The sequence below is a fragment of the Astyanax mexicanus genome, chromosome 15 (genome assembly GCF_023375975.1).
Source record: "Astyanax mexicanus isolate ESR-SI-001 chromosome 15, AstMex3_surface, whole genome shotgun sequence".
NCBI lineage: Eukaryota > Metazoa > Chordata > Actinopteri > Characiformes > Acestrorhamphidae > Astyanax > Astyanax mexicanus.
Window position 1 is genome coordinate 4074523 of NC_064422.1, and position 117978 is coordinate 4192500.

Sequence of the window (117978 nt, forward strand, 5' to 3'; positions counted from 1 at the left end):
CCTGGTGTTGGGGCATCACTAGTGATAAGGGGGGGTCCTAATGAGTGGGTTGAGTAATAGGCCATGTAAATTGGGAGAAAATAGTCTAAAAATTAGAAATTTTATAGGAAGACCTCGCTGCTCCCGTTCTGCCTTTTACTTTCAGAACTCCAGTACTACATTTTACAATAAACTACAATACTTGCAATACTTAAATACAAATACTTGAATACTTTAGTTCTTCCACTTAAGTGTGTAGCTTAAAGAACACTACAACTTCTACTTAAGTCACTTTTTTGATAGAGTACTTTTACTCAGGTCTTGCTCTATAGTGTTTTATACCGGTCTGGTTATGAGCCAGGCTTCTCCAGTGTCTGAAAACAATCTGTGCAGCTCACCGTGAGTAAAACAACCAGTCCAGCTTTAATTCCCCACTCAATTAACCCAGTGCACAATCACAATAGATAAACAACACACCACACTGCATTACCAGAGGCAGCTGCTGGAGTCACAGCCTGCCTCCCGCTCTGTAATTGGCTGATACCCAGCCTCGTTTAGTTTATTTGGCCAGCAGTGTCCCACCTGCAGCGGTGTGATTGGATTTCTCAGTTTGAGTCCTGCGCTGGGATTGGATAGAAGTTCATATTCTTCAGTTACGGGACAAGCTATGAACTCCGGCGGGTGCGAAGTCTTAGCCAATCGGGGTGCGGTGGGCGTGGCCTGTCGGAGACCCAGTGGAGCCCCGCCCTTCCCCTCCCGTGCCCGGGAGCGCGCCTGCCTGCGGGAAGCTCGTTCCTGAACTGGCGGAGCGGAGCTGAACTCGGAGCTGTACTCGGAGCGCTGCCCGCAGGAAGTTTTACAGACTGAAACGCGCTGAGGGAACCGCAGCACGGGAATACACACTCTCCGCAGGATTATTCCCAGCCTCCGGGGAGCGTTGAGGAGTTATTGAGCGGGTGATTATGGACTAAAGTCCGGCGGAGAGCGATGGAGGCGGTGAGAAGTTTAGGGCTCGTGCTGGCGCTGCTGGCCGGGGCCGTGGCGAGATCTGCGGGGAGAGAAGGTGGGTCAAACCGCCGCATTCCTCAACCAAACACTCCCCCAAACCCCGGCCTTCACCGGAGAACAGCCGCTCACAGCCACTGCAGCGTGTTTATAACCCATAGAGCGAAATGTTTTACCCTAAAATTACTTTAACAATAACTTAAAGTCCTAGCTTAACTTTTTAATGGTAAAAACTTACTTCTACTCACAATTTTTCCATGGTAAAAGCTCTAACTTACTACATCTACTGTATATCAAACTGTGTAATTTTGACTAGCCATATGTTTTGACTTAGCATTTATTTTTATTTCACATTGTCCTATCTATAATTACTTAGCTACAATTACATTTTTTTGCTAGTAAATGTAAAATTATTCTGAGATAAGAGAGAGTGGGGAAAAATATGAAATTCCATGTCAATAAAATAAAATATCAAACAAAATATCAACGTTAAAACAGTAAAATTAATCAAACACTGTGTGACCCTGGATCCAGGCTAATATCTAGTCTGCAGGTTTGATTATGTTATTACTATTAAAAATGAACTGATATCAGAATTAGAAGTAGTACAAACTGTAATACAGAAATCTTGAATTTGAATTTCTTGAGCTATACTAGTATTATAGAGTTAGGACTAATGACTGGGCGATATTGTAGAAAAATAATTTTGATATACTTTAGATATAAATGATTAACGATAATGATTATACATTTAGTTTTTACATAACATCTTCATTTGCACCATTTTAAGTGATGCACAAGCTACTGTTTCCTTTACATTTAATTCAAGAAATGTTTTAGTTTTAGTAAGCAGACCCCTTTAACTTCACATGCAGCTTTTATTTCAAACACAGTGCAAACATAACCTCCTTGACAACAACAGCTGATGTGGATATTTAGACTTTCTGACTAGGAACAATATAAAGGCTCTCAAATCTACACCTAAAACCAGGCCTTTTTAGTTTTCAAAACAGTACTTATGGTCAGTTTATTTAGACTGTTTGACCAAAAAAGACCAAATTTGTAGACCAAAACTAAATCCGGGCCTTCAGAGTTCAAACATAGCCTCCTTGTACTTTAGTTCAGGGAAAGTATAAAATATGAAAATCACTGAAAACCACACATAATAGAGTTCTTTATAGTTTTCTATCTATTGAGATCCACTCTGGCAACCTCTATATGTACATATATACAGTCTCTATTTCCCCATTTTGAAAACCACATAAAACAGTAATTCCATTAATTAATTTGATTAACCTCCCAGCCCTACTTAGGACTCATATCCCTGTTGTGATTTTAGTCTAAAACAATTGTCCATATTGTAGATATAAAAGGGCTGTGGCAGGTTTTTATAGAATTTCAGGCTGCCTACAGAGATTTACTCAAGTGTTTCCACCACAAACTGGCTTTACCACTTTACTGTGACTGACAGCAGAGAGCAATCAACAAACTCAAATCATAAAACCTGCCTTGTAGACCAAAACCTAAGCCTAAGGCTTTGGTCAGGAGCAGTGAGCTGTTTTGGTGTGGGTATCTAAGAATTTCTCACTAGAAAAAGAAAGAGTAGAGTACACTTTAAAACTTGAAAACTTTAGTTTTAGGCAGGTACACAGTGGACAGCAACAACTGATGTGGATATTTAAGACTTTTTAACTATAAACACTTTAAAAAAGACTCTAAAATGTGGACAAAAAACAAACTCAGGCCTTTTAGGGTTTAGTTAGGTTTGCAGAACAGTACTAATGTTAAGGTTATTTAGACTTTCTGAATAAAAAGATGAAAATTGTAAAACAAAACTAAATCCAGGCTTCAGTGTACACTCAAGTGCTTACATCTCAACACTAAATGATATTAGCCTTTCTGATGGGAAAAACCTTCACTTTCAGACAAAAAATACACTCTATACAAAACTATCATTTAATTTATATATTTATTAAACACTGAACATTTATGTGAAACACAACATTTAATCTGTCCCTAGTTAAAGTAAAATATATCAATAGACTTTTATATAAATTCACAAAATATTATTTAGATACTCTATAAATACAAATACACTACGACAGTAATACTTAACATGAGTAAAAAATTGAGTAAAACCGAGCATTTTTAACTGCACCATGTATAATCTGTTATCCTATGAATTCAGTCAAACAGAAAGTTCTTCAACTAAAAGACAGCTTTACTGAGATTCTAGGCCTTCGATTTTAGTTTGATGTGCAAAGAAGCTATAGGTTCTGATTTTAAAGTCTTCATCTGTAGGCTAAACCAAACCTAAACTCAAGCCTGTTTAGAGGTTAAAGGACATTCAAATTTAGGGCGGCACTTTATTGGAAAATATTACAATATTAAAAATGCAGTTGTTAACACCAACTTTTGCTAGAAGTAGGTGAGCCAACATGGCCTGGTATTAATATTCTGTGATCATTCATGCTGATGCATTAAAGCTTTAAAAAAGTAATCTCACCTGGCCAAAACTACACCAGCACTACCCATTTTTATAGACCGAAACTCTGTTTAAAAGAAGCTAGATGGAAAAAAAAAATCTCAAGGCAGCTGAATCATCAGGTGTTAGAACTGAGGTCACTTCATGACGGTCCTCAGTGGTCGGAATGGTGTTGACGGCATTGCACCTGCCAGTTCTAGGCTCATTTCCAACATCTAAAAACACACAAACAAAACTTTACAAACTTCAAATGTAGTTTAACTTCGCACATGTGTCCATAACAAACCTGCTCTTATCTTGATTCCTCTTCTTTACTCTCTCCACTGTGTGCTGCTGTGATTCAAGCAGATGAGAGGATTGATAAGAGCCGGGCAGACTGGAGCGCAAACATACTGACGAGAACGAAACTGAGTGGCCTTGACTCTGAACTTTTCCAAGAAATGCAGACTCTAGTTTGGGTTGAATCACCCTGCATTTTCAGTTTACTGTGTTTTGGTGTTGCAGTTGTTTTTTTTTGCTTCCGATTAGCATTTTCTATCTTAAATGGTTCTTTGCCTGCATAAAAATTCTTTATATTGGTTAAAAACCTGGAAGAACTTTTGTAGGTGGTGGGTTTGGTACCAAATATCTGTATTGTGAGATAATGTATAATGTTTAAAGATGGACTGATCACTGTTTTTGGGTGCAGGTTTCGATTGCCGATTGTGTTTGTGTGTTGTGTTGTCAGTTTGGCCACCCTGACTTGTGATATATCGAGTATGGCAGAATCATAGTATTGTGGTATCATTTTAACCATGGGTGAAGTTTTGTGATAATATTGTGCCCTGTGATTTTAACACCTAGTAGATGGTAGGCCTAAAATAATTATGTTATCGATCTATCTTACTCATTTTTGCTGACCATGAATGTTTCGATGTGTTTATTTTAGGTAGAGAGCAAATAATGTGAATTGGCGATATGTTGCCTTTTTATTTAAGATATTTAAACATGTTATATTCCTGTTGCAGTGTCTGAACACCCTTAATTATAAGGTTACCCTTATTTATAGTGTATTTGAATTATTAGTCTATTAGCATTGAGCCAGTGGCCTAAGTTGGTCTTAAAATCACAATAATATCCTTTATCTCAATATTTTTTTTGGACCAGTATAGAAGTTATTGTTACAGGCCTCATAGATGGTTCTAAATTGCTTGATAGTTCTTCTGTCATTATGAGACAAAGAACCAGCAGGGTCTTCTCCAGAGATGTGCAGGGATGTGCATATTTTGCTTTGATCATGTTTCTAACAGGGTCAAGACTCTGTTTGTTGTCTTGTTCTGGTATAATCAGGGAACTTTGGAAAGCTCTTAATTCAGTGCGATGTTTCTTGGGGTTAAACCGGAAGCTTTATACTCTATTAATATTTTAGTACAGTCCATTTAAAATAATACTTAAAGTGAAAACATTTTATGGCTAATATCTTAATTCATTATTATTTAAAACATTCCTAAGTATTAACATGTAGCAATATTTAATAATGTCTTAAAGGTGTCCTTCTGCTAAAATCCACTTTTCCTTGTTCTTTGTGAAATACAGCAGGTCGGTCTAAGTTGTATATGGTGCTGCATATGAAAATCTTCCTCAGCCTCCATTGTCTGCAGCAGCTTTAATACAAAATATTCCCGAAAACGAGTTGATCAGGAATAGCACCGTATCTACGTCAACTTGTGAATTAGTATTCATGGCCTCTCCCAGCTTGACTTGCAACCTCCCACAGGCAGGTTAAAACGTTTCCAACTGTTGTCAATAAGAGGCGATATGTTTGCATATACGAATATTCATGAGCACGAGCCGAAAGCTTGTCTTTCTTCCCGCCCGCTCCTCCACCGGACTAAAGCAGCTCAATACCGGTGTTATCATTAGAGATTTGTAAAGGAATCGAAAAACGATGGATTGACACCTTTAACATTTAGTAATTAGCTGAGACATTATTTAACCATTTAACAATGTTTATTACTGTTGGAAGTACTGTTAGTTGATGTACCTAATCACCAGTGTGTTTGAAATTGGGTTGTTTACGGTCAGTTGTTGCATACTTATTTATGATGAGTTATGTTGTTGTGGCACAGCTCATATTCTGCTAGTTTTATCTCATGTCAGAGTATATGTCAGAGACTTCCTTACTCACAATATTTCATTGACCCCACATTTTACAACCACGGCAATATAGATCCAGTTTACTTTAATTGTGTACAGTTCTTCGTATTTTATGAGGGATTCCAACATTTTACCAAAAATTCCTCCAAATGTCTTTAAAATTCAGAGTTTTGGATTTAAACAGTCATTCCAAATGTGTTAAAGAGTCTATAGGGAAGCAGTTGTGGTGAATAGACTAAGAGGGTCAATGTGACTACATTGTGAACACTAGCTGTTTACAAACTAGCTATCTATTTACTATCACAAACCACAAGTGAACATGCCAATAGGGCTCAGCTAAATATTGTAGAAATATATCAGTATATTTGAGTATACTATTTCATACAACATTTAATAAATGACAGAATTAATTTACTGCACCTTCTACACAAGTTAGCATTCAGTGCAGTTTACTGAGTCAGTGAAATATGAAGAAAAGTACAACTGTCTTATTTATCTGTTTATTTATATTACTTAGATATACATGTAGATATTTCCTATTTTAATATAGCATGTAGTGTTTGGTGATACAAATAAGTACTGAACCCATTCCTGCACCCAGCGTGCCTCACACTACCGCACACGCCCTGCTGCTGGAGTGGAAGGTGTTTCAAAGGTCATTAGTTTAAAGGCAATGCCTTTAACTGTTTCAGGGTTTTGATTGCTCATGAACAAACCTAGAGTCTTGGTTTATGTGTTTGTGTGTAGGTGTGTGTGTGTGTGTGCGCGCGTGTGCATTATTGAATTAGGAAAGAAGAAAAGCTGAAACGTCACGCTGCATTGTGCAGGCGAAGTATTTTCGGCATGTGGTCAACTGGCTGACGCTGGTCGTCCTTGAGAAGCTCATCTGGTCAGCAGCGTTCCGAAGTTCATGACGAGTTGTTGAGGACCGCAATTCAGGACAATTGTGTGCAGCGCATCTAATCTGTTGTTCACTCTCTCCAGCTTATAACACTTTAAATGTTTGGTCGAAACTATGTGGACATAGCTTGACCTGAGCTTGCTGTACATCCCTTTTAAAAAACTATTGGTATTATTATGGGTGGATTCTGTCTGCTCGCCTGGGGAGGAAATAATTGTCCTTAATAATCTTGAGTTTTGTCCTGAGTTTCTCAGACTTTTGTTACAGTGCTCAGTGCATCAATGAGCCTCAACATAAAGACCCACCACACAAGTATTCATTTTTATAGGAGATTCTTATTTAGTGCAGATTTAGTCTTAGTCTGACCTGTATAATAGTATAATATGTATAATTTAGTCTAGTTTTAGTCAAGGAAAACAAACATTTTAGTCTAGTTTTAGATAAAAAATGTTTTTGCTCTAATTTTACTGTTCTGGCTTTGTGTTCTTATTTTAAGATTATTTATTGCTATATATTTTTTTTTAATCATCTTTAAGTTTTGTAACATTACTATATAAATACATTAATATATAGATAGTAAGACTAATAAAACCAAAGTTGTGAAATGATACACTTCTTATGCAGCACAAACTTGTAATATGTTACTGGCTTTTAGTAGCCTAGACTTTCATTAAGTAACAACTATTATTTGAACTCATCCAATTAAAAAACAACAGTGTTTAGCTGGTGTGTAAAATCACTGATTAGCTGTGGGTAAACTTTACAAAGACAGCAGTCTCTGTTCATATACAGCTACACTGATTATAAAATCTTATATAATATTAAAGAGTTTTCTAACAGAAATAAAAAAGACCGAAATTGCTGCCTCTGCTGTGTATTTACTAATCCACAAATCGTTTTTGCTGAAGTTAATGCTAACTTACACATAAAGTGGATTAAAATGCTAATTACCCCTTAGTTAATAGTATGTGAAAGGCAGTGATTTGTGATTTGTCCTGCGGCTCAAGTTTATGAGGAGTTTTTGGCCAATATTACAGAAACACCTTAGCTAATGATTAGGGGTGTGCCATATCGTATCGTACGCGATAATATCGCCAACATTTTTGAATATCGTGAACGATATTATACCCTGAAATATCGTGCCATAACACTCACCCCTAAATATCACATCAGGGTTCCACTTTTTTTGCTGTTTTAAGCAAAAGAAAAATTCACACATTTCTCATTTCCTATTAAATATCTACTAGAGACAGATTATATCTGTCCAGTATTAGTTCTGTTACAAATCTGCTAATATTCTTGTATTTTTTTTATATCTTTATTTTTTTGTCATATCGCCAAAAGTATCGTTATCGTGATAATACCATGAAATATCGTGATATTATTTTAGGGCCATATCGCCCACCCCTACTAATGATCATGGATTGCACAGAAACATAAAACGCAAACATAACAAACCAGTTAACTAACAGATCTACGTTACATGACCTGCCTCCAGAAATCTGAACCTGCATCAGATTAACTATTCTAAATGTTCTGGTGGTGAGACATATCATATCATATGATCATATCATAATGTTCGCTATGTTTTCCGCTGATATTGATATTTTGAGTTTTGTTTTTCATGTTTCCATTATTTCCAAATTGTATTAGGCTACAAATCATTTCCCCATAAATCATTCTTTTACATTTTTGTTTGTTTTTATTCATTGGCAAAAAGTGTAATAAATTCCATCATATTTTTCGTTTTTATAACTATTACATCTTTCTTGTGGTATGACTTGTGTTTCGCGGCTCAAGTTTGAGACATTTATGGCCAATATAACTGAAACACCTTAGACAAGATGAGAACTCATTGTGACACGTCATAGGATGTGAACGAATATTTTTAATCATAGTTTTTATTAACAAAATTACACTTCGACATGGATCAGACACAGCAGTGCTGCTGGAGTTTTTAAACAATTTTTTTGCTCCAAAACTATGGCTCAGCCTACGCGTCCTTGCATACCCTACGTCAGGGGTGTCCAAACTACGGCCCGGCCTATTTCCTTTCTTGGAGCGGCCCGTGAGGTATTTTAGAAATAGAATGAAAGTTGGCCCGCTGTTAAGCAGGTTTTTATAATGTGAGATTCAAAGTTTGAACACTAGGTGTCAGAAACAGCCCAAAGAGTCGGAGAGGGTGCGCATTTCTAGCGCAGAAAAACGGGGCCGAAGAGTCTAAAAGCGGAGAGGGTGCGCATTTCTAGCGCAGAAAAACGGGGCCGAAGAGTCTAAAAGCGGAGAGGGTGCGCATTTCTAGTGCAGAAAAACGGGCCAAAGAGTCTAAAAGCGGAGAGAGTACGCATTTCTAGCGCAGAAAAATGGCAAAAGAGTCTAAAAGCGGAGAGAGTACGCATTTCTAGCGCAGAAAAACGGGGCCAAAGAGTCTAAAAGCGGAGAGGGTGCGCATTTGTAGCGCAGAAAAACGGGCCAAAGAGTCTAAAAGCGGAGAGGGTGCGCATTTCTAGCGCAGAAAAACAGCAAAAGAGTCTAAAAGCGGAGAGAGTGCGCATTACTAGAGCAGAAAAATGGCAATAGAGTCTAAAAGTGGAGAGGGTGCTCATTTCTAGCGCAGAAAAACGGGGCAAAGAGTCTAAAAGTTGCCGTAATTAAGGAGTTTAATATTAAGAGACATCATGAAATTAAACATCAATTTGAAAAATCTTAGTTTACACAACACTCTCAAAAATAAAGATAGTAAGTCACGTAAAATGGTGTGTAAATAAAATAATCAGGTAAAAATGTATCATTTAAAGTGGTATATTTCATTATTTGTTTTATTACAGAGTGTGGCCCCTGACTTCAAATATATTTCTCCTTCTGGCCCCCAACAAAAAAAGTTTGGACACCCCTGCCCTACATCATATCTCGATGCTCACTTCTCTGGAAATGTAACTATGCGACGCGGACAGTCGCAGCTGTGATTGGTCCACCGGGCCTCGTGTTCCTGCCCACACATTCCCTCCTTCTGATATGCACACGCAGAGGTATAAACGCACTCTGCTGGGTAGTGCACTCTCTCTGGTTACGCGTAGGTTAAGGCGTAGGTTCGGTGCAGAAGTATAAGCTGGCCTGAAGACCAACACAATCTGAGCAACAACAGATGAGCTTTTTGCTCTTTTTTGCCTCAAGCTGACTGAAGTGAACACACCAGCTCTGCCTGGAATGCTTAAAAACAGCAGGACAGAGTGACTGCATTACATTTCAGGCCAACGTAGAGTATTATAACTGTCAGTGAAATAGAGTTCCTGTGAATTGGTGTGATTGGCCGGACCACTCGCCGGGAACTCAGCTGGACTGTCTGAGGATCGGTCATCATGCAGCGGGACATTTCTGGAATTCCTATTGCTGTGCTCTTTTACTGAGTAATGCTGTTGTGCTCTCCGCAAACAGGCTGGAGTCTGTAGTGTGTTTCAGCCAACAGCAGAGTTAAAATGACTCAAGATTAGGGCTGGACAATATAACCCTAAAATAATATCATTATATTTCATGGTGTTTTTTTGTGGAAACTATGTTCTTAGTGATATGACAAATGACTAGATTCTTTCCAATTAATTTTAAGACTGTACTACTGCAAAAAATGTAAATGTTTTATTAAGTATAAATATCACAATTTTTTGTATTTAGTAGAAACAAACAAAAAAATAACTATGAATATTTGTTTATTTTAGTAACTTACCAAGACTCTGATTTTGTATAAAACAATAATATAAGCACAAAAAAAACATATTTAGTGCATGCATATAATTATTTGTTTGCAGTTTATAAGTAAATACAGCAAATACCAGAAGAAATACAACATTGACTGCTTTCTAGAATATGAGATTTTTTTATTGAGTCAAAAATGTTGGCAATATTATTGCGTACAATACGGAATGGAACACCCCTAGATGTGCCATACGACTGAAATAATCTGGTTCTGGTTATTTTATACTTTAGGGATGTGTCGTCATAAGTGAAAAAAATTAATTAATTAATTAATTAATTAATAATACATACCAAGCAATGACTTTTCCTAAAAAATACATTTAGGCTGTGGCAAAATTATTGAAACCCCTGTAGGAAAACGGTATTATGTAATTGGCTAAATGTTACATTTTGTTCATTTGGTTTTGGTTTCAGCCAAAATTGTATATTTAGTTGCATCCCAGGTTTATTGTAAAGTTAAGGTGTTTTTTTTTTTAAGTCTTAATGTGTTCCCTGATGTTGAGGTTTCAAAATTAAAGTATATTATAATTAGTGATGGGTGTTATTATTAATATAGAGGTTGCAAATATTACAGGTTACCCAGTAAGTGGGGTTAATCATAACACGGGGGGGCTAGTTGCATTATCTGATACAATTCTTGTTTAAACAAGAAAACGTATTATTTTTAAACACATAATGTGCTAACTGCTGGATTACCAGCTGCCTATATAAACTATAGCCAGAGGCTTCTGATCCAGCTAGCATATATGCTAACTGCTTAGCTTATTAAACTGCAGAATGGTTACAGACTGACCTTAACTGTAAAAAAATGCTATTTTAATATGCATGGGACCATAGAACAAGTAAAATACAAAAGACAGTCAGATATGATGTCTGTAGCACTGCTTGCCATATTGCCTTCGTCCGCCATGTTGGAAAATGTTTCCTGAAGGTCACGTCATGCTGCATTGTGGGATTTTCCGGGCTATACTTTAACCTGACTAGTTTTTAATGCGAGTTGTTTTTTCTAAATTAATGAATGAGGAAATTTTATGTCATAAAGATACAAATGCAGAGCTTAACACATTGGTACCATTTAGCAACGCTAGCATTGATCTGGAACACCATAGCGGTATCCTAGCAGCCATTAAGCAAGACAAGACAAGGAAAGACAGAATAGCAGTGGGTCATCTTCAGTTTTATCTTGGTGTAGATGATCAGTGACTTCCTGTTTGGAAGCATTGTGTGGGATATAATTTCTTACAAAGTCAGATCACCTTTGGTCTTCATTCCCAGCACTCTGACAGCCCAGTGTTTCATAAATGAGATCCAGCTACCAGTGGCTCTAAACTCTGAACACACACTCGGGTGCACAGAGACTATGCCGTTGCCCCCTACATCTCCAGAGCTATGTGTGATTGAGAATGTGTGAGATACTTGTGGATGCTGTATGGACACCCCTGATCATCACCCCTACAACAAAATCTACAGAGAACGGTGTGAGTGTATTCAAGCTGCATGAGATTGATTATCACAGGACTCCATGAGGAACCTCTACAACCTATGCTAAGAAGTCTGCCATGTTGCACATTTTGTACGTGTTACACACGACACACTACTACTGTATGTGTAGCCCAATGAACGTGACACATATCAATCAAAATTTTTAATTATTACTATCTATTCTTGGTACCTTCTAAAATCTTCCTTATGAAAAGCACTGCAACCCCACACTTCCTTCTGGTTGCAACTATTTTTGGTAAGCATTGCTTTGTCGAGTGTATTTATAGAGCTGAGATTGGTAACAGTCCAGTGTTTACTAGCAGTGTTAGCCTAGCATCTCATGTTGTAAAGCCAGAAACAAAACATATTTTAAATAATCAGCAATACGTGGGGTAATTAATTTGTTATGTTAATTTGTTTTATGTTGGTTTATTCCTGTGAGAAGGTCTTGGGAGCTGTTTTCTCTGGCTAAAACGGAATCAGAGCAGAAGCTTTTATGCTAATTTGGACTTCCTCCTGATTTAGAGTTTTATGTGAAGTGAATTTACTGGTGTGCCCTATTGGATTGTATGCAATAAAATCACCAACATTTTTGACCTATTTTTTGTAACATTATTTTGTTTCATGTAATCATTAATTTTGCTCTATACTGTATGTATAGTCTTTATTAAGTTTGCAGTTTACATGCATGCACTTACATGCATGCACGAAATATGCTGCACGTTTTGTGGTAGATTTTTATAGTCTAAACTATTTTTTGTTACTCATATTACCAACAATATCATTATCAAAAAAATACTCTGAAATATCGTGATAATATTTTCGGATTGTATTGCCCAGCCCTAGTGCGACAGATTTGTTGACGGAGTTGTAGAGTTGTAAGTAAGACTGGTGGTTGAGTGCCTAAACTTGTCATGGTTCAGGTATGCATGCACTAATGCATTATTTATGGTTCATTGGGTTGTGTGTACGTGTGTGTGAGTGTGCTTGTGTGTCGATTGTGTACATGCATGCATCACTTGTGCTCAGGCACAGCGGCTTGTCCAGATCCTGTTCTTCCTGTCGGTTGAGCAATACTCGTTTGTTCAACGATTGTGTGTGTGTGTGTGTGTGTGTTTTGAACGTGGCCATTCATCTCAAGGCCTTTTAGAAAACATGGGTGCTTATGGTTGTAAGTGAGACGAGAAGCAGCCCTGATAATCACAGTTAATAACACTGTAACGATTCCTCTCAGTCAGGCGGGTTGGAGAAGGCTTGGCCTGGTCACTATGGATACGTCAGATTAGGGATTATGTATTTGATATGTATTTGAGATGAAAGGAAATCGTTACGTGCCGCTCGCTGGTTGAGTGCTCCAGTCATGTTAATGGAGGTTTTATTGCTGCGCGTGCACTGACCTGTTAAATTCACACTTTATGGTGAGAGGAAAGCTTCGAGCATGAACACAAAATACTGCTCTCAAAAACCAGAGACAAACAACAGCTGCTGAATTTAATAGTGAATAGTGGTTAAATGTTATTGTGCAGATCAGACAGACAGAGAGAGAGACAGACAGAGAGAGAGAAAAAGAGAGAGAGAGACAGATGGGGAGACAGACGGGGAGACAGACGGGGAGACAGACAGGGAGAGAGAGACAGACAGAGAGAGACAGAGGTAGAAAGAGAAAAAGAGAGAGACCGAGACAGACAGAGAGAGAGAGAGAAAGAGGGATTCAGACAGCGAAAAAGGCAAACAGAAAGATAGATTGACAGGCATAGACGGAGAGAGAGACAGACAGAGAGACAAACAGACAGAGACAAACGGAGAGGGAGACAGACAGAATGATAGATTGACCGGCAGAAAAGGACAGAGAGGATTTATCATTTATCTTTTTTATTTATATTATTTACTTTTATTTGTATGATATGTTTATATATATATATATACATATATATATATATATATATATATATATATATATATATATATGTATATATATATATATATATATACATTTTTTTTGTTTTTTTTTTACATGTATTATTTTATCACCTTATATATATTATTTTCTTCTAGTTTCATTGCTTTGGCAAAAGTTGTAAATTGCAATTCATGCCAATAAAGCTATTTAAAATAGAAAAATTGATAGAGAGACAGACAGAAAGAGAAACAGAAAGAAAGAGACACAGACAGACTGACAGAGAGAGACAGACAGCGAGAGAGATAGACAAAGAGACAGAGAAAGAAAGACAGACAGCCAGACAGACAGACAGAGAGAGGGAGACAGAGAGAGAAAAACAGAGAGAGAGAGACAAGATAGACTAACAGAATGAGACAGACAGACTATATTTACAAAGACCAGCCTCTGTCTCATCTTTATGATGTGTCATTTAGCTAGAAAGCATTTAGTACTTACTCTATTTGAAATACCATAACAGAAATGTTACCTTCATTAGCCAATAAAAGAAAACAGACAGAGAAAAGAGTGAATCAGGAAAAGCCCCTGGACTGACGGCATTCATGGCCTCGCCCACATTGACTTGCGACCGCCCACTCAGAGCTGTAAAGGGAGCTTCACACATACTAAACACCACCGCTTCATTAATAAAAAAAAAAAACATGAAATGAGATTTTTAAAAAATTTGGAATCAACAAATGTTTATAATCTGTATTGTCGATTATGTCAGCTACTTGTTGCAGCCCTTATGAACAATAGTGCATTTCAGCCCAGAATTCTTATTTTTCTAGTTGTTCTGTGCTTTATTAGTAGGATGCAGGTGTACAGGTTGTGTATGTGTGTAGAAAGGCATCTTGCGTTTGTGCGCTGTTCCTGATGTAGGCAGATACTCCACGTTCAGCTGTGTTCTCTGTAGAGTTTACAGATCTGCGGTTCACTGGTTTGGGTGAAGCAGAGAATCCAGAGTGAAAACCCGGCTCTTATCTCCGAGCGTGAGCTCAATCTGTGCAGCAGTGTGCTGTCATTGGCGGGTATGATAATATCTGCTGGTGAGGTCAGCATCTCAACACTGCTTCCTCTCTGGCATCCTGCCAGCTGCAGGTGCGGCTTCAGCTTTCAGCGCAGGTAAATAGTGGCCATTTACATACAGCGTGTTTGTCTCTCTCTCTGCTTTGTCAACAGCTCGCCCGGCGTACCTGCTGAACTTCCACAGAAACTGAGCTGAATCTAATCTCAGACTTTATCTCAAGTGTAACTTGAGTGATTACTTTTATTTGAAATACATACAGTTAGGTTTGCTTTTCCTGTTATCATAAAAACAAGTTTAAAAAAAACTTAAATTTTTATTTGAATAGCCTGGGCAGTTAAATAAATAAATAAATTGCTTACTTTTTAATCAACTGTCTCAAAGCTTTCTGTCAACCTTTCCAAACTTTTATTTATTTATTTTTATTAATTTATTTTACACATCACTGTATTTATTTGTGGATTTTTCGACTGCCATGGTGTCGCACTGAAGTACATCCACATCTGCTTGTCGTAAAAACTCAGTTCTGGTGTTTCCCTGGTTACCTTTGTCACTTTTGAAGCTCCACAGTTGAATTACATTGTGATTCACTAACCACAGAGATTTCCTACAAGAGTGTTCCCCACTAGCACCAAGTTTATTGTCCTCTTCTCTTGGCCTTTTCAGTAAGCTGATTGGCTCCATGTTAAAAGGTGGCACTTTATAGGTACACAGACTCTGTGTTAAGCAATATGAAACTCCCAGTCATATCCAGCAGTCTCCTCAACAACTGCTAATCATTTGTTTTACTGTACATAAATTCTTAATTCCAATAGCGCTTTTTATCCTGTCCTGTTTGCCATTTCTACCGTCCCTGATTATAACCCTGGTCAAACGGATAATTCCAGTCCTGGCCAGTAAAATAATTCCAGCCCATTAAACACAACTATCTAAATAAATAATTCTAGTTAATTAATAAAATAACTAGCTATAATAAAATAACAGCTGTATCTGAGTCCTGATGGTAAACACTGTGTGAGCTTCTGTTCCTGTGTTCTTCTCTCTGTTACTCTTTTACACTGTGTGGCAAATTGCTTCAGCGGACCAGACATAATAAAGTAGCCCAATCTGTTTTTGGCAAGGCTATAATAGCTTTTGTTTAGAAACAAGCTGTGTGTGTGTAATACTATCAACGTGGGGACCAAATGTCCTCACACTGATGGGAGAGCAGTAAAGTGCCCCAGTTAGGACACTGATCTGGTCCTCACTTTTAAAAAACTATGAGAGCAGAAAGGTCACCTTTTTTTTTTTTTTTTTTTTTAAACATACTAAGGTTAAAGTTTGGGTCCATTTTAGTTGTATGTAACTTAGGGTAGGGTTAGTGTACTTTAAGACAGGGATAAACTTGGGGTTAAGGTTAGTTTAAGACAAATATATGTCCCAAAGTGTATTTTTCATTAAAAATATATTTAAAAGGGTGTCATTAATATGTTATTATATTCTGATTATATCAGTGGAATTAAATTCTAAATTAAATAATGTTGTTTATCGCAGTCATTTCTGGGTGACATTATTGTGAAAAAATAGTTACCTTGACGGACCTAGTTTAGGGATGGATTTAGGACCGTGTTTTCTAATACTGGTCTTGAAGGCACTCTGTCATGCACATTTTACTGGTTTCCCTGCTTTGACCTATCCACCGATACTCTGAAAGGGTTTGTTAATGGGCTGATTAGTGAAATCATGTGCGGTTAGGGAAGGTTTGGGGTGACGATGTCAGGCCTAAGTTTAGGTATTAGATATGCATGAGGAGGTTTAGGATATGTTTACAGGTTACAGGTTTTGGTTAGGGTTGAGCACCACAGTGCATTTTTTGTGGGTTGTTTATATAATAGAAATGGAATATACAGTATCTCACAAAAATGATTACACCCCTTACATTTTTGTAAATAATTTATTATATTTCCATATATATAAAATATTATATTACATTTTTACACTTTGATACAGTTTAAAGTAGTTAGTGTACAGCTTATATAACAGTGAAAATGTGATGTGCCCTCAAAATAACTCAACACTCAGCCATTAGTGTCTAGACCACTGGAAACAAAAGAGAGTCCACCCCAATTAGTCATTTTCCCTCCCCAGTGTCATGTGAATCGTAAGTGTTACAGGGTCTCAGGTGTTTTTGCAGGTGCATTGCAGGTCAGTCTGCAGTGCTCAGACTATACGCCACGCACTGCATCAACTCTGTCTGCATGGCTATTGTCCCAGAAGGGGGCCTCTTCTGAAGCTGATGCACAAGAAAGCCTGTAAACACTTAGCTAAAGACAAGCAGTCCAAGAGCATGGATTACTGGAACCGTGTCCTGTGGTCTAAAGGGACCAAGATAAACTTGTTTGGCTCAGATAGTGTCCAGTATGTGTGGCATGTCATATCTAATGACTTAGTGTCATATCTTCAGTGTTGTTCCATGAAAAGGTTTCACAATATTTACATAAATGTGAGAAGTGTACTCACTTTTGTGAGATACTGTATCAGTTATGTGTGACTCTACATTTAGATAAAGTATTAAAATGTGAACGTGGTTCTAAATAAAGGTTAAGTTTGGGCACCAGCTTGGCCAGGAGAAGTAGCTGGGAGTCTGTGAGTTCAGCTGGGAGGAGTTGGTAAAGATTATTCTAGAGTCTGTTGTAGGGCTGCAGATATAATCAACAATGTTGATAAAAAAAATGTTGACTAATTGTTGATTTGTAACTGCACAAAAATACACAGAGAGGTGGGGGCATAAACACAGTGGGGGGTGGGGGTAATGGGCTCACTGTATGGGTGTGTTATATCATAACACACACACTATATCGCTACTAGGGGTGGATGATATGGCCATAAAATAATATCACAATATTTCAGGGTGTATTTGTATATATAAATCCATGAATATACTACTGCAAATAAAATAAATATTAATGGTTTGTTTTAGTACAAATATAAGATTTTCATACATAAAGTAGAAACCAAAAATGAAACGTACAATTTCATAAACAGTAACTTACCAAGACCCTGATTCTGTATAAAATACTGATGCTGTAACAAAATAACACATGTAGAAATAAGTAATGTAAAAACAAAAATCTACCACAAAACTGAAATACAGCAAATTTAGTACATGCATATAAACTGCAAATAAACTATGTAAAGTAAATAAACAAACATGCTTTTAAAGAATATCACTATATCATGATGGAGTTTTTTAATCATGTCAAATTTTTGTTTTTGGTATTATTGCAAATGATACAACATGGCAATCCCTAATCGTGACACAGTAATATTGTGATTTTGTGAATCTATGTCATGGTAATAGCAATATTCTGTCTTAAAAGCAGTCTTTTTGTTTTATTACATATTTTGCTTCATTATGATTTTAATAAATTATAATGATTATTAATAAATCACTGATGTTTACAAAAAGGGACAAAAGTTTACAGAAATATTTTTTACTATAATGTATGAAACTGTTAAACTTACAGGATATTGTTAAATATTGTTATATTACTGTTTGGTTAAATTGCCCACCCCTAGCTCACTCACAGATTACCTTCAACTTGATCTGTGAACTTCATCACTAAATAGTTTAAAGTTTAGATTTCCCACCGTTTTCCTCCTCAAAAAAATGGTCTGTGGCTTAGGCATCTGTATGCTATTTCTATTTTACATAAAGATATAGCGTGATACTCAGAATATAACAAAGTAACAAATCAAACTGTGTCTTAAAAAAGTTGCTTAAGTTAGAATGTAGCGCTCCTCCACTTATTATGTTTGATTTGCAGCGCTGTGTGTAGCTGTTCTTAATAATCAATTTTCTTAAGTAATAGGTCTATGCATCTTTAGTGTTGCAGTGTTAATTAACATAATTCTGAACAGATTTCACTCATTCAAACAACACAAAAATGTTTTTAAAAAGCTCGGATTGAACGCTCTATGTACTAAAAAAAACGTTTGGTTTAAATCGGGTTCGGGCTCACAAAGACAGTTTATGGGGCGGCTCATGTTGGGCTTGGGCAGAGCGTGCATGGGCTTGGGTTGGGTCAGTCTGGATTTTTTTGATCCCGATTTATGCTCTATTATATTAGAGAACATTTCACATTTAGACATCTTCTGGACATTTAAAGGACGTTAAAATCCTATGTTCAGCTGTTTTTATCATTTTAAAGCAATGGAGCGCATGACAGAAAAATCTATGTCTAATCTGTCAATTATTCTTTTTGATTACTTGATTAATCCACTACCAGAGTACTCATTATTTAATCTCTGGTGTGTTTGGGGGTCAGTTTGGATACTTTGTAATTTATGAAACCTCACAAAATGTTCACAACAGTGCTTCTCTCACTTCTACAGACCTTTAAAAAGAGAAAGGGATGAGAAAAAAGAGTGAAATGAGAAGGGGAGGGGGGTAGAAAAAGAGAGACACAACGAGAGAGAGGAAATGAATTGGATTCTATTCAAGGCCACCAGCCGGCCCCTTCACACACTCTCAAACACACAGATAGGCCTCTGAGGGGAATTTATGGAGGACAGGGGGCATGGGGGGGCATTGGGGCATGAGGGGGAGGGAGTGGATATTGGACAGGAAGTATGGACACTTTTTTTTTTCTGTCTCTCAGACAGCTGGCCCAGCTCTCAGAAGGCCATATCAAACTTCTCTTCAGACTCCAGAGCTCTGTACTGTGGAAAAGCCCCTCTGGAATCTGCCGTTTTGTGTCGGTTACGTACATCTGATTGTTTTTTATTTATAAAAGCATTGGCAAGAACTTAATGATATGATACGCGTCATGATACAGGGCTTACAATTCAATATTTCACGATAATATTGTGATACTATACGCAAGGCAGTAAATACTTGGATTGTTTCAGTTAAATTTGAGAAAAATATGGAGCCAAATCAAAAACAGAAATGATGTTAGTTAAAATAGAAAGTTCCGGTATTCAGCTTTGAACTTTTTAAAAATACAACAGTATATTTGAAATAAAGAAATACGTTTTTTAGCTGAATAAAAGTTTGATTTAATTTGGGAATTGTTTTAAATAAATGATTTGTCTTGTTATATATGAGATTTTCAATTTTTCATGTGAAGATTTTCTTTCCTTCTTTCTTTCTTTATTTATTAATTTATTAACTTTTTCTAATGTACCGGTATATTTTCAGTAGAGGTTCTTAACCTCATTTGTTATGCTGTGTGTCATTGTACCACGCCCCCTTCCTGATGATGCCACACCTCAATAAGCTCACTTTATGGAGTGTATTGGAGTGAGTTAGTGTACTGACTGTATAAATGCTGGTCTGGTGCTGACCTGCATGGAGAATGTAGAAATGTGGTGTGTGAAAACAAACCAGACCAGAATCAGTCCTGAGTGCGGAATTATTTCCTCTGGTCAAGTGACAAAACGCCCTGAAACACTGGAGTTGGGGTCTGTCTTACTAGAGTGAAAATACTTCCAGTATAGACCTTAAGAATTAGAGATGGAACGATCGATCGGCAGTGTATCGGTATCGGAGGATTTTCAGCCAAAATACGGTTTCGGCGATCGGCCGATATTCCTCTGATTTTAGCCGATCTGATTCAGGGTTAAGCAGTTAATCAGAGCTGTGTGTGGATGGCCGGAGAAACTGTTCGCTCACAGGTCAACGAAGCTAGTTAGCTCACAAGCTAACAACAGCAGGGGACTATAGTCAGTGTTTTTAGAGCTGGATATGCATAAGTTTTCGCTCCTCACTGCAGTTTCTGTGTGCTCACACTCCAGCTCCTCCACTCCGTATCGGTTTATACTGGACGCGCTGTGAGGAAGCCGCAGTTCCGCTCAGATAAAATTAAAGGCACATTGCAGTTTGCACGCTGCTCACCTCAGAATGTTTATAACTGCGCGGTTTAGAGAACACGGCTGCCAGGTAAGACTGTAGAAGGCTACTGGAGACTATTAAAGTCTATTAGAAGTTAATGAAAGGGTTATTGGGGACAGAAATCAGTACAGTTTAGATAAGTGATTCACGTCCTCGCTGTGGAGAAGACACAGCGCTGTCACAGTTTCGTAAAAATAAAAAAGTCTTATTCCGTGTTGTATTGTTTATTAACATCATTAAAACAGATTTCGCTCATTCCAACTATTTGGGAATTTAGTTAAAAGCTCCGTTTTATTGCTGTACGAAAAAGTTTAAAATAGGTCCGCGCTCGTAATAACAGTTTATGATGGCAGACAGAGTCAAGCTGGATTTTTAGCCCGATCTAAGCTCTAGCTGGAAAAACAACAGCTCTAGATTACTGTTGTTCTTAATAAAATAATATATTATTAGTTATATATTAACAGTAAATATATTAAGCAGTAAGCTAACTAACATTCCTGCGGTATTGGCATATAAATGTAAAAATACTGGTGTCTTATAAATATTTAAACATTACTTATATCTCTCATGAAAAGCGTTTATTTTGGTCAGTAACACTCTTGTTTTTTTACTAGCAGTGTAAATTACCAGTGTTGCTTAGGCGTGAATGTAGTTAGGGGAATCTGTACCAGGTTTGCCTGGCACCTGTGTGGCACTAATGTGGCATTTGGCCCCGCCCAAGATCAGTATCGGCAATCAGAATCGGCCCCAAAACACTGATAGGTCCATTTCTATTAAGAATTTATTATAACTGTGCCTTAAAGGATTATATTAATGCATGTAGAAATTTGGAATGTTTTGTTAACTAGAGAAGAATACTTTTTCACGCTTGAAGTTGGTTTCTATGGTCCAGATTAGTTGATGGGTTCATTTACTTGGAGTGTTTTCTTCCTCTGTTTATCACGCAAGCACATTGTCTCATTTGAATGCTCAGAGCTTTGTGGCGCGGGAGCAAGAAAGTAAATACAGCAAAAAGATTCTGTGTTCCGCTGTGCAAAAACAGTGTTTTTAGTGGAACGTGCAGCGCAGATATACACGTAGTAAACGGAGTCGCACAGCTGTGAGTAGTGAACGCTAATATATCAGATTATACTGCATCTTATCAGCAGTTTAGCTCAAATAAAAGGAGTATGTTTGATAGCTGTGTCGGATCGAGACCAGATCACAATCTCACCACAAGCGAACCGCTCCAGAGTTCGTTTGGGACCGGACCGAGATATCAGTTTACAATTTACTAAATGTTTTCCTGGAAGGCACTACAGTCATTCACACCAGCACTAATGTGAAAACGCCCATAATGCCTTCCAGGAAAACATTTTGTAAATTGATATTAAACTAGTGTCTTTTTGTGCAATATAACTTTTTGAAATCTCTTTGAATACTTCAAAATTTTGAGTGTTTTAGGTGCGTTTATATAAGCCACAGACCTGTAGAAAATCATAAAACAAAAAACTGATATACCGTGAAACTACTAGAATCTATACAAAAAAAAGAATGGGATATAAATTTTGGTCATCTCGTCCAGCACTAGTGTGTAGTTATAATAAAAGACATCCAGCCGACATTTATGGTGCTTTTTTGTCTAACATGTTTGGTCCGGACCTTCATACCTTTTAGTTTGGTTTGAACCAAAATAGGTTGCAAAGATGCATGAACCACAGTACAGAACGAATTCTGGAGGTTTGGTCCGACTAAATATGGTCTGGATAAACTAACCCTGGTCCAGCTTGTTTGCATTATGTTGTACTAACAGAAAATGTGCAATATGCATTAAACCAAAATTTGACCGGTGCAAAAGTATGGGCACCTTTATCATTTTATTGATTTGAAAACTCCTAACTACTTTTTACTGACTTACTGAAGCACTAAATTGGTTTGGTAACCTCATTGAGCTTTGAACTTCATAGCCAGGTGTATCCAATCATGAGAAAAGGTATTTAAGGTGGCCAATTGAAAGTTGTTCTCCTATTTGAATCTCCTCTGAAGAGTGTGTGCCATATCGTATTACACACAATATTACTTAAAACAATAATATTGTAATAAAGAAATTCATATGGTAAAAATAACAGTTTTCTGTTATATACTGTAAATATGTACTTTTTTTGTGGAAGATTGTTTTCACTGCAATGCATTCATTTTATATTACTTATTTTGTTACATTATTATTATTTTATACAAAATCAATTTGTCCCTGTCTTTTGTTTACAAAACAGACAGATTACAGATTTTTTAGTTTTTTTGTTGAATGTTTGAAACATAATACTATATACTTAAACGTAAGTGTTTATTTTGTTGCAGTAGTTTTTTTTTTTTTTTTTAATGTATTAAAAAATCTTTTAGTCTTTTTGAAATATCTATATTATTTTTAGGGCCATATTGCCCACCCCTAGTTAGGCGCTAACATTTCTGTTCTTACCTTACTTATTTTTTACTTTGATTACATATAATAAAATACGATTTGCTCTTCAATACAAGTGAAACAATTTTTATTATGAGTTAAATTTAGGTGTTTTTTGAATTATTAATCCTGTATTGTCTTATTTCATTTATATTGCACACTGTACAATGTTCTGGACCTTTACCTTTTAGACTTGCCTTAGCTACAGTGCACACACTGTATAGTATGTAGCATATATATTTTGTTTAGTCTTATTTGTATATATGTAATATATATTTTTGTGCTTCTTACTTAGTATGTTCTATTTATACTGTATATTTTTAGTGAATAGGAAACACTGAGCTACGATCATTTTATCAGCATGACCTTACAGTCCAGAGTGAATATGGGCTGAATATGGTAATAATGGAACACATGCTGAGGTCTTAAGACTCTTCATGACAATAATCAGTGCACAGCTCTTAGGAAGCACAAGCATGCATGTGTACACACACACACACACACACACACACACATGCACACTTAATGATAGGAGCAGAGCCGTATCGCCTTGTGGCTTGCAGTCTCTGCCGGCTTTAAGAGGGTCTGAAACTTCCGTTTGGTAAGTGAGTCTGGTTACAGTGCTGTCTACACTACAGGTGGGCAAAAAGCCCCTAAAATATTATTATTATTTTAGAGTATTATTGCTATATCGATATACTTGTGGATATGACAAAACATTGTGAAATATGACTAATTACTACAACAAAATAAGTTTTTTTTATTTACTATAACTGTTTCAAACATTTATAGAAACTAAAAGATCTATAAACATTTGTCTATTTTGCAAACAACAGGAACTTAACAAAACCCTGATTTTGTACAATCAATCAATTAATCAATCAACCTTGTTGGTTCACTAAATATTCTAAAATCTTTGCTTAACAATTTGAGATTGGTCTATAATTATTTAACTCTGTTGTCTCACCACCTTTATGCAGAGGAATTACATCAGCTGTTTTCCAGACCCTGGGAGTTCTGCAAGATAAAACTGAGAGATTAAAAATGTATTCCAAAATAATTGACTTTTCGTTTATTAATTTTAGCCAGGGCATTAGCAACTAAATAAATCTATAATAATGTAAGAAAACTAATATAACTAATCTAATTAAAAAAAATCTTCCACAAAACACAGAAGTGCAGAATATTAAGTCAATTTATATACACAGCAAATTATATAATATAACTGCAATTATACAAAATGCTTTCAAAGCTTCACAGCAGAATAAATGCAAAAATTAGACATTCATAACAGAATACTGTTATCATTATATGGATTTTAATGCTATTATTGCGTACAATGCAATATAAGTCCTGTAGCAATATTTATCGACTTATGGTATGATAAACGGACATGATCCAGTCCTGCTTGAATATGCCAATATTTCCCATGATGTTTACTTGAGTGTATTTTAGAAGAAATGTTGATTTTAGCCAGCTCCCAATTAGGGCTGTGTATTGGCACCAACCTGGCGATACGATACGTATCATGATACAGGGTTCACGATGCCATATATCACGATACTGTAAAAAAAAACTCACACAACCATATGGATTTAATCTAAGTGGAAAAAGTATAATTTGTAAACAATAGAATCAGTATGGTGTCTTGCTAAATGCGTTCTCAGATTCGTCGTGTTGCCCGAATATTTTATTTTGGCGTTGCACAATTTGCAGATGGTATGGCTCTTATCGATCTTTGTTGTGCCTTCTTCATTGTGGAAGCCAAAATGAGCCCACACTTCAGCTCCGTACACCCCAGGAGCCAGCCTAACGCGTTTAGATTCTGCCATCGCCAGCGGGGTGCTAGTGCTAATGCAGCACTGTACTAAGTACTTAGTGGAGGCGCCGAATGGATCAAGATAGATCACAGCACTGCCACCTCGCGGCCGGGTGAATAAACAACACAAAAGTAACTACTGTCTGCCATCTAGCTGCCGGGAGTTTAATGAAAACACACTTAATAAAAAAATCGATACAGCTTTTTTGAAAATCGATACAGTATCAAGAAATGTAATATCGCAATATTCAAGTGTATCGATATTTTCATACACCCCAATTTCCAATGCAAGCAGAGCCCATTACCTTTTCATTTATATATTTTTACATTTCTATTCCAATCAATTTGCTTAGTGATCAAAAGATCATTGCTCTTTAAAGGAGTGTATCTAGAGCCAATCTGTTCTGTTTTAGTGGTGTAACTGCTGAGCAATAGAAACACAGTTCATTTGATAATTTTTGGGAGTATTTTAAAACTTACCCATAATGTTTTTCCAAAACTGTGGCAGTGACAATAATACAGAACACGGAGACCATGGCAGTTTTGGATCAAAGTAATGTTCATGTTAGTGTTGGACCAGGATTAACTGGTGTCCAGGAGACCAGGCTTTGTCTTGAGTCCCAGATTAGATGTCGCATGCCACAGAGGTTGGAGCTTTCCCTATGTTCTAATTACTGTGTGTGTGTGTGTGTGTGTGTGTGTTTTATACAGTATGCCTGGGGACGGATATGAAGCTGGCCTTACCCTCCAGTCTGGAGAATCACTATGAAATGCTACGACTCCTTTATACCGACTGCCAGGTCGTCCACGGCAATCTGGAAATCACACACCTACAAGGAAAGCAAGACCTCTCCTTTCTGGAGGTAAGTGTGTGATTATTTTCTTTGTGGGGGTTCAGGGCTGTGTGATTATCTCTGTAGGGTATCTTGGGGGCTCAGGGCTGTGTGATGATTATCTCTGTGGGGTATAGTGTGGGGGTTAAGGGATGTGCGATTATCTTTTTAGGCTATAGTGAAGGTTCAGGGCTGTGTTATGATTATCTCTGTGGGGTATAGTGGGGGTTTAGGGCTGTGTGATGATTATCTCTGTGGGGTATAGTGGGGGTTTAGGGCTGTGTGATGATTATCTCTGTGGGGTATAGTGGGGGTTCAGGGCAGTGTTATGATTATATCTGTGGGGTATAGTGGGGGTTTAGGGCTGTGTGATGATTATCTATGTGGGGTATATTGGGGGTTTAGGGCTGTGTGATGATTATCTCTGTGGGGTATAGTGTGGGGGTTAGGGGCTGTGTGATTATCTTTTTAGGCTATAGTTAAGGTTCAGGGCTGTGTTATAATTATCTCTGTGGGGTATAGTGTGGGGGTTTAGGGCTGTGTGATGATCTTTGTAGGCTATAGTGGAGGTTCAGGGATGCGTTATGATTATCTCTGTGGGGTTTGGGGGGGGTTCAGGGCTGTGTGATGATTATCTCTGTGGGGTATAGTGGGGGTTCAGGGCTGTTATGATTATCTCTGTGGGGTATAGTGGTGGCTCAGGGCTGTGTGATGATTATCTTTGTAGGCTGTAGTGGTGGCTCATGACTGTGTGATGATTAGCTCTGTGGGGTATAGTGGATGTTGATGTTGATGTTGATGATGATGTTGGTGATGATGATGATAATGATGATGATGATCTCTCTCTGTAGGGTATAGTGGAGGTTCAGGGCTGGATGTTGATTATGTTGATGTTGACGAAGATGATTATGTTGATATTGATGATGATGATTATGTTGATGATGATCTCTCTGTAGGGTATAGTGGAGGTTCGGGGCTGGATGTTGATTATGTTGATGTTGATGATGATGATTATGTTGATGTTGATAATGATGATTATGTTGATATTGATGATGATGATTATGTTGATATTGATGTTGATGATGATGATGATGTTGGTGATGATGATGATGATGATTATGTTGATGATGATCTCTCTCTGTAGGGTATAGTGGAGGTTCGGGGCTGGATGTTGATTATGTTGATGTTGATGATGATGATTATGTTGATGATGATGATGATGATTATGTTGATATTGATGATGATGATGATGATGATGTTGGTGATGATGATGATGATGATGATGATGATGATGATCTCTCTCTGTAGGGTATAGTGGAGGTTCAGGGCTATGTGCTGATTGCCCACGTCTCTGTTCCTGTGATTCCCCTGAAGAATCTGCGCATCATCCGAGGCAGTCAGCTGTATAACTCCAGTTTTGCCCTGGCTGCTCTGGAAAACCCTCAAGTCGAGCAGCTCCAGTTCAGCAGCCTCACAGGTAAAGAGAGGTGCACTGATGAGAGATACAAAAAGGGGTGCTACCATGCAGTAGAATACTCTATAGGTGCACTCCTGTCCAGACCTAATTACAGTTTTTCTAGGTTGTTTACACATTTTTTAAAAGCATGTCATGTTCTCAGAACTGTCCACACGTTTCAAAAAATCCACACATAATGGGCAAAACCCCTCAATTCTACTGCAAAGAAACTATACATTCAAGACAATGTTATCTTTCTTCAAAATTGTTTACTTATATTAATAGCTATTTAAAGTAAAAACACCATGATGAATGGAAAACACTTCTTCTCCGTCCATCATAATTACTTAGTCCTTCTTTTTCGTTAAGTTTTACACTTACTACAGAAAGTTCAAACACTAGTAGCTAGTAAGAAACAGGGGTATATTCTCACCTCTGAATGGCAAAAGTGCTAATGCTAATACTGCTCCAGCAGTGCAAGCCAGGGTTAGCTGCAGGCTATACTCACCTCTGAATGTGGAAAGAGCTAGCGCTTCACACGGTTAGCAGCTAATGCTAATACTGCTGGAGAACTATACTGAAAGTACTGTATAACGCTGTACTTCAGCTCCTTACAACCTGACTGGTAGAATTTATACATAAGGTACACCAGAATATAATGTACACTGACAATTTTTGGGAAAATTAAAGGATGTTAAGTGTGCATTACGGTGCAAAACATATGGTACATAAATGTGTTGTTGTGTATTGTTTTTATATTCAGAAATGCAATCACATGGTAACAAATATATTCAATATTTACCACAAAAATACATGTACACAGTGTACATCTCAACCAACACAAAGTTCATTTACTGTGGTCTACATACAAAATAACAGAACAATTTACGGTACACAGTTACAGTAAAAAAAAAAATCTGTGCTGCATTCTCTCGTCTGTATTGGTCTGGGCAATGTTTTTTTCCTGGCCAAGCAGTGGGGGAATATCCCCCCTTTTTATGAGTGTAAATCCAGCCTCATCAGTGAAGATAAACTGGTGCTCTAGCTCATAGACTCTCTAAAACACACGACAATATCAGAAATAGACATGGAGTAGTCACTATTGTCATGCACAATAATTATGATTACAATACAGATATAGAGTGAAGTTACAGTGGTGTGAAAAAGTATTTGCCCCCTACATATTTCATTTGTTTTTGCTTTTTTGTGAAACAAACTTTAAAATCAGACAAATGTAATCTGAGTAAATATAAAAAGCCCTTTTTAAATTATAATTGTATGTATTAAAGGGAAAAAAAACAATTCAAACCAGTCTAGCCCTGTGTGCAAAAGTGTGTCCTAAAACTAAAACTAAAATAACTTGGTTGTTGGCGGCAACAACTGCAATCAAGCTTTACTGAGAACTGGCAAGGAGTCCTTCACATCTTTGTGGAGGAGTTTTGTTCCACTTTTCTTTATAGAATTGTTTTAATTCAGACACATTGGAGGATTTTCCAGCATGAACAACCTGTTTAAGATCATCCACAACATCTGAATCAGACTGGACCACTCCAAAACATTCAGAGGTGAACTTGTTTGTGTGCTTTGGATCATTGTCCTGCTGCAGAACCCAAGTACTGAGCTTGAGGTCACAAACAGATGGACGAATATTCTCCTTCAGGATTTTCTGGTAAACAGCAGAATTCCAGGTTCTATCTATAACAGCAAGTTGTTCAGACCCTGAAGCAGCAAAGCAGCCCCAGACCATCACACTACCACCACCATGTTTCACGTACAGTATGATGTTCTTTTTCTGTAACGGGACACACGCCTTCCAAAAAGTTCCACTTTAGTCACGTCAGTCCAAAAAATATTTACTCAAATTCCTGGGGATCATCAAGATGTTTGTTGGTAAATGAGAGATGGGTCTTTGTTCTTTTTGGTCAGCAGTATTTTTTTATCTTGGAACTCGGTCGGACAGCCACTTCTATTAACCCAGGTCTGATGTTAAAGTTTGTTTGACAATCTGAAAAATGTAAGTATGACAAAAATGCAAAAACAAAATAAATCTGTAAGGGGGCAAATACTTTTTAATGCCACTGTATGTATAATTTATACAGTGTTGAGACTATGCATCAATTATGGGATTGTATAGGACTTTTTTGTCATACATTTTCATTTTTTCATTTTCGTCATTTTGCAGATTATCAAACTAACTTTTTCACACAGGGCTAGATTGGTTTAGATAGTTTTCCTTTAATAAATAAAATGATCATGTAAAAAGTGCTTTTTATATTTACTCAGGTAATCTTTAATATTAAAGTTTTTTAGATAATCGGAAAAAAACAGTATGACAAAAAATACAAAAATAAAAGAAATCTGTAAGGGGAAAATACTTTTTTCACGCTACTATATATTGAAATTTTGGACTCTTTCTATTTTTTGGTCTGCAAAAAACAAATAGTACAAATAGTAAAATATTGTAAATACTCTGTAGGAATACATTTCCCAAATACTTGATAGATACTTTATTTTTACACTTTTACAGGACATTTGGATTGTAGAACAGTGGCATTAATTGCTCCAAAACAGAATAGTTGACCTGTTGCCTTTTCATGCTAAAGCTCTGATTGCTGATTATAAATCTGTGTGACGGGTGTTTGCCCATGTGACGAGTCAGTGTAAAGAGTAGGATAATTAACTTTAGAGTTTTGAATAACAGTTTTTTTTTCTTGTAAAAACAAGAGATTTTCTTCATGAAAATTGTGCTGAATGCTGAAAATTGTGTAGTGTTTTGAAAAAAGTGTGTTTTAGAACTGTAATTTGAGTGTAAAGCTGGAATTGTGCTTTTAGTTTAGCAGAACTTGTTCAGAGAGTTGATGCATGACTTAAAAACTGTAATTTAAGTGCAGACTAAGCATACGTCCGCAAACCTAGATACATTCAGTTCAACAACAAGGAAATTCATTATGTTCATTTCTGGAGGAGTGCACTGAAAGGTGCTAATATGAAAATCAATTAGCTTAAATCACCATTTAAAACCCCAGCAGCACTGCACCACACCACTGCACCTCAGCAGTAGAAGCAAGGTTTACTAATCACTAAATAATAGCAGTAATGCACTATCATGCACCAACGTGGTCATGTATTTAATTTGCGTAAAAAAGTGAGCGTGTAAAAGTTTTGAGATTAGATGCATGTGTTAATGTGTTCAATATTGACATCGCTACTTGATTGTAACAGTTTTGATCAGGTGATAAGGTACTCTGTATCTGATTTGCTAACGGCTGCCGTGTCTCTCTCTCTCTCTCTCAGAGATTCTGCTGGGTGAGGTGTATATATGGGGGAACCCTCAGCTGTGCTACCCCCGGAACATCAACTGGAAGGACATTGTTGGGGACAGCAAGTCAATCCGGGTTCAGTCTGCAGTGCCTTACTGTAAGTACAGCAGTAGACGATCAGACCAAATAATTTTAACAAGGTGTATAAAATGTACAGCAGGTTCTTTTGGTGTAGGTACTGTACCGGTAATCATCACGCTGATCTGTCCTTACCATCACTTACATTTACATATGAGCATATATTGTGGAGATTTTAATGCTTATAATTAAGAGAAATGGACAGAATAAGTCAAGGGTTTAGTAACAGGGTTCTCACTGGTGCTCAAGTTGCTTTTAAAGTTGTCATCACATCATTTTTTTGTTTATTTTAAAAAGTGTAGTTGTGGTCTCTAGTATGAATGAATGATTTTTTTTGTGCTCCAGTGATCCAGTATAATGCTGCTGTAGTCTGGTGGAGGAGTGGGGGGTCTCTTGCTCAGGAATATTCATACATGCAAACATATTGCCTCTGATTGGCTAACAGCACTGCGACACCAGGAGGCAGACAACAGTTAGAAAGGTTTTCAAATAAAGACATTTTTACACTAATAACAGTCGTTGCAATGTCATATGTTACTTTACAACATGTTTAATGCCCTGCTAAGTGCAGTTCAGCCACTGACCTAGTCTTAGAGTCTCTATAAAACGCGCAATCCACCGGAGATCCTATATAAACTTAGTTACTTACACACAGAGGTGGGTAGTCCAGGTTCAGAAAGTAAAAATCCACCCCAGGGTTTTGCAGTTGAAGGATTTTTACTTTTAACTAGTGTAAACAGAACTGTTCTAAAAATACACCTACATATCTCAATTGTACTTCACTGGTGGTTCCATAGACAAATTCTAATCATTTGTTCCTTAGCTCTGAATTACTGGGCAAAGCATATAACACTGATGTGATATTTGCACAAAAAACACAGGAACAAACTGCCATGCTGTTCCTAACTCGCTGCCTGTGGGCGGTCGCAAGCCAAGGTGGGTGAGGCCAAAAAAATGTACAGGTTGATGTAGACACAGGTGCTTTTCCTGATCGACTCGTTTTTCTGAATATTTTCTTTTACTAGCTACTGAAGACAATGAAAGTTGAGGAACATCTATATACTACTCAGAGAGACCTACTGTATTTCACAAAGAACAAGAAAAAGTGGATTTTATCGGAAGGGCATCCTTAAAATACTTAAAATTGAATGTTGTGTTTTCCAGGGATGAAGAGTACTGCAATTTTGGATAAAGTGCTTGAAATTGTAACTGTATTTCTTTCTAAGGGATTAAATAGTTGGCTTATTTAAATTTGACCTTGGGAAAGGTGTATGCACCCTGTACTATACTGTTGTTTATTAAACCAGCATTGTATCAGCTATAACAGCAACTGTTAACCCTGTAATAAAGTGGCATTAAACACTAGATGATCTATATATCATACAGAGGTTTGTAGCACTAAATCAAAAGTTTAGACACATCTCATCATTTATTGTTGAGTAATTTGTGCCATAATATAGATTACTCAAAATGGTTATTTACTGTATACCAACTCTACCTCTTCACAACTTGACAACTGATGCTCTCAAACACATTAAGAGACAAGAAATTCAAGTAATTAACTCTTGAAAAATTGACTTCAAGAGTGAAAAAAAAATCAAGAGGTGCAGAACTGTCATCTAAGCAAGAGCTGCTACTTTAAAGAATCCAAAATATAAAATATATTGTTTTTGTACACTAAATATTTCCATAGATTTTTTTTACACCTCAATGTTTAAAGATATGGAAGATGTTATAAAAACATATACTTGAGAAACAATATACAATATAAATAATGAATACAATAGAATATACAACATAAATAATATAGATATGTACTAGAAACTTTTTACTAATGAATCCAAACAATTAATGAGGATATTGTGAATCTGAATTATAAATCTGTTCTATTATTGCTTTGCTCTGGTATCCATGTATTTAAAAGCAATTTGATATTTAGAATTAAATGTTTTAGAATGGCTCATTTTGGCTCAACCAATCAGAATTGAAATGAATAAAGGTGGTACGCATTTTACTTGCTGTAGTGGCGTAACTGGAAGTTTTGATGATCTGTGAGTCAGAAATAGTATATAAATAATGCTGTTTACTGTGCAGCGTGTGCTGTGTGGGTGATTCTGTGTTGTGATTTTTGTTTTTCTCGCTGCTTCAGGTACGTCTTGTCCAGCAACCTGTGGCTCCAGAGGATGTTGGGGACGAGCTGCAGAAGATTGCCAAACACGTGAGTTCTGCTGCCATTTTCACCAAACAGGCAGAACAAGTAGAGGAGTAAACAGTCCGTGAACACATGCTGCTGTACTGTACTTATATCTTTTATGTGTGTGTGTGTGTGTGTGTAGTGACCCGCATCCCCTGTGCGTCTGGCTGCACGCGCTGCAAGGGTCCCGACGCCAGCGACTGCTGCCATGTCCAGTGTGCTGCGGGTTGTTCTGGTCCCAAAGACTCGGACTGTCTGGTGTGTGACTTTTTGTGAATTCTGTTGCTGATGTGTAGTAACTAGTGGTGTCAATCGATTCATCAAAAATATTTTCTGTGATTTCTGATTTCTGAGTCACATTTGTTTAATGGAATTAAATTTGGATTTCTGGTCTCAGTCGTTTAAAGGAGAACTCCGGTGTAAAATGGATTTTTGTTGTAGTAAAACATGACAAAAGTTCTTACCTTTGATGAATAGCACACCTCTGTTCTTCCACAGCGTTTTGAGATCCAGACATTTTAACAGTTTGTCCAAACATCCTTCAGACTGGGAGACATGGGGTATAATTTGCCCCGATAAATCACTTTTTCCACCGTTATCCAGCTCAAAGTAGCTCTACACCTCCTTGCTAGAATTCGGAGAGCCCTGCATTTAAAACGAGGCATTAATAAAAACTTAAAAAGTAAAGAAGCTTATTAAAAAAACACTATTTACATCCTATAATGCTAGCTTTAGCTCTGAGCGCCGCCATTACTGTACTGATAATGACATAGACTCTGTAGCAGCTGGCGCCAGAAGGTAGGCTATCAGTACATTGATGGCAGTGCACGGAGCTAAAGCTAGCATTATAAGATGTAATCAGTGTTTTTTAATAAGCTTCTTGAGCACTTTTTAAGTTATTAATGCCTCGTTCTAAATATCAGGGCTCTCTGGATTCTAGCAAGGGGATGTGGAGCTACTGGATAAAATAAAATAAAATAAAGTAGTGTTTCCAAACATGGTGAAGGTAGTTTCGTCTAAAGCCCACAGTAAAAGCTAACCAGGATAAAGTACAGCTTTCAAACATGGTGAAGGTAGTTTCATCTACAACCCACAGTAAGAGCTAACCAGAATAAAGCTTCCAAACATGGTGAAGGTAGTTTCATCTAAAGCCCACAGTAAGAGCTAACCAGAATAAAGTACAGCTTCCAAACTGTTTTAACTAAAGCCCTATTCAGACAGGAGTAGTTTTACCTAAGGAGGTAACATGATTAATAAGTAAGGAGGTGGCTGATTAATATCATTATCAAAATCGTGATTAAGATCATGATTGAAAAAGTTGAAATAGTATATTTTCCCTGTATTTCTGGAAAGGAGACTAAAGACAATAGCTTAACAGAGGGCTTGTGTGAGGGAGAGAGAGGTTATTATAGTACGTATTTCAGCGTAAATACCAACGCTGTGTTTACATCACTAAATTTAACCGCTAATAAGTCACCAGGCTCTGTAAACTTGGTCACATCATTTATTTGTGTTTTAAAAAAGGAATGCATCAGAGTTTCAAGATGAATCACATTCATTAATGTGCTAACATTGAAAGCCCTAATATTAACCCTCACGTTTAAAATCTAGGCTCAGTATATGATGTTACACTTCGGACCAATGTGTAACAATACCCATTAAACTGGATTTACTACATGCAGCTCTGTATGATTGGCTAATGGTGTTGTGTAAGTTGTGACACAGTAGGGGTGAGTGGCGCACAAGGCGGGGTGAGATGTAATGTAATTGTATGTAGTAAAACAGGTTTTAAGCAGAACATGCTTTCTGTCATCTTCTCATGTTCCAGTAGCAGTGTCATCTGCAAATCTTTTTTTTTTTAACCCACATTCCCTCTAACTACCCTCCCCCCAATAAACCCCCCACTTTTGTCTTTTCATTTTAGTATAGCACATGAAGTATATAAGCCGTTACCTGACGTTACGTTCACCTAAACATTACAAACCTATTATAGAAGACTCTCACACATACCAGAGGATATTTTCAGGAGATTCTAGACTACTCTAATATGTAAAGAGTAACTACTATCTAATACATGTTTAAATTAATAGCTTAAATATGTTGCTGTTATAATAAAATGTACCATCACTGATTAAAATGCCTAAAAAAGAGATGCAAATATTAACAGAATTTAGATATTTGACAGTATTTTGATTACAGGTTTACGTAGTAGAGCCCAAATAAAAACAAATAGTCCAAATAAAATAAACAAATGAATGGATAAGGCTGTGCTGTTGTTTCCAGTCATTAAGCTCATGCATAAAATATTTAATTTTTATGAGCCATTTAGATATGATATCATACACAATGTTTTTTTTTATTTCGTTCTTTATTTTTCTTTATTTCTTTATATTTATATTATTTTATATTTTTATTTACAATTGAGGAAAACATTTTTTATTAATGCAAAGAATATTTTATTACAAATATTACAAGACAGTTCCCTAATGCTTAATTTTGATATAAAACAAGGGCGTTGCCTTGGTATTAAAATTATCCTGTATAATGTTTTGATTTTATTTTTTTATTTAAAACTGCTTTTAACAGAAAATTAAAACATTATAAAACATTTTTTTTTAATTATTCATTAAATAATTCTATTTATTTTTATATATTTTTTTAGATTTTCTGGTATCCAATATGTAGTTTACCTTGTTTACCAAAATTATTCAGCTTTTGGAGCGCCTAAAATATATTTGTAGCCCAGGCCAGGTGATGCCCTGGGTTTGAAACTGATTTGAAACTAGCTGTTATAGCTTCTATTAGAGTGTCCTTTTGCAGAATACATTAAAGTGACAATCCTTGGGGACCAAGCACTTATAACTGTTATTGAGCCAGCAATACACAAACAATGTCCCCTGGCCTAATTTATAATAGACAATTTGGGGTGTGGCCTAAATTTGTATAGGTTTGAGTGAAACCACAACCCACATTATTTCTGCACAACAGTGGTTCCGTGCTCAGACACAGACTTATGAGGAATTAAATAATAATAATAATAATAATAATATGTAGAATGTTAATTATCACTATCTGAATTTTGGAAGTTACTTAATAAACTATTCTCCTGACACAAACAATACAGTACACGACAGGTAATACAGTGGTAACTACAGGCAGCCTGAAGCCTGAGGTTGTTGACAGTATAATTCATAACCATTTATATGATATATGAGGTTATGAGTTGTGTTTTTGTTACGGATGGATTGTAAAATCCTAAAAATAGAAGCTTTCAAATAAAATGTTATCTGTTGTGCTCAGAATGTGTCAGCTGTAGTGATATACACTGTATCTCTGTAAGTACTGTGTACTAAAGCTCCTGTATTTGTTCCTCGCAGGCATGCCGTCACTTTAACGACAGCGGGACGTGTAGAGACAACTGCCCGCCGCCCATAATCTACGACCCCCTGACCTATCAGTCCAAACCCAACCCCAACAAGAAGTTCAGCTTTGGAGCCACCTGCGTAAAACAGTGCCCACGTACGTCCCACTGCTCTGTCTCCTGAATCAGGAATTCATATAATATTTTTTTACTTTATGTTCAAATATTAAAGAAAACAGAATTTTTTTAAAGGTTTCACTTGAAATCAGCTACTAACAGTAGTGACATTAATGGTGTTAATGACTTACATCAGGTATTCACTATTGGGGTAAATAAAATAGTCTTCTTTTGCACTAAGCAGCAAAAAAGGGTGTACTATGAGGTGTTGAGGTTTGATATTACTCACTGAAACATAAATCCATTTGAAAATTAAACAAAAACTAAATTAATTCAAATTTCTAAGCCTGTCTTAGTGTGTTGCATACTGTAGATGTGGAGATACAAGGTTGTGTGACATGAGAGTGATGCTATGTAACCCCCATCCACACACTGTCTTGCTTCCGGACCGATCAAGAGCTGAGTCAGCTCCAAGCTCTCAAAACCCGAGAAGAACAGCAAAACAACAGTAATTGTCCTTTTAATCAGGCATTTAAATGGCTTTTTTTGGGATTAAAAGCGTGAATTCAGCTTTAACTGGAAATATCTGTGCAAAACTGTGCTGGACTGAGGTGCACAGTTTTTGGACATATGCGTTTACAAGTACGTTCCCAGCCATGTGGATGGAGGCCATGCGGTTACCTTGTGTTTTCTCCTGCCCCCCACCTCGTGCTCCCCCTCTTGCTTCTCAAGCAGCAGCAGCCTGTCACTCACACAGACACAGAGACAGCACTGTGTAGCTACTTCTTGTGTCAAGAATTAAAACATTGCAACAAGGGCGCCGAGTGGTCCTCACTGTCTAAATCGCTGCCACTATGAGCAGGAGGTCGCAGGTTCGAACCCCCGCTCATGCAGCTTTGCCATCAAGCTGCCGGCGCTCAGAGGGAGCAAAATTGGCCCTGCTCCATCCAGGTGGATAGATGGCGCTCTCTCCCCACATCACTCCTAGGGTGATGTCCACAACACAGGGCATCTGTGAGCTGATGTACCGGAAACGAGTCGCTGCGCTTTCCCCCTCGGCAATGCTGCATCAGCAGCAGCTCGAAAAGAAGCGGTGGCTGGCCTCACATGTATCGGAGGAGGCATGTGCTAGTCTTCACCCTCCTGGCGTGTTGGGGCATTACTAGTGATAGGGGGAGTCCTAGTGAGTGGGTTGGATATTTGGCCATGTAAATTGGGGAGAAAATGGCAAAAAATAGAAATAAAATATATATATTTTTTAAATCATCACACATTCTGCAATGTCACTATTGTGCATGCGCACATCACAATGACTATGCTTAAACAATATATCGTGCAGCCCTAATCCAGATCCATCTAAGAATCTAAAATGTCCCGCATTTTAATTTGTGTTTATATATATATGTTTATCTTTTTTTCTTTGTTTCTGTTGTTAATCTATCCTTTGTGTAAGCAGCCATTGGCCATGTGCTGTTCGCCCTAGTACACACCATGTGACTTTTGTTTTGCCATTCTAGCAATGTTTTTCTCTTAATTCTTTTGTTACATTATAAACTAAGGAAAGTGTTCAGCAGCTGCCTAGAGGAGCATAGCTGAGGAGTGTTTAAGGTGTCAGAGTAATTATAAAGCTATGGAATTTGCATTTCTTTCTTTCTATGTGTGTGTAGATAATTACCTGGCTATGGAGGTGGCATGTACTTTGGTTTGCCCCAAAGCTAATCAGGAAGTCATCACCATTGAACCAGACGCACAAGAAACGCAAAAGTGTGAAAAGTGTGACGGGGAGTGTCCCAAAGGTAGGCGCAGTTTTTTCCAGTTACTTTTCCAACAAGCAGCACAACCTGCAAAAACTCAAATAGCACAGATTTACTATATATAAAAAAACATTAAATTAGCAACTTTAGATATGTTTAGAAACAATCTAATTTTCTGTCTGAGAACTCCAGGTCTACTCACTGAGCCACTCACTGATCAGACTTCTTTATACTGCAAATAAAAAACATGTACTTTCACTTATCATCAGTTCACCACCACATTTACCAGGACAGAGCAGCATGAGGTAAAACCCAAACAGCTGCCACAGTCCTTTTCTGGTAAATATTTATTTAGGAGTTTCTTTGGCCTCCAGATCCAACATTTAGAGGGTAATTTGTTGCTGGTTTAAGATTTTAGCCATGTGTGTTTAGCTTTTACTGCTTTTATTTACTGATCTTATGCCAGCTTGTCTCCATCTGGTTGCATTTGAGCTGCAGAGAAACAGGCACAAGTTAAAGATTTCTGAGTTAAAGATCTGAGAGTTCATTTTCAGTCTGAAGATTTAATTTTATCTTACTCTGATTAAAATTGTGTTCAGTTTTAGTTATTGTACAGAGTAAACAAATATATTATACATAAAGTATATATTGCCCAACTCCACAGAGATTTAGTTAAACTCCACCCACTTCTATTACATCATTGGTGGGAGACAACAAGATGTCTGCACCATCCTGTTTCCTATAACTATAGAATCTACTCAATGAATTTGAAGCAAAAATTTGCACTTATTTGTTTGGATAAAGTTTACTCTGTATTTTCAGTAAATATTACCTAAATTGAACAGCTCAGTCACACAAACACAAAAATAGGCAAAGTCTACTTAACGTTATCATCCTTTTGCCCGCCATGGCTACCTCCCCTTGCCTATTAAGTTACCTTTAAGCTAACCTTTCCACTCCCAAATAAACAAATTCATTTTAACTCTAACTCTTTAACTCTAATGATAATTTAACAAGCTATATAAACTGATGTATTTTCTGCACTATAAAGTGCTCCTAAAATCCTTTAATTTTTTCCAAAAATAGTCAGTGCACTCTAATTTGGTGCGCCATATGTATAAATTTTACCAGTCAGGTATTAAGGAGCAGTAAAGCCACTCCACTGAAATACAGCGATATACAGGAGTTTTAGTTGAATTCTCCAGCAACGGGGCTGCAGTAGTATTAGCAATTATTACTAGGGTTAGTAGCCTGCTGCTAACCCTGGCTAACACCGCTGGAGCAGCATTAGCATTACCTGCTAACCACGCTAAATGTTAGCTCTTTAGTCATTCAGAGGTGAGTATAATTGGCCTGTAGCTTGCTGCTAACCACAGGTAACACTACTAGAGCAGCATTAGCTTTAGCAGCTAACCATCTTAACTATTTTTTAATTCAGAGGGGAGTATATCAGACTATGGCCTGTGTGTTAAAACAAGCTGCGTGGGACAAACCACTAGCTAATATCTCCCTGAGTTACTGGAACACTCAGGGTTCCTCAGTGTAGCGCTATTGGGCGGCACTACCTGCTTACTGCTAGCGGTTAACCACTAATGCTAATGCTCCAGCCATAGTGCTAAAGAAATTCGGTAATCTAAGCTTACTGTACATAAATAGAAGTGCTTTACTTTTTCAGGAGAGAAATCTGTGTAGATTAACATCCGGCGCTCATTTTACTTTAAAAGAAAATCTTTTTTATCACAGTTTTGTTTACTCAGCTTAGCTTTACTTAACTTAGTTAGCTGACCAGTTGACCATGTGTATATTCATACAGTTCCTCTGTGTTTGTGTGTGTTTTTTTTGGCCAGTGTGTTACGGGTTAGGCATGGGGAGTCTACAGAGGGTGATGGCGGTGAACTCCTCCAACATTGGCTTATTCAAAGGCTGCAAGAAAATCTACGGCAGCCTGGCCTTCCTCACACAGTCTTTTAAAGGGTGAGTTTCAGCTGTGCATTCACTCTCACTGTCCTCTTATTCAAATTAAATTTAACAAGAAGACACACCCCCTTACTCTCCCACTCACCTTACCTTAGATCTACTCGATCAGCCAGGTCTGTAGTTTCTTTGTGAAATAGTGTATCCAACAAAAGTCAGTAGACCCTTCACATTTCTTCAATATTCATTATCCTTTCATCGGACAACACTGTAGAAATGAAACGTGGATAGTAGTCAGTGTATAGTTTGTATAGCAGTATAGATTTACTGTCTTATGAAAATAACTCAACACATGACCATTAATGTCTAAATAACTGCAACACAAGTGATTACACCTCACAGTAAACATGTCTTTGGTAGTTTTTTAAGATTTTGTGCTCTTCCATCTTCTGCTTGAGGATGCCCCACAGGTGATCAATTCGGAATTAGGTCTGGAGAAATACTAGACCGATCTATTACCTTTACCTTTAGCTTCTTTTGCAAAGATTTGTCATCTTGAATGTGTGTTTGGGGTCGTTATCATGTTGGAAAACTGCCATGTGGCCCAGTTTCCGAAGGGCGGGGGATCATAGAATGTCACAGCACATGTTGGAATTCAGCTTCCCAGTGCCAGAAGCACTCATACAGCCCCAGACCATGATGCTACCACCACCATGTTTGGATTTAAGCAAGGGACAATTGTCTTGTTATTCCTCATCAGGGAACTGCTACACATGCTGGACACCATCTAAGCTAAACAATTATATCTTGGTCTCGATAGACCACAGGACATGGTTCCAGTAATTCATTTCCAGTTCTTGGACTGCATGTCTTTAGCAAACTGTTTACAGTCTTTCTTGTGCCTCAGCTTCAGAAGAGGCTCCTTCTTGAATAATAGCCATGCAGACAGAGTTGATGCAGTGTTTGGTGTGTGGTCTGAGCACTGCAGGCTGACCTCTAACTTCTTTAAATTCTGCAACAATGCTGGCAACAGTCCTGCATCGATTTTTTTAAGCCAACCTCTGGATATTACACTGAACTCGTGGACACAACACCTTTGGTTGACCCTGGGGAGGCCTGTTCCAAGTGGAAACTGTCCTGGAAAAACATTGCATAACCTTGGACATTGTGCTGTAGCTCAGTTTTAGGGTGTTAGAAATGTTCTTAGTATTCTTAGCATAGTCCATCTAGGCCATAGGTTGGCAATAGGCGGCCCGCAGGCCAGATATGGCCCACAAGCGTGAAACATCTGGCCCAGTGAGATTGTTTAAACTATAATGAACGATAATGGAAAAAATAAATAATAATAAAAATAATAAAATGCTTCTCTGGCAAACTTTAGTTTACACGCCCCTCTGTCGCGCTCGGCGTGACTTTAATTTTCTCCCATTCTCGTTCTTCCACCCATTCTTGGGCTCCCTCTCACATTATAAGAGCAATGGCTTGGAAAATATCTGGCCCGCGGCCAAAACGAATTGCCGACCCCTGATCAAGGCTATGTGCAACGTTTCGATTCCTCACATCCTCAGAAAGTTCTTTGCCACGAAGTGCCATATTAAATAACCAGTGGACAAAACACCAAATTTAACAGCCTTGCTTCGCCTTTACAACTGGAACATTCTCACATTAATGTGTCACATGACACCAAAGAGGGATAGCAGCAGAAATGTGCACAATTTGGACATGTTCACTCTAAGGTTTACTAATTTGTGTAGCAGCTATTTAGAGATTAATGGCTGTGTGTTGAGTTATTTTTAGAGGACAGTAAATCTCTTCTGCTATTCAAGCTGTACACTTACTATATTTATACCCAAGTTTCATTTTCATTCCATGAAAAGATGAAAGTATTGCAGGAACGTAAGGGGCGTACTCAGTTTTAATGGGTACAGTACGTCTGTATTTATTTGTATATGTAATATCTTTATGTTTAACTTTTCCCCTGCTCTATTCCTCATCCAGCGACCCGTTTTCCAACTTGTCCAGCCTGCAGCCCGATGACCTTGAGGTGTTCCGGACGCTGGAAGAAATCACAGGTAGCGTAGCCGTGCCGCTAGCTTTCTGGGACAGTGGGTTCACTGTGGAAGTCTGATTGAGTTTCTATTTGCCCCCAGGCTACCTGTACATTGATGCATGGCCGCAAAACTGGACGGACTTGGGCGTGTTTGAAAACCTGAAGGTGATCAGAGGACGAATGCTGTACAAGTAAGCTGGTCCTGCAGTCTTTCCTTCTCTTTACTTTCCTTTTACTCAGAGTGATTTCTCCACCTGCTTCCTCCTTCCTTCAGCACGCATGTTTTTCTTCAGCTCTTCCTCGACGTGTCTCTCCTGAGTCAGTACTGTCTGCGTATCTGTGTGTCCGTCTGTTTGTACGACTCTGCCCAGCTTATCAGACTCTCCGGTCATTAAAGTTAATGATTGTCCTGCTGCACCTGCATGACTGCCTTCTGTTTAACACAACGTCGTTTAGCTGAAGGGACAGAGCCCTGTGTGTTACTGTGTTTACCTCACAGACCTTTCTTACTCTGTGTTAGATATAGCGCCACCTTGCAGATACACTGTTAGAGACTGTAGCTTGTTTACTGATGTATAGTTTGTGTTGGTCATCCTGTAGTCCAGAGGTATTTAAGTAGCATTAAGTAAGGTCCAGTTAGTGGAAATTTCCTTAAGTCCAGGTTCAGACTGTCATAATGTCTAACTTGTATGATTATGATTTAATGTAGTGCTGGAGGATACGGCCCACATTTATATCACAGTATTTTTTTAAATTTTGGTTAATACTTTATTTCAATATTAATGTGACAGAGCTAGGTGATAGTGAAAATACACAATTGCAATATTTTTATTGCAATATTTTGACATGCAGACTAGGGGTGTGCCATATCGTATCATATGCAATAATATCGCCAACCCCTAATTATCACATCAGGGTACTACTTTTTTGCTGTTTTTAGTAAAAGAAAAATTCACACTGTTCTAATTTCCCATTATAAATCTACTAGAGACAGATTATATCTGTCCAGTATCATTTATTTTATATATATGGATATATGGAGAATCTTGGATATATGGGGATATTTGGAGTGCATTATTAGTATTATGGCATTATGGATTATTGATTTCTGTTACAATCTGATATATATTTTTTTATATCTCAGTTAGAGATACAATGTCATATTCATTTTGTTGTAGTAGTGTGTTTTTGAATTTTTTCAAATGTAGTCTTTTGTCATACCGCCAAGAGTATCAATATCGCAAAAATACCATGAAATATCGTGATATTATTTTAGGGCCGTATCGCCCACCCCTAACGCAGACGTAATGCAACAGCAGTGTCGGATTCTTAAACACAGCTATTCACTGCTACTCTTTCAAAGGAATGGCTGATATATTAAGATTGTAAGAATTATCGACATATTTTTATAGGAGATATAAGATGAGACAATATCATTTATATCAATATAGACTATGTTCCGTTCCAATTAGCTCCAATTAGCATTTTCCCCTCTCCTCACAGACTTCTTTTCTTCTCTTTGATTTTAAAGTCACATGAATTGTTAAGACAGAGTCACATGTCAAATATGTATTAGATATGTACCTGCTGGGGCGCTGAGTGGTCCAGCAGTCTAAAGCGCTGCCACTATGAGCGGGAGGTCGCAGGCTCGAACCCCCGCTCATGCAGCTTTGCCATCAAGCTGCCGGCGCTCAGAGGGAGCAAAATTGGCCCTGCTCCCTCCGAGTGGGTAGATGGCGCTCTCTCTCCACATCACTAAAGTGTGATGTCCGCAGCACAGGGCGTCTGTGAGCTAATGTACCGGAGCTGAGCCGCTGCACTTCCCTCCAGGCGCACTGTGACGCTGCTCGGCAATACTGCATCAGCGGCAGCTTGAAAAGTGGAAGCATGTGTTAGTCTTCACCCTCCTGGTGTGTTGGGGCATTACTAGTGATAGGGGGAGTCCTAGTGAGTGGGTTGGGTAATTGGCCGTGTAAATTGGGGAGAAAATTTAGGAGTAAAATTATTTAAAAATATTTATATACATGTACCTGCTCTGTGAAGTAATTTTTTTTCCCCCATGTTCACCAGTGGTCCGTTTCTGTCGGCTAAATATGTTAATTTATTAATCTGAAACTTCTATTCAAGCAAACCAATCAAATACACAAACAGTATCTAGTCAGCTGTGGTTCTGAGGTCAGAAACTAAACTATGATGAGGTAAATTATCTGTGTTAACCTTTATCTCTCTCTCTCTCTCTCTCTCTTTTTACAGAGGTGTATTCTCGCTGGGTGTTCAGTCTCTACAGATTGAGTCTCTGGGACTGCGATCTCTGCGCAGCGTGAGTGGCGGTTTGGTTCTGGTCCACAACAACCCTCAGCTTTGTTACACCTCCTCTCTGCCCTGGTCCAGCCTGCTGTACCCCAGCCAGGAGCCCAACCTCATCAGCAACAACAACAGAGAGCCACAAGCCTGCGGTACGAGAAGCATGCGTATATACCTGAGACAATCCTATTTATTCACCATCACATAAATAATCAGTCTGAAAAGGTGTCAGTTATGTATTTTTTTTACTGTAGCTTAATGGCTAATGTAACAGAAGGACACTACTGTTTATTGAGACAGTACTACTTACTGAGCTCAGGTGTTTCATGTATAATCATTGCTAACAGGTGTCCATGCTCTGTCATACTAAAGAGCTTAGTGACTTTATATATGGCACTGCATAGAATGACATCTTTGGTAGAAGTTATTTCTGCTAAGCTAGAGCTACCCCAGTCAACTGTCAGTGCTGTTATTGAGGCATCAAGAAGAAGCAGCTGGTTAAGCCTTAGATATTTGTTTTCAAAACGAAGTCCCGACTGGAGTGTGTAAGGCTTGTATTGGTGTGATGCTCAAGTGTCCACATACTTTTGGACTTGTAGTGAAGTAGCTAAGTAGCTTATATTTCTTTGAGAAGTTATGAAGTCTTTAAATTAGAAGCAGTCTTCAGGCTTAATTTAGTGCATTAGGTATAAAAGTTTCTCACAGTGGCTCTGTCACCACATCCAAATCTAAATAGCAGTGTTATGTAGAGCTGGGCGATATGGCCCAAAAAAAAATCTTCAATTTTTTTTTTTTAATCCGATTTTCGATTTAAATCCATTTTTTTTTACCTACTAAAATCTCCTAAAAGTCGCTAGAAGTCGCTAAATGCCGTCATTGCCGAATTTGCATAATAGATGTTTTTGAAGCTGTAAAGGGTTAACATTGTGAGAGGGAAAAAAGTGAGTAAAAAACACTCTAAATATGTTAGAAATGATACAAGTAAACTCCAACAAATGAACAACTTCTGTTGCTTTTTAAATAGGCAGTAACGTCTCAAAATAACTTTATTTTTACGTAAATTACATAAATCAGTTTTTTGCTGTGTTGTTAAATGTTATTATAAGAGCAGTTTATTTTATAACATTTTTTTTAGCTTTCTTTATTTTCTTTATTTTCAAACCTATTATAGACAAATTGTTGAATAGCTTTTTACAAAGAGGGAGACACTGTGGGAGGGAGGGAGAGAGAGAGGCGGGGCTCAGAGAAAACTCAGAGAAAATCGATTTTCATAAAAACACATCGTCCTTAACTGTAAATTCGAATTAATCGATAAAATCGATTAATCGCCCAGCTCTAGTGTTATGGTATTCTCTCTGCACCATTTAACCGAACGCTGGCTGTTTTTTACTGAGGGAGAATCTCTTTACTGAGCTTCAGCACAGCTAACAGGCGCACAGCTAACAGGAGCACAACGTGTGTGGACGTTCCTCCAGCACAGACTAAAGGCTAGAGTGTGTTGGAACACAGCTAAAGTTTAATACTTTAGAGCCGTGTGTGATCCTGCACGCCTCCCGCAGCGCTGCCGCTGTTTACTGCTGCACAGAGCTCCGTGTGTAATCCTTCCTTAGCACTGCTAATTACTGGAGCTCAGCTACAGCAGCTGCTGCATTCAGACGGAGGAGCAGATTTTACACAGCAGAGCGTTTCTTTATGATCAGCACATCTCTGAACTACAGAATACAATAATAACGCTTACTGAACTTAACTATTCAACACACACTGCTGACAGTCCTCACTGATAATAATCTAAATACATACAGAATGAATTAATGCTGCTGTTGGGTTTAGTGTTTTAATCACTGTTTTTATTTACTTTTAATTTTAAAATAATCCAGAGTAAAGGCTGGGCTGAACTGTGGGTCACTCTGGTTTAGTTTCACTCTGGTTTATTATTTGATGGATAAAATAACATGTAATAAGCAGAGCTTATCCGCTGGAGTTGGACAGTTTAATCCTGATGGAGTATAAACTCTGGTGAGAGTGTTTCATTGAATTATTGGTGTATTTAGGAACGGGCAGTAGCCTTGAGACATTGATTAAACATGACCAGAAATCATTTTATGCTGCTATTTATGCTTCAGCATTAACCAACAAGGAAGTGTGAAGAAGGTCTATTGGCTGGATCAACACTGATTCACATCTAATTCTTTGCTTTTACTTCTGAGGCTCTGTGTTTGAGGCACCGTGCCCAGAAAGAAGTTATTCTTATGTATCATTCAAAAATAATTTGTAGTCAAATGATCAGGGAGGTCTGTCAGGTTGCATTTTAAGATTTTAAAGCCTCAATAAAATGTTTTTCAAACTGAATTAGGCATTTTGTTAATTTTATCACCCCTATGTTATAAGATTTTTCTCATTATTTATATTTCAGAGGCAGAGGGGCACCAGTGTGACCCCCTGTGCAAAGACGGAGCTTGTTGGGGTCCTGGGCCAAGCCAGTGTGTGTCATGCAAGTCCTATCAGCGGGGCACAGAGTGTGTGGAGCAGTGCAACATTTGGAGCGGGTGAGCACTGAGCATGTGCAGCTTCTTTAAGTTCTTTACATATACATATATAATCATTTTTGATTATTTGGTACATCTTGCGTCTACTTCTAAAATTACATCTAAAATTAGATTCTGGTCCTGCAGAATCTAAAGAGCTGACTGAATTAGGGGTGTGCAATTTCATATAATACACAATAATATCACTCTCTTTAAAGATGAGTATTGAGAGAGACAGATGGATGAATGAATAGATGGATAGATAGATAGAAACTTGATCAATCCCAAATTAAATTTAGCAACTTTAGAATGTTTATGTTTATGTTTGTAGCTTATATCCATCCACTAAATATGCTACCCTTTATTATTGTGGTAGATATCTTTTACAATATTTTATACAAAAGTTGAATAAAATAAAATAAAGTTGCTGTTGTAATTCTATAGATGCATACATTTATTTGATTGCAGTATTTATCCTGGACAGTTAGATAGTAGATGTAGATTATATTAGTAGTAATTGTCAGTCACTAACAGCCTGATAGTTGCATCTGGAGCTTCAGCTTGACCTGTATATAATATCCGTCTCATCTTCCCGTGTGTGCAGCTTGCAGAGGGAGTTCATTGATGGCTCTTCCTGCATTCCCTGTCACGCTGAGTGCCGACCAATCAATGGCTCTGCTTCCTGCATTGGCCCTGTAAGACCCTTCACATGCTTCTAATCAAAATACAGCACATAACAGTGGTGCTGGAAGTTTACAAATGCTATAGAGAGTATATATTTCTACAGAAATATGACCTAAACCATCATCAGATTCTAATACAAGTTGACACAACACAAGAACCCAGTTAAACAAATCAGACAAAATTGTATTCTTTATTATTCTTATATTTATGTATTAAGGAAATTGGTCCAGTATTACATATTTGTGAGGAGCAAAAGTATGTAAACCTTTAGGGTTAGCCGTTAATTTGAAAATGAAATAAGACTCAGGAGCCTGATTTATAAAACAAAAAACAAGGCTCTATCAATGTCTGCTCTTCACAGCACATGTTTCTGGAAGTTTATCAGTTTGTTGTGAACAAAAGAGATTTCTTAGAAAAAAAGAAAAGAGTTGCTGATGTCCATCAGTCTTGAAAAGGTTACAAAACCATCTCTAAAGAGTTTGGACTCCACCAATCCACAATCAAATCACAATCAAATCTTCTTTTACATTGACTAATGTTAATGTACATGAGTCCAGTATCAGGAGAACAATGAACAACAATGGTGTGCGTGGTAGAGTTGCAAGGAGAAAGCCACTGCTCTCCAAAAGGACATTTCAGATGGTTTACAGTTTGATAAAGATCACGTGGACAAGCCAGAAGGTGCTTAGAAGAATGTTTTGTGGATGATTGAGACCAAAATAGAACCAGGTCCATGTGTGATTAAGAAAAGCTAACATTGCATTCTAGCACATGAACCCTATTATGGTTTGGGCCTATTTTGCTGCATTTGGGCCTGGAAGGCTTTCCTTCATTGATGGAAGAATGAATTCTGAATTATATCAAGACACATCCTAAGCACACTATCAATCGTTCTGTCAAAGAATGATTAAAGAAGAATAAAGTTTATGTTTTAGAATGGGGCCAAGGCAAACTCCTGACTTTAGTCAGATGGAAATGTTGTGGAAGGACCTGAAAGCGAGCAGTTAATTTAAGGAAATCCACTAATGTCCCATAGTTGAGCTGTTCTGTACAGAGGAATGGACTAAAATCTTGTTTGCAGTTGCAGTTATTGCTGCAAAGGGGGGCACGCCAGATACTGAAAGCTAAGGTTTGCATACTTTTGACACTCACAAATATGTAATACTGGATCATTTTCCTCAATAAATAAATAAACAAATATAATATTTTAGTTTATCCGGGTTCTCTTTATATACGTATATAAACTTCTGATGATGTTTTAGGTCATATTTATGTAGAAAAGTAGAAAATTCTAAAGGGTTTGCAAACTTTCAACCACCACTGTATCACACGTTATGCAGTTTACTTATATACATTCAATTCTCACACTCCCTTTACTGGACAGTTGTAATCAATATTACAAGAAAACCATCACGTAAATAACTATACCTGCCTTGAACACAAATCCTGGCATTACTTAGGTCCAGCAGGTATTAGTTATGTGTTAACTAAGTACACAAATATTCCTTATTCATTCTGAACTGAGATTTCTTTTTATTGCAGGGAGCAGATGACTGTAACGAGTGCTTGAACTACCAGGATGGAGACATGTGTGTGGATCAATGTCCCAAGAGTATAAAAGGAGACCGGCACAACGTGTGGAAATACAGCAATGAGAGCGGATACTGCTTACCATGTCCCCACAACTGCTCTTTAAAGTAAGCATCAGCACCAGGGCTTCTTCTTATCACACCTGTCTGAATAGAGCAAATGCCTCAGAATATTTACACTGTATACTATACTTTATGTACACTTGGTCCAGGTAGTTTTGGTTTTGCACTGCAATTTAGTGACTGACTTTCTAACAGTCTGTCATCATCACCTTCACAGGGGACACTTCCTACTGATAGTTTTTAGAATGCTATTAGTTGCTTTTTCCAGGTGTTGTGCTGAATTCTACCTCTCTGCCAGAATTTGACTCCCTTTCACTGGCAGCAGAATGAGTGTAAATAATTCCCCTTGGATTCCTTTTATTTCTGTTTATAAATAAGAGTTAATCTACAGTTACAGTAAATTTATGAATTTATGACACTCCTGCACACCAAGAGGAGACTGATTCAGCACAACACTCGTTGTTTTTCCCTCTGGTTTGTGTAAATACTGACTCAACTTTCTAAAATTGGTTCTGTAAAAGTCAGAACCATCTAGAAAATTGTGAAAAAAGTGTTTTGCACTGCAGATGAATGGACCATGGTTCTGTAAAACTGGGCCGAGAACACCTCGTCCACTACAAACAGATTAGACATGAAAGCACCCTAAGGGTGAGAACTACAGGTGACACGATGTGTAACTGATTTCTCTGGTGAAAATCATTTGATAAGTTTTTTTACTTGGAGTGTATCCCCCTCAGTTTTGTGTGATTTCACCCAGATCCACACAGACAGAGCGAGTGAGCGAGAGACGGAGAGACAGAGCGAGTAAACACTCTCCATTGAAAATAGTCACCAAATTTTGATCGGTACCTTTTTGGAATTGAATTTTAAAACCCAGCCGTAGGAGCCAACCTAAACACAACTACCGCAACCCAACAAACCATGTCAGCTCCTTCTCTCCTCCGATTGGTTGAAGCTGTCTGGCATGCGTACCAAAAAGTAAATAACGCACAAGAGTCCAGTGTTCCAGACCAGTGTGTATAGTTGCGCAGTGTGAAGCGGCTTTTACACTAAAAGCAGAAATATTGCCACTGTGCATTAAAACACATTGTTTTCAATAGGATGTGCAGCGCAGATGTCTGTGTAGTAAAGAGAGTTGCGCCGCCATGAATAGCGAGGACTGCATATACAACATTCAGTGTAAAACAGATTAGCATGGAGCAGAAGAGATGCATTAGTTAATCTGTAGCAATTATCTGTGTAATAAATCAGGTTAAACTGCACCCGAACAGCCCAAACATAGCTCAAACATAAGGAGCGTATTTGATAGGCAGGTCGGATTGAGGTGGGATTACATTCTCACCACAAACTGAACACTCCGGAGTTGGTCTTATTTCACCCCTTGGCCCTACCACTTACCCCTAGCCTTTCTTTTTGAGTGTATCTCTTGTTTTGGAACAGAGTTATAAGTGTAAGGGGTGAAATCCCCCTCTAAGAATTGGGACAAACCTTCAAGCACCAGATATGTTATCAGTTATAAGTTCAGTAACCTAACTGCTGGCTAACTAGTTAACTTTAAGGCACCGTATGTCTTTAGAAAGAGGGCAGGTGGTGCATAATTAATTATTATTGTCCATTCCTTAATTCATCTGTGATGGGGAGCTGAAATCAGCTTTGATTAGCTTTTATTTAGTTTTATTTAATTTTTTAAATGCTGCAGCCCCTGCTGTCTGTTACACTATTTAAGGCGTTTAAGGTCTTTTGTATGCTTGTTATGAAGAATTCGGCCACAGATCTGTAAGATGAGAGTGTTGGCTCTACTGTAGCCCGGCTTCAGCTCTGTGGGCGGTCCCGAGGCCATGAACTCATGGATTGACGTAGACATGATGCTTTTCCATATTGACCATATTGAGTATTTTATTTTCTTAGCTACTGCAGACAATGAAGGTTGAAAAACTGTTTCATATGCAGCATCATATACAACTCCTACTGTATTTCACAAAGAACAAGAAAAAGTGGATTTTAGCAGAAGAACACCTTTAAGAATAATAATGATGATATGAATTCCTTCACAGTTGTCTCACGGATGAGAGAGGGTGTCCCATTCAGCAGAAATCTGGGTAAGATCCCTTCATTTGTTTATATAAAGGCTTCACTCTGTGCCTGTTGTGTTTCTGCATCTTCCACCCTGTTCTTCATGATGAAAACATCATCTTTATGTGATTGTTGTGGTAAATCTGCAGACCCGGTACAACCATAGCAGCGGCGATGGGTGGCGTGGTCCTGTTCCTCATCCTGCTGGCTCTGCTGATCTTCTACCTGCGCCGACAGAAACGCATGAAGAAGAAGGAAACCATGAGGAGGATCCTGCAGGAGCATGAGGTCAGAGATACTAACCATAATGAGATTTGAGGTTCTAAACAAAGGAATGGTGGATATATATTAAATACTCTAGCTGATGTTGCCAGCTTGAAAAGAAGCGGGGGCTGGCTTCACGTGTTTTGGAGGAAGCATGTGTTAGTCTTCACCCTCCTGGTGTGTTTGGGGTATCACTAGTGATAGGGGGAGTCCTAATGAGTGGGTTGAGAAAATGGGAAATTTTAGAAATAAAATTATTTTAAAAAATATATATATATTTGTTGTGTCTTGCGCCCACTTTTTTTTATTTTAATGTCATGCCAAAGCAGTCTACAATAAATGCTCATCTTTCTGCTGGAAAAAAGAACAAAAACGTTTTTTTTTTTGAATAACCCAGAACAGGTGAAAGGGAAAGGTTTCTTGTGTCTTGGGAAGAATGTGCAATTAATCACAGTTAATCACAGAATATTGTCGTGATTAATCTGATCTTTTTTTTTTAATCGATAGACAGCACTAGTATTAACTAAAACTTAATAATATTCAAGCAGATATCAATCACTGCAAAACTGGAATTTACTTTTATATTGTCAACAAAACTGTGGTTGAATTTGCATCCACTAAATGTATGTATTTAAGCAGATTTTTGTAGAAGAGGAAGAGAGCCTGGCAGACTGGGAGAACCAGATGAACTCATAATGCTAATATTTAAAGATGTAGAGACACTGTTATTTTATTTATTTATTATAATGCATATGTTCTTACTGCAGCTGGTGGAGCCACTTACCCCGAGTGGAGCCATGCCGAACCAGGCTCAGATGCGCATCCTGAAGGAGACGGAGCTGAAGAAGCTCAGAGTGCTGGGCTCCGGAGCATTCGGCACTGTCTATAAGGTCAGCATAAACTCTTTAATAGCAGCTTCTGAAGGTTAAGGTGGTTAGATTAGTCATCAGTGTTATACATTATGTAACAAATGTAGGTACAAGCTTATGGTGTGTCTTTCACTTTAGGGGATCTGGGCTCCAGATGGGGAGAAGGTGAAGATTCCAGTGGCCATCAAAGTGTTGCGTGAGAACACTTCACCTAAAGCCAACAAGGAGATTCTTGATGTGAGTCAGCTTTCTTTCTCAACCAGTACAAATATTTTTGACATAAGAAACAGATATGGATTTTAACGTAATGGAACTTTCACACCATCTTCTGTTCTCTGTAAACGGGTCCAAACACACCACATCTCTCATTAATGTTCATTCTTTCTGTTCCACTTTATCGCTCATCAGTAGGGATGTATCGATGCTCTCTGTTCACAGTTCGGTTCTGGATTCATGATTAAACTTGTTTCTGATATTTGGAATGCATTTTGAATATATATTAACCTATACTTGAGTATAAATATTTGCTTAAGTATTGTAATTGACTGTTTTTAGCTTAAACAAACAAATGTGTTGTTTAATTTCTTAATTAATCACTTATTTTTAAAGCATACTAGAGCGAAAGTATCATTGTATAAGATGAAGAGTAATTAATGTTTATGTGAATGTGTAAATACTCTACTTTTTTTCATGTATATTTACTTAATTATTTCAATTTTTACTGACTTAAAATTGTATTTTAATTTACTTGCATTTCAATGTAAATATCCTGTTTTTTATCTTAATGATATGTCCTCTGGTGTTTAAATAATGCAACTGTCTGTTCTGGCAATGCACTTGGTCAAATTTTCCTATTGCGATGCATCGTGTTAGGATGCTTCATTACACTTCTCATCAGTGAGAGAGATGTTATGGTTTGTGATTCTCTGTGGACTGGAATGCACCTAAACAGTCTTTATAAAATGGCTATATAAAGCGGCGTGTAACATGTGTCATTCCCCAGCTTTCCTCTGGGATGTAATTTCTTCAAACTTTGCAGTTTTATAGTCAGTTTGCTGACCAGAGTTTAAGTTTTTTTTTTCTGCTGCTGCCATTTCCAACTTCAGGCTCTTTTGTTTGGTCCACAGCCATGATAACAGAGCTCCCCTGCTCACTGGAGCTCAGCTCACTGGAGCTCAGCTCTGAATGGTCAGCCTAATTTAGAAAATTAGGATCTGACTAAAAAAAGCAGTGTATCAGTCCGTCAGTTTTAAATTTAGTGTGAAAGAGTTCATTAACATATTTATGTTTTTATATACATAAAAACTGGATTTGGTGTGAAAGGGCCTTTAACTAACAGACGTCTATGAGTCTATTACTACCCCCCCTTATCTTCACTGTATTCTCCTGTGTGTATTTATTGGTGTATTTGTGTAGGAGGCGTATGTAATGGCAGGAGTTGCTAGTCCGTACGTTTGCCGTTTGCTGGGTATCTGCCTGACCTCCACCGTGCAGCTCGTCACTCAGCTGATGCCGTACGGCTGCCTGCTGGACTACGTCCGCGAGAACAAGGACCACATCGGCTCCCAGTACCTCCTCAACTGGTGTGTGCAGATCGCTAAGGTAACTTATTCATTATCAACTATGCAAATATCTATTATCAACTATGCAGTGACCATTTTTCCTAATAAGCTGTTTATTATCCACTATTATATGTGCTGTATCCCCAGTGAGCTGCTCAGTGTCCATTATGAACTGTGCAGTGTAGTACCCACTATGAACTGTGCTGTATCCACTATATTCTATTCTGTATCCCCATTACCTGTTGAGTATCCATTATGAACTGTTCTATATCCACTATGAACTGTTCAGTTACCACTAAAAAAAGTCTGCATCCACTATGAACAGTTCATTATCCACAAGAAACTGTGCAGTATCCACTGTAACTGTGCTGTGTTCACTATGAACTGTGCAGTACACACTATGAACTGTTCCTGTATCCATAATGTATACATAATGTATACATAATGATCTGTTCTATATCCACTATGAACTGTTCAGTTTCCAATCTAAACGTGTCTAGATCCACTGTGAACTTTGCTGTATCCACTATGAACTATGTGGGTGCATTGCACACTATGAACTGTTCAGTATTTGCTATAATATCTTCTGTATCCCCAATGACCTGTGTAGTATCCCTTATGAACTGTTCTCTATCCACTATGAACTGTTAAGTTTCCACAATGAACTAGGTAGTACACACTATGAACTGTCCTGTATCTGCTATGATCTATTGTGTATCTTCAATAAGCTGCTTAGTATTCATTATGAACTGTTCTATATCCATTATAAACTGTGCAGTACACACTATGAACTGTTCAGTATCTGCTATGATCTATTGTGTATCTTCAATAAGCTGCTTAGTATCCATTATGAATTGTCCTATAATTGTTCTAAACTTCAGTATCCACTTTGAAATTTTCAGCATCCACTATGAACCTTTCAATATCCACTATGAACTGTACAGTATTAAAAATGAACTGTGCAGTACACACTATCATACACTAAATATTCACTATAAACTATTAAATATCTTCTATTAGCTGTTTATTATCAACTCTGCTGTAACCATTATTATATCTACTATGAACTGTTCAGTATCCAGTGTAGTCTAGTCAATATGTTATTCTATAATTTATTTAATATGTTATTCGGTCATGTTTTTTATTCGGTCAGGTTTTCTATAGCATTTAAAATAGCATTGACCAAGGTCATTTGTTCTGTTCTGCCTAGATTAAATGGGATTTTTGTGCATTTGATAAATGTGTCATTAATACTGTGTTTGATTTAATACCCTCAGGGTATGAGTTACCTTGAAGACGTTAGACTGGTCCACAGAGATCTTGCAGCCCGGAACGTTCTGGTAAAAAGTCCCAACCATGTGAAGATCACTGATTTTGGGCTGGCCCGGCTCCTGGATATAGATGAGACGGAGTATCACGCTGATGGGGGAAAGGTGTGTGTTTATTTATTTGTGTATCTGTTTCTGGTGGTTATAAAGTACCTACACTGATGATACTTATACTTCTATAAAATTTTAGAGAATAAGTACATTTTTACACAATGTATTACAAACCAAAGCATACGTTAACCATAACTGACCATATTTCATAGGTACCCATTAAATGGATGGCACTGGAGTCCATCCTGCACAGGAGATTCACTCACCAGAGCGACGTGTGGAGTTACGGTCAGTTTTCACACTTGTCTACTTAGCATTTGTGTTTAGCATTTCTAAGAAATCTGAACGGTTGTGTGCTACTGTATCTGTTTGTGTCACTGTGTCTTTATGGGTTTAAGATGACACTGTGGTCAGTCCTAAGCCCTCGTGTTTAAAATAAGCTGAGTGACTCGTGTGTTTACGGCGCAGGAGTGACCGTTTGGGAGCTGATGACCTTTGGCATGAAGCCGTATGACCTCATCCCGGCGCGGGATATCCCAGAGCTGCTGGAGGGCGGAGAGAGGCTGCCTCAGCCCCTTATCTGCACCATAGACGTCTACATGATCATGGTCAAATGTGAGCAAGCTGTGTTTTTATATTGTTAGAGTAGAAAATACCGTTTCTTTTGGCACAATAGTATTTTTAATATATTTATTGAAAGTTTGTATAACTGATTGATCTGATTGATCTCGACAGGTTGGATGATTGATCCTGAGAGTCGTCCAAAGTTTAAGGAGCTTGTAACCAACTTCAGCTGCATGGCACGAGATCCACCACGTTATGTGGTCATCCAGGTATATTTTTACAGCAGTTAATATCCTGGAGTGGAAAATTTTGATTTTAAAATTTCCATGGGGAAATTAATCCAGCTCAGAGTTTCAGTATGTCAGCATGAAGTCAAACTTCACAGTAAATAAAGGGGTAACTTGCTCTTTTTACCTACAACACTGTAGCCAGGCAGTCTTTCATTATTTAACCCTTTCAGACCCTGCATTCATTAGAATAGACATGCATTTTCTCTATTTCAAAATGTTTTGTTGCACATAACACTATTTTAGAGCTGTCATAAACCAGCCAATGAACAAGTTTATAAACCAATGAAACAGTAACTTGGCTCCGCCCACTGCACTGAAAAAAACAGTAGTACTAGAGCCATTGAAGCATAGTAACAGCTAATTTTATTTAAGTAAAATCTTCTAAGATACAGTAACTAAAATATACTTCAGTGAGTTACAGAGTGTGAGAAACACTCTGCACATGCTCACTAAAGAACCTAAAGGGGTGGAGTGTAGTTCTCAAGTGTATTTAGTTATAGAAGTCTTTCATACAAAAATACATAAGTTGAATTATTAGGACATTATAAAATAAGTGCATTTCACTAATGTTATTTAAGGAAGTAATTATGTTACCTTTTACAGGGTAGAGGTTAAACATTTGACACCATGTCTGTTTTTTCTCTCCCTCACCCATCACCCCAGAATGACGAGCAGATGAGTCTTTCCAGTCCGGTTGACAGTCAGTTTTTCCGCACCCTGCTGGCGGAGGAGGGAGGAAACGTGAAGGAGCTTCTGGATGCTGAGGAGTATCTGGTTCCCCAGCCAGGCTTTTTCAACCCACAGGCTGAGAGTTCAGCCAACGGACCCAGCAGACACCATTCCCACAGGGTCAGTGCCTTTCTGCTGTACTACTACTACTACTCTCTACTTTTAAAGGTCCCTGATTTGCTATTAAGTGAAGATAAAGCAGAATGTAATTAATTTGATTTGTTCATTTTGTTTGTTTGTAAGACGTTTGCCACAGAAATGTTTTTAGCATGTTTGCTAGCTAGGGTTGCAACAGTGTGAATTTTTTTCTGTATAAATGTCTCAGGAAATAACACAGTATTACAGTATGACGGTATAACATGTTTATCCTAAAGTATTAACAAATAATAATACATTTAATTGATGAAAGACTACAGCACTTGCGCTGGATGGCTCCTATTGTAATAAACTGGTATTTAATTTCTGATGAAATGAGAGGGCTTAAGTATTTTTTTTTCTGAGCTGGATTACTCGCTGATAGTTGTTGACAGGCAGAGGGCTGATTAGGTAGACTGATTCTTGTTGTCTGCTATAATAAGGGAATTATTTCTGAATTTGTGTTATGTAGCACAGAATAGCATGTTAGACACAATGCTTGATGCATTGTCAATGAACCCCCATGTAGTTTATGTGTTCATGTAGTGGTATTCAGAGTATGCTAGTGGCTTTTTCTCTGTTGTGTGTGTTTGAGGGAGTTGTGCACAGGTGTAATTCTAAGCTAGCATAGCATTATAGCAGTTCCGTCATCTCTAACAGTTACTGCCAGAAATGTTCTCATAAATCTGTTGTATTAGCTACAGTATAATTCTAAATTTAAAACTCCCTCTTACTAATCCTAAAAATGTACAATTTGAATAATATGTAGCATACACTGAAAAATGTACAGGGCTAAAAATTCCAGTCATTTGAACATTTCAGAGGGCACAGTGATTAACGGTGTGCAGCAACAGACAGCAGATATTCTCCTCTACTTTTATATTCTGACAGAAATAAAATGTTCAGTCTTCACAGAGGTAGAGGTGCATTAATACAGGAGTGAGTGCAGTAGCCACTGTGGTGAATGCAGCTAAGAATCGGGTAAATCATGCAGTGCTTGACACTTTAGAATTAGGGGAACTTATCAAGTAGTTGACTAGTTGTAGTTTCCATAGCTAAAGATAAAAGAAACTCCAGAGGTTGCTATTTTTCGCACTATAAGGCGCACCGGATTATTAGGCGCACTATCAATAAACATCTTTATTCTGATCTATTTTCATACATAGGGCACACCAGATAATCAGGTGCATTTTATGCGACACTAGTAACTAGTAGTAGTAACAGGGGTGTCTCTAGGGTTGCCAATCGTCCCGTAAAATACACAATTGTCTAAACTAAATGTTGCGTCCCGTATTAAAGCAATAAGGGACGCGATTTGTTCTGTATTTCCATAAATGTCCAATCCACGTGTCTGTCACACACACCACAACACTAAACCCCTCCTCCTTCTGCTCCACTCCTCTGTGTGCTGCTGCACCGGACACCTACGGACTCCAAATACACCTCCACAGTGTCTCCGGGAGATCACTGGCCACTGTATTCCTCAAAAAAAATGTTTTACCCAAAATACACAGACATCTGTAGAAAAAATAATGAATCCAAGTATTTATTTATTATATGTTGCTAATAAAGCATTTCAAGCTTTAACTATGACTAATTGCTTTCTTGATCACCCCTTTACTAAAAACACCAGCACACCCAAAAGTGCTACACTGTTGAACCTTGAGTGTTCCGGTAAGCCAGGGTGATATTAGCTAGCGGTTCATCCCACATAGCTTGTTTTAACACGATAAATGCACAGGCTACAGTCTGATGTACTCACCTCTGAACAGCAAAAGATCTAGCACTGTGGTTAGCGGCTAATGCTAATGCTGCTTCAGCACTGCTAGCCAGTGTTAGCAGCTGGCTACAGGCCGATAATATCACCTCAGAGGTGTTAGTGGTTAGCACTGGATGCTTTATTTTGAGATAACTATGCATTGCAGAAGTACTTTTATTCTTAAATATAGCTTTTCATATTGTGCCACTGTAAAATTGAAGTCATTCCAGACTACCAGTTTGGTTATCAGAGATTATCAGTTTTGCTGAAGAGCTGTTTCTCTACTGTTTACCTGCAGTCTTGCTACTGTTAGTTTTTTTTTTCTCTGATTATTCAAAAGCTCCCCACTGTGACCGTGTGCAAGTCCAGGATGACTAGTAGACTAATCGTCTTTGAAATGTTTTTAATCAGTCAATCATGATGTGTTGGCGTTTTTGTTAATACTAAATTTGAATGCATTAAATGTTGAATGTCAGGCCCGGGTTTATAGGAGATGGAATCAGCTCTATTTCTGATTGGTTCGAGGGAAGGAAACACAAAGTGAAAAAGAAGCAGCATCTATTCGGTTGCAAATTTGTAACATTAACATTTCCAACTTCTCTCACCCTATCAGAGCACAGATCTGGGCCTAGAGGTGGATGGCCCAGTGAGTGGGCGGAGCATGCACTCATCAGTCAGTACTTTGGGGAGGAGTCAGTACCCAACGCTTCCTGTAGGGGCTACTGCTAACGGAGTGTGGGGCGGGTCCATGTACCCCTCTTTGGCTCGTAGCATCTCCCATCGCTCGGCTGGCGGACACTCGGACTCTGTGTTTATGGACGGCGGAGCGGAAGAGTGCGGCCCACCCTCCAGCCCGGGGCGCTACAGCAAAGACCCTACCTTCCCCACCGGCATGGAGGAAGAAATGGAGACAGACGGTCCTGCCAGATACCTGTCTCACACACTACCGCGGAAAACACACACACAGCCAGGTGAGCATGTGCACTCAGCCGAGTGTCTGGATTGTGAATCTCTGAGGGGTCACTATAGAATTCTGTGACGAGGCCTCTTTTGTTCTTAATGGTATTTTTTTCTTTTAACATTACTTTTACTTTTATACGTTAAGTAGTTTTGAAACCAGTGCTTTTACATTTTTCCTTGAGTAAAAAGCTTGAATTGATACTTTAACTTCTACAGAAGTATCTATACTTCTACCTGAGTAATGACTCTCAATACTTTTCACACATTTGGCTCTAAGCAGTTAAATTTTTACTAATTACTGAAAACTGCCATTTATTCTTTTTTGTAATTGAATTTTTGTTGTATGAGTTTTATAGGAACATGTACAAAATTACAGTGAACAGACTATCCCTTCTCTATCCGGTTTTCACACACTTTTTTGACATAGAAAGATGAAAGAAATCATATCAGTTAAGCAGAGAATTCTAGTTACTTTATTTTAGAACCTTAACACATTTGGACAATTCATGCATTATTATTACAAAAAGCACAGTAGGGATGAAAGGCAAATCCCATCAGGTATCTTTTATGTGGAGTTATAATTTACAATATATATATACATATATATATATATATATATATTGTGTATATATATACACCAGCAGCAGCAGCATTAGCTTAAAACAGGATCTATAGATGCGAAAACACAAATGATGAGCTCCTTTCTAGATGCATCCTCAAACCTTACTGTCATATCATGCTGCTGTTTGTGCAGATAAACCAAATAAAAGTCCTGTTTTAAATTTTAACCTAATTCTCAAGCTTTTTTTTTCCATGTTCTCTTTTTAGAGTATGTAAATCAGGAGGTGAAGTCGGAGCGGCCCAGCACTCTGCCACGCAAAGCAGGCGAGAGGCGTGTTCTGAACGGCCTCAGCCCCGGGCGCAGCGTGGAGAACCCTGAGTATCTGGTTCCCGTGGCGAACCACTCGCCCGTATCACCAGCATTTGACAACCCGTACTACCTGGACCTGGTGGCTAAGGCCAAGGTGGCAAACGGAGGCTCTCCACAGTACATGCAGCTGAACGGCTACGTCACCCCGACGGCGGAAAACCCTGAATATCTGGGGCTGGCGGAGACCTGGAGCGGCCAGAGAGATTACACCTGAGGACAATGAGAGCTGGAGTGTGTGTATATTGTGTGTGTTACTGTATAAATGAATGCTTTTTAACGAGAGTGTGAATGAACGAATGAAAGGTCTTTGGTGCTTTACCGTTCCAGGGAACACTTATGGTGATGGAAGTTCCAACCTACAGGGAAACAACAATTTCTCAATTTTCTAGCAAGTCACCCCCACACAATCTGATGTAGCATTTTTTATATGGAATAAGCCAATGAGGCCATCTTTCATTTAAACTTTTCAGAACTCAAAGCTGAAGAAATTGAGCTATTAAAGAAACACAGAAATGGACAGCGTTGGACGGTACGAGCTAACCCGGATGTTATAAGACGTTTCTTTTGTAGCGAAACAAACACGAATGTTAAAAAAAAATAAAAAAAAAAAAACACTGGACAGGACAATTTATCAGGAAATAACTACTATTTTCTTTTTTTTTTATAAAGGCTGTTTTATTTTCTTTGTCTCTGTTTTTCCCCATTACCTCGTGTCTAGTGGCTTGAATTGACTTGCATTCTCACCACCGCAGCCAGGGTTTGCTTCTACAGTACAGTTTCCTTCTGGATCATTTAAGTACTTTTATTGTATTTTACTCTACATACAATCACATTATGGAGCTCGAATCTTCCAATATGGGGAGCTAGTCTAGAGCCATTCCCCCCTGAATTTCCAGGCAACATGGAACAATCCGCAAAGACTTACAGACGGCACAATCAAAGACACAGCCGGAGCAGCTGGGCCATTATGGGAACTCGTGAATAAGACACTCTGTTGTTGTCTCAGGCACGGACACTGAGAGTGATACAGAAGGGAGATATATCCAAAAATCCTCATGAATTGGCCTGTTAAAAGCGTATTCCAGCATTTTTCAACCTAATCTGCTGCCCCACGATCGTGCGGCAATAATTGTTCGTTTTAATAACACATTTTTTTGTTTAGGAAAAGTCCGAAAAAACCTGACGTTCTCTTCTATTATTATCATTATATTTTAATCATTTTATTTTATTCTTTATTAAATGTTTAAATGCTAACAGCTGTGGCAGACAGAGATTAGGTTGTAAAATGCTGCCTTGCTCTAGACTATCTCTCATGTGCAGCCCTTTTTCACTTGGTTTTGTTTAAACAGAAGCTTCTGTCCACTCCATTAGTTTCACATTAAGGACTAAAAGTGTAGCACAAGACCAAGTTTAATGTCTGGTACTTATTATTCTTGTCAGTATGAAGCGGGACTGTTTTGTTTTTTTATGGTCACTTGTTTATTGAAGTTCAGTCGCCACGAGGATGTCTTGGGTTTATTTCCAATACTGTGTAATTTTAAATGAGCAGACTATGAGCACCTTGGGATAAAAAAATAATTTGACTTGTTTTACATTGTGCAGCAGTGGAAACTTTTGTTTAATACAGTTTGTACCTTTTATGTGATAAACCTGGCTTGTGATTTGTGGAATGTCCTGTCCAGTATACTGAATGGGCAAATAATATCACGATATTTCAGGGTATTTCTGCAATAACTATATTTTGGCAATATGAAAAAAAAAAAAATATATATATATATATATATATATATGTATATATATATTATTTCAAGAACACACTACTGTGTGTTATTAAATTTTATTTGGGGATATTATTGCATACAATAAGATATAGCACATTGAGATTTTCATCATTTTATAACAGAAGTCAATGATCCAACGTGTTATGATACTAATAATGCACTCCACATATCCAGAATAAGTAAAATAAGTAAAACTGGACAGATATAATCTGTCTCTAGTAAATATTGAATGGGAAATTAGAACAGTGTGAACTTTCCTTTTTGTTACAAACGTCAAAAAAGTTGATGGCCCATATAGTCCTAAAATAATAGAACCATATTTTAGGGTATTTTTGTGATAAATGAAAACAATGTTTAGTATGATATAATATGACTTACCCCTAATTACAGGAATAGTATTGGAAAGAATTTGAATTTGATCGTAGTGCTATAATAATTCAAGTTTGTCATTTCAAACACCTAAGAATCTGAATGTGAGTTTTGTTCTAATTGGGTTCATTTAACTCTTCTGGATTCTTTGTGTAAATGTAAAAGTATTTCTTATGAATTTCTTTCAGATTTAAAAGTCTCTGCTGTATTTCACCACTATCACTGTTCTTTGGATATAGAATGGGTGGTGCTAACAGTGTGTCAGCAGAACCCTGAATAATCACAAGATTGCTGCTATAGCTCCGCCCTACCTTTAAGTCTGAGCAACTGGAACCAGTGAGCTGGAGAGCTGTCGCTAGCAACCATTGAAGCTGAAAAAGAAATATACTTGTACTATTTTAGATGTGTTCATCTGTACATACATAATATACATACAAGTCCTAATTGTGCCTGTATTTCTTACATTCTATAAAGCTTTTTAGTTACATTTAGAATTCAGTCAGCCTCTGAACTGGCTCTAATGTTGTATGATATAGATTAAAGTTTGATTTAATTGTGTGATTGTAATTGTAACGGTTCCTTAAAAAACTATCCATAAACATAGCAGACAGGTCAAAAATATATGGAGGACCAAAACGGCCAAAATTAAAAATAAATAAATTTATAAAAACATAAGTAAATCACTCAATAAAAGTAATATGATGATTAAAACAGTAAAGAATAATTATAATATAAAAATAAATACATATACATAAAATAAATATCTTAATAATTTGTTATTAATGGGTTTCTTTATTAAAATTTCTTTTTGATTCATTTATTTATTTACATAACTATTTATTTCTGCATTTATTTATATGAAGGGGCATACAGGCTTAGCAATCAAGCCTAGAGAGAGGAGCTGATATGAGAAGAGGAGTCCAGGAGCTGAATGTCAGGGTGAAGTTTGGTATCTGATCTGCTCAGAGAGGCAACTGCTTATGCTGCTCACCTCAAAAAACTGGATCAGAGTCTGTATTACGATCTAATGATCCTTATTAAATAATCTTCCATGTTACCAAAGTAACCGCTAAAGGGGCAAGACATGCACAATCGTTCTAGGGTGTCTGACATTGATCAACCAATAAGAATGCTAAGACACAGTGACATTGTTGCTGGACAGCCCCTTCGTTATCATATAAGGACAAGGAAAAACAAAAATAAATAAATTGGGAAATAAATGAATGCAGAAATAAATAGTTATGTAAATAATAAACAAATTAATCAAAAGAAAAATTAAGATATTTATTTTTTATGTATATGTATTTATTTTTGTATTAATTATAATTATTCTTTACCGTTTTAGTCACTATATTACTTTTATTGAATGATTTACATACCTTTTTATTTATTTATTTATCTTTAATTTTGGCAGTTTTGGTCCTCCATACAGTGTGACACGAAAAGAAATCATTGAATTTAACTCTCACAGATAGTCTCAGTCAGTCACCTCACCTCATTCACCGCATAGCCTGTCACTCCCCTCGTTCACAGTATGTGCCTCTATGTAAAAACTATACATCTAGCTAGCTATCTCATCATTAAACAATTTGTGTATAATATAGTTTGAAAGTACAGAAAACTTAAAAAAAAAAAAAATAAATAAAACAAAAACAAATAAAAAAAACCCTGAAAAAAAAAAACGTAAAATAACAGTTCCGGCTAACTGCTGCTCTTATAATAACATTTAACAACATGGCAAAAAACTGATTCATGTAGTTTACATAAAAGTGAAGTTATTTTGTGAAGGGACTGCCTATTTAAAAAAGCAACAGAAGTTGTTCATTTGTTAGAGTTAATTTGTAACATTTCTAACATATTTATGGTGTTTTTACTCACTTTTTTTCTCTCCCACAATGTTAATCCTTTACAGCTTCGAAAACATGTATTCTGCAAATTATAGCGACTTTTAGGACAGCCAATAGCTACTTTCCTTACTGAGGAGTTGGCAACACTACTTTACAGTGCACGTGCACTAAAGAGCTCAGGAAATGCACTCTCAAGCCCCAAATTGTTGCATCGTGGGTAGATCTTTTATTTGCAATGCATTTCTTTTATTACAACACTGTAATATTTGTTAGGTAAACCCATGAATATTAAATGTGTGTAGCGCTAGTGTCTATGTTTTGTCTTACTGGTACGCTGTAGATAGACAGTTAGCTTGGTTAGCGACTAGATAAGCTAGTTAGCCAACCTAACCAGTTAGCTTCTTGCTACTGATATAACTTATCTATTACCAGCCTGTAGCCTGCTGCTGACCCCAGCTAGCACTGCTGAAGCCTGCATTAGCCGCTAGCGGTTAGCCGCTAATGCTAGTACTACAGCTTTAGTGGAAATCTGTAAATCTAAGCTTACTGTAAATAAACAGAAGCGCTTTACTCACCCAAATAAACGGTTTTCAGGACAGAAATCTGTTTGATTAACATTCAACACTTGTTTAACTTGTCTGACTAGTTTAAAATGTTTTTTTTTATAATTACATTTTTATTTACTATATTATTTTATTAACTTGGCTTAGCTTTACACCACCCAGTATCACCACCCAGTGGCCAGACCTGCTAAGTTTGGAGGTAAAACCTGGCGAATCCCCTGTTCCATTTTACTTGTTACTAGTTTTGCATAAAATACCTTATAATCCGATGCACCTTGTGTAAGAAAATAGACCAGAAAATAGACGTTTATTGATAGTGCCTTATCCGGTGTGCCTTATAGTGTGAAAAATACACTGGAGGAACTGCAGAGCTGCAGAGATTCAAGGCTTAGGTGGGAGAATCTGTCCATAGAACAACTATAAGTCGGGGACTTCACAAACCTGCCTTTTATGGAAGAGTGGCAAAAAGAAAAAAAAGCAAGCCATAAGAAGGTTTTCTGGGCTTCTTGTCCAAAATACAAAATGCTATGTGTGGCAGAAAACTATCACACTGCACTCCGAACATGCCGCCCTCACTGTGAAACATGGTGGTGGCAGCATCATGCTGTGGAGATGTTTTTTTGTTCAGCAGGGAAAGGGAAGCTGGTCAGAGTTGATGGGTAGGTGGATTGAGCTAAATAAAGATCAGTTCTGAAAGAAATCCATCCAACCCAGCTGAGCTTGAGCTATTTTGTAAAGAAGAATGTGCAAAAATCTCAGTCTCTAGATGTGGAAAGCTGGTAATGACATACCCCCCAAAAACTAATAATTATTTGTAAAAGAAAATTTAAACCGTGCATTGTTTTCTTAACTTCTTTACTAGTTTGTGATGTGAAAAAATATGGAAACGTTTTAAGGGGCATGAATACTTTCTATAATACACTGTACATTATATTTAACTTGAGCTACTTTAGTCTCAGGAACAACTTTGTTGGGATTGTTTTTTTACTTTGCCAAACTATTCCTGTAATCCATCTATTCTTTCTTTTGGAAATTCGGCTTGGCAGCTTAAGCCAAACTGAAAGTTCACGGCGAGGGTTTAGCAGCGTGATCTAATGTCCGTATCTGAATGGCGGTGACCCCCGAGTGAGCATACGCCCCTTGAATAGTTCCATTGTTCCAAATTACTATGTGTGACTCCTGTTAAAACACGCTTTTCACTTCAGTGTCTGGCTAATGCGTCACATCACCCCCTCCTTCTTCACCACTGTGTCACTTTGAACCTTCTCAAACAATTACAGCGAGGCGAGGGCACGCAGCAGCCTTGGGAAAGCTAAAGCTAAAGTTCACAAAAGTTCACAAGCTTGACATCTTTTGTCACATTACTGACTTATGTACTATATTTCATAAACAGTGTTTTATGTGCTTTATTTGGATATTTCAAGTAAAATTTGGAAACAACAATCATCATTAAATTTCATTAAAATCATTAAATCATTAAAAAAGGCTATGCAACTCCCACAGGCAGTTCTTTCCAGTCACACCATACTAGAGGTGTGAATCACAGTGCATCTGACAATACAATGTCTACGATAATGATATCATAATACTGATACTCGATATATCACAAGAGAGTTCTCTACAATACTACACAGCATCTTTGTTACTGAAGAGGATAAAAGACTCCTTAATAAGAAAATACCAGGAATTATGGACTTTCATAATTCACAGACTTTCACTGTATTTAACAATCAATATTTTTCCTGCAGGTTTACCTTATTCTTCTGATTATTGGCAACATGTGGAGTAATAAAGCGGTAACTTAAGTGAGGTGAGTCTTAGGGAGTATAGAGCTCCTAGGTTTCAATAAAAATATCCATATTTGACACCATGTATCGCAAATGAAAATGATACGGTATATTACAATATATCAGTATTTCCCCCCCTCCCCTATACAAGATCAGGCTCGTTTCTCTATAAACAGGGAGCGATGAAAATATTCAAAACTGAGAGTTAAATTAAAGTTCAAAAGCCCTTAAATCACTAATAAAAATCTAATTAAAAAAACTCATCAATAGTTTCTAGCGTTTGGCTTAATAATGCATATAAATCTTGTGGTAGTTCCCCATCATGGACCATGTTTAATTGCTATTAGAATTTTATTGTCTTTGACAGTACTCAACCAATTAATTTTAAAAGTGTTAAAATAATACCTTTACCAATAATACTATTACCATTTTCATTCTGCATGTTTATTTTATAAACAAACAAACAAACAGGGATATACAGCTCTGGAAAAAAAATTGGGACCACCTTAGTTTCTGAATCAGTTTCTTTGATTTTTCTATGTATAGGTTTATGTTCGAATAAAATGAACAGTGTTGTTTTATTCTATAAACTATGAACAAAGTTTCTTCTTTGTTCTAAATAACAATGTTGTCATTTCGAACATTTATTTGCAGAAAATAATTGCAGAGCTTTCAGACCTCAAACAATGCAAAGAAAACAAGTTCATATTTAAAACGTTTTAAGAGTTCAGAAATCAATATTTGGTGGAATAACTCTGGTGGTTTTTAATCACATTTTCATGCATCTAAGCATGTTCTCCTCCACCAGTCTTACACACTGCTTTTAGATACTTTTATACCTTTACTCCTGGTGCACAAATTCAAGCAGTTCAGTTTGGTTTGATGGCTTGTGATCATCCATCTTCCTCTTGATTATATTCCAGAGGATTTCAATTTGGCCATTTTATTATTTTTAAGTATTCTCTTATTTTTTTCCAGAGCTGTGCTGAATATTCAGCAGCCAAAACTATTTGCCTTTTTTTTTTTTAAAAAGGACAAGAAATTGTGTTGTTTTGGTGTTTGGCCAAATAAGTAAAACACAATAAATTAATAATTTATTCTTTATTTATAATTGCTTTTTTTCTAATTAAGACAATAACACATTTAGGCATTGGAATCTATTTAATTATGAAACAATGGCAAAATGGATGATTAGTTTTACACACAATTTTTATTTCAGTGCATCCCTTAATTTTATCTAGACTTTCTTATTCTTTATGTTAAATTAATTAAGATTAATATCTAATAACTCTGAGTGGTTATTGTTAATAGAACTCTGGGCATCATTTATTAGAACTTTAGAATCCTGCATGTTATTTTTATTAAGCTTTATTCTAGATATTAATAGTATTAGAACTTTATTGTAGATATTATGGATACTGTTTTTTCTTAGTTCTTCTTAAGTTCTTTCACATTTTAAAGGATTTAAACGATTGTGTGAATGTTTTTTAATCTGTAAGTTTGTACATGTTTGGGAATTTGTTGGAATTTTTTCTACATTTTTCTGCAGCTGAAGTGGTTTTATAATATTGAGAATATTTGACTCCAGGCTGTTGGACAGTGGGTCAGTGGGTGGTGGAGGAATGTGTTGAATATGCATCACCGGCTCGTGGATGAACTGAGTCTGTGCAGAGAGAGGCAGTGATACTCCAGCGCATGTTAATGTTCCTGATGTCACGGGACACAATGGGTGGATTGTGTGTGAGCGAGGGGGTGGGGGGTGACCGGCGTTCGCTGAGGGTCTGTCCAGCCAAAAGTTCCAAACACACATTCTTCTGATTCACAGAACTGAACCACGGACTCAATCTTACATCTGTTACACTGCTGACCGTCCGGAATACAGAGCAAAGAGCGGCATGAAAGACTCTTCTGTCACAACTCGGACAGTCCCGCACTTTTATTTACAGCAAAACATATCCGGAAACATATTTATATATGTTATTTTTTATGTAGAATACATATACAAATATGTATATTTTATATGTTATTTGAAACATTCAGAAAACACAAAGCAGAACTATAATAAAACACTCCTCAAACATCACAAATCACTCAATTTAGACCTCTCTGAGAACTGTGTGGGCGTGGTCATAATATTCTAATGAAGGTGTTTGACTTGACACTGCCATTAATCTCTGTGGTCGTTTCTTAATCTGTGTTCTTGTCTGTACTTGTAGTCTTGTGGACTCAGAAACGTCATCAGTCGCAGCTCAAGCACTGTTCCATTTAGAAGATCACAGTTTGCCATGCTCACTAAAAATACCCGGAGGCGCAAAGATAGAGGTACACATCATTCTCAGCTGAACATGAGAGAGCGCTGCAGAGGCAGAACTCAAAGTCAAAGTCAAGTGAAAGTGGTTTTTATTGTCATTTCAGCTATATACAGAGTACACAGTGAAACGAAACAACGTTCCTCCAGGGACCATGGTGCACATAAACACAGTGTAGACAGAACAATAGTGCAACAGTACAAAAGTGCAGACAGACAATACAACACCATACAGACAAAGAATAATAATAATAAATAACAAGACAGCACCATTTAACGGACCCGGAGCGGCCGCTGCGTGTTAACGCGCCGCCATCTTGGGTGGGTAACTTTAAATGTTTATAAAAATATTTATCACTGGTATGTTTCATTACTTTAAAATATTTTAACTATTAATAGAAAACATATGGTTTATGGTTTAGTGGCTCTTTAATAGAAAAAAAAGAAGAAAAAAAAACATAATGCGAACTAGTGGTTTGTCTTGCTGTCATTAAAACATTATTGGCTGAATATCTCCTGTCGAATAGTTTTCAACACTAGACCACAGAGTCTCTAACAGAAGGAATTCCCGCCTAATCTCTTCGGGTTTTGTTTGACCACGAGGAGCTTTAAAATGAATGGATTCACATGCAGCAATTGAGTAAAAAAAACATACCTGTCAAGTTTTGGATTTAAAATAAGGGAAATTTTCAGTTGCCCGCTTTAAGCCGTCTCACCAGCCCAAACCAAGGCTCAGTATCCCTTACGTTTTAAAAAAATTAAAATAATCACCTGTGAAATACAATTTTTTTTGTCAGAAATGCCCTCTCTCTCCTGCACAAATCCATCTCTCTGATTTAAGGTTTTAGCTTAATTCACCCTCATCATTGAGGACTCGCTCGCGGGCTCCCTCTAGCGGTGTGCAGTTATTTTCTGATAAAACGGGGAGATCGGACGTGTAGCTCCATAAACCAACTACCAGACTACCAGATAAACTCTCTAACAGCTACATTTAGCTTATTTCTTAATTTATATCCAGTATATCCTTATGTTCTGCACTGTAACACGGCAAGGACTTTCATTCTGTCTCAAAAAGACGCTTGTTAAATAACTTACACGAGTGGTTATTAAGTGACACCGAGGCATAGTTTTATCAGTGTCCGTTCCACCTTAAATAGCGCGGAGTGCTGTCTGGAGCCTGAAGAGCTGTATAGTTAAAAACGTAATATTTAAGGTGGAATGGACCATTTCTGTTTTTTCTGATTTTATAAAACTTCATTATAATTGGAGTTCAAACGCTTTTAAACATTTGGTATTGTTCTGTGTTGAAAAAAAAAAAAGACAGTAATTTTCAATAGAAAAATTATCAAACATTTTTCAAACAAAATCAGATCCAACTCTGATTTTGTTCAGTTGCTCCATATGAACCCATTCATTTTAGACTCACTGGGAAGCGCCCCCTGGTGTTCAGACCATCTCGAAAAATCTCTGGTAATAAAACTCCCCACGGGTACAGGAGTTTGTAGAATATTTGACTGTTTTTATTATAGACTGTGTATAGCTGGACAGAGCATCGTCTCTCAAAAGAGGTCGGGCGCCCCCTGCTGTTCGGTTGCAGAAAGCTGTGTAAACCCACCCATCCCCATAGGTTTCAATAGCAAAACAGACAACATTCAATCACGCTTTTTTCCAATATACTGTAATTCTACCTCCATTATTTTAATGCAACAGCTAGTGTAGCCTCTGCTTATATTGTTACATTTGTATATCCCCAAAGAATTCGTTTTTTAAAACGTTATTCAGCTCTATTTAAAAAGGTGTGGTTATTGTAAAAGGGCTGGTTATGGGCGGGACCAATAACAGACCGTCAGCTCCGCACCGCCCCGCTCTGTAGCCTGTGACCTCGAGGCAGCCCTCAGGGGCGGGGTTATTTAAATGAGTAGGCTGCTCTCCACAGTCTTTCTCCCTCCTCTGGACTCTACTGCACAGACTTGGGTTTCAGGATCGCCAACATGGCGGAAGATTTTGGCTTCATTTTCATTGAATAAATGGGAACGGCGACACGAAGTCCATCTTTTTTTTTACAGTCTCTGTTTTTTTGTAAATAAAGCTTTTTTATATTTCCTCATGTATTTTATACGGAGCCCCTGAAAGAACATGAGAAAACATTACATGGGGCATTGATGGAAAAAATCCTGCATGTATAATAACTCAGTTTTTGGGGAAGTGGGAGTTTTTAAAAAAATAATTATTTACGAGATAATAAATATAGATATATATATTTGTATAGCCAGCCGCATTACCCGTTTTGGCCTTTAGATGGCATCAATACGCCATTAACTATTAACCACCCCAAAGCAAATCTGAAACGTCTTTTAAACAGTATGGATACATGTAAGGGTGTTTGTGCCACTCCGGACTCTAGAATACATAAATGCTTATCCATGAAGTTGTCCATAATAACCAACACCTCCGATATATCTGCGTGTAATCCTTCTTACGAAACACTCAAAAAAGTGGACGTTGTACTGAGTCTATACTCTTTTAACACAGGGGTTACACAGAACTGAAGCACCTGTGGGGCAGCTGAACTTTAATTTTTGATGATCACTCGATGCCATATTTCCACTAGAAAACACTGCATTTTACACCGTCATTTTCTGACAGTGACACTAAAAGAAATAGTGTTGTTTTTGTTAAAATTCAATTTCTGAAGAAACAGACACATTCTGTTCTTACGCAGTTAACCAACAGTTACCCAACCATTGGTCACATGGTTTATTAATTAAAGTGAAATTGAGAAAAACGAATTTATTTTAAATTAGTTAACCTGGACATACGTACAGAAGTCAGTTGGTTGAATGTACAGGCTCATAGTAGGTAAAAATAAATACAGTGTTTTAAAACACAATATTACAGCAACATAGCTTAGCATAATCCAGAGGAGCCCCCACAAAATTAGATGAGGGGAAATAAATGTACATACATAAAAAAAAGAAAGAAAAAAAAAGCAAAACTCCAGCATGAGAAATAACTTTATTTAACTTACTTTAGATGTGCTCCTGACTTAGTATAAGTATAAATAGTATAATAGTATAAATAATTACTATTTTAAATGACAAAATCAATTCATTGTACTGTTTAAGTTGATTTAACTCCTCCAGCATTAGTGTGTATTCATTTCCCTCTTGGGCAACCTTTGCTAAATCAAATAAATGTGACCTTTATTGAATGTAAAGTGATATTACTCACATTCCCATGTAATGTAGACTCTTATTTTGTATTGTGAGTTTGGGCTGGTAATGTCTTAACCAAAACTTTAACAGATCACACATTTTTTCTAGTGAAATAACTGTAACCGTTAGGCAACTTAAAACCACACCCAGCAGCAGAGAATCAACACTTTCAAAATAGTAAAACTTTTCATATATTTTAGCTCATAGTGGAGTTAACATAATCAACAATTGCTTTTTTTTTTAGGGAAAGCTAGATTGTTTTTGGTTCTTATCAGCGGATAAAACATACCTTCGTTTCCTTTGCAAACTTATTTTCCCAACTTTAATACAGTACCTATCCATATTTTAGAGTACAGAAAATAGTAACTTGCTCTTACAGCCTATAACACTGTGATCATATAAACAACCTCTACATATAAACGACTACCCAGGGGACGGTAGCTTGAGCCAGGAGCAAATAGGAAAATTATGTTTTGTGTAATGTACTAAGAAATTTTATTGTAAGTGTTTTAGTGTGCCTCAATAAAAAATGTTGCTTTATTTGTGTATGTCTATATGTCTACAATTGGGGAACAATATGGTGTTGAAGGCTCATAATCTCCAACCGAAGAAGTAAAAAAAGTGGGCTGAGTTGACTTAACTCTGCCATGAGGAGTTGGGCAGTATATTGCTTTAATTGGATATACTGGTTTAACACTAAAACACATTCAATTGTGTCCAATAAATCCAACATTAAACAACATTTAAATCAGTTAAAATTACTTTCAGAGTGAAAATCAACTCTCAACTGTTCAAATCTCTAGTTTTTGCTGTGTACTGTGAAAACCTTATGGATTAAAAACAGTGTCCTCTGTATACCCATTATGTACCTGAGAATTATGTATTTTGCAGCCTTGCTCTAAAAAAAAAGTAAAAAAAAAGAAAACAAGCACTAGTCATGGCTTTGCTTACCAAGCTTGATGCTACAGTCTGTCCTCATAGTTTGGTTTCTTCTGGCAAACAGGGTTAAATATACTTAATAAATATACTATACTGGTTGGTGTAGCGCAGTGAATAACACCACCACCTGCCAGTGAGGCACCATGTGGGAGACTGGGGTTCAATTCCAGGTCTGGGTGACTGAATGCTGCACTACACCAATAAGAGTCCTTGGGCAAGACTCCTAACACTACATTGACCCACCTCTGTAAGAGAAATAACTTTGTAAGTCGCTCTGAATAAGAGCGTCAGCTAAATGCCAAAAATGTAAAAATGTAATGTAAAATGTATACTGCCAATAGTATTGACTTGTCTGCCTTCTCACGCATTAGAACTTGAGTGGCATCCCATTCTTAATCCATAGGGTTTAATATAATTTCAGCCCACTCTTTACATTTATAACAGCTTTCCACAAGGTTCAGGAGTGTGTTTATGGGGATTTTTGTTCATTCTTTCTGAGTTTTTTGCAGTCTCTGCTCTAATTTAACCCAAAGGTGTTTTATTGGGTTGAGGTCAGGACAGGGCCGGCCAGTCAAGTTCTTCCACACTAAACTCCCTCATCCATATCTTTATGGAGCTTGCTTTGTGCACTGGTGCGAAGTCATGTTGGAACAGAAAGGGTCTGTCCCTTTCTATCTGTTCCTGCAAATTTGAGTGTGAAACCGTCAGTACGTTTGTCACTACTGTGTACTGTGTTCATTGGTGTTCTGGTATTCTAAACCTTGAATCCCAGTGTTTGAGGTTTACGTGAGTCCTGATGTGTGATGATGTTCCCTGATAAGTTCCCTGCAAAGTGGGTCAAATTTAGAAGTTTTCTAGGAAGTCATTGGTTAATAGGTAAGACAGGGTCGGACAGATGTTTGTGGATTTGTGCCAGGCATGCAGAGGCGTCCAGATTGCCGGGCAGCGATGGGAAACGAAGAGAAGAATGGAGACATGCTGCGTCCATCATATTGGGAGATGCCTGGCATATGGAAGCCACAGTCAGCTTTGTCTCTGAGCTACACTGAAGATTCTCATCTTCATTTGACCCCACTGTGTCCTGTATGCCACTGAACAGGGAATCCTGAGACTTCGGTTTGAACTTTGAATCCGGCTGGGCTGCACTCTGCTGGGGCACAGAAATGCAATATATGACATACGATCACATACATACATACTAGGCCTGTAACGGTATAATGTATTCATACCGAACAGACCGAACAGTGCTGTACCGAACAAATAAAGTCAGTTTATATGTTCTACACAGCGCCTGTTCTACCCTAGGTCTGTGCCTGTCGCTACATGTGGCTATTTAATATTCATTAGATGCCAGTACATGATTGGAGTCGTAAAGGGGAGGTTCTTTGCAATTGTTAAAGCAACTCTTTCGTGATTCGTGCTCTTGTGATCATGTGGGGGTGACGTCGCACGGCGAACCAATCACTCGAGCCTTTCCTAACCACTCTTCAAAACACATTTGCGAGGTACACGCGTCTGTTGTATCAGAGAATGGTGGAGACTATTTGGACATTATGGCAGATGCTAGCGACCTACAGGAGGTTGAAAATCCTCCTCTGTCCTTAAAATCTCCCGTTTGGGAGCTCTTCGGTTTCCCATTGAAAACCTGCGACGGAAAAAGACAAGTGAATAAAACGAAAGCGGTGTGTCGTTATTGTTTTGCTGAGGTCGGCTACGTTTCGGGCAACACTTCAAACATGCTAAGTCACCTGAGACGGCTCCACCCAAGTGCTAAGATAACCATGACAAGAAAGAAGATCCCTGTAGTGCAAACGCCACTGATATCTGCGTTCAGGCATCCTTTCAATCACAATTCAGATCGGGCTAAAGCCATTACATCATCCATTGGGGCTTTGATAGCATCAATGGTATATAGAGGGTATTTTCAACCACTGGGGACGTTGTAACTGCCAGCAGATCTGCTCTCACTGCTGACAATGTAAAATATGAAGATTGAGTAAAATTGAATACTGTAACACTAGAATTCTGGAACTGAGTGCTGCACTTTACATGTGGAAAGTTTTGTTTACTGTTTAAAGGGAATTCAATGTATTATTTTTAATATTTTAATTTTTAACATTGGTTAATTATTTGAGAATATTTCATTTAACTTAATAGTACCAAGCAGCACTTGAATTTATTTACTGTTTCAGTTTGTATATTGGCAATTTTTTGGTTAAATAAACAACACGCTGTGGAAGAAAATGGTTCTGGATTTTGTTCCCATACTGTACCGAAAATGTGCCGAACCGTGACCCCAAAACCGAGGTATGTACCGAACCGTGATTTTTGCATACCGTTACACCCCTAATACATACATCCTCTGGATATCAGATATACATTTATTACATATATGAAATACCCCTAATAAAAAGTGTAAATGTACAAATATTATAAATACCTATAGGATTTATATGTTGAATTCATATATGTTAGTCATATGCTGTTTCATATATGCATTAAATACATATGTATAGCAGTGGTCGGTGTTCTAGCCCCATAATGCATTGCAGTCTCTCGCTGATCTTTCTGTTGCAGTTATTGTTGTATTTACTGTTGTTGTTGAGTTATGACTCTAAGTAACTGTTGATTAATGTTTAATGTGTATGATGAATTGTAAAAACATCATGTAGTTCACTGTGCAGTAGCTCACAATCTCTGCTCTATTAACCTTAATGATGTGACTCATTTCATCCATCTAGTGCTTTTAAGCTTTAGAACACTGAAAGAGACCAGTTGAAGAGCATTTCCTTTAGAACATGTTGCTTCTTGCAAAACTATGTTTTATGTATATGCTGTCTGTTCCTATGTGTGTTTACGGAGTGTGTTCATTTTGTATTGTATTCTTTCTACTGTATGCCTTATTTTTCTTCTGGGTTAAAAAAGTTTCTATTTATCTGTATGCGTATGGACATCTTGATCTTAAAATGTATTTGGGAAGGAGTAAATATTTCTGTTGAGTTTAATTTCATATTTAGGAACTTGGGAGTCCCTCTCCAACCCAGAGTTTAGACAGTAATACAAGCAGTAATCTACACAGTTTACTATCTTTTTTATTTATGTCTCAATAAATCAGTCCTAGACAATCTTTGGACATTTTACTCATTCTGTTTGGAAGTTCAAAATACTGTATAATGGATTCTCATTAGCTGGTCTCTCTAACAAAGCTTACATGGGACAATACTTAAAATTCTAACTTGGGACAAAAAAAAAACTAGTTTGGTTAGGTTCACCATAAAGCCTTAGTAAATGATTGACAAATCAGTTATGGTTATTATTTAAACGTAATTTCCAGCTCTAATGTGCAGACTTAAATGAAACACAGCTTGGTGTGTTTACTTAGGATAAGTATAAACAGCAGGTACATGCAGCCTTAATCTGAGCTTTTACATCATAAGTGTGTCATTTGTGTGGTGAAAAAAAAACAGTATCTGACATTTTCACTGATTTGGACTACTACTATATTATGTGGTATTGAAATCGAATTCATATCTATCATTTTATTGCAATGCGACTCTGTTTGAAAAGACAGGTTAGGATTAATGCGACTTTTACGACAAAGAGAAGGACCATGAGTAAAAGAGAAAATGGACAGCAGCAATGAATATCTTTAAAATATTTTGTAATATATCTGTTCCAATATAGTTGGAAATCTTGTGTTGCAGGGTGTTCCTAATGAAATGGCTAAATAACATGCACTTTTTAGCAAGCTGGATTATTTCTCGGTGATAAGCCCAGCTGCAGTCTGAACTCATTCATAGCTCCTGTGATTCTGACAAGTTAACGCATGAGCTTAGTTACACAGCACAAACTGTTTAGAGAGTGGTTAGATATGGGTCAAGTTAAAAAGACTGTGCAGCAAAAATAAGCATCAGATTTGGTCAAAAAATCTGTTTTGAGACTCCTTTGAACGTATCTTTAGACTCATTGGGCACATGCATGTCTGAATCATATCAGCTTTCCGTTGCTCATTTAATAATAATTTGATGAAAATTATGATTTTTTTACCTGGATTGTGGGAGCTCTGGTCTCCAGCTGGAGATTAGGAATTGGATACAGAGTGTGCAGCACTGGTGCACTGTTCCCGTAGAGGATGGAAGGGTCAGGGGCGTGATTTGCTGGAGATACAGAGCTGTATGCGGGGGGTACCGGGGTAATCTGTCTCTGCAGAAGCTGAAGAATCACATTGATGTCTGCAGTCATTCTTGTCTCTAACCTGGAACATATGATAGAGGGCCAATGGGACATTTTTAGTCAGCTTTTCTGCAGTGTCCAGCTTTCTTTACTGTGTAAAAGTTAAACATCACTACACAGGAAATTTGGCAGTGTTAAATCAACACTTATTAGTGTTAAACTTTCTGCTCTCAGTGTTAATTTAACACTAACAGTGTTGATTTAACACCGCCAAATTACCTGTGTACTTTCTCAAATAACATTAGCAAACTTATTATATAATATCCTAATGATTTAACTTTCAGTAAAATTGAAATTTTGTATTAAAGATTTCTATAACAGGGCGCCGAGTGGTCCAGCGGTCTAAAGCGCTGCCACTATGAGCGGGAGGTCACCGGTTTGAACCCCAGCTCATGCAAAATTGGCCCTGCTCCCTCTGGGTGGGTAGATGGCGCTCTTTCCCCACATCACTCCTATGGTGATGTCTGCAGCACAGGGCGTCTGTGAGCTGATGTACCAGAGCCGAGCCGCTGTGCTTTCCTCCGAGCGTGCTGTGATGCTGCTCAGCAATGCTGCATCAGCAGCAGTTCAAAAAGAAGCGGTGGCTGACTTCACATGTATCAGAGGAGGCATGTGTTAGTCTTCACCCTCCTGGTGTGTTGAGGTATCACTAGTGATAGGGGGAGTCCTAATGAATGGGTTGGGTAATTGGCCGTGTAAATTGGGGAGAAAATGGGAAAAATTAGAAAAAAAAAAAAAGATTTCTATAACTAAATACACTTAAGTAATCTATACTCTGGAAACATTTTGGTTCAGATCTGGTTCAGAAACAGGAACAGAAACATTACCGGTTCAGCTGGCTCTGCAGTAACTCCAGTCTGGACTCGAGCTCAGTGGGACAGTCTTCTGTGCACTGCGGCTGATTGTATGAAGCTTGAACAGTTGAGGATCGACAGCATCGCTCTGTGTACTGATTTCCCTGACAGTCTGGCCAGTAACTGTACAGTCCAGAGAGACGAGTTCCTATAGCAAGAGGGACAACATTGAACAGGAATAAGGCCTAACTGACCACCTACTGTTTTCTGTGTATCCAAACGTATCTGAACATCTTTTCTTATTAACTCTTAAGATGCACCCAAAACTGACCCAGGCAGTAATCTGCACACATACTGAAAAACCTGTGTAAAATAGTGCACCCATCATTATAACACATGACTATTGACACAACATAAAATATTCTATAGTTCAAATATCCAGTCTGTAAAACATTAAAACAATGATTGATGATGCATACTAAATTCACATGTTTTAAGAAAAGAATTAAATAAAAGTAGTTAAATGAGTTCTACTGTTTATTTAGTTATTTTTTTCTTGGTTACAGGTCTTTACCCCTACTTCTAACTATGTGAAAATCGGTTCTTGTGATTGGCTAACAGAAAGGCGATATATGCTTGTTTGTAATTGGTTGAGAAGTTCCTCTCCTTAACGGCTAAAAGCAAACGTCATACGTGAACAGACACGCCCACAGATGTCGTCACAATTCGCGCTGATGAACCAAGTATTCTTCGGTTCCCTCTGTGAATGAACATTCCTGGTTCTGGAACCTAATTTTGTTGTTGAAAACCACCAGTTACATTCGGGCTAATATGAACCATGGTGCTTTTCAGCAAACCAGACCAGTTTTAGTGGAACCATCAAAAAGTCATCAACAGAGGGCGTTGCAGAGCAGTAGTGCTCCTGTACAAACAGTCGTATTGGTTCCATGCCGGTGGAAAAGCGCCATCAGTGAATTTTAAAACTCTTACCTCAAAAAAAAAAAAAAAAATTGGAGTATTTTACTGTTAATATACAGTAAAATATATAGATGAAATTGCTGCACTGTTTAAAGCTGTTATTTTGTGGTTTCCTCTCCCGCTTTTTTTGTTACAGTCCTTTACTTTGAAAGTATAGCAACTAGCAGCCAGTAATTTACTGTGATTTACCCATTACAACATCCTTTCCAGTAAAAGTGCCCACATGTGGATTAAATGTAATGCGATGTTTCTATCACAATGAAGTAAACTAAATTTGATTATACATTACATAGTTTATTCTTGTCAGTGATGGCAAAGTTAAAAACTCTTTCCAATTGTAATGCTTGTACCTATTGCATCCATAATGTTTTCAGATTTAGCCACACCCCCTCTAGAATGTACAAACCACATGTCCTTCTCACAGCCTTTCTTCCTTCTGCTTGAGGTACTGAAAACCTCAGATTCAGTGTGTTTTTAGACTTAATGCAAGTATACTCCAGAGACAGGAGTTTAAAAAAACATCTACTGATAACATTACCCACCCGAGGGCCCTCTGTCCATGCCAGGCTCCAGGCCGACCCCTGAGGTACTGTTGGGTGGTATCAATCGCACCACAGGCGGGTGGTAATCCTTGGGGTTTCCTGTAGGGCTGCACATCTGACTGTGGGTCAGCGGTGGTTTGTTGAGATCCTCGCTGGACTGGGACGTGGAGGAGTCACAGCTGTACATTTCCTCCCAGTGGGTGTGATGGCCTGTGGAACAGTGATGACCCAAACCTGGGCACGTCTGAAGTGGGTAAGAATCGTTTTGATCCATCCCATCTGATCCAGTTAAACAAGAGGAAAGGATGCTTTTGTTCTGAGATGTATATATGGAAACTGTCAATGTTAATGTGTGTGATTAATCTGGCAAATGTTTTTTTTAGCGTAGAATATTCACCTTAATAACTTTGCTCTTCCATAAATCATTTATTTTACAGAGCCTGGTGATGTATTAACGTTTTTTGGGTGTATTTAGTGCCAGGAACATGTCATTGTTTACTGCTGCTTAGTTCAAAATGTAGATTAATTTTATTTATATTGATATATGGAACTCTTCCCTCTCTCTCTTTCTCCAACACACACTCATATACAAATACACACACACACAAACCAGCTGGCACGTTTCCTTTCTAAGTTGTTGAGTGTGGAATATGGAGCTAGCTTTTATGTCTTCCACTGTCTATTAAACATGCCATTAAAAGCCTCACATTAAAATGTTCTATAATGTTTCAATCATTACAATAAATGTAAAAATAATTAAATTTTGCCAATTTAACACTGATTATGTCATTTACATTTAAATATTCTGTAATACTTTACAATAAGGGTAGATTAATTAACAGTATTAGTAGTAGTAACTGATGGCAAAGCTGGATTCTCAACTAATTATTAATTGACACTAGTCAAGACATTATTAGTAATTATTTAGTAATAGGTTTCTAAACTAATGTCTCAATTCATTATTATAACATTCTTAATAATATTATAACAGCAATAATATTTAGTAAAGTTTAATATTGACTTAACAGGTATCAATTAATAAGTAGTTGAGATATTATTTAAGCATTTAGCAATGTTTATTACTGTCGTACTGTCATTGTTGTTTTATTATTGTTATTTGTGACCTTATTGTAAAGTTTGACCAAATATCTATTAATAAAAGCTTAGTCATAGGAAGAAAAATCACATAATTATGTTGTTATTATTTATTTTGTTATTATAGTGTTTTTTAATCAACTGATACCACTAATAGAAACCTAAATTGGGTCATCTCTGCTGTGTGTGTGAGGTATCATTGTTATTTGGTGGCAGGTTGTTGACTCACCTGGTCTGTTTCTTCTGTCCAGTGAGTTTCTGCGGTGCCGTGAGCAACTGGCATGGTAAACACAGTCCGAAATCTCATTGTGTACCGTGTGCACAACTGCATCTGCCTGGTGACACAGAAGAAACTAATAATTATTGTAAACACAAATTCAGATTGGTGCCATATAGTAAATGATTCACACTGTGTGTGGTTTATTAAGGGTACTAAGTGTAAGTGTGTGGGTTTGCTGACTTCTCTAAGGTTGAAGGTGATCTCCAGGTTTCTCCAGAAACTGTCGGCGAAGGCTGGGAACATGTCCAGCACTTCCAAAAGGTCATATCTCTGGATACGGTGAAGGTCACAATAGGTAAGTGTCCTCACATCAGCATTGCAGTGTCCAGGCTCAGCATACAGGTCAATAGGCTCCCCCAAAATATCATTCGTACCTGCGGTAAGCATACATGACTGTGTGAGAGACCATTAGTAGCTCTGATTTTGCTCTGCCTCCAATAACCAAGCTGATTGATGGATTTTTAGAATATTTTATTAGGTAGGTATACCCACTCCTATTGGTTTTATTAGGGCTATAGTGTATATACATGTGTATGAAGTAGACCAGTTACCTCTACGCCATTATACTGTATTACTTTTGTTTTCTAGGAGTCCCAAATTTAATAAATTAAAAACAGATGCTTCTATAAAATAGACCACTGGAGTCGTGCGCCATTCTGTAGTCCTTGTTTGCCTATTTTTGGGGTTCCACGTCTAAGATACATTTCTATATGGTCGGTTTTAATAGCCTTTTCAAAAACTCACCTCTATCACGTTCTGCGGTAAATAAATATGTTCAGAACACTGTACATTTTATTCTGAGTACATTTTCTTCCTGAACATCACTGGATCCTCTGAATTTCAAAATCATTTAAGAATCATGATTCTAGCTTTTAGCTAATGCTACAGTGCACTGACTTGACGTCACAACGCAGTGGCTTAGAAGGCGAGCAGGCTCAATTTAGGCAACACCAGTGAACTCCGGTCTTGTTTTTCAGCATATTACAGCCCAGCTGATCCAACTAAAACGTTAACTGCCCTCAATGAGATGAGTTTCTAATTAAGTTTATTAGGCAGTAAAATAAGTAAAGCGTTTTAGACTCTTCCCAACACTTTGCTGCCTGCTTTAGTGTTTTCCTGCTGTAACCTCACTCAGCTTGCCTCAAACGAGGGCAGTTAGTTGATTATTTGGATCAGGTGTGCTGTAATTAACATAAACCAGTGACTGTACTGTACAATCAAACCCAAATAAAAAAGCGCTACTCCAGAACCAACACTAAGAACCACAGAGAATCTAACAGTTTTCATGAGCTGTACAGAATTGTACAATTCTTGGTCCATCATTTTATTTGAGAATGTGGGCAGATTTTCCAACCCAACTCACTTCAAATAAAGCCCTCAGTGCGCCTTTTACTCCGGTTCACCTTATGATATATTTTTACCAGTCAGGTTGTAAGGAACAGTAAAGCCACTCCGCAGGACAGCTTTATAGAGGAGTTTCATTGTAGTTCTTCAGCAGAATTAGAATAAGATATTAGCCACTAACCACACGACAGTCTAGCTCTTTGGCCACCCAGAGTTGAGTATTATCGGCCTGTAGCCTGCTGCTAACCTCAGCTAGCACTCCTGGAACAGCATTAGCATTACCCACTTACCGTGCTAGATTTTTGGTCGTTCAAAGGTAAGTATTATCGGCTTGTAGCCTGCTGCTAACCCCGGCTAGCACTGATGGAGCAGCATTAGCATTACCCACTAACCGTGCTAGATCTTTAGCTATACAGAGGTGAGTATTATCGGAGACATTTGTGTAGATTAACAGCCAGCACTCGTTTGACTTGTCTGACTCATCTGAAAAGTTTTTTGTTTTTTTTGGCTTCAGATTTTTCCCCATTTTCTTCCAGTTTGGCTTTCCAATTGTCCCACCCCTGTGCGTCCCCATCACCAGTGGCACCTGTGACCCTAGGAGGGTGCGGACGAGCACACGCCTCCTCCGCACGTGTGAAGTCAGTCACCCTTTTTCGAGCTGCTGCTGATGAATCATTGCCTGAGCAGCTAGCACGCTCGGAGGAAAGCACAGTGGCTAGGTTCCGATTCATCCGCTCACAGACGCCTCGTGCCGCCCGGCGCCACCTTTAAGCGTGATGGGGAGAGAGCGCATCTACCCACCCGGAAGAAGCAGGGCCAATTGTGCTCCCTCTGAGTGCCGGCAGCTGATGGCAAAGCTGCATGAGCGGGGGTTCGAACCTGCAACCTCCCTTTCATAGTGACAGTGCATTGGACTGCTGGACCACTCGGCGCCCTAAAAGGTTTTTTTTAAAGGAATTACAGTTTTGTTTACATAACTTAATTTAGCTTTACAGGTCTTGCCACCTGGCAGCGAGACCTGCTGAATTAGAAAGGAAACATTGCGACACCATAAAATGCACCTTATAATCTGGTGAGCCTTTTGTATGAAAACAGACCAAAAAATTGACGTTTATTGATAGTGCACCTTATAATCCGGTGCGTCTTAAAATGCAGAAAATACGGTACTGTTTTTTCATAATGTATAATACTATACTTAGATTCTGGCTGCGATTTTAAGCTTTATCCTATAAATTGTAAAGTCCTTGTACACAATATATGCAATGATACAGCGGGCCAGTTAGCTCAATAAGATGGTTTCTAAGTGACAGCTCATCAGCTCACTGGTTCCAGTTGCTCAGACTTGAAGAGTGGGCTATGTCAGACTTGTGATTGGTCAGGGTTCTGCTCACATTTAGACCCATTTATTCTACATCCAGAGGAGAGTGATAGTAGTGAAATACAGCACAGGTTTATAAGGAAAGATATTTATAAGAAATACTTTGTACATCTACCAAAGGAGCTTTCTACATCTACCATTTCTCAATCTACTATTTAAGCGTCATGTTGAGAAGTGAAATGCATATGTTTAGCCACTAGAGGGGAGTGTGTCTGTGTGTGTGCCTCAGTTGCAGTTAAATTAACTCACTGCAGTTCTCTAGACGTTGCGGTGATCTAGATGGTAGGGTGTAGGTGATTCTGACCGACTGAGCAGTTAAAACCTTGACTAATAGAGACATATACAGCTTAGAATATTGATATTTTATTTGTATTTTGATCATATTTGTCAGGAAACATAGTTTCATGAAGATTTTTGTCGTGTCAGATGCGAGAAAGAGCTGCCACTATACACTGTGTCACTTGTGCACAGTGGGTGGCAATGATTTGTGACTGGGAACATCAGCAACTTTTAACTTTACACGGCAAAAGTCGATATTAATTCCTGTCATATATGTATAAATTATATATGTCTACATGTGTCATTGGCAGTATGCTTACCCAGTACAACCAGCACCATGTCGTTACGGGACACCTGAATGGATCCGCGGGAGATGAAGTACAGTGTGTGGAGGATGTCGCCGTGGTGGTAGAGTGTATCTCCTGGAGGGGAGTGTGTGGTTTTAAAGCGTGTGGCCAGGGCTCTCAGACAGGCCTTGCTGGCTCCTCTGAAGGCCTTGCAGTTCTGCAGCAGCGTGCGGTTCAGATGCAGACAGATATCAGCCTGCAGGCATTCTGGAAAACCCTTCAGAACCTTCAGGAGCACAGAAAATATACAGGTATCGGCATTACAGCTACAGCAGTAAGCAGTACAACTTAGGATTTGTGCAAGAAAAGATTCAGAACAGTTAACACGGTATTTCCTCAAGATGCAGTTGTTTTGTAAATTTACAACACTTGGAGATATAGAGGTATTTTTGTGACAATATTATAAAAAATTAAATTAAAATTATTTAAATGATGAATAAATATTTTAAACCAAAAAAATTATGGGAATCTGTACCAGGTTTGCCTGGCTACTGTGTGGCATTAATTTGGCATTTGGCCTCGCCCAAGATCGGTATTGGCGATCGGCCAATCGAGATGAAAGACAATCGGTGATCGAAATCAGTCCCAAAATCGGTCCATCTCTAATTATTAGTATCTGATTATTAGTATCAATAAAAACATTTTTTTTTCACTTTTTTATAATAAGTAAGTAATTATTTCTATAGTCATTTTTGTAGATTAATATGATATTGTCACAAAAAAACATAATGTAACATGTTAATTCCTATATTTATGACCAGTGGTAAAAACAATAGTTTGGGGGAGGAGCTTTCAAAGCATTTCAAAGCCAAAAGTTTGGACACACCTTCTCATTTAATGGGTTTTCTTTATCTTCATGACTATTTACATTGTAGAATCTCACTGAAGGCATCAAAACGATGAATGAACACGTGGAGTTATGTACTTAACAAAAAAAGGTGAAATAACTGAAAATATGTTTTATATTCTAGTTTCTTCAAAATAGTCCCCCTTTGCTCTGATTACTGCTTTGCACACTCTTGGCATTCTCTCAATGAGCTTCGAGAGGTGGTCACCTGAAATGGTTTTCAGATGTGCCTTATCAGGGTTAATTTGTGGAATTTCTTGCTTTATTATCAGGGTTGGGACCATCAGTTGTGTTGTGCAGAAGTCAAGTTACTACACAGCTGACAGCCCTAACGGACTACTGTTAAAATTCATTTTACAGTAAGAACCAATCAGCTGAAAAACGAGTGGCCATCATTACTTTAAGAAATGAAGGTCAGTCAGTCCGTAAAATTGCAAAAACTTTAAATGTGTCCCCTAGTGGAGTCGCAAAAACCATCAAGCGCTACAACGAAACTGGCAAGGAAAGGAAGACCAAGAGTCGCCTCTGCTTCTCAGGACAAGTTCATCTGAGTCACTAGCCTCAGAAATTGCAAGTTAACAGCAGCTCAGATCAGAGACCAGTTGAATGCCACACAGAGTTCTAGCAGCAGACTCATCTCTAGAACACCTGTTAAGAGGAGACTGTGCTAATCAGGCCTTCATGGTCAAATACCTCCTAGGAAACCTGCTCTGGTGTTTCTGAAGGATTAGGAAGCTCTTACTGCATTCATGTCGATGCCGTTGGTGTAGGACCAAGCGTGCAGGAAGTACTCCTCCAGCCTCTGTCTCAGTCCTCCGGGTATCTGATGGAAACGGATGAACTCCTTCACTCGCAGCAGCTGAGTGTGGTACCGCGCGGTCCCAGAGTAAAGCCTCTGGATGATCGCCGACACGTTCCCAAATATGCTGGCATACATGAGGGCTGGAAACAGGGAAAAAACAATGTTGTTTAACGAAGCACAATGACGTGAAACTAACCATCAGAATGGATGCTAGCTAAATTTACCTCGTAGCTCCAGTGCAAAACAAAGAATGAAATAAAAACTTTGGTTGATTACTTAAAACATCTGACAAAATGTTTTTGATTTGATTATTAATATTTATCACAATATTCCCAATGGTCTCTTTCAGGCGCTGCTAATACTTTTTGTGTTGTATTTTTATGTCCTCTATTGCTTATGTAACTCATAATGTAATGTTATTAATATTTAAACACTGACATGCCAAAAGACTTTGAGGAGTCATTTTCAGAAATGAAACACCCATCCATATAAACTCACTTTTAGACCTTGTTCCAGCTTCACTCACTGAGATACGCACAAGATAATACGGTAACAAGATGTCAGCCTTCAAAATGCCGTCAATTTACATAGTGCTACCCCATGACTTTTGGCATGTCAGTGCATCTATGAACTTAGTGTATACTCTTATTTAGGGTGATATCCATAAATAAAGAATGTAATCTTGCCCAGGGACTAACAGGCTACGTTTACAAAAAGTGGCTCAATTTCAATATCTAAATCTGATGTTTATTTTTAATTCCATCTTTTTAATGTGACGCATATCTGACATCTGTTTTAACAGTTTGCACTATGTAACTGACATATTTGCACTAAAGAGCAATGCTTAACGTTAGGGTTTTGCTGAGCTTTCACTGTGAAGCCATTGTTATTCAGTCACAAACAATATTTTTATTTTTTATTCTTTTTTGAGGTGGCAGCCCCAATCTCTAGCCACGTTCAGCCATTCATTAGAAACATAATTGGTCCAGTACAAATACCACTGAAGTGGCCCAAAACAGGACTTAAAATTTAGTGTGTTCAAAAGTGCACCTGGACAGAACCAGTAAAAACTGGATAAAGCTTTTTTTTCGCATAATAATATTGTTAAGAGTTTGTTAAAAGGAATGTGTTTAATTTATTTAATTAATCATAACAAACATCATAATTTGCTGGCTTTGTGGAATTTAATAATGATCTAACAATACGCTTATTTAAACTTTCGTGTTTTAATTTCATTTTGTCAGCAAGACAAGCTCTACAACATAACTCCAGTGAATAATCGTCTTAGTTAAATCTGAAAATTCCTCACTATGGCAGTAATTAAAGATTGTGTTATGTTATCTTAAAAGTCTCGTATTTTTTGTGATACTGTTTAAAGTTTTAAATAGCATTGTAAAGTAGTTTGTCTTGCATTCTGAGCGGTTTCAAGAAATAGATATTAAAAAGTTTTGTGTTCCAGCAACACTGACAAGCATTTATTGAAAAGAAAGCATAGGAAAAAATGTAATGTTTGTAATGTAATGTCATATAATGTTAAAATAAATAGAATATGTGAGATAAATCAATTTTGATAAAAATGACCGATTAGAACCTTTTTATTCCAAAGGGATGATGTATCGAGAATAAAGTTTGTAATATTTTTATACATGCTATGGTTTCATTTACTTAAAGGTACATTCTGTAGGAAATGAGAGCGAGTGTGTGAAATGGCTACAGCAGGCCAATTTCAAAACATTACAGAGAGTAGTCTGCCTCGCCCACCCCCCCACGCTACCTCGGATTGCCAAACTGGGCCAGGCTAAATCACACAAGCCAGTGAAAGACACGATCGGTAACTTCTACCACCATATTATAAACCGGCTCATGTGAACTTTATCCGTAGTAGCTAAACTAGCCTCATGCACCGCTATCTGTGTTAACCAAAGACAAGCCTGTTACACCTGAAAAATCCCACTGCTCCAAAAATACACACCCCAGTGCTGAAGTTACTACTTTACAAGTCCTAGTAATTTACTGTTTAGCTTCGCAAAGCCAGTTTAGGTAGGAGAGACAGAATAGAAAAGGACTAAAACCTGTATCTAGCGTTATATTGACTGCTACACAGCTAGATAGTTGCTAGGGATGGCCATAAGTAACGCTTACCCTTCATCGTTTTGGACGTAACAAATTACTCAATAGTAAGTCAGTATAGAGACTAACTATCGGTTTCTGGCGTATATTTTGGGGTACTTATCACTGCCGAGGTAATAATCAAATGTGACACGGCTGCTCCTCCGTTGTGACTGATTGCAGCTCATTGTAGCATGACTGTGTTATCCAGCATATTCCAGATCACTTCAGCTAACCTTGCTAACCTAACCATCTCTCTTAGACACCCCCTGCCTTTTCATACCAGCTGCACACAGATCACTTATACGAATGTGAACACTCAATTTGTAAATTAATTTAAACACCAGCCCCTAGTAAGTACATCTAGTGGTGGTGATAAATTACCTGACTGAATTAGCTAGCTAGTTAGCTTAAAGTTACCTGTTAAGGAGAAAAGTAGCAGCTCTGGGTCGGTCCTGAAGTCTTTCTGAGCTCTAAGTCTCCAACTTTCAATTTACTGCCAATATTCACTCTTGTTAAATTCCTTCTTTGTTCACTGAGCGTTTTTGAGACATGCTGAGGCTTTTTAAGCTGTGTAGCAGCTGAGGTTAAACTGAAGTAAGGTGAACATCTGTGGCAACATACACATTCAAACAGAGATCTTTGAGAAGGTCATTGATCATGTCTTTTTTTCTATTGTTTTTGTCTCTGTTTGCATACTGGGTATGTCCCCCAGTTTCTGACACTCACCATCAGTGTGTATTGATTCTTCCCAGAGCAAGCATCATTCTCTGAGCTGATAGATCCTTGTTGGTTGTGCTGTGTTGTGCTTTTTACTCTATAGTACTTTTTAATATGATGTGAGTTTTTACTCTTTGGAAGATTTTAGTGATATCAAACAGAAGCCTATTTTTTTATTGGCCTGGCCATAAAATTAAAAGCAGAATTATTGTGTAGTGCATTTTATATAACAAATAAACATAATTTAAATCAACTTACAATTTGTGCATAGTAACTAAAAGCTTTAAATTGGATTAATGCATGCTAAGGCAACAAATTAAATACCGTATTTTTCACACTGTAAGGCACACTTAAAATTCTTTAATTTGAATTTTACCAGTCAGGTTGTCAGGAGCAGGAAAGCCTCTACACTAAAGTTTCAGTTTAGTTCTCCTGCACCGGGGCTGGGACAGCATTAGCATGAGCCACTAACCCCTATTTCCTCGTCCAGAGGTGAGTTTTATAACCCTGTAGCCTGCTGCTAACCCAGGCTAGCACTGCTGAAGCAGCATTAGCATTACCTGGGTTGCCACCTTTCAGAATTTCAAATAAGGGACGCTCACCATGGCTGCTCTGGGCCATGTCCACCTCTTATTATACTATTTTTTTAAGATCATTGGACACTTTATTCCTCAAAAATATATCTATTTTGACACAAGTGAAAGTTCCACTGCCTGGCAACCGTCTGATTGCCGAGATAACATTAAATACCAGTCAGACCAACATCCAGCAGCTTAGGAAAACAGGGAGAAATATCGCGTTGCAGTGTTCTTCTGGAGAAGTTTTTCTCCATCAGCCAAGGCCGAGTGCTGATAGCGGGAAGCCAAAACAAAATTACTCTGATTGTTTTCGTGGAATGGCTACTGAAGTTTGACGTAGCCATTCTGTATTGTCCATCATGGTCCTCAATTTTCTCCACACTCTGCTGCATATCTGCTTGTTTCTCCAAGATGTTTTCAAAGTAGCGGCTAGAAGAGTCCCCAAAGCTCTGCCCACCGCATCAATTATGACGGGCAGGTTTTGGGGGCCTTGGACAGCTGACCCAACTTCGTTAATTTTCCGATACACCAGGGAAATGCCCAATCCAACCAGCAGAATCCTTGTAATCAATGTGCCTAAGTAGACATTCTCTGTGTCCTTCACGGAAAGAGTCGCCAGGCACACGACACGCCAGTTTTTCCACGCGCCCATCACGTAGCCAGCTGCAAACGTCTCATTAGGACTAGAGGCCGACCGATCGATCGGCCAGCCGATTTAATCGGCCGATTTTTGTTATTTTTTTATCAATCGGCATCGGCCGATTTTCTTATTTGGCCGCGCCGATTTTAATCCGGCACATCTGCGGGCAGCTACTTGGAACGCAGAGCAAGGTTTCAAGAGTGAGCAAGACTTTCAACGGGTAAGGCATCCATTTTTACAATCCAGTGTCCCAAAGTCTATATTTTCTCTCATGATTAGTAATCTGTGATGTTGCTTCATTTACTGAAAAAGAATAGAATTTCAACTGCATGTTGTAGCATTTCTCTCCAAACGAAACTATGCTTAGCGTTGATGGCAGGAGTGCATTTGGAATGCGCCCTGACTATGCAAGGCAAGCCCTATCTATAAGCTCTAGTATAAAATAACTGACGTCTCTTCTTCAGAAACGAAAATTTCAGAAAAATAACAAAAAATAACAAACGAAAATAAACCCAAAATGTTGACAAAAATATAATCTAACGAATTTCAAAAAAATAAAACGAAATTCTCCACACAACCAAAGAAAATTACTAAAACTTGTAATACTGAAAAAAGCGGAAAAACGCGTCTAACGGACTAACGGACCACGAGTGCCGCGCGCTCGGCACAACAACTCCCGCTGTACAACTCCGCTGTACAACAGCGCTTATAAATAAATTAAACACAAAAATGAGGGTATTCTATCAGTAATTTCAGTTCGTTTTAGTTAGTTTTATAAACACAAAATACAGTTCGAGATAGTTATGTTTTTCCTTTTAATTACCGTTTTTATTAGATTCAGTTAACACAAATGTTTTTCACTTTCAATTTTCGCTATTTCGTTCGCTTTAGTGAACAATAATAATTGGTTACTTAGCAACGTTGTAATTATCACACCAGAGCTTTATATAAAATAAAAATAGGAGCCTGATTTCGGGTCGGTCCTCAGGTCAGGTGGGATTCGGGCAGAGAATCTAAGCTCTAAAATAGAAAGCAGCACAAAAACCGGAGCAGCTAAAAAGAGCTTAATGTCCTTAATTCGGAACTTGGGTTGTCCACGGCAATCACTGAATTGATTAGAGCACGCAAATCGTCACAATTGTGCCTCACTTCACCACGCCAAACCACAGGCACAGCGGCCAGAAGCTCAAGTTCACCGGACAGAGGAGGGGTTAACCAGGGCAAAGCGAAATAAAAAAAAAAAGTTCATAGAGCTGCTAAAGTAACGTGCAGTAACGGGGTGTCGGAAATAGTAACGGCGTTATAGTTACAGTCATAGTAATTAGTTAGATTACTCGTTACTGAAAAAAAGTAACGGCGTTAGTAACGCCGTTAGTTTTAACGCCGTTACTCCCAACACTGTATATAAATAAGCTTTATTGTAAACGAATTAATAAAACAAATAGTTTCTAAAATAATGGAGTTAAAATAAAACATCTCTTTTTCCTTCACTACAAACAGACATTAAATCATGCCGCCTCCTGCTGTTCTGCTGTAAAACTCACCCGTTTAAAGCGGTTTGCGCTGTTAGATATTAAATGAAACGATGAGCAGAATTTTCTGTTTTGTCGGGTTCTACTTTAGAACCCCCTCCAGACTTTTCTGATAAAAGCTCATTTTATCCTGAACCTATAAAGTCCGCGCTCTTCAGCTTTCTCAACTCATTTTCCGCTCACGCACCGAACCTCCAGTACAGCTGATGAGACGCGTTTCTCTGGCTAAGGAGCTCATTTGAAGAAGAAAAAAAAACAGATAAAGCTATATTTAAATTACAGCACCTGTCTGTTTTTGCATTATTTATAATTTTATTCTTAATTTAAACGTCACCCATTTTTGTAAAATAATAGCTGCAGCCCTAATGTGAACATTTTATAACATTGTCCTCCCATGTCCATTCGTTTTCAACTGCATGGAGTTGAAGAAGAAATTAGCTTTGCCGTTTTGGAGTAACTATCTAAAGTTGTCACATTATGGAAGTCTTCTTGCACTCTGTTAAACATATTAAAATGAATAATTAATAGACTAACAGACTGCAACAAGTCATACATTTGTTAATTAGTAGGCCCCTACAGTAAATTTTATATAATAGCCAACATAATATTTCTACTATAAACATGAATATATAGTGTATATAGAACATATGTTATATAATGAATAAAATAAAATGTTATGGATAATACAATCTAAATAAAATTAATATTTTTTTATTAACATATAGTGATATAGTAACATTAAAGTCACTATAAAATGCTAACCTTATTTTCAATAAATTGTGTGAAGTTTACAACTGTTGTGCCTCCTCTTACTAGTATGATTTTAAGCATGCCAAATAAATATAATACGATAGCATATCGGCCCTAAAAATCGGCAGGTCACATCGGCCATCGGCTGACTCTGACCACTAATGATCGGTATCGGCATCGGCCTTAGAAAAACCCATATCGGTCGGTCTCTAATTAGGACAAACAGGTTCCTCCGAACACAGGCTTCTTGTCGAGAAGATGGTGTCAATTGCAATGAGAGACCATTTGATCAAATCCATATTTTCTCGTTTGAAGAGCAGTGTGAGGGGTGTCTCTTTGGTAGCAGTACACAGCACTAGACAGGAGAAGCCAAGCAGGATAGATAAGGGGAGGAGAGGGAGAAAAATGCGACCATCTCTGAGAGAGTCAAGCAAAGACCAAAGCACAGATTTCCACTGGTCTCATGTCCATTCCTTGTGTTTCCTTGCCCAAACAAATCTCTTCTGCTTGTTGCCTTTCCTTAGCATTGGTTTCTTAGCAGGTATTTTAAAAGGTCTCCTTTTAACAGTTGTTCTAGAGATGGGTCTGCTACTAGAACTCTGTGTGGCATTCAACTGTCTCTGATCTGAGCTGCTGTTAACTTGCAATTTCTGAGGCTGGTGACTCAGATGAACTTGTCCTGAGAATCAGAGGTGACTCTTGGTCTTCCTTTCTTTGGTTGGTCCTCATGTGGGCCAGTTTCATTGTAGCTCTTGATGGTTTTTGCGACTCCACTAGGGGACACATTTAAAGTTTTTGCAATTTTACGGACTGACTGACCTTCATTTCTTAAAGTAATGATGGCCACTCGTTTTTCTTTAGTCAGCTGATTGGTTCTTGCCATAATATGAATTTTAACAGTTGTCCAATAGGGCTGTCGGCTGTGTAGTAACTTGACTTCTGCACAACACAACTGATGGTACTAACCCCATTGATAAAGCAAGAAATTCCAATAATTAACCCTGATAAGGCACACCTGAAAAACATTTCAGGTGACTACCTCTTGAAGCTCACTGAGAGAATGCCAAGAGTGGGCAAAGCAATTTCAGGAGAGAAATCTGTGTAGATTGTTTGACTTTAAAAGAAAAAGTTTTTTTTATTATTACAGTTTTGTTTACCTAGCTTAGCCTTACTTAACTTAGTTAGCTAACCAGCGGTGAGACCTGCTGAAAAGTTCCTTATAGTGTCTCTTAAAATGCATCTTATAATCCAGTGCACCTTATTATGAAACTAGATTTTAAAATTTACGTTCTTTTATGGTGCGCCTTACAATCCGGTGCACCTTATAGTGCGAAAAACACAGTATGTAAATTCACCTTATCCAGTATTGGTTTAGTGTAGGGTGGTGTGATACAGTAAATATGATCAGTGTTGTTTTTCAGACTCTTGAGAGATGAAAGAAATGACTTACAGCCAATAAGCATGACGCAGATGGAGAACATCTTTTCAGAGTTGGTGTTTGGTGAGACGTTTCCGAAGCCCACGCTGGTCAGGCTGCTGAAGGTGAAGTAAAGCGCAGTGACGTACTTGTCCTTTATAGAAGGTCCTGAGCTGGAATCACTGTCATTATAATGCTTCCCCAGCTGGTCAGCCAGATTATCCAACCAGCCCGTTTTCATATATGGCCTTTCCACATAACCGATAGCATACCAAATACATGCCAGCCAGTGGGCGATCAGCACAAACGTACACATAAGCAAAACCAGGACCGCAGCTCCATACTCAGAGTATCTGTCCAACTTCCTCGCCACACGGACCAGTCGCAACAGTCGTGCCGTCTTCAGGAGGCCAATTAGAGTGGAGGTTGTCTGAGGGCAAGATAATGATATATGTTTATATACGTTTTTAACATATATGAAATACCTGTAAATATATAATTACTGTACAATAAATACATTTATCTCCAAAACAGCAGCTTTACAGGAGAGAGATAAAACCTTAACTTTTAAAGGAAGTCAGTGTGAAAAAGGTAAAAAAGTTTTCAGGTAATTTTGGAAAACTCCTATCTATCCATTCATCTAGAAATTCTGAAATAGTGTAAGAGACAAGTTTAAATTATTTAAACTAAAAATTGACATTGATACTTGTTTTTCATTGCCAGCGACAATTTGTACATATATTTTAAATATCTATAGAATTTGTTTTCATATGGTATTATATGTTGAAATCATATATGTTAGGCTTATACATTTCTATATATAATATATATAATATAGACTGTTGGAGGAGAACATGCCAAGGTACATGAAAACTGTGATTAAAAACCAGGGTTCTTCCACCAAGTATTGATTTCTAAACTATAAAAACTTTACTATACTCTTAAAACTTGACTATAAACTTGTTTTCTTTGCACTGTTTGAGGTCTGAAGCTCTGAATCTTTTTTATTATTTCAGACATTTCTCATTTTCTGCAAAAAATGCTCTGACAATATAGAGCTATGACAATAAATCCCAACAAGACTGAGAAAAATCTACATTAGCAGTTAAGCTATCTCTTAAGGAGAACCTTTCCTTCTTTATGTTTCATATTTTTCTTTATTAGTGTTGTTTTTTTGTTTTTTTTTACTTATATTTACGTATAATCTGTGTTCAATGTTAGAAAGATAAAATTAAACAAAAATCTTACATTGCTTATTTTATTTTACATTTAAATATACATTATTAAAAGTTTCAGTGTTAAAAAATAAAAAAAATCATTATTCATGAGTAATTAGTTAATTCTTTTTAATTTACAGATATTCCTAGTTTATGCTCACCTCATCTGTCCCCGATTTAAAGATGAGCAGATCAAAAGGGACAGCGGCCACCATGTCGATGAGGAACCAGCCTTTGATGTAGTGGATGGCAATGCGCTTCGGGTGTGTCACCACCTCATCGTTGTGATTGACGTAGGTGGTGCGGAAGTTGATCACGATGTCCACGATGAACAGGATGTCCACTATGGCGTCCACCACGTTGAGCGGGTTGCAGGTGTAGCCGCAGGGCCGCCTGCGCTCTTCCTCCAGCTCGTTCAGCAGGAATGCAGCGCTGTAGGGAGTGAAGACGGCCGTGTAGAGCACCAGCAGCAGGATGACCCAATCCCAAACCGCCTTAAAGGGACTGTAGTGCAGCATGATCCACATGTGGACGTCTGGAGCCTGGATCTTGTACTCGGGCAGCACATCGGCACCCAGAGACAACACCTGTAAGAAGAGAGACATTCATTACTCTGTAGGTAGAAGTATAGATATAGTATACACTAGCGTTTAAAATAAATACTTCTGTAGAAGTTGACATATAACTCAAGATTTTTACTCTTTAAGTAAAAGTCCTGGTTTCAAAACTACTTAAAAGTATAAAAGTAGAAATGCTATTAAGGATAAAATCTTAGGACGCACCACAAGGGCATATAGTGCATTAACCCCCTACTACTATAGGGGGGTATAGTGTGTGTATATAAAATTTGAAGTAGTACTAGTACTACAACTACTTTGCAAAAAAAAAAAAAAAAAAAAAAAATATATATATATATATATATATTTTTTTTTTTTAACAAAGAATCTTTTTTTCAGTTTTGATTTTTTTTTCCCTTAACAGCACCGGCAGCTTGTACCATGTCAGGTTATTGATTGGACCTGAAGAATTGCATGGCAAAAATACTTTTGACTGGTACTGAACCCTAGAAAGAAAGAAATCATATATGTAGTTTTAGTGGCCATGTAGCATGTAGAAAATGAATGGTCCTGACCTCACATGATTCACATGCACCCTCAAGCATATAGATTGTTTTTATGGTGCACTGCCATTTCCATCTGCCCCAGGCCTCATATCTCTGTGTCCTAACGATCTTTCCACTGGCAAGTGTTGACCACACTGCCATACACGTGCCAACCCCCATACTAGTTGGGTGGCAATTACCCAGCTTTCACAGTAGAGGAGGTCAAAGCAAGTACAGTCCCTTGAAATAGTATTCGTATCCCTTTTTTTTCGTTTTCCCCTTTTTTAATATGTCTACAATTTTTTAACTGGGATTTTATTTGATAGACCAACACGAAGTGGAAAGTAAAAAAAGTGTGGCATGCATTTGTATTCAGCCCCCCTGATTCAATACTTTGTGGGACAACCTTTTACTCCAGTTACAGCTGCAAGTCTTTAGGGGTGTGTCTCTTCCAGCTTTGCACATCTAGAGACTAAGATTTTTGCCTATTCTTCTTTGCAAAACAGCTCAAGCTCAGCTGTAAGGAGAGCAGTTTTAAGGTTTGTTAATATTTGTTCAAATCTCAAGTATTGTGGTGAAATGTATTATTTAGAAGAAGCAGAAGAGGTGGTTGAACTAGAGAGAGAGAAAATGTGAAGAGGGCTGAAATTAACTGAATTGATCAAGACTGGACTGATCAATAGAAATAAGTATTAAATTATTCATTGTGTAGGCCCCTTAGGACTAATATTTACTTATGGAGTATATCTGGTCCATGTCCTTTTTGTAAAAGCTCATGATACTATTTTTAGGTCATGAACAGTTATTTTTCAGAATTTGTGCACCCTTTAATTTCAATTTTAAATCTGTTAAAAAAAAAAAACATATGTTGGAATGTCCACAACTATCTATCAGATTCTGATAATCTAATTGTAGTTTGTAAAAGGTTCACAGGTGGTTATTTTAGATTTCTTGTAAACCGTAAAGGTTTTTTTTCTAGGATTAGGATTGCCCTATATTTAGCTCCATTCATCTTCCCATCAACTCTGACCAGCTTCACAATCCTGTCCCTGCTAAAGAAAAGCATCCCCAAAGCATAATGCTGCCACACCAGAATTGTGTGCAGTGTTGATCACCAGTGTTCTCGAACACATTTCTGAGGCCTTTACAGCACAGCCTATTTATACTGAGAATAAATTTCACACAGGTGGACTCTAATAATTAGGTGATTTCTAGGGGTAACTGATCACACCAGGTATTATTTAGGGGTATCATAGAACAGGGGGCTGAATACAAATGCATGCCACTCTTTTTTAATAAAAAAAAGAAAGCTATGCATCATTTTGTTTTTACTTTACAAGCCACATACAAAATTATCCTGGATGAAAATTTGCTTCCTTCTGCATTTGCAATGTTTCCCAAATCCGAGGACTCTTAATTCCACACAGCTACATCAATTAAGGTGTGGATGAAGGACCACCAGATCAAGACAGTTTCATTGTTACGAAAGTGAGGGGATGGACGTAAGTGCAGAATAATTATTTTATTAATTAAACAAACTAAAACAAATGAACAAACAAACAAAATAAACCAAAGTTACACTGAATATAAACAGAAAACAAACACGGGTAAACGCAAGACAAAAATACAAGACTGAAATAACTAAAATAACAAAGATGAGATTAAAGTATAATCAAAACTAAGAAACCAGTAACTCTAGAAACAAAACCAACCTGACAGACACACAGCAAGGAATCACACAAAAGACTAGACAAAGAAGGCTTGAAACAAAGGGGCTTATTTACATGAGGAGGGAACAGGAAACTGGAAACACCTGAGGATCAATCAAGAGGGGGCGGGGTTACAAATCACTGATGACAGGGTGGGGCTAGGGCGGAGACAGGACCAAAACACAACAGAAGCACATGGCTGGGAAACACATGACAGGTAAACAGAGGGGCAGGAGCACATGGGACCAAATGAGGGAGAAACACAAGACAGACATGGGCTAAGGTGTGACAGTCATGGTCAGCACAATCTTATCAGACCTGAACCCCATTAAAAACCTCTGGAATGTAGGAATGTAATCAAGAGGAAAAAGTTAAAAAAACTGCTGACTTTTTGCACCAGGAGTAAAATAAGGTCACTCAAATGCAGGCTAAAATGCACAAAAACTGTGGTTAAAAATCAGGGTTATTCCATCATAAATTGATTTCTGAACAGTTAAAACATTAGTATTGTTGTTTCTAAATGAATATGAAAAAGAAGTGCTCCAAAACAATATTTTTATTGATAATTTGGGAGAAATGTTGTCAGCAGTTTATAGAGCAAAACAACATATACCTATAAAAATAAACAAAATATATATGAGAGTGTTGCAGAATTTAATAGATGTCTCTGGAAAGAGGAAATCTCACAAAATTCCTAATAGTCTGATTTTCTTAATCCTACATTCCCTACACCTGCCACACCCTACCTGGGTGACTTTCTCTGTGATGTTCTGCGTGCGCTGCTTCACCTTGGGCTTGGTGATGAGCTCTATAGTTGGGGGTGAGTCCGAGATCGTGACAGACCGCCTGGGGCGGCGGAAGTTGAGGGAAAACTGTGGGAAACGGTTGGCAGCCCCGCACTTCATCTGGTCAAAGTCGGGCGTAGAGCTCAGCACACCAGCCTGCATGTTCATCACAAATAACCAGAACAAGAACCAAGCCTTAGAAGAATTGAAACAGAAAAGGTTGGGACAGCATGGAAAATGCAAATTAAAGCACAGTGTTTCTAAAAATTACTTTGACTTCTATTTGACTGCAGACAGCATGAGCCCAATATATTTCATGGTTTGTCGGATTAACTTCATTTAATTTATTAATAAACATCTATTCCTGCATTTTAGCCCTGCAACACATTCCAAATAAGGTTGGACAGTAAAGCATTTACCACTTTCTAAAATAACTCCTGGTGAAACCAAGTGAAGAAGTGTTTCTGGTGTTTTGTCCCATTCTTCCTACAAATTTAAGCTTTGCACCAGTACAGGATTGTTGTCATTTTGTTTAATTACAAAATTTTCACACATTCTCTACTGGGGACAGCTTAGTACCCTTACCCTCTTCTTCTCAAGCCATGCCTTTGTTATGTGTGCAGCATACGGTCTTGCATTGTCTTGTTGAAAAATGCATGGATGCCCTGCAAGACCTCAAGTGTACTTTCTTCTGCATTATTGCTGCATGGTATCCGTTTCTTCCAAAAAAGGATCTGACATACTGATTGGTCTGACCAAAATACACTGTGTTTCTTCTGTGTGATGGTCCAGTAGAGAAGTGGACAGTGCCTCTGGACATGGTGAACATAAGGCTTGTGTTCTGCAGAGTAAAGTTGTAAGTGGTATTGATGAATACTGGAGATCGTCTACCCATCTTTACTCCTCAACACTCTTTTACACTGCATTTTTTTAATTTGCCCCTACTTTTTGTGATTTGCGGTTGAAACAGGATGTCTGTAGAGTTTTAATAAGTCTTAAAAAGTCTTAAATTGGTTAATAAAATTCCAAATTCAAGCTCACAGATTCAACAAAACTGTAGTTATGGGGAAGTGTAATTTTAAAAATTGCATTGGACTATTTTCAGTGACTGAGCATTTACATTTTTGTTTGTGCAAAACTGATAATTTATGTTTGTTTAAATATTTGTTTGGTTTTACAAAATACAGAAATTGCAAGCTTACAGTAAAAAGTCTGTAAACTCAATATTGGTGATGCTGTTTTTGCCATTATTTTCTCATAATGTAAGCCTGAAGAAGCCTGAGGTACATTTACCTCAAATTCCTACCTCAAAAGTAATACTAACTGCCAACTTTGTTATTAAGCCTAAATTGTAATAATGTAATGCTAAACTTTATGTTTATTGGTGTTATATCATGCTTTGCACACTAACTCTGGTCAGATAAATAAAACAGATTTGTTCTTAACATTTTTTATTTTTTTTAAATAAAAAGTAAAATACAGACTAAAAATAATCACTGACAATTAGAGAAATGCTATAGAGTAAACAGTTGGCATACAGCCAACACAGTTTAATTTAGCTCAAAAAATGATGCTTGCTCTTACAGCCTACAACATAGAGAGCCTGGGGGTAATCACTATATACTGATGGTGTGTATTGGTGTCAGAAACTGGGTCACACGCCCAGTATGCAAGTATTGTGTGCCAAAAGCCAATAGAAAAGAAGCAGTTCATGGAAACAGACTAAACCTTATTAACTACCTAAAGTAAAATAAATGTTAATATCTGGAAATATTCTGTTGTACGTAAAACAAAATTAATTGTGGGTTTACATTGTATACCTGCAGACACCCTGAGTAACAACTGGATCATAAGGAGATTTATGAAGAAGACTTACTCTTGTTGGAATGTGCGTCTCAGCTCCAGCCTGCCCTCATGTCACTGAGGAACCGAGACATTCCTCACCGCAAACACTGAACAGATTGTGGCATTCCCAAGGACCCAAAAATCGAATACACAGTGACCCTGACAAACTGACACACCACAACAAGTCAAATCATGAGAAATTATGCAGTTAATTAATTATTTTTTTACACTATGGTCCAGTCTCTCTTCATTTCTCTTTTGTACCCCTACCACTTGCGTTCAAGTTTAACCCTTCTATTTTTAACAGAGTTATAAGGTTGAAATCCTCCCCTAAGAAATGATCATTGACAGGTGACGTAACAGTGAGGTTCTGCTATAGGTATCCTTCAGTCAGGTTTTACTGCAGTCAGTTCTTGGCTTATTTTGTGTGTTTGGCTGATTTTCTGTCTTCTAAAGTAATAATGCTAATGCTAGCATCACATTCTCACACTGTCTTAGTTTTGCCAGGTTATTAGTACACAAAAAACCCAGACAGAGCAGCAGAAGTGGGTTAATATGCTCTCATTAACAGAGCAGAAAGTCATGCAGTCCACTTTCTGCTGTACTTTAGGAGTAAGTCAGATGTTTTGTCATCATGACACTGATTTTTTTATGTAAACAATATTTCTTTTATTACTACTGCTACTACTACTAATAATAATAATAACAATAATAACAATAATGAAAAACATTAAAGTATCTTCTCTATAAATAATTATCAGTGTCCATTTTTTATTAACTGATTTGGCTATATCTTCAAAAGTGGTGCCTTATAACATAAAAACAAAAGTACTACTAATCGTCCTTTTCCTACTAACTAAATTCACATTCCAAACTAATTTTGAAGCATCATGGAAGCACTTTGTTGGGATAAAACTTTGTTTACTGATGGACAGAAAAAGTCGGCATGTCGGCACTTTCTCTCAGCATGTCTGTCTTGCATATTTTTTCAGTTAGAAACTGTATTTTAATAGTGATATATCTGCATGACAGCAGTCATTTTTTCATAATTAATGAAAATAAATAAATTCCTACAAAAAGCTTATGTCAGAGTTAGAGTTCTTAAATTCAACAGTTAAAAGCTGTTAAAATACAGAAACTTCCTGTATTCCACTCACACAATTTAAAAAGAAATCATGACACATTTAAAAAAAACTGTATTTTTGTCTTTTTCATTTTTTTCCCCAGAGAACCAAATTTTACAGGAAAAAAATACATAAAAAATAGAAAAGTAAAAAAATTGTACAGTGCAGCCGAGTTGTCAAACTGGCTTGCTCTTTGGTTTCACATGAACTCACATGCTCCACACTAGATTATATAAGAATTTTGTTCTTACCCCAGACGTGCTTCATTTTCACCAGCTTGGTCTATTATAGATCCAACCTCAGAAAGTACAGAATCCAGATTTCTTTCTTGTCTTGTTTTTGCGCCACAGACTCTAAGTCTACTCGGGCTGTCCCTCTGTGACTCGACCCCTAAGTGTCGACGCTGTCACCCTCATGCAGATCCATCCCTGCTACTGCGATCGGATCAATCATATACTACAACAGGGGACACTCACAAACAAATCAATACCATAGAACCCACACAGCCAACAACAGCCAGAAACGCCCATATAGACATGATCAATTTTCAGCCTCACTCTGCTGCCTGTTCTGCATCCTGTTCAATAGAAGCACTTTTTGATTTGACACAGAAAAGTCTGAAAATGTAAGTGATCAAAAGAAAAGAAGAAGAGCTGGAAGCTTTGGCACCAAACCAGTCAATGTTGGCACCAGATATGGACTGCAGTGAATGCAGTTAATGTAGCCGGGTATTGACTGAACAAACAGCTTCATCACATTTACGCGAGATAGGCTGGATATGGGTCTGATCAGCACAGTGCCCTGATTTACGCCTGAAATGACCTTCAGAAAACACACAACATACATTTAACTGATGCATGGATGCATATTAACTCCAGGCATTTCAGTAGAGAAACCCTCATATGTCCTGTAAAAACAAACTGTCTCTCCTTGCTGCACAAATGGAATCCACTTTCTCACACTCTCTGGCACTGCTGAGGTGTTATGGAGGCCCTGGACGCTTTTACCAGTGGTTTTGGCACTCTGAGCAGGTGCCAGGTCGTGCTGAAAAATGAAATCTAAAATCTCCATAAAGCTTTTCAGCAGATGGAAGCATGCAGTGCTCCAAAATCTCCTGATAACTAAACACAGTGGACCAACACCAGCAGGTGACATGGCACCCCAGACCATCACTGACTGTGGGTACTTGACACTGGACTTCAGGCATTTTGGCATTTCCTTCTCCCCAGTCTTCCTCCAGACTCTGGCACCTTAATTTCTGAATGACATGCAGAAATTAAGCAACAGTCCAGTGCTGCTTCTCTGTAGACCAGGTCAGGCGCTTATGCCGCAGTTTCTGGTTTAAAAGTGGCTTGATCTGGGGAATGTGGCACCTGTAACCCATTTCCTGCACACGCCTGTGCACGGTGGCTCTGGATGTTTCTACTCCAGACTCAGTCCACTGCTTCTGCAGGTCCCCCAAGGTCTGGAATCGGCCCTTCTCCACAATCTTCCTCAGGGTCCGGTCACCTCTTCTCGTTGTGCAGCGTTTTCTGCCACACTTTTTCCTTCCCACAGACTTCCTACTGAGTTGTCTTGATACAGCACTCTGGGAACAGCCTATTCGTTCAGAAATTTCTTTCTGTGTCTTACCCTCTTGCTTGAGGGTGTCAGTGATGGCCTTCTGGACAGCAGTCAGGTCGGCAGTTTTACAGTTTTGAGTAATGAACCAGGCTGGAAGTTTTTAAAAGCCTCAGGAATCTTTTGCAGGTGTTTAGAGTTAATTCATTGATTCAGATGATTAGGCTAATATCTTGTTTAGAGAACCATTTTATGATATGCTAATTTTGTGAGATAGGAATTTTGGGTTTTCATGAGCTGTATGCCAAAATCTTCAGTATTAAAACAATAAAAGACCTGAAATATTTCAGCTGGTGTGCAAAGAATCTAAAATATATGAAAGTTTAATTTTTCATTTAATTATGGAAAAGAATGAACTTTATCACAATATGCTATTTTTTTAGAAGGACCTGTAGTTCTTGCAGTTCTTTTGTCATTTAACTACATCTTGTTAGCTTCAAACTTCTGTGATAATTGTAGATATTGGGCTAGTTAAAGGTTTTGATGTGGGGGTTTTAGACAGACTTTGAGCTGGATGTTTTTCTGCACCTGATAACACGGACTTGAGCTATGATAGAGGAGCTACTCTAGCTATATTACTGATTAATGAGACAGCTGATTCCTTTTAATAAGGTATTGACTACTGACTACCAATCACAACGCTTGCTTTGAGTTCACCTCTAATACTGCCCAGGCGCACAGCACATATACGGCCATCATTTAATTGTATTATTAGTGGATGTTTAAACTTCGACCCATTACAGAAAAATTATTACATAAAAAAAATTATGGAATATTTGCCAATAAAATAGATACAGGAACCTTTTGTGTTACTTATTTTATTGTTGTTGATACATGTTCTGCTGTTGTGTAAGTTTTGGGATTTTATTTGATTTCTACACAATGTATTACAAAATTCAATAAATAAATTCATTAAATAATTAAATAATTGAGTTTGCCCCCATTTATTAATTATTATAATTAATGATGTGGTTATTATTATTATTATTATTATATAATATAAAGGTTAGGTAAAGGTAGTTAATCTATAATCACTGTGTATTGATTAAGCTGCTGTCTGTAGTTTAATGATTACAGCAGGTGAGCGCCCTCTGCTGGTCGTGTTCACTTTTACAGCCTGCAGAAAGTTTACAGCACAGTTTAAACTCTGGGCTGCAGATTAAATTTCTGTATATTTAATAATCCGTTTTGAGCAGCAGAGACTGCAACATTTCCTCGAAATGAAGCTTCATTATTCTCTTTTTTTTTTTTTTTCTTCATACACACACACGCACAGTTACTTCTATTCTATTGTTTTTTGCAAAAATATGTCATGTGTTACGGATTATGTCATGAAATGCCTACCACAATGGAAGCAAGAAACCGCCACCATGCCCCTGCGATCCAGAGGCAGATAGGGAAGAACCCAGTGGACCCAGACCATCCACAGCCCATTAGGAGCCCAGAAGACCCGCGGCCACACATCCCGATGGTAACCATGTGCACACCCCAGATGAGGACAGGGGAGACTCCAGACGAAGCCCCCATGGCAAAGAGCAAGAGTCCAGAGAGCCAATGGAAGCGAGCAGCCCACCCCCCCGGCAGGCCAGCACCCCCTGCACGAGCTGAGCATGCAGCCCCCGAGATCCCAAGCACCCGGGAACAGCCCGACACCCGGCAGGCCCCCCCCCCACGCCAAGGGGGCCCAAGCCACCCCCAGGCCACGGCCACCAAGGGGGCGGGCCAGAGACCACATTAGGGCATCCGGCCACGCACCCATGGACCCACGGACGCCCACCCCCCCAGGAACGGCAGTGACGATCGGCGGAGAGCAGCGTGGAGCGGTAGGGAGGGCAAAAACCCGCCCTACGCAACCATGTCCCACAGGTGTCCATGCTCAGTCAGCCCCAAACCCAGGACCAACTGTTCACTCACACATGCACATTCACACACCCGTCACACACACATCCGTCACACATACACCCGTCGCACACGTGCACATTCACTCACAGACCAGTCACACACACCAGTCACGCACACCAGTCACACACACCAGTCACACACACCAGTCACACACACTGAACATACATAAACACCTAATGCGGGCATGTGGGCACCAGTACCGAGCAAGCGGCAACCTAGGGAAGCAGCCAGCCCGGCCCCGAACAACCACCCGACCCACACCCCAGGCAGAGTGCACGAAACCAGGGTGTGAGAAGACCTGACCCCCCTCCTCCCCCCACCCAGCATGTTGCAGTGATATGAATGTGTATAATGAGAAGAATGAATGAAAGCTACAGTGCTATTAAAATTGGAGGGACAGCTGTAATATGAGAACTGAATAACAGCACCCAACCACACTGCCCCCCCAAAGGCCCTCAATGTCTAAAATGCGAAAATAAAATTGAGGAGCAGGGAGCACCTGCCCCCCAAAACCCTATGTGTAATATGATGTGTGCAAGCTGTATGATGAGTTTGTATGTGTAATGCGATGTTAGACTGAGTAGGAGTCGGGGAAGGGCCAGGAAAGGACCGAGGGGCAGAGGACTACCCCCCGGAGGAAGAGAGCCAACTACTGCTGGCTCACTAGGCACCCAGTTCCATACACCCAACCGCAGAACAGGGAAGGCAAGTCCAGGGTGTAGAGCGGCTACGGCCCCAGGACACCGCCGCTCTGCAAGACAGCGCCCCCATCCCCACACTGCAATACAACATAAATACACACCCCACTCACATACAAAAGACAACAGATATTACACACACGCACACACACACGCACGCACACACAGACACACACACACACACACACACACACACATTTACACTCAACATCCCACTCTCTCATACACACACAGTGGTCCTGAGCCCAGGACCAACCGGTCTTAAGTGGGAGACTGCTGCTTCCCCACCTGAGCGCCCCTACCTCCCCACAGGGAGGGCACCCAGAATCCCGGAATGCCAACCAGACACCCCAACACGGACCAAACCACCACCCCCCACGATGGCGCGCCCAAGAGAGGCATAGACCCTCCTCAGCACAGGGAGGGACCCAAACAGGCGACAGACGCCCACGGGCACCAGGGCCCCGGACTCCGCACCCCGACCGCCACAGGGGAACCCAGCCAACCGGACAGGGCCAGCACCCACCACCATGGGCCCCCCAGACCCACACCCCAAGACCACAAGAGCATACATCCAGGCCCCCCCCCACCAACAACCAGGGCCCGCACACAGAAATCACCAAGCGGCAGCCACCGTCCCCAGTCCAAGAGCCATCAGACACCCGAAGTTAGTGCATATATTTGTTTCTCTAAGGCCCATTTGGAACATTCTATGCCCTGTATAATGTGTTCTATGGAGAATTTTGTATTGTATGAGTTGTAAATTTGGACTTTTCGTCATTTTGAAATTGTTTAAACATATCTGTGTCCAAAAGTTCTTATCTGGGTTCATGGAGAGATCTCGATCCCATTTTGTAATTGGGAGGGATATTGAATCATTAATTTTGGATAATAACTTATATATTTTTGATAACAATTTAGGAGTATAGAGATTCATGAACTCTTTTATCAATACTGGGATTTCTAATGTTAGATTATTTAAATTAAATCTTGCTTGTATAATGGACTTTAATTGTAGATACTCCAGAAATTTGCTACTGCTAATTTCGTATTTTGAAATAAGATCTTCAAATGACATAAAGGTCCCCTCCTGTATAACATGTTCTAAATTCTTAATTCCTTTCTCTTGCCATTGCGAAAAATTAATAACTGTTTTTTTCTGACATATATCTGGGTTGTTCCAAATGGGTGTCCTTTTACATGGTATTAGTGAAGACTTAGCTATCTTTAAAAATTCCCACCAAGCTGTCAGAGTGGTGTTTATGTTTAGGCTTTTAAAGCAGCTATAGTGTTTAATACTGGAGCTAATGAAAGGTAAGTCAGAGATTTTCACTTTTCCACTGAGTGTTTGTTCTAGGTCCAGCCAAGGGCTGCCTAAAGGGTTTGTTTTAATCCAACTTGTAACATATTGCAATCTATTGGCTAAAAAATAGTGATAGAAGTTTGGTAGTTCTAGACCACCATGGCATTTTAGCTTCTGTAAAGTCTTCAGACTTATTCTCGATGTTTTATTTTTCCATAAAAATTTTGAAATGTTTGAGTCTAATGACTTAAACCAAGCAGCAGGAGGTTTATTAGGGATTAATGAAAACAAATAATTGATTTTAGGTAGAATCAGCATTTTTACAGTAGCAACTCTCCCAATAAGAGATATAGGTAGAGAATTCCATAGTGTGAGATCGTCCTCTATTGTTTTTAGTAGAGGAATATGATTCAATCGTATCAGGTCTGATAGCTTGGGGGAAAAATGTATACCTAAATATTTAATGTTGCCCGACTGTAGTGAAGTAGTGCTCTGAAATGTACAATTCAGAGGTAGAACTGTTGATTTACTCCAGTTAATGGAATAATCTGATACAGATGAGAACTTATCTATGAGTGTGATTGTCTTTAGCAGAGAAGTTTGTGAGTCCCTAAGGAAAAGTAATACATCATCAGCATAAAGGCTTATCTTATGGTCTGTATTTTCTGTTTGAATTCCTTTAATATCTACACTTTGTCGTATTTTTGCTGCTAGTGGTTCAATAAAAAATACAAAAAGTGAGGGAGAGAGCGGGCAGCCCTGTCTGGTGCCTCTCTGCAGACTAAAGCTTTGTGAAATAAGATCATTTGTCCTAACCCGTGCATTGGGAGAGCTATATAATGTTTCAATCCAGTTTATGAAGGATGGACCAAATCCAAATTTATTTAGAACTGCTAACAGAAATTTCCAATTTACCCGGTCGAATGCTTTCTCTGAATCTAAAGAGACAACTATGGTTTCTAATTTGTTAATGGAACAGTAATCTATTACATTTATTAGTCGACGTGTGTTATCGGCTGAGTGCCGGCCTTTGATAAAACCTGTTTGGTCCGAATGTATAATGGATGGAGTGATTTTTTCTAACCTCCTGGCAAGGACTTTACAAATTATTTTAAGGTCTACATTTATAAGCGAAATTGGGCGATAGCTGGATGGGAGTGTTGGATCTTTGCCTGGTTTAAGAAGCAAGGTAATGTTGGCAGAGTTCATGTTTGGAGATATTATGCGGTCCTTCTTGATTTGAGTGACCATTCTAAAAAAAATGGGTTCTAACACAGACCAGAATTCTTTATATAACTCTGCAGGAAAGCCATCTGGACCTGGAGCTTTATTATTTGGGAGATCCTGTATTGCTTTAAAGAATTCGGAAGATGAAAAAGGTGAATCAAGAGTCATAACCTGTTCCTCATCTAGTTTAGGTAGATTTATATTTTTCAAAAATTCTTCAATGTCAGCATCAGATGGATTCATCTGTGATGAGTATAATGCCTCATAAAAGTCTTTAAAATTGTTATTAATTTCTTGTGGGTCATGAGTAATGTTACCAACAGAGTCTTTAATTGAAGAAATAGCTGTTTTTTCTTTATTTAGTTTTAATTGGTTTGCCAGGAATTTTCCAGATTTATTTCCATGCTCGAAGTTTTCCAAACGCAGCCTCTGCAACATAAATTGTGTCTTTTTATCAATGATTTCATTTAGTTCCAATCTTAATTTCCGCAGGGTGTTAATTATATGTTCTTGTGGTGAAGCAGCATAGGCTGTTTCTAAAGATTTTATTTTCTGTTCCAATTCTGACACACGAGTTTTTTCTTTAATTTTCTTATGTGCGCAGTAAGATATTATTTTACCTCGCATTACTGCCTTCCCTGCTTCCCAAAGAACACATGGCGATATTCCAGGCAGGTCATTATGTTCTAAATATATAGCCCACTCTTTTTTGAAGTAATTAATGAAATCTTGTTCGCTAAGTAATGATGTATTAAATCTCCAGTTCCTAGCTGGTGGTATAACTCTTTTCCGTGTCAAAGACATAGACACCGGTGCGTGATCGCTAATAATGATAGGGTGAATTTGAGTGTCTGTGATTTCCCTCAACATAGAGCTGCTAACTAAAAAGTAATCTAAGCGAGAGTGAGATTTATGTACGTGTGAGAAAAAACTATACTCTCTCAGAGTGGGGTGATGTGAACGCCAAGCATCGCATAGACCAAAATCCTTCATGTACTGTTTAAGAATGTCTGCAGACTGCCAGTTCCTTTGACTCACTGCTGTACTGAGCCTGTCAATCTCCTCATTAAGTACCAAGTTGAAGTCTCCTCCTATCACCAGTGTGGTGTCAGAGTGATCAGAAAGTGAAGTGAAAAAGGTATGAAAGGAGGGGTCATCAACATTTGGCGCATATATACTAGCAATGCAAAAATTAATATTTTGAATAGATAAATTAAGTATTATAAATCTGCCTTCTGGGTCTGATATAGTGTTTCTGATGGTGAAGTTTAACTTTTTGTTAATCAATATAGCTACACCTCTTTGTTTGGAGTTATAACAGGCTGAGTATGTGTGAGGAAACTGTGGAAAGGAGAATGTTTGCGCAGATGTTTTAGATACATGTATCTCCTGTAGAAACACAATGTCAGCCTTTAAATCATTTAACCGATGGGCAATTTTTACCCTCTTTTCCCCCGAACCAGCTCCACGTACATTCCATGAGACAAACCTCAGCATGCTCATATTTGAGTTACCTGGGAAAGTCACGTGTGCTCACTAACGGGGTGTGTGTGTGTGTGTGTGCGCTCTCGCATGTAACCTGTATGACTGTGTGCTCGTGTGGTAAACATGTTGGGTGCAAAAAAAACAAAAAAAAAACAAAAAAAAAACAATAACAAAAAAAAACAATGAGTGCTTAACATGGTAACAGTCTGCTATACTGATTGACCCGGCATTAATAGTTATAAACAGACATATCTAATGAGCTTTTAGCGGAGAAGGAGTGAAAGAGTCAGAACAGACGTGTTTGTATACAGATCACCTGGTCAGTACAGCCATGGCGTGGTTTTCTGGTTGCGGTGAAGCTGTCCGTTCACGTAGAGTTTATCCACCGCGATGACAGCCCGAGAACCTTCCTGGATGTATTTTTTTCGGATAGGGAACAGAACTTTGCGTCGCTCCAGGATTTCTTTGGGAAACTGGTCGTTAACGCTGAAGTCCGTTCCCCTCAGCTCTCGCCCGCGGCTCTTCACCAGTTCCTTCTGTTTGAAGTGTTCAAACTTAGCCACGATGGGTCTGGATCGGTGTCCTCCGGGTCGTTTAGCTCCTATGCGGTGAACGCGAGCGAAGGTGATGGTCTTCACGGTGTCCTCCGGAAGCTTCAGGTAAGTCTGTATGAACTCCTTCACTGTTGTCTCCGGGTTTTCCTCTTGCTTCTCTGGTAATCCAGAAAACACGAGGTTGTCTCTCATGCCGCGGGCCTGGAGCTCGAGGACGGTCTCTTTTATTTTTTTATTTTCCTCTGAGAGCTGGGTCTTTCCCTTAGTGAGGGAGTTCACCGACTCTCTGAGGGCAGTGTTTTCCGCAGCGAGTGTTTCCACCTGCTGCTGGCTGAACTCCACAGACTCCCGCAATGCCTGAAACTCCTTATGGAGAATTTCCAGAATGGAAAGGCGAGCGTCGAAACTGGACAGCTTCTTATCTATGGACTCCAGAATATCCACCATATCGCTGGAATGTGAAGTAGCCCCAGGAGAATCTTCAGGGCGACTCCTCTTGGCGGACGGAGCTCCTTTTTTACCTGAGGGAGTCGGCGTTTTGTCTGGTTTCCCCATGACAACTCGCTCGAAACACTCGTCAATAAAAGTTTGCAGACTGTCCAGGTCCTCTTCGCCGTCCTCCAGTGCGCTTCAGGTAGTTATTATCTAACTAATATAAACTTTATAGCCTTTAAAGCTGTCTAAATCTAAGCTGGCTAATTAATCTATACAGCTAGTGTTTAGCAATCACTGCCTCGCTGCCTTGCTCAATACTGCCGAGATTCGCGTTAAGGTCTCGCGTTACCTCAGCATCTCAGCCTCAGGTGTTTCTCTAAACATGTCATAAAAAATGTGATGTTTAAAAAGGAAGAGAAAGTGTCTCGTTCTGAGATACTATAATTAAATTATGTAATTTAATGTAATTGTAACGTAACACATTATGTATATTGCTGTTTTATTGTATATACAACTGACATTTCTTCCAAATTCCAAATAAAGAAAACAAGTTCATATTAATTTAGAAAAACAATACTCATGTTTTAAGAGTTCAGAAATTAATATTTTTCCGACCACAATCCTTACTGAAAGATGTTTTGCCACTGTTCTTCCACTGTTTAATAATGCGTTAAAGTTCTTAACCCCATTTTAGTTGTTCCAGCAATCTGCTTAGATGATTTCTCTGCTTGGTGAATGACAAGAATTTGACCCTTCTGAAACAGATAAACTGTTCCATGACCTCAATTATTTAACAAATTATTTCCTTTTACAATTATTTAACAAATGAGAAGCTACTTGCTGCATCAGTTGGGGTTAAATAACTTGTTGCCAGCTGAAACATAATCACCTATGCAGTAATCATCCAATGGGAGGTTCTTATATATACCTATTTGCATAGTTAAATCCACGTGGTGACCCTTTTTTTTTGACCAGGCAGTGTATCAGTACACATGAACAGTGATTAAATCTTTGTTCCTCCAAATGTTTTTTACCTTCAGCTGAGTTTTACAGAAGTTTTTGTTGCCACTGTTATGTTCAGCTTCCTCCCTGGGGGCATTCATCCCTGTTTTATGTTTTGTAGATTCACATAAAAAAGAAAACAGCATCACCGTAAGACATGAAGGCATCTTTTATTATACATATTACTTTATTTGCACAAATTCACACACAACCTAAAGGCCACTGCCTTTTACTTGCAACCTTGCAGAATATCTGGAGAACTCGAGCACATCAACACATCTGGTGATCTGTGGTCCATTTCCTGCTCAGCTTTAGTCTGATTGGTCAACACCATCAATATATTCCTCCTGCCTTTTCACTCCAGGGCCACAACGTTGTCCCAAACTCTGACCACGTCTGGGCAGTCATTGAGAGTGTCTAGCAGGGCAGCGGTGGACTCCAACTGGGCCTGTGCTAGAGGGGTGGTGTGGTTGGAGATGTACTCGATCCCAGTGGAGAGCGTGTGCACACCAAGATCTTTCAGTGCTGTCTGAACTGTCTTTGTAGAGCTTGTGTCACAGATGAACTGAGGAGAAGAGAAGGATGGATAAATTTTACAAATAAGTTTTGTCTTACCATGGCACAACATATCTTTCCTTGCCACTTGATATGATTTGGAATTTTATGGTTTTCTGCATAAATTTGTCATAAAATGTCAAGGGTATTGACAAACAAAATGTGCCTCAAATAATTATACAAATCAAAAGGCATTTCAGAAGTGTTCGCATACATGGAGTCATGCTAGATTACAGGTGTTGACTAGAGCTAACATGACTGATAAAAAGTTTACTGTATACTGAAAAAGCCTAGTAGTTCTGTCAGTGTTTGTTATCAACAACTGAAAGACAAAACAAATTACACATACTATTCAGTATATTTCAACAATATGTATTGTTTTAAATAAGCCTGTCAACCTATCAACCCATCATAAAATAAATGGAAACATCCTCAATAATTTAACTTTGTTTTAAAATGCTATATTTATTCTATTTGATTTTATTTATATTAGATTCAGGCCTGCCTGTCATGATGAAAAATTATACAATATATGAAGAAATGTTTGCTAACCTTGGCCAAAATATCAGTTTTGTTTAAAACAGCAGTTTTATTTTATTTAATATTATTACTGTATCAGACTTTATTATGTTGTGGGTAAAACTGATGGGGGAAGTTGCCAATGCTTTTTGTCCTCTGGGGGTTGCCGTAGTTTTGAGGTAGGGTTGTTTTGGGAGTAGAGAGAGAGAGCGCCTGCGAGTGAGGGAGTTTTTTTTTTTCTTGGTGAGGAGTTCTGATCAGGTGGAGTTAAGTGGAATATTTTCCACTCTTGTCTCAGTTGTTTTTCTTTAATTCCTCCAAATAACACTGCAAGGTTACATTACTGTTAATATGTTTTATAAATGTATTTATCAATTTATTTTTCTGGTGTGCACCATCTGAATTTCTCAATTTATTCTCCGACTGCAGCTTCTCACTGCCTGCTTTGTCTGTGTGTGTGTGTGTGTGTGTGTGTGTGTGTTTCTCTGCGCTCCCGCATCTGCACAGATCTGATTGGCTGAGGAGAGCGTTTGGAGCTCTTTCAACATGTTCACAAAGTTCTGCCGCTTTAAATGAACACGGTCAGAATTAAATCCTTCTCAGTAGTTTATCGGTTTGGGTCTGCATTGGACAACATCTGGGTCCGGACCCGGACTGCGGTGCGCCCATTAGTGACCCCTGTGTTAGAGGATCAACAATTAAAAATTGTTTATTTAGATAAACTTAGAAAGGATTATAAAGTGATTTCGAAGAAATACACTGTTCTACAATAAAAAGGCAAACAATCTACCAGACTTAGGTAAAGGAACAACTCTGAGTCTACAGTCTGTACTACACCTATGGCAGGACACCACAGAGGAAGCCAATGCTTACTATAAAAGAACACTGCTGCATGCCTAAAGTTTGGCAAGCTGGCAAAATGTTTGTGGACAGATGACACGAAGATATGAAGTATTTGCTGCAGAAAAAGGTATTGCATATCACCATTAAAACATCATCTCAACCGTAAAGTATGGTGAAGGGAACATCAGGATTTGGACCTGCTTTGCTGCATCAGGGCATGGCCAGCTTACAATCATTTAGAAGAGGACGAATTTCCAAGTGTTCTACAGGATAATGTGAGAGTGTCTGTACATCAGCTACAACTCTGCAAAAGTTGGTGCTGTAGAGGTTGTAGCAACAAGACAATGACCCAAAACACCAGAGCAAATCCACAACAGAATGTCTTAAGAAAGTTTTAATCCTTTGGAGTGGCCAACTAACTATCGATTCCAAGGGTTTACATACTTTTTCCACTACCACTTAAAGTGTTGCAGGAGTGTGCTCAATAAAAATCTGAAATATCATATACTTTAAAAATGATTTTAGGCACATTATGTTTGTCAATCCCCTTGACTTGGAAGAAGGCCAGATCACATTTTATGACAAATATATGCAGAAAACCATGAAATTCCATAAAAAAAAAACATGAAACTTTCTCTTGTCTCTGTATGTGCATAAGTAATGATGCATTATAATAAAGATTAGTTTGGTAGCTAAATAATCAGATTATTTTTTCAGATTAGTTGATTTGTCAATGATTTTTTCTGTCATGCCCTCATTATTTCTGCTTCCTGTGAGCACGGCTTCTGTTCCAATGCACGTTATACTTCACCTGCTCAAATCTGCACACCTGTAAATGTCACCCTGTTGACCAGTCTCTGCCTTAACATAATGTAAAAGCTCTCTGTTTTCGTTTTAACAATAGAAACAGATGAATGTGGGATTTAAATGCCCTTTAAATGTTTAGTTGACACTGAAATTTAGAGTCAACAATTTTTTTAGCAGTCTTAATGAAAAATATACTACGTAGCTGTGTATAGGAGCCTAGGCTTCAGCCTTTGTTCACAGATGATGTTTGGAGTGATTTAATAATAATAATAATATATAATTAATAATTAGTTGAGAAATTCTGTTGTAATATTGTTAATTAATGTACTCTTATTATAAAGTGTAAAGTGTTACCAATTACTGTTGTGATGGAAAGTGTTTACTGAAATGATTCATAATCAATGACGTGTGATGATTCATAAACAATGACGACTATTAATGATATTACTTTTTGTTCTATGCGATGATAATGTGTACTGTGAACATTTTACCCTCAGTGAGCTTTTCTGAAATGCTGAGTGAGAGTTTTCTCTATCTGGCGCCAGCAGTGTGTGTCTATGTGTGTGTGTATGTGTGTTGAGGAATGCACGTCACAGCTGTTGTGTCTACAAGCCCTGGCGCCAGGGCCATCTTCCTCTCCTGCTTGCAGTATTTTGAGGACCAGCCTGAGATGCTCACTAAGGGATTATGTCATATCACATGTCAGAAGAAGTTGACGTGTCACAATGGTGGCACTGTGCCCATAATTGGGAAAGCAAGATAGTAAGGGTGGGGTATAAAGAGAGCTTGGCACTCTTGCAAGGCAGGAGTTCACTCTGTATTCATTACGTGTGGCTTCTCAATAAATCTTGTTACTCATTCTGATCAAGACTCAGAGACTCTGAATATTTCTTTCTTCCTGTCATTTATTTTCCACCACAATTTGGCGTCACGAACAGGATGAGCATGGTCTTGCGATGGAGGGGGAGAGACTAGCACCTGCCGAGGACGCTCTCCAGCAAAACAGCTGGGCCCAAGAAGCAGGGGAAAAATTCCACAGAGAAAAGGACAAGTACCGCGGGGGTAAGTGCGGCCTCTCACCCCCCATTCGCAAATCCAGGCCTCATCAACAAACATTGGTGGTGAGTGACAGGTTAACTAATTTACTCATTAAGGAAATTTTAAATGTAAAAATTGTTCTTAAATTAATTTACTCCCCTCCATCCTTCCTTCAGCACTCCGCCCTGGACAGTGTATAGTTACATGACGGTGTACAAGACTAGCCTGGTCATAGCGAGGCCTTTATTGATGTATGTAAATATATCTTTGAAGTTAAAGAGAAGACTAGCCTGGTCATAGCGAGGCCTCTATTGATAGACGTGTCATTAGAGTAATAGGTCCCGGGACCGTGGGGAGGAGTGCATAAATAATACTAATAGTACAGGGTACTGATTGTGTATTAAGCAGGGATAGAAGAAGGAAGGTGAGACGTGATTATTGGGGCTAAATTACTCTGAGTCATTAAAATCGAATGAGAGAACAAAATGGGATCCCAAGTAACTAAAGAATTGAAACTTAATCCAAAAATTCATGATACAGCTCTTTTCAATCAAATGAGCCAAGACTATATGTGTATGTCTGTGTGTGTGTGTGTTTATGTAGTGTTGTTCAAAAGTTTGGAATCGTTAGCATATAAACACAATATACATATATTAAAGTAGGGCAGAATATTGAGCCATGCTGGTACTCTTCAATGTAACATGTTTCATTATCTCTATGGAGAATGCTGTAGAATTCGGAGGATGGCAGTTTAGTGAATATGTGAGACAGCTTCATGTTTAAATAGTAGTGATGAGTTATGTACAAATGTCCACATTGTGAAAGTCATCCCTGATTGAAACAGAAAAGAGATGAGGATTCCAGGCTTTTGATACAATGTGTGTGTGTGTGTTTCTGCGTGTGTTGAATAAAGCAGTGAGAGAGATAGACAAAACATCTCTTCTCTGCTATCTTCTATCACATTTGGTGTGTGTGTGTGTGTGTGTGTGTATCTGTGCTTGTGTGTAAGTGTGTATGTTTCTAACATTTGTCTAACTCTGATATTCTATAAGCGAATCTAATGATGAATATAATGTGTGTGTGGCTGTGTCAGAATCGCTCCCTATTCCAGAAATAGTGCACTATATAGTGTAAAACCATTTTTGCAATACTGTTTAAAAACCGCAGCAGTACATTCTGTTCCCTATATAGTTCACTATGAAAAACCTAATGCATCACAAAATTTAGAAATTCCAAAATATACTATAATGCAATGCAGTGCTGTTGTATTAGACGTCCTCAGAGCAGGACAAACATGGTTTATTGTTTGGTTGTTCCATAATTCATTTAGTAAATAGAAAATGCTACATAGTGAAAGAGTTAATGAGTGAGCCATTCTGAACACAGCTTCTGTCTTCATGTGGTTGAGGCCTTTTCTATTATTATTCTTTTTTTATTGAGACTGATTTCAGCTCAGTCTCAGCTGAATGAGATTTAAAGAATACACATATCTAATTTCTCTAGTGGTTCTCATGTATCTCAGTCTATGCTGATCTTTTGATTCTCTTAATGAGGATGGTAGATTTTAGAAACCAGTAAGGAAAGATCTTACTTTCTTTGGAAAGCTTTAATTTGACAAACTTAATATTGTATCTATTACGAGCTGCAGTGAATTGGGTCTCTCTTTCTGACTTTTAAACAAGGAGACATCAGATGTTTTAAAAAAAAAAAAAAAAAAATGGAGCTTTTTGTTTTGCTTTCCATATGTTTTCTATTTCTCGCAATGAAGAACTTGCTTGCATATTCTTGGCTATATTTTGAGTCCCCATCAGAGCACAACAATATAATGTTAATGTTTATACAGTTTAGAAATATCAAGCATCGTTTGGCTGGAAATAATTTTTGTTTTAGTTATTTCATGAGGCTAAACAATTTTTAACCATGTTAGAATTCCTTTCAGGATTTCTTTTTTATTATTATTTTTTTTTCTTTTAAGGTTTTTTTTGGAGGGATTTTTCTCTTTTGACTGATTGTTGCTCAGTGCTGTTTTCTGGGTGTTTGAGAAGGCGGGGGTGGTGCTCATCACAGGAGTTTTGACCCTCAGAGACAGGGTCCTCTGCAACAGTACTGTGAACATCATCTGAACCAGAGCACTTCATGAGGAGA

General features: G+C 38.1%; 3 protein-coding genes across 6 annotated transcripts in view; 1 reads left to right on the forward strand and 2 right to left on the reverse strand.

Annotated features, from left to right (window-relative positions):
* The first annotated feature begins 740 nt into the window (after nt 1-740).
* On the forward strand, nt 741-62238 carry erbb2 (erb-b2 receptor tyrosine kinase 2). Its single transcript, XM_022663021.2, has 27 exons — nt 741-1042; nt 25544-25695; nt 26974-27142; nt 30416-30538; nt 32669-32737; nt 32856-32971; nt 36091-36232; nt 37859-37987; nt 39793-39919; nt 41858-41931; nt 42010-42100; nt 44163-44365; nt 46627-46759; nt 47343-47433; nt 48965-49119; nt 51129-51173; nt 51297-51435; nt 52179-52301; nt 52419-52517; nt 53697-53882; nt 55120-55275; nt 55434-55509; nt 55690-55836; nt 55957-56054; nt 56739-56924; nt 59312-59669; nt 60487-62238. The coding sequence occupies exons 1-27, from the start codon at nt 967-969 to the stop codon at nt 60801-60803; spliced, it is 3780 nt and encodes a 1259-aa protein (XP_022518742.2). The 5' UTR covers nt 741-966; the 3' UTR covers nt 60804-62238.
* A 9781-nt stretch (nt 62239-72019) lies between these two features.
* kcnh6b (potassium voltage-gated channel, subfamily H (eag-related), member 6b) lies at nt 72020-102327 on the reverse strand. Of its 4 annotated transcripts, none has more exons than XM_007239805.4 (13): nt 102097-102327; nt 100753-100888; nt 98880-99032; nt 95442-95867; nt 94097-94493; nt 86258-86457; nt 84642-84894; nt 81501-81694; nt 81270-81375; nt 79946-80224; nt 78459-78633; nt 77446-77653; nt 72020-74548 (listed from the first exon to the last, which is right to left on the reverse strand). In XM_007239805.4, exons 3-13 carry the CDS (start codon nt 98994-98996, stop codon nt 74261-74263), a joined length of 2643 nt encoding a protein of 880 aa, XP_007239867.3. In that variant the 5' UTR covers nt 98997-99032; nt 100753-100888; nt 102097-102327; the 3' UTR covers nt 72020-74260. The 4 variants fall into 4 exon arrangements, with proteins under 4 accessions (XP_007239867.3, XP_049321001.1, XP_049321000.1 ...); XM_049465044.1 differs by having other exon boundaries at nt 98838-99032; XM_049465043.1 differs by lacking the exons at nt 100753-100888; nt 102097-102327 and having other exon boundaries at nt 72020-74545; nt 98838-99044.
* Nucleotides 102328-112216: 9889 nt separating this feature from the next.
* LOC103043171 (translational activator of cytochrome c oxidase 1) overlaps nt 112217-117978 on the reverse strand; it is a 14974-nt gene continuing 9212 nt past the window's right edge. The window contains exon 6 of the mRNA XM_007239804.3: nt 112217-112636. Within this exon, the coding sequence (XP_007239866.1) occupies nt 112427-112636 (210 nt within the window). The 3' untranslated portion in view covers nt 112217-112426. The remainder of the gene's footprint in view (nt 112637-117978) is intronic.

Coding starts and splice junctions, on each gene's coding strand:
- erbb2 (XM_022663021.2), top strand. CDS start 967: ATGGAGGCGGTGAGAAGTTTAGGGCTCGTGCTGGCGCTGCTGGCCGGG. Junction 25,696..26,973: donor AAGACCTCTCCTTTCTGGAG/GTAAGTGTGTGA, acceptor CTCTCTCTGTAG/GGTATAGTGGAGGTTCAGGG. Junction 51,436..52,178: donor GGATCCTGCAGGAGCATGAG/GTCAGAGATACT, acceptor TTCTTACTGCAG/CTGGTGGAGCCACTTACCCC.
- kcnh6b (XM_049465042.1), bottom strand. CDS start 99,044: ATGAACATGCAGGCTGGTGTGCTGAGCTCTACGCCCGACTTTGACCAG. Junction 81,695..84,641: donor CATGGTGCTGGTTGTACTGG/GTAAGCATACTG, acceptor TGCTTACCGCAG/GTACGAATGATATTTTGGGG. Junction 77,654..78,458: donor CTGCAGAGCCAGCTGAACCG/GTAATGTTTCTG, acceptor CATATGTTCCAG/GTTAGAGACAAGAATGACTG.